This window comes from Macaca fascicularis, chromosome 6, assembly GCF_037993035.2.
Source record: "Macaca fascicularis isolate 582-1 chromosome 6, T2T-MFA8v1.1".
Classification (NCBI taxonomy): Eukaryota; Metazoa; Chordata; class Mammalia; order Primates; family Cercopithecidae; genus Macaca; species Macaca fascicularis.
The window spans coordinates 93,249,977-93,394,155 of record NC_088380.1 but is presented as its reverse complement, the minus strand read 5'-3'; the positions used below and the strand labels follow the sequence as shown (position 1 = coordinate 93,394,155).

The 144,179-nt window shown below is 36.5% G+C and overlaps 1 long non-coding RNA gene across 2 annotated transcripts; it reads left to right on the top strand.

Annotated features, from left to right (window-relative positions):
- The first annotated feature begins 57,053 nt into the window (after positions 1-57,053).
- LOC102139394 (uncharacterized) lies at positions 57,054-102,117 on the top strand. 2 transcript variants are annotated; one of them, XR_278028.4, is made up of 4 exons: positions 57,054-57,226; positions 98,079-98,154; positions 98,939-99,043; positions 101,147-102,117. It is a non-coding gene; the product is annotated as an uncharacterized lncRNA (long non-coding RNA). The 2 variants fall into 2 exon arrangements; XR_010587439.2 differs by lacking the exon at positions 57,054-57,226 and having other exon boundaries at positions 87,597-98,154.
- The last annotated feature ends 42,062 nt before the right edge of the window (positions 102,118-144,179 follow it).

Sequence of the window (144,179 nt, the reverse complement as noted above, 5' to 3'; positions counted from 1 at the left end):
TATTGATACAGTAATACAGGGTCTGTAGTGATAGCCAACTTTTCATTTCTAATAATCACAACATTTGTCATATTGAGTTTTATTTGATCAGTTTGGTGAATCGTTTGTTACTTTTATTACTCTTTTTAAAAAATAAGCTTAGAGTGTCATTAATTTTCTCAATTTTTTTATGTTCTCAAATTTGTTCCTGCTCTTATCTTTATTACTAACTCTTCCTTATTCTTGTTTTGGGTTAACTTTTTTCTAATTTCTTTAGATGGAAATCTTGATTGTTGATTTGAGACATGTATTTTATTCTGATATAAGCACTTAATGATATAAATATGCCTCTAAGCACTGCTTTTGCTACAGAGTTCAATTTTTGATATGTAGTATTTTAATTTTTATTAGGGCTAAAATATTTCCATATTTATTTTGAGAGCTTATCTTTGACTCATCTCCAAGTATTTGAAGATATTCCTTTTCTGTTTCTTCCATTAATTTCTAATTTAACTCCATTAAAGTCAGAGAACATATTCTGCATGATTTAAATTCTTTCAATATGTTAAAGTTTATTTTATAACACATGGTATGATGTATTTTGGTGAATATTCCACTTACATGTAAAAGGATTATGTGCTCTGTCAAGGCGTGGTGAATTACAGCTGTAATCCCAGTGTTTTGCAATGCCAAGGCAGGGGAGTTTCTCGAGCCCAGGAAGTTTGAGAGCAGGCTGGGCAATAAAACAAGACTCCATCTCTATAAATTTTAATAATGATAATAATAATAATAAATTTTAAATTAGCTGGTCATGGTGGCGGGCACCATAGCTACTTGGAAGGCTGAGGAAAGAGGATTATTTGAGCCCAAGATTTCAAGTCTCCAGTGAGCTATAATTAGGCCACTGAACTTCAGCCTGAGTGATAAAGCAAGATTCTTCCAAAAAGAAAAGTGCATTCTTTTGTTGTTAGAGTGTTATATAAGTATTTATCAGATTTAACTTGTTTATGGTGCTATTCAGTTACCCTAAATTCTCACTGATATTCTGTCTGATAGTTCTATTGATTACCAAAAAGAAGGAATGTTGAAGTGTCCAACTGTAATAGTGAACTTACCTGTTTCCCAGTTCAGTTTTGTTAGTTTTTGCTTCCTGAATTTCAGAACTCTTGTGTGTGCCTATACATTTTGAATTAGTACATCTTCTTGGAGAATTAACTGTTTTTTTAATTATTATTATTATGCAATGCTTATATTTATCCTGGTAATTATATTTGTTCTGAATTTTATTATCTGTGATGTTAATATAATCACTCTATCTAGTTTTCTTTTGATTGACATCTATATGGTATATTTTTTCCGTTCTTTTTTTTTTTTTTTTTAAGATGAAATCTCAGACTGGAGTACAATGGCACAGTCTTGGCTCACTGCAACCTCCTCCACCTCCCGGGTTCAAGCGATTCTCCTGCCTCAGCCTCCCAAGTAGCTGGGATTACAGGCACCCACCACCATGCCTGGCTAATTTTTGTATTTTTAGTAAAGACAGGGTTTCACCATGTTGGCCAGGCTGGTCTTGAACTGCTGACCTCATGATCTGCCCGCTTCGGCCTACCAAAGTGCTGGGAATACAGGTGTGAGCCACTGTGCCCTGCTCTTTTCTGCTCTTTTACTTTAAATCTAAATATATCCTTATATTTGAAGTAAGTTTCTTGTGAAAAACACATCCAGAACAAACAAGATGCATTTATCTTCTGTGGAGACAAGTCCAAGATCTACAGTCAGGAAGCTGGAGACCCTCAAGAGCTATTGGTGTAGTCCCAGTTCGAATTCAAAGGTCTGATAAACAGGAAAACTGATTTTTATGGACTGGACTGAGTTGCATCTCCCCAAATTCAGGTGTTCAATCCCTAACCCTCAATGTCATGATATTTGGAAATGGGGCCTTTGGAAAGTAATTAGGGTTAGATAAGGTCATGAGGATGGGCCCTTATGATGGCATTAGTACTGTTATCAGAGGAAAGATCATCGAACTTGCTTCTTTTCTCTTTTTCTCTCTCTACCATGTGAGAACACAAGAAGACAGCCTCCATCTAAAAGCCAGGAAGGGAGCTCTGACTGGGGAACAAAATCAACTGGCACCTTGATCTTGGACATTTCTGCCTCCAGAACTGTGAGAAATAAATTACTCTTGTTTAAGCCACACAGTCTATGGTATTTTTGTTATAGTAGCTTGAGCTAATTAATAAACTAATGGTGTAGTTCCAGTTCAAGTCTTGATGTCTGAGGACTAAAAGAAACAATGGTGTAGTTCCATTTAGAAAGCTGACAAACTCTAGAGCCAGTGTTTCAGTGTTTTTTTTACTCAGTATATATATTTGTATTTTTTGTAGACATGGGATTTCGCCATGTTGGCCAAGCTGGTTCCGAACTCTTGACTTCAAGTGATCCACCTGCCTGAGCCTCCCAAAGTGCTGGGATTACAGGCATGAGCCACCATGTCCACCTATGTTATATTGACTTATATATTATACCTACAAACGTTGAGAACCTTTTCTAAAATGTTTTAATTTTTCTTTTAACTGTGAAAAGTATTTTAAAACTGAAGAGGAGAGGTATACATAGTCTATTATATTTATTCATACATTTATCATTTCTGTTTCTTTACTTTGTTTCCAGTTGTTTTGAGCTTCTGATCAAATTTTCCCTCTTTGTGAAGAATTTCTTTTCACAATTATTTTAGAGCATGCCTTCAGATAATGAATTATCTTAATTTCCCTCCACTTCAGATTTCTTTATTTCATCTTAATTCTTGAAGAATATTTTCATAGGATACAGAATTCTAGGGTGATAGTTCTTTTCTTTTTAGCATTTACACTTCCCCTAGCCACCATGGATTCAGATGAGATTTTCACAATCATTCAAATCATCATTCTTCTCCAAGTAGTACAGTATTTTTCTTTAGCTGATTTCAAAAACTTTTCTTTGTGCTTGGTTTTCAACTATTTGATTATGATCTGTCTGGTCCTGGATTTATTTACATTTATCTTGTTTGGCAGTTACTGAGTGTATTAAAGCTATTGATTTTTAAAAATTATTATTTGAGACGGAGTATAGCTCTGTCTCCCAGGCAGGAGTGCAGTGGCGCGATCTCCTCTGACTGCAAGCTCCGCCTCCCGGGTTCACGCCTTTCTCCTGCCTCAGCCTCCCAAGTAGCTGGGACTACAGGTGCCCGGCACCACGCCCGGCTAATTTTTGCATTTTCAGTAGAGACGGGGTTTCACCGTGTTAGCCAGGATGGTCTCGATCACCTGACCTCGTGATCTGCCTGCCTCGGCCTCCCAAAGTGCTGGGATTACAGGCGTGAGTCCCCGCGCCCGGAGTAAAGCTATTGATTTTTATGTTTTACCAAACTTAAGAAGTCTTTGGCCATTATATTTTTCAAATATTCCTTCGCACCACACTCTTTTGCTTCTCCTTCTAGAACTCCAATGACATGAATGTTAAAACTTTTGGTATTGTCCCACAGGTCCGTGGGATTAGGTTCATTTATTTTCTAATTAATTTTCTCTTTACTGTTTGAAATGGATAACTTCTAATTATCTATCTTCAGGTTCACTTATCTTCTACTTTGTCATCTCTATTCTATTGGACCTTTTCAACAATAATGAGGTTTTTCTTATTCCCATTTGTTAATTTTTAGTTGTAAAATATATTTTGTTATTGTTTTGATCTATGACTTTGTTGAGATTTTCTATCATCCTATTCATTTCAAAGAGTGTTTGCCTTTACTTCTTGTATCATTTTTATAATAGCTATTTTAAAGTCCTTGTCAGATAATTCTGATTTCTACGTCATCTGGCTGTTGGTACATGCTAATTATCTTCTCCCATGACATTAAATGTTTTCCTGGTTCTTCCTATGCTGAGAAATTTTGAATTGTGTTCTAGACATTTTAAATATTATGTTATGATTGTCTGGGTCTTGGTTAAGTCCTAAGAAGAATGTTGATATTTAGTTTAGCAGGCAGTCAACTTAGTGAACTCAGTCCCCAAGTTCTGCCTAGCCTTTTGAGGGTTGTGGTTTTAGTGTCAGTTCCATTTTCAAAGTCTTTGAAATGTTGTTTTTATCTTTCTATGTTTGCTACACCCAGTGGCCAGTCTGAGATTTTGGTGTTGCTCTATGTCTTATTTCTGTTTCCAGAGTTCTTAGTATAATATTTAGTGTCGGATTCATGTACACAAATTTCGGGAGTGAGACCAAGAGTTTGTTAGCAACTTAATTTGTTGTCTTCCCAAATTTCTCTCTCTCCATTGATGTCCCCAGTAATTTCTGTCCAGAAAGCTGAAGATTTCATGATCCTTCTCCACTGTGCACTTTCTATTACTGCAGCTTCATCCAGGGCCAAGCAGCAGGAGGGCAAAGAGATAAAAAAGAAACAGGGATTTGCCCTTCCCCCTTGAAGCTACAGCTCCTATGGCTGGAGAGGAAGGTTATCCTCCCTCAGAGCAGTAAAGCATGTCTCTTTTTGTGACACTGTTGCTAACAGGACACTCCTATCCCACAAGTCTGAACCAGAGAGTTTCTTTTGGAGCTTTCTCTATCTATGCTAATACCCACTTTCAAGTTTCAGGATGCGTTGGGTCCAGGTCAGGGAGGGGAAAAACATGCATGGTAAACTCAACACTAGTGGTTGATTCCAAATTCTGGTATTCTCCAATTTGTCTGCTATTTACTTTTCATAGTCCTTAGACAGCTACTCAGTGCATTCTCTCGAAAATTAATACTTGTATTCAATGATACGTAAGGATGAAGTGTGCTTACTGTGTGTTGCTCAGAATCAAAAACCATGGTCAAGTTTTGAAACCAACCTTATGACCTGTTATATATGGAACTATGCAATACTAAAATGTGCCAAACTGGAATTTTCTTTAAGCTGTGATAAGTTTGCTCTTCGTTTTAATATAAGATCCTTAATATAAGATTCTTTACTATAAATATAAGCTATTTATAAAAACCCAGATCCAATTTAGTTATGTAATTCAAGAAATATTTATAGAACAGCTACTTTAAGCAAGGCAATTTACTAGGCACTACAAGGTATAATGCTATTTTACCTGGTGTCAGGGGCAAAACCAGTTGTGTGGCAGTATAGAAGTCAATATACAATAGATTCCCCATCGTTAGTATGGCAATTCTTTCACTTGGGAAGATACAGCCATATTTGTTATGTTACTAATTTTAGCCTTGTGTCCTTAACTCAGCAGGCAGTCATGTTTATAATACTAAGAAAAATATTATTTTGACAGATTGATAAGCAATTTCTTCAAAACTCTGTGTTAGGCCTATTTTTCATCAAATTGTTGAAAAGTGTTCATATTTTACCTCCCTGATCCATGCCTCTATTTTGGTATTCAATTATACAATTCAGCTGCTTCCTTCTTAAGGAGTGGGAAGCTGAGTCATCTTTTGCCGTATCATTAAAGATTATTTTCCTGAACTATTGTGAATATTATTAATTGGTTTATTTACTAGTTTTGTGAAAAATATTAGCAAATTCAACATGTGAGCAGTCTTTATTAACCAAGCCTTCAAAAACCAGACAAAATAAACAAACTCCTTAGGAATATTTCTTGATGAAAGCAACATAGATTTTTCTTCTTATCAGAATATTTAGAACTACTTTTTGGCTTAAGGATGAAAAAGGCTATTATCAGGAATCAATAACTGGAAAATAACTGATGAATTAGAGAATCACAGTAATATTCAATATGCTGGTGTTATTGCCAAGTCTGGCATTATTAAAGCAAAGTTCTGCCCAGAGGAAGTATAACAGTATGTTAAACAAAAGTCTCTGAATGCTTTAGAAATAAAATATGGGCATCTGTAACTAAGGAGTTTGTTAAGGCAATAGATGTCTTTCAATATAAATTGAGAAGGTTAAACTTTCCCCAAACTCTGTCCCTTGGGAATGAGAAGACTTTAAAATCAAATAGATCAGAATAAAAATCTGTCTGTAATTAATTCTGGTTTTGAAATATTGGCCAAGTTTCTTGGTTTCTCTAAGTCTTGGTGTATTCATCTATAAAATGGGGATAATAATAAAATTTAATTCATAGTGTTGCTATGAGGATCAAATAATATAAGAAGAAAGCTTAATGCCTGGCACATAATACTCAGTAAATGGTCATTATTATCGCTAATAATGATAGAGCTCAGTATGTTTTCCACACAGAGAGATTAAATCTTTAAGAGTCATGGATATCTCTGGGGAAATATCTCTATGAATCATGTATGTGGCAATGTGATTTATTTCTTTATTTTAAAAATCTTTTTATCATCTTTATGGAGCAAGGTATGGTATGTATGAATTCTGAGGTTTCCAGAATTCCTTAATTAGAAGGGACACCAGTCCAGAGACATTGTGTTTCTGTCCATTCATACTATTCCCTGCAATGCCTGTTAATTAACTTTTTCCTCACTCATTTATTCAATTGACCAATGAATATCCCAAATGCCACGTATCATATTAGGCACTTTAAATAAATAAACGATGAATACACAGCCCTTATCTTTGAAGGATACCCAATCTTTGGCAGGAAGATATGCACTGACAAAAAAGTTTTAGTGGTAAACTGAAGACATTTTGTATCTGCTCATGAGAACCAACTACTAACAATCCAGGAATTCTGCAAGCTGGCTGTTAAACACTGACATAACTAAAAAATTAAATTGCATAAACTTAAAATTAAATAATTTATATTAAAAATACAAGTAATAAATATTCAAAATTAATCACTTGAACATTATTTTACTACAGCATTCATTATTATTTTACTACTATCTATGCTTTTGAGTTTATTTACATTTATTATTTCTATATGCTGAAAATCCTGTGTAATGTTTTCCTACTGCACATCTCATTCCAGTTCTACATTTTGTTATATCATGGTGGTTGCTTGAAATCAGCCATGTTAGATTACTTGCACCATGGAATTTGGCAAACTAGGGCTTTTTTCCCCTCAAGCTATGTATGTTAGACAGTTACCCAGCATAATATTGAAACTAACTATAGCACACTGCTATATGTGTCATCAGAAAGTAATGACTTGCTGTAGGAATACGAATGACGTGAGCAATGAACCCCTGATTGTAGAAATCAAGAACGGCTTCATGGAGAAGTAAATGTTTGAATTAACTTTAGAAAAAAAATTGGCACTTTAACAACTCCAAGGAACAGAAAGGGTCTTAGAAAACAGTGACAGACTATATTACTGTTCTAAACTATTCACTCCCCCTTCTTGTTTTAGATCACTTTCATTGCTTTTTGACTTATTACATATTTACTATGAACAACACTGTTAAGTTCTTCATATATATAAATGTATTTAATTCTTACCAAAAAGAAAAAGAAAAAACAATTATGAGGTAACTATTACAATATTTAATTTTAACAAATAGAAATCTTAAGCACAAGTAAGTTAACTTACCCCTGATCACACAGCTGCAAAGTGTGGTTAAGATTTCACAGCTTTACTCCTTATCACTGGGTCACCCTCCCTCATTCATACTATTAATACTCTATGAAGGGCCAAGACATTCAAACTGTGAATAGAGCACTCTTTTCTTTCTAAGGGACAACACGTCCTTCTTTTTTAAAAGGACCACAGTGTTGCTTTAATCTGGGGAAATTTCTCTTTCATTTTAAGAGATGCATCACTTTTCAAATCACTGCTAGCTCTAATAAAAACCACCTACTTACAAGATCTCTTTTCCGGGGGAATAGGGTGCTATTTTGTTTGTTTTATTTTATTGCTTTGACTTAAAATGTTCTCTTCAAGAATACTGGAGATTAAACATTTTTAATTTGCTAAAGATCCATACTGTTAATACAATTATAATACTTGCCAGGGGAAGAATCAATTTTTTGAAAGAGAGCTACCATCTTCGTGTTCATTTCAACAAATTAGAATCTAAGGTGCTTTCTTATCAAGAATGTGTACCATCTTGTTGAACATTTCCTTCACTTTAGTTTAGCTTTTCTTAGCATCTCCTTCATTTCTTCACCCTCCAAACTTCTTATTCCTCACATTATCTAAATTGATACAGGGTAAAATGCTGTTTACTAAGGTGAAGCATGAACAAGAACAAAGTTTTCCAGAAATTTTTTTCTTTTTAGAGCAAAATTATTTTTATATAGGAGTTGTTTCTATCTTTGAGACTTGCCACCTGATAATGAATGGAAGTTTGTTGAGAGTTTACATATATCCGTACTAGATTTCACTCACTGAGCTTTCTTTAATATAAACAAGCATAGAATTTAGGAATTATGCTAAAGAAAACATACCATAAATGATGGAATAACTTGTCCTGATGATTAAATTTAGTTCTAAGTATTCGGTTTAGAAAACTATTTTTGATATCTCTGTTTTCAAAATTGGTCTAGTAGAAGACACTAACCTTTTTTATTTCTTTATAAGCTCACATCTTTCTCAGTCATATTTTATGTATACATACACACACAGACACACACACACACACACACACACGAAAGTGCACTTTATTTTTTATTCAATTGTTACTTTAGCAGTGTCTGCAATTAAGAACCAGCTTACTAAATGAACTGTAATTATTGCAAATTGTGGTAAGCACCAGTAATTAAAATGTTGCAGTAGTGCTAGCCAGCTTTGCAACATGCCCTTTGAGAGAAGCATAAAATGATATTATGTCTTTAACTGGTATTTGTATTACAGATGAGAAAACCTGGAAATTCAGACCTTTAGAATCCTTTGGCTGAGACTTTAAAGCACAATGTGAAGTGGGGATTCACAGTTATCCAGTGAATTCAAACTGGGAAGATAGTCAATTTGGTTAATTCCACAGTGAAAGTGGCTTATTCTTTCAAATGTGCAATCTTTAGGGCATAAACATACATGGCTTCCCCATGGGGGGAAAATTGAACAATAAACTCTAATCTCTTCTTTGTGTTTTCAGGATGCTAATAGTGAGCCTTCTGGGTACAAAAGCAGGAGGGAACTCCTTCAGTACACACCCATCTTTTGAAGATCCTCACCCAGCTGCTATCCCCAGTGAACCCTCCAGCTGTGTAGTCATTTGGCAGGGTGCACTGTTACGCATAACTTAAAGCTATGTGTGTGTGACTCTAAAACAAGTGGTGAATACAGATTGTCCACATGAAAACCCCCAAATGATCTGCAAGTGAAAAAAAAAATGTAACCAATGATTTGATGACCATGAAAATGGCCCAAATTTCAGATTTAGCATTGGCTGACTCTATCCATCACCAACATATTTATTTGTTTCTTTTCTGCCTTTGCTCTAGGTAATCCAAAAATACTATCTGGTTAACCAAAAAGTTGTGACTTAGAGAAATATATGCTAATATGGATTATCATATATTAACTAATACAAATAACATCAACAGCTATGTAAAAACAGAGCTAATGAATAAGTACTGTGTTTTATAAGATCTAAGTATAATATATCTACATAAGGTTTTCAGAGACTATAGAGGCCTGGGGTAATGAAAAAGAAAAGTCAGGAAGTAAGGTGAAGAGCAGACATTTGCCATACTATGACGCTGAAACTATTCTGGTCAACAGAAACATTCCAAGAGCAGAAACCAATGGATAGGACTTCTGGTCTTGGCTAGGACAGATTATTGGATATGGGAATAATCTTCCCACCATAAACATTTGTGAATCTAAACAAAATATAAAAATCAACTGATTTGAGACATTGTACAACAGAAAATACTAAGGATTTGATTTTTTTTTTAACTTTTAAGTTCAGTACATGTGCAGGATGTGCAGGTTTGTAACATAGGTAAACTCATGTCATGGGGGTTGGTTGTACAGATTATTTCATCACCCAGGTATTAAGGCTAGTATCCATTAGTTATTTTTCCTGATCCTCTCCCTCCTCCCACCCTCCACCCTCTGATAGGTCCCAGTGTATGTTGTTCCCCATGTGTCCATGTGTTCTCATCATTTAGTTCCCACTTATAAGTGAAAACATGTGGTATTTGGTTTTTTGTTCCTGCGTTAATTTGCTAAGGATGATTGCCTCCAGCTCTATCCACGTCTCTGCAAAGGACATGATTACATTATTTTTTATGGCGCATAGTATTCCATGGTGTATACTACCACATTTTCTTTATCCAGTCTATCATTGATGGGCATTTGAGTTGATTCCGTGTCTTTGCTATTGTGAATAGTGCTGCAATGAACATACATGTGCATGGGATTAATGGGTTGAATGGTATTTCTGTCTTTAGGTCTTTAAGGAATTGCTGCACTGTCTTCCACAATGGTTGAACTAGTTTACACTCCCACAAGCAGTGGATAAGTGTTCCTTTTTCTCCACAACCCCACCAGCATCTGTTATTTTTTGAATTTTTAATGATAGCCATAATAAAAGGGAAACACCCCTAATTAGCTTTACATTCATCCCAGAATTCAACCTGGGGATATTTTCCACATTACAGCACAGGGAACTAGAGTTCAAACAGACAGCACTGGTCTGGTCTTTCCAGGCAGAAATAAAAAAAAAAAAGGGTGATGGGCGTTTGGGAATATTGAAGTGGCCAAAATTTGTAGAGTACTAGAAAGCAGAGAGCAACATAGAGAAGGCACCTCAGACATTGGCAGAAGGGTCCCCTTCAGTCATTGGCCAAATAATAAGCTGTATACATACATGAAGCCTGAAAAACCAGTTACTGAGGGACTGTGAGATGAACTGCAGAGGGTACTCGGTGCTAAACAGGTTGGAGTGAGACTACTTACCAAAAAACCCAATTATTCTATTGAGATACTAGAAAGGCCTTAATGGTAGGTCAAGTCTACCCCTAAAGTAAGGGATCTAGATCAGTTGTAACAAAGTCTGAAAGTAAGCCTCAACAGGATCAAGTTGAGCTGCCAGCAAATTGATTGCCTGCTAGAGCAAATCTCAACATTTTAAAAGAAGACAGTATAATTTATATTGTAAACAATCTAGTACCCACAATATGCAAAATTCAATAAAAATTTACTAGATATACAAAGAACAATTTTAAATTGTAACTCATAGCCAGGAGAATTTGAGTGAATAAAAACAAACTCATGCATAAACCAGATATTGGAATAAGCACACAGTGACTTTAAAATAACTATTATAGGCTGGGCGCGGTGGCTCACGCCTGTAATTCCAACACTTTGGGAGGCCAAGGCGAGTGGATCACAAGGTCAGGGGATCGAGACCATCCTAGCTAACATGGTGAAACCCCGTCTCTACTAAAAATACAAAAAATTAGCCGAGAATGGTGGTGGGCGCCTATAGTCCCAGCTACTCGGGAGGCTGAGGCAGGAGAATGGTGTGAACCCGGGAGGCGGAGCTTGCAGTGAGCTGAGATTGCACCACTGCACTCCAGCCTGGGAGACAGAGTGAGACTCTGTCTCAAAAAAAAAAAAAAATTATTGTAAATATATTCAAGGACTTACAATAAAAAGATAACATGTGAAATAATGGGAAATCTCAACAGAGAAATACAAAGTAGGAAGAGAAAACAACAAGTAGAAATTTTAAAACTGAAAAATAATATAATTATAGTAAACATCTCAAACGCATGGGCTTAACAGCAGAGTGGACGTTGTATAGGATCAGCTAATAAAAGCTGTCTAAAGCACACAGAGGAAACCACTGAAACAGTGATTTAGGGCACAGTGTCAAGTGGTCCAATACACATGTGATAGGATAGGAGACAGGAAATGACAAAAATAATCATGGTGAAAAAAATCTGAGCACTGCTCAGCTTTGTGTGGGAGGAATTGACTAGAAAGGAACATGAGAGAACTTTGGGAAAAGACAGAAGTATTTCATAAACAATTGTATATATTTGCCAAATTTCATTGAACTATATACTCTTACAGTCTGTTCTTTTTATTGATTGTAAATTATGTCTCAATAAAAAAGAGAAAAAATCTGAGGGATAATGGCCATCAGTTAGTATCATTACCTGATCTAAGCACCAAAATACTGGCAATTACCTTGTCATTCATGAAATCTTGTATAACTTTAGCTCTTACTTTAATAAACTGTTAGTTTCATCTCCTCCCTTTCTGCTTTTTTATAGCCTCTTTCAGTGATCCTTTTCTTCATCCCACTGTTAAACATTCGTGTTTCTAAGTTGTTGTCCTTTTCCATATTTTATCTCTACTTTATGTATTCTTTCAAGGCCTAGGATATGCACAATGCAGGTGTTTAGCATTTGAGAGATTGATGAACAAATGGACATATAAATGAAGAGATTGGTGGGTGGATGGATGGATGGATGGATGGCTAGCTAAATAATGATAAGATAGGAGTCATTCAACTGGCTTCTGGCTATCCAGTCATTCAATTCATATGTCAAGTACTCTTCCTGGTGCTGAATATACAATTTTGAACAAAGAAAAAAAAAAATCCTGTTTTCTAATGTTTACATCATAATGTTTGTAGTAAAATCTTGGTTCAACTGTTAAGCTCAGACTCACACAATTTCTCAAATAAGGGCATACCTACCTTCAATTTGTACCCTCTAAGTCAATGCCAGAGTAAAATTACTAAGATTTATGTATGATTAGTTACTTCTATATAAAATCTTTTTGATATTTAATGTCCATGTGTTTATGCACACTTTTTGGCGTGTTCAACCACATCCTACCTTTACATTCTATGTCCTAGTCATATAACATTTTTGCTGTTCACCACTCTCACTGTGTGTTTTCACATAAGGTGGTCATTCAGTCTAGAATGTCTTCTCTCCAACTGCCACCCTCAATGTCACCTATCACAATTCTCATTCATTTTCCAAGACTGCTTAAGAGGTCTCATTGACATTTTCTTGACCTTCCAGATAGCGTTAAGGTTTTCTTCTTAAGGGTTCTTTTAAGTCCTCCCTAGTTCTCTGTGTATAGGTTTGTGTCTGTAAGCTGGGTGTTGGTACAGGTTACCCTGCCATAAACAAAGCATTCAATGGACATGTGAGAAAGAATATAGTAGAAAAAGTAGGGGTATTTGGTATGATTACCAAATAAGGCACTGGGTATCTAAAAAATCAAATTCATGAGGGAGCAGAGGGAAGAGTAGAATGTAAGGAAACAGAAGTAGGATCCAGTGTTCCTAAGCAAAGATCTCCGAGGACAGTCTGCAGCCAGCTACCAGGTATAACAGGCTGGGCTCCTCATCCATACCCAGGTCCAAGGGATAGATGAAGGAGCACCTATACCTTTCAATGTGGAGTACAAAATGCCTACAAACCAATAACTGGCTGACCAAAATTTTTACAAAGATCATTAATGACCAAGAACACTGGGAGTGAGGAATACTTTTTGCCTCAAACACAGAAAACTCATGACAAATTTTGACTTCTACTGAATCCTCAGCAGGCCACAAGAATAGTGTTACCACTGAATTGGCTATGTAATATAGGCAGCTGATATGGGCTAGTTTGGGAACATAGGCTGACACTTTCTCTCAAAAGGAGCTTGTTTTATTCGTTGTAGTAAGCCTGTTTCTCCATTTAGGCAATGAGGCCCTCAAAGGCCATGTTAAGTTCTACTCTACATCTACTACCATGGATGGTTTATTGTAGGCACTAAAAGTTGTCTTTTAATAATAAATTAACAGTTTCCTGCAAGTAGAACAGTATTCACAAAAAGCTTTCTTTAGTCCTTACACATTCATTCTTTGTTTGGAATTGTGATAAGTTTTGTTGCCATGATAACACATTGCCAATTAAAATTTTGTTGAGAAAATAAAGATGTCACATTCAAATATCAAATAAATAGGTCACCTCAAACTCAATTAATAAGTTTTATAGTGCATAGACAAATAATCTTTCTTTATTCTATTTTTATATCACAAATGATTATTTTAATATCATTTATAATTATTATCTAAATGTACAAAGTCATTTTTCACCCATGATAAGTGGAATGGACTTCCTAGACATTTCAAAGCAGTTTCCATGTCATTCAGTAGCACACAGATTCAAGGAGGTATTAACAGATTCATCACATGAAAATAAATTAGCCATCCTGATCACTCTCAAAGATTCTCAATGCATCCTTCCGTACTAAAGGCTCCAAGAAGTCTATGTGGGGAGAGGTTGAATTTTAACTCACAGATCTCCAAACAGTTTATCACAAAACACTTCTTTTATGACAAATTATCAACCTTTGGAGCACTGCTTTCTGAGGACAACAGTTTAAGGGATTTCTTCTGAAAAATAATAATTGTTTTCTTCTAGGAAGACATGGAAATATATACAGTGAAATTATAATAGACTTTGGAGTTAGAAGCCATGGGTGCAAATCACCCAAACTAGTTATGACTCTGTCATTCTGGAAAAGTTATTTAACTTCTCTGAGGATTATAAAGACTGTCTCACAGGTATAAACTGCTCAATAAATACTGGTTTTATTTTTCTCACTTTATAACACCTCCCATATTCTGATATTGGACCAAATACCGGGCTGTGGGCCCAGCTGGGGTTAGCATCCTTTAAACAATTGGTGAGTCTAGCTCGTAGCACCTGTTCTTCTCGTGAGCCAGGTGGGGCATAGTGATATTGAGACTAGCAAAAGATAAGTGGGGAAGTGGTTATTCCACCCACACATTCTCACATGTTGCAAAATGCAGCTGGTGATTATTCTCTCAAGAGAAGTCTACTAGCATGAATGCCAGTGAAAATAAGTCCTTGGGTCCTGTTTGGCACGTGCGCCTTAATTACTGACCCCCTACTCTGGGGAGGTCAACAAGAAAGAAGGTCTCTTCTTTTCTGTGAAATGGTATGAAAATGAAACAATCAAAAAATCTGGCAGAATAGTTAAGGCCAATAATTTTCAAAGAGAATACTTGGAGGTTTCATTATACTATAAGCACTATATAATCAAAAGTTTTCTTTTTCTGTATTAAGCTATTCAATGTTAGTTATAGATCAAAATGTTAAGTGTGTACTAAAACTTTTACATTTTATAGTCATGAATAGATATGTTTTCCACAAATTTTAAACAGATGAATCTTTAACCTAAGAACCCTTTTTTTTTTTTTTTTTTTTGAGACGGAGTCTCGCTCTGTCACCCAGGCTGGAGTGCAGTGGTGCCATCTCGGCGCACTGCAAGCTCCACTTCCTGGCTTCACGCCATTTTCCTGCCTCAGCCTCCCGAGTAGCTGGGACTATAGGCGCCCACCACCACGACCGGCTAATTTTTTGTATTTTCGGTAGAGACGGGGTTTCACCGTGTTAGCCAGGATGGTCTCAATCTCCTGACCTTGTGATCTGCCCGCCTCAGCCTCCCAAAGTGCTGGGATTACAGGCGTGAGCCACCACGCCCGGCCCTAAGAACATTTTTGTATTAGTTTCTTCATTTTAGTTTATCCTAAGAAACGACTACCTAATATTTCTACCGGAGCACCAACAAATACTTTGGTGAAAGGGGTATCCCTGATTAAAATAGAGCTTCATCTCTCTAGGGACACACTGTTCACCCTCTCCCTATCCCACCCCCACCCCACCTACACTCCATCCCAACCCATTGCAAACTAAAAGCCAAAACACGTACCATGAAAGCTGTTTCTCCTTTAGAACAAACTTCCTTGGTCAGATTTCCTCACAAATTGGATCTATCTTTATAAGAATTACAGCAAATTGAGGAATATAGATTAAACCCCACAAAAGACTGAAAATTAAATGTTTAAAAATAAAACTACATTCTTTTTTCTTGGAAATCTAGAGGAATGTCACAAGATTCAGAACTCACATATTTCTAGGGACTAATTCTGTGGCTGAACCTAATGTCAGATATATTATGGCAGGTTGGGTGACTCCAGGAGGAATGAACACCTGAGTCAGGAAGACACCCAGCAAACTCTGCAAATGAAGGGCAACACAGCAGCATCATGCATTCTTTTCTTTCTTTCTTTCTTTTCTTTTTTTTTTTTTTTTTGTAATAAGAATGTGAAGTAGTTCCAGATGGTGTGCAAGTGGCCAGACTCAAACAAGTTGCTAAGCTTGTTGGCATGAAAGAAGCTGCTTAGTGGTGACATACAAGTACAGAATCCCCACAGTCCTGCTTCCTGGTGAAACTGGAGAGAACAAACCAACAATAGAGAAATGAGTACTGTAATTTATCTTGGAGGCCAGTTAGGTTGTTTATCCCAAACTACATTTTGATTCCAGTTACAGTTTAATTATGAGTATTTGTTCTCTAACAGAGACTAAACAAAGGGTAACTATTTTCTTTTATCTTTTTCTTTGTTATGAAAATTTCAGTTTCATGTTTGCCTATGCTGTCTCTTTAAATAGTATCTTATACTATGTGAATGCATTCAGCCCAATTTCTTCCCATTCGCATGAAGTTTCTAAAATAAACAATAAGAAAGATCAGAAGTTTTTACGTTTAAGAAATGCATGACTTAATAATGCCTCGTGTATTTCTGTAAGCTTTTATTGCATATATTTAACAAGTCCCTTTGGGTATAAAGGAGACACTACCATGTATCTCTGCCATCAGACAATTGACATTAATTGTCAGAGTCGGGGAAACCCACCAAGTCAAGTTACCCACTCCAGTAGCTACTGTCAAGATGTTTTTGGTTTTGAGCATGAAATGGGAAGTTATAAATATATAAAAGGCATGTGGGTGATGTTCATTCTCTTCTGTGTGCCTCATACAGCTCTTCTCCCAGGGCAGTAGCAACTGGGATTTGCCTTCTTGGTTTCAGAGCACATGTGCTCTTTACAAAAGATAATCAGTATTTGCTTTTGCAACCGTTCAAAAGTTACTTTAAGTACATAATTTGTATCAAATATATTGCCAGGAGGTTTTTTCCTTCTATCTAAAACACCCTGCACTATGCTCGCTTCTACTTTTTATGGTGGGAAATTATGTTTTCCCTCCGTAGCCGTAGATGGACTCCCTGAAACTTGTTAAACTATCCCTGGGTTCTGTCTAAATTGCATTGATGAGGAGTGTTTGTAACACTTCTATTTTTGCAGAAAAAGACACTTCCAGATTGGGTTGGAGCAGAAAACAAATCCTATATTGCTAAAATTAATAATGATACTGGGTTAATTTAAAATGTTTAAATGTATAAATCATTGTGTTTAACAATTTAAGAAACAAACTTCCACTATAAAGATCCCAAAAGTTTTATATTTAAGTCATATTTACTACCATGAGAGTAATACATTTTAATTATTTCCATCTAACTTTTGCATTATCAGTCAGTTTTTTTAAATGAACTTTCCTTTATCTACATTTTTGACCAATTCATTGTTGTTTGACCATTCTCCTAAAATATCTTGTTTTCATTTCAGTCTGTGTTTTATTTGGTCTAGCTTTTTATTTTCTCATGAAGCTTTCCTTATTTCAGTTCAGATCAACTAGGATTGCCACATGGTTTTAACAAAAGCGAAAAGCTATCAGGGACAGACAGTTGTAAAAAAAAAAAATTGAACAAAAAAGAAATTAGCACAATATTAGTTTATCAGTGATAATCTGTGTGTCCTTCTATATGTAACAGTAAACGTACATTGTATTAAGTTGATTTTGTTTTACAAAAATCCATCTTGGTCTTTGAACAATTAAAGGTATTTTAAAATTTTTACTCAATGTTCAGTTCTTACTGATCCAAATTCAAACTTTTCTGTCCGTAGTCCATATGTTTTGCATTATACCACAAATTATTAAGCAAGAGGGGTTGAGGACATTCACTTTTGAAAAAAATAAAATAATAAAATCAATCTCAATTCTGTTATTTACAACCTGAAAGATGTTGAAGTCACTTAAATATCTGAGCATCAGTTTTCCAACATTAAAATAGAAATAATAATATTTACCCTATAGGTTTATCATTAGAACTACTAAATGCAAATTTATAAACATATAATTTACAAATTATATATAGAAAATATGCAGATCATGATAATTTTGGTTTTTAAATATTTTTATTTCCATGCAATAATTTGATACAGAAATTGAATGAAAATATTTAATGAATTGGAATTTTTTAAACAGGTTATACTCTACTGAAAATGGTTTGTAAATGAGCAAAAGTTATTATCTTTGCAAGAAAGTGAACATCAAATGTAGGCACTGACTTCTTGAAAAAATATTACTTAAAGGGGCTTTTTGTTCCATGGTGAGAGCCATAAGATTTTAATATAATTATTGAAAGAAGGAGTTGTCTCATAATTTCTCAACTTGAAACATTAAAGAACTAAAGTTCAAAACTTTGAAAGGAAGTCATTTTTCCAGATATCTGAGGCTTCTTGTCCACATTTTGGGCTTCATAGATATTGACCATATGACACAAAGGTAATTTCTTCTACAAAGTAATGTAACACTTTATTTGAAATATATTTCCTAAGAAATTTCAGAATAAAAATAAATCTACTTTGAGATTATAAGAAAGGTGAAAGGCCCATGCCTGTGTCCTGAATGGTACTACCTAGGTTTTCCTCTAGGGTTTTTATGGTATTAGGTCTAACATTTAAGTCTCTAATCCATCTTGAATTAATTTTCATATAAGGAGTAAGGAAAGGATCCAGTTTCAGCTTTCTACTTATGGCTAGCCAATTTTCCCAGCACCATTTATTAAATAGGGAATCCTTTCCCCATTTCTTGTTTCTCTCAGGTTTGTCAAAGATCAGATGGCTATAGATGTGTGGTATTATTTCTGAGGACTCTGTTCTGTTCCATTGGTCTATATCTCTGTTTTGGTACCAGTACCATGCTGTTTTGGTTACTGTAGCCTTGTAGTATAGTTTGAATTCAGGTAGCGTGATGCCTCCAGCTTTGTTCTTTTGACTTAGGATTGTCTTGGAGATGCGGGCTCTTTTTTGGTTCCATATGAACTTTAAAGCAGTTTTTTTCCAATTCTGTGAAGAAACTCGTTGCATGTCTAAAACACCAAAAGCAACGGCAGCAAAAGCCAAAATTGACAAATGGGATCTCATTAAACTAAAGAGCTTCTGCACTGCAAAAGAAACTACCATCAGAGTGAACAGGCAACCTACAGAATGGGAGAAAATTTTTGCAATCTACTCATCTGACAAAGGGCTAATATCCAGAACCTACAAAGAACTCAAACAAATTTACAAGAAAAAAACAAACAACCCCATCAAAAAGTGGGCAAAGGATATGAACAGACATTTCTCAAAAGAAGACATGCATACAGCCAACAGACACATGAAAAAATGCTCATCATCACTGGCCATCAGAGAAATGCAAATCAAAACCACAATGAGATACCATCTCACACCAGTTAGAATGGCAATCATTAAAAAGTCAGGAAACAACAGGTGCTGGAGAGGATGTGGAGAAATAGGAACACTTTTACACCGTTGGTGGGATTGTAAACTAGTTCAACCATTATGGAAAACAGTATGGCGATTCCTCAAGGATCTAGAACTAGATGTACCATATGACCCAGCCATCCCATTACTGGGTATATACCCAAAGGATTATAAATCATGCTGCTATAAAGACACATGCACACATATGTTTATTGCGGCACTATTCACAATAGCAAAGACTTGGAATCAACCCAAATGTCCATCAGTGACAGACTGGATTAAGAAAATGTGGCACATATACACCATGGAATACTATGCAGCCATAAAAAAGGATGAGTTTGTGTCCTTTGTAGGGACATGGATGCAGCTGGAAACCATCATTCTTAGCAAACTATCACAAGAACAGAAAACCAAACACTGCATGTTCTCACTATAGGTGGGAACTGAACAATGAGATCACTTGGACTCGGGAAGGGGAACATCACACACCGGGGCCTATCATGGGGAGGGGGGAGGGGGGAGGGATTGCATTGGGAGTTATACCTGATGTAAATGACAAGTTGATGGGTGCTGACGAGTTGATGGGTGCAGCACAGCAACATGGCACAAGTATACATATGTAACAAACCTGCACGTTATGCACATGTACCCTAGAACTTAAAGTATAATAATAAAAAATAATAAAAAAAAAGAAAGGTGAAAGGCAATATCGAACAACTACTTCTCAAAGCTTATTTTTAAATAAATTACTCTGCATTTACTCAGTGTAGGCATATGTCACCAAACTACTGTGAGCTCATAAACATTCAGCACTCTGCTGTCTGGCTTACCGGAAGGTATTCACAAGGGCACCTTCACTATTGCACCAGCAAGACTCTCACTGTTACAGTCAATAAGTAAGTTAATATCGTAGGTCAAATGCAGACCTAGAGCTGGAAAACGCATCTCAAAACATAAGTATAATACAACTTACTTAATTAGACTCTATTACTTGATGGAAATACATTCTCTAGAAAAGAGAGCTTACTATCTGGACCATCTGGTTCAATTGTGGTATTTGGTGATTCTTAATTGCAACAACCATTTATCAAGTGCTGATGCGGAACCAGGCAAGGCATTGGAGACCTGCATTGAATAGAATACAGTTGCCTGTTCTTAAGGATATCACTGCCTCTGATGACAGATTCATAGCAAACATTTGTAATGTACTGTGTTCTTATGGAAAATGTGCATGTTCCATGGAGACACAGTGGAGATTATCTATCCCAATCTCTCCTACAATATATTATGCAACAAGGTGCAGAGGAGATGACATGGTCAGAAGGAACATATGAACAATAAAGGGACAAAGCAAAAGCTTCTAACTTTGAGGGACAAAGTTCGCTTCAATTGTAAGCTTTTGTTTAGCAAGCAACAAGGATCAATATCTAAACAGGATTGACTTGAACATGGCAGGTAATTGACTGAGCGTCTTCAGACTTGGATAAAATGGAAAGGGAAATGTCAAGTGTAAACAAGCTTGCCTTTTGTTTTCCAGACAGTGGTTTTGCTGCTCCCCTACCAATAGTTTGAAAACAGAATTTTGAAGCACCATGTCTGTTCAGCATCTCTTGGTTAATCCTTCTCTTTGAACTAAGAGTTATTATAGAGTTAATATGTTTCTCCTGATTCTAATTCCTTGTCTCTGTTTACTACATGTGGATTATCTCTTCTTTCTTTTTAAATGTATGGAATGAAATATATTTCACATTTACGGATAAAACTATTCCTGATGGACTTTATGTATTTTAAAACGTGTCTTAATGGGGATGCATTTGAAGTGTATTCTTACCCTACAAAGAACTGTAATGGTAGTAATTTGGCTATATACAGAACTCATTTTATGTTGCCAGATCTTTACAGCCTCCTCAAATTGTCAACAGGAAATGAGAGTTCCTTGACCACAAAACCATTGGAATTAATAGTATTTTGAGAGTACAGTGAATGTGATTTCCTAATGTCTCTTCTCAGACTTTGGCAACTGCAGTGGTGACCAGAATTCTTGACGCTTAGCCCTCAGGCCTGTAACATGTTTCGTGTTCATTATCCAGGAGCCTGAATTGGTAGTTTCTAAGTTACAATGCAAGAAACATCTGCTTACAACATTTTTTAGCAATTGGGAGGAATTTCTCACTGACTGTAATGGTGAGGTCCATTAATGAGATAAAGTTAATTTTTGTTGTTCTTTGAATCATGAAAATTTGTTCTTGATGTTTGCTTTATATACTCAGAAACAGTTATTTTTGAATGAATACAAAATAATAAATGCAATCTATTAAATAGTATTGGCCATACACCTCAACAAATAGACCACTGTAATCATGAACAACCATTTAAGCTCATAAAAACTGTATCAGTTTGGGTCTTCTAGAAGCAGATACCAAGACAGAATAAGATGCATAAGTAGTTCATCGGGGGAATTTTCTGTGAAAGATAAAGGGGAGAGTGAATAGGAAAGCAGGGAAGGCTTTCAGACCAGGATGCGGGTCTAACACCTATGATGAAAGATTGGGAAGACAGAAGCAGCTTAAGTAACAGGAACCCCAGACTGCTGTACAACTCTAGGAGATGCTTGTCCAAGCCAATGTGGAGCCCCAGAGCAAAAGTTGAGCATTAGTTGGGTGCTGCATTGGCCAAGGAAACCTGGATGCTAGCTTCACTACAGTGCTATGTCACTAACTGGTAAAGATTCAGTTATAGTAGGGCCTTTATGAATCCTGCAGTGGATCCTAAAGATGTGGCAGCTGGAGGCTTTCCAGTAAGTCCTCACAGCAGGTTGTCTATTATGGGCAATCCTGAACACTGCACAGCCATGGCTGCCACACTGGTCTTTCACAATATTTTGCTTCTTATCATGGAAGTCACACTTACCAGAAAAAAACAATTGGGGAGATTTCAAAAATTACAAATTTCATTACACCGTTATTAATTATTGCCATATTTTCAGTAATTTTGACAAAATTCAGTTCATTGAAAGAAACGAACTTCAAAGTCTCAATAAAAGTCGTAACTTTAGGCCGGGCGCGGTGGCTCAAGCCTGTAATCCCAGCACTTTGTGAGGCCGAGGTGGGTGGATCACGAGGTCAGGAGATCGAGACTATCCTGGCTAACATGGTGAAACCCCGTCTCTACTAAAAATACAAAAAACTAGCAGGGCGTGGTGGCGGGCGCCTGTAATCCCAGCTATTTGGGAGGCTGAGGCGGGAGAATGGCGTGAACCCGGGAGGCGGAGCTTGCAGTGAGCCGAGATCACGCCACTGCACTCCAGCCTGGGAGACACAGCGAGACTCCGTCTCAAAAAAGTTGTAACTTTAAAGTTGATAACTTTGACCTTAAAATGTCTTGGAGATATTTAGATTTTTCAACACTAACATGAAGTTTGCAAAGATAATTAGACACATTTTGTATGAGCAGACTTGAGGATCTCATTTTCATTGTGTTAAAAAGAATGTAAGTAAGAGTATCATAATCATTAAAACAATTTTGGATGATATTGAATAACTTGTATTAGGCAGTATGGAAATTATATAAAGGAAACTAGACATGGAGTTTTGTATAACCTATCCTACTTGGAGTCTTCAGTTGTACCCTGTGGTACCAGAATGTCTTAATAGAGAAGGAAAAAGAAAAGAAAAACATATGATCCATCATATATAGTATACAAAGTACATAACAAAACAGTTTAGAAAAAAAAGTTAATGACAGGAGCAAATACTTAGTGGTATTACTAAAGATAATAAAATAGTGAAAAACAGTCTTAAAAGATCCTTCTCACTGCCAAATGTATGCACAAATATTTTAACAACCTTATCCCTGAGTATTAGAATTATATTTTTCTTTCTTTGGGTTTTATATTTGCAAATGATCTACAATAAAGATGTCGTTTTAAAATTTCAACTTTTATTTTAGATTCAGGTGGTACATATTCAGGTTTATGACATGTGTATATTGCATGATGCCAAGGTGTGGAGTAGGAATGGTCTAGTCACCCAAGTAGTGGTCCTACTCATCAATTTTTGTTTTTGTTGCAATTGCTTTTGTGGACTTAGACATAAGTTCTTTGCAAAGGCTGATGTCAAGAAGGGTATTTTCTAGGACTTTTTTCTAGAATTTTTATAGTTTGAGGAGTTGCATTTATATGCTTTATCCATCTTGAGTTAATTTTTGTATATGGTGAATGATAAGGGTCCAGTTTCATTCTTCCGCATACAGCTAGCCAGTTATTCCAGCACCACTTATTGAGCAAGAAGTTCTTTCCTCCATTGCTTATTTTTGTCATCTTTGTTAAAGACGGAATGGTTGTAGGTGTGTGGCTTTATTTCTGAGTTCTCTATTCTGGGTTCCATTGATCTGTGTCTGTTTCAGTACCAGTACCATGCTGTGTTGTTTACTAAAGCCTTATAGTATAGTTTGAAGTCAGGTAATGTAATACCTCAGACTTTGTTCTTTTTGGTTAAGATTGCTTCAGCTATTCAGGCTCATTTTAGGTTCCATATAAATTTAGAAAAAGTTTTTTCTAATTCTGTGAAAAACGACATTGGTAGTTCAACATGAATAGCATTGAAACTGTAGATTCCTTTGGGCAGTATAACCAATTTAGCAATATTTATTTTTTTCCGACCCATGAGCATAGAATGTTTTTCCATTTGTTTATGTCAAGACATATTATTCTTGTAATTCTGAGCAACAATACAATATAAATTTTTAGATTTCAAGGTAATAACTAGTAGACAAGTTTATGAACACGAATGCACATACATACACATAAAGAATCACTAATGCTTGCAACACATCAGCAAAAAGTCAAGAGAAGAAAGATACTTGGCATAGAGATTCATTGTGCACCATCTAATTTTCATTGCCCAAACTAAAAGGCTGAAATATATATCTGTGTATCCAGTTTTATTTCAGTGAAGCTTGCATCTAAAACTGTAAAGATCCTCAAACTTCCAAACTATGATCCTGAGCAAAAGTACCTAACTCTATCTAATTCAAACAAATGGCATCGGCTTTCATGTAGGGACAAGTAGCGTCTTACATCATTTTTTTTTTCATCTACATTGCACTTCCTGTCTTGGTGCTTATTTCTGACTTTTGACTTACCTGTATGTTTAATATGTGCAAAGAAGTAGGTTGAAAGTGCTAATAAAAGGACATATAGAAAATGTGGTTACCATGGAGAAAATGCAGAAATCTTTTTAAGTTATGGTGGGTAGAAGATCACAAATTTGTATAGGATACCTTTTTCCAGGGAAGATATACTAATAAAGAACAAAAACTAAAGGACTGTGTCTTTGTGATTGAATACAATTTGCAAGAGGCAATTAAGTGAAATCTATAAAAAAAATACATATTTGAGAGATTGGATGTTCAACGTGTGTTTTACTCTTAATATTAATTTAGGGAATTACCTAGGATTTGGCTCAAGAGGTAAAGGCTAGACTTGGAGAATGTGCCACTGATGATACTTTAGATATAACTGTTAATAGAATTTGTTGGTGCTTTGGAATCTGAGCATCAGTTCAGATTCAGCAGCCAGGCCCAGAGTAGGGGGCCCATTCAATGTTAAGCTAAGATCAAGAAGTGGGAGTACCTGCTTCACCAGATTATGAAAATAGGTGAAAGTAATTTATTCTGGAAAATCATGTGCAACAGAATTTCTGTCACTAATAAGAAAAGAAATATACTTGGTAGAAAGTATATCCACAGACCACAAGCCTGTACCTCTGCCAGTCACCAATGACTTGGGAACAAATGGAATCATGGGTAGAATCTTTTCTTTAGTAGATAAAGTTATCTCTATATTAGGTAATCATTTTTTTCAATGTTGAATTTGGGAAACTCCTTGAGAGACAAAAGCAAAAGAAAGTTTAGTAATACAACAGTATTTAATAAGTTTCATTTGTCTTGTCTCTTGTTATAACACAGATCCCCGTTATTAATGTAAGTGTACCCAAAGCAATAAATAAAAGCAGCAATGAAATTCTGCTTGGAAATTCTACATGGATCGCCATCTCAAAGTAGAGTATTAAAGTGATAGCTCCTTAAAATGAGTTAACCCAAATCAAACACAAACATTAAAAATATGAATTTTATAAAAATACAAAAATGCAAATTGTATGAAATATGAAATATCCTGAACTTTTTTCCAATGCAATCTTTCTAATTAAAAATAACTTATATACGCATATCAGTTTTAAAGCTAAGTTAAAAACATAGAACATACCAGGAATAATTAGGTGCCTGAGTTTTTCTGAGTGGAAGTTTTAATCATGTAGAGTCAAAAAAAAAAGTTAGATTTTGGATTAGAAAATCTTAATAAGAAGTGTCTCATCTAAGAAATTCTTTCTAGGTCAGTGAATGGTCAAACTGCTATAATTCTTTCCATGTTGCCTGAAGTCATTACTACTTCATCCACAAGAGAAAACCTGCTCCTTAGAGCCTTGTATCAAAAAGTTACATAACCTTTTCCTTCCTCTATCTTTGGTCTCTAATTTTACCAAGTCCTCAAAATTTTCTCTTCATGAATTGAATATTTTAAACTGTTTCAGCATTTGTCTTTATCACACCTCCTGTCATCCTCCAGGTAATTTCTGAGTTCACCTGGACATTGCAGCTGTTACACCAGTTTCTCTTTTTTGTTAACCTCCTGAAGATCAAATCCCTTAATCACACAGCCACCATTACCATAGCCCTATCTTTTGACATGATCATCTTCTGAACTGCTCTACTTTTGAAGTCTCCAGGTTTTTTTTTTTTTTTTTTTTTTTTTTTTTCTTTTTTTGCTACTTTCTCAGGAACTCTCCAGGATTAAAAAATTTTTAAAGCTTATGAAAAAATCAGAATATATGTCTTAACAATCTTAAAAGCTATGTGAAAGAATAGATAAATTACTTACAAAGAAATGACAATTATACTGACAGCATCAACAGACACTAGAAACAAATGGAATAGTGTTTTCAAAGTGCTAGGGGAAAATGATTGTCAATTAAACTTCCAGGCTCAGAATTAATGATTGAATGGGAAATAATGATACTTTTATACATATAGTGTCAGGGAGTTGTTCTGCTCATAGACCTTGCTAAGTGAACTACCATATTTCACTGGATATAAGATGTCATAAATTATATGTTACATCAATAAAAAATGTTCTTAATTAGATTATGATAGGCTGTAAATTGTATAAGTTTCATCTAAAGTACAGATGGCAAAATATAAAAACCTTTATTTTAGACTGGATTTTTTTTAATCCATGGAGAATTAAATCTTCTCCTTCTTGATGAAGTGGAGAAAATATTTCATCAAGAAAGAATGAATCCAGAAGGTAGGAATAAGATGTAAGAAACAATAACCTGATGATAGCTAATGATAATATCTATATGGCTTAAAAACAAAATTGAGCTAAAACACCAGTGAATGAAAATATGGAACAGAGGGAAAAGATCACATTAATGATATATTCTATGAACCTTCTGCTGTTTGAGGGAAAAGCTAGCAATACCTTGGGCATTGTTAAATGTATTAAACCTTTGAATGGTAAACTAGACAAGAATAGCAAAAAACATACCATATCCAAGTAGGTTGAGTAAAAATATAGAAATTGTTAACACAACAGAAAATAGAACATCTAGAATGATCTAGATCTACACTACAACTATATGCAAATCTCAAAAATATGATAAAAAAGAAACGTCAGTGTAATAATGTTAACATAAATACAAATTTTTAGAAATGATATTTAGGCTTAGGGTTAGGGTCCGGATTAGGGTTAGGGTTAGGGGTTAATATTAAAAAATTATATTTATATTATTAGTATTATAGTGCAGTTTGATTTTTTCATTTTCTAATATTAAATTATATAATCTATACTTTTAGAAATTTAATAGATAGTATACATATAATCTATAATATTAATTTTAAAATAAATATATCTCTCATATATATAAAGAGAGAGAGATTCGTGTGTGTTTGTGTGTGTAGAAAACATATAAAAACATGAATGAAAAGATATTCATCAAATTCATGACAATGATAGCCACTGAAGAGAGGATAGGGAAAACTCTAAGTTGAGAATAAAAGAGACTCAGGTCTATCTGTAATGTTCTATATTTTTTAGTTTGAAAATTTAATGACATCCTCACAGGACAGTGGTGTTAAATTTTATATGCTGAGACCACAGAGCTTTGTAAACAATTTTTCTATATTCTTCCATATTTTGAGCTTTTCACCATAACAATGACAATTATCTTCATCCCTAGACCTCATCCTTTGATTTTCTTGCCCATTTCAGGAAAATGAAAAACATTCTTTCTCCATCCCAAACTATTCTTTCTCCATACCACTCTAGCCCTCTTGATTTTAATTGATTTGATTTTTCTCTGCCTATAGTCTTGCTCATCCCTCCAGCAACAAAACTATTTTCCAAATTGTGGCAAGGATATGACCTTTTTAAAGGAAAAACTATCTGATATGTAAGTCCCCAACTTAAATTTCTTTGATGCTCCTCAAGTTCTTTGGCAAAGCATGCAATGCCTTCAGTAATCTATCCTGGAGAAACTATTAAGAACACTTCTCCTCCCTTTGTACTCCAGACTTCAGCCAATCCAGACGACTTGTATGTTCTTAGAAAGGTATAAATGCAAGTCTTTGCTGTTGTGAATAGTGCCACAATAAACACACGTGTGCATGTGTCTTTATAGTAGAATGGTTTATAATCCTTTGGATATATTTTCAGTAATGAGATTGCTGGGTCAAACAGTATTTCTGGTTATGGATCCTTGAGGGATCACCACACTGTCTTCCACGATGGTTGAACTAATTTACACTCCCACCAAAAGTATAAAAGTGTTCCTATTTCTCCACATCCTCTCTGGCATCTGTTGTTTCCTGACTTTTTAATGATCACCATTCAAACTGGCATGAGATGGTATCTCATTGTGGTTTTGATTTGCATTTCTCTGATAACCAGTGATGATGAGCATTTTTTCATATGTCTGTTGGCTGCATAAATGTCTTCTTTTGAGAAGTGTCTGTTCATATCCTTTGCCCACTTTTTGATGTGGTTTTTTTTTTTTTTTTCTTGTAAATTTGTTTAAGTTATTTGTAGATTCTGGATATTAACCCTTTGTCATATGGATAGATTGCAAAACTTTTCTCCCGTTCTTTAGGTTCCCTGATCACTCTGGTGATAGTTTCTTTTGCTGTGCAGAAGCTCTTTAGTTTAATTAGATCCCATTTGTCAATTTTGGCTTTTTTGCCAATGCTTTTGGTGTCTTAGAAATGAAGTCTTTGCCCATGCCTACGTCCTGAATGGTATTGCCCAGGTTTTCTTCTAGGATTTTTGTGGGTCTAGGTCTTACGCTTAAGTCTTTGATCCATCAGTAATAGACTGGATAAAGAAAATGTGGCACATATACACAATGGAATACAATACAGCCATAAAAAATGGACAAGTTCATGTCCTTTGCAGGGACATGGATGAAACTGAAAACCATCATCCTCAGCAAACTATTACTACAAGAACAGAAAACTAAACACTGCATCTTTTCACTCATAAGTGGGAGTTGAACAATGAGAGCATGCGGACATAGGGAGGGGAACATCACACACTAGGGCCTGTTGGGAGGTGAGCGGCTAGGGGAGGGATAGTATTAGGAAAAATACCTAATGTAGTTGATGGGTTAATGGGTGCAACAAGCCACCATGGCACGTGTATACCTATGTAACAAAACTGCACGTTCTGCACATGTACCCCAGAACTGAAAGTATAGTAGTAGTAATAATAATAATAACAATAAAAACACACAGTGAATCTGCCATCTACTTAAAGAAAAAGTAAGAACGATATAGCTGCTTCACCTGACCCTGGAGTCATACTTCTGTCCTCCTTCTGGTCCCTTCCAGACTGGCAGACACCACTAACCTTTCAGGACCCCATTCAAATGTCACTTCCCCAGAAAAGGATTATTGCCCTCCTTCAAGGCTTTTTTAGTTGCACTTCTTATGTGTCCCCTCTTCCTTGTACTTTGAGCTGTAGCACAGTATGTCAATAGTGCATGATAAAATTGCATTATTTTCTAACTTCTCTGGACTTTGTAGTTCTCGATAGAATGGACTCAATAATAATGATAGGTAGCAAAACAGCTATCATTTATTGATTGTCTATTATCAGTCACATCCTGTGCTAAATGATTTGCCTGAATGTTCTTATTGAACATACTCAGCAACATTCAGAAGAAGCCCCACTTTCCAAGTGAGCACATAAATGCTCAGAGGTCAGCTGTACGGTACAAATATTACTCCATGCTCTTCGATTAACATAAGTGATGGAGCTCAGCTTCAAATCCAGGTGTTCTAACTCCAGAAGAGTATGTGTCTTTTACTACTATCTCCTACCACTATTTCCCAAATCCTTGTACCATAGTACCTCATACATAGCAGGCACTCAATGGACTTATTTTAAAGGAATAAAATAAGGGAGCAGAGGGGAAGAAAAAGATGAAGGGGCAGAGAGGGAGATGCTGGGATGTAGGGAGGTAAAGAAAGGGCAAGAATGCCAATCAGGACACCGAAACCAAGTACATTTACAAATCTTATTGCAGTTATGAGGTTCTGGGAAGATTTTATGGGTACATTTCCTTAATAAAATAAATAGAATGAAATTTACAATAAATAAAGTTTGATCTATAAGTGTGTAAAGAGTCAAGGAATATATCGTACTTGCATTCCTTGAAAAAATATACCAAGGACCTGCTAAGATATTTGCCATCTATAATCAATCAGTTTGATGAATGTCATTTATATAATTCTGGTAAGAAGATATCTTGATAGTTATTCTGCAGTTTCATCTGCTGAGAATATCTGAGGTTCTCTAAATGGTTTTAGTCTTATAAAAATGAGCAAGGTAGATGAGTAAGAGGGGAATAGAGTAGGTTGATCACTTATGTAAGATTATGAGGATCCAAATATAAATTTCTAGTGGTTTCCCATTATGGAAATAATAATTTCATTGAAATATGAGTCAATGACTTAACCTAGAATATTATATATTAAATATAACATACTTGACTGGTGTGAGTCTTCATACTTGCAGGATCCGACTGTTTGCTGAGTCAGGGGAGAAAACAGATTTTTTTTCCCACTATTTTTAAGATTAGATAATCAGTGACAAACTCAAAGTACATAGGGGCTTTTATGCTCAGTGGAATATTTGATATTAGTATTTGATTTTTAAATACAGTACATGCCTCTCTTTTAGAACAATGTAACAACGGGATCACTTGGGAATGGATTAAAAAAAAAAATCTCTCATCCCAACTATCTCCCAAATCTTCAGCACATCAAGGATTTCATGTTCCTTAATATGGGCTTTCAAATAAGGATGGCATGATATATAGACAAAAGAATAAGCAGGGAAACTCCTAGAAGGAAATTGGAAAAGATAAATGCTGGAATTTTTCTTGCCTTTATTACCAGTGTGGGAGCCATAATCTTTCTGGGTGGTAACAAAAACTCAACATTTGAATGTGTTTTATTTGTAGCCCACTGACTATTTACAGACTTGTTTTTTTTTGGGGGGGAAGGTTTTAAAATAAAAATGTGGTCTAAATACGCACTACTCATGGAATCAGTTCTACCATTCTGCTTCACAGGGAAACACCTAAATTGTCCTATTTCGTATATCAGCAAATGATATGTATCTTATTTGGGGTTGAAGAGTTAGTTTAATGCAGATAAGCACAAATATTTCTCAAAATGTACATAGTTATCATTATTGATCCTAGGAATAAAGCCACATTATTTAAATTTAACCTTTAAAAATTGCCTTTCCAGCTCCCCCTTTTTCTCTTTTAACAAAATGAGAGGAGGCCTGAGAGTCAAAACCTGTGGCAGGTATTAGTACCTAGCTAGAATCAAATAATATTATTCTGCTTTGACAGTATTTACTTCCATTTATTTCAGTGATTCTAGTTTTTCTCTTAGAGTAGTAGCATGTATTTTCTTACAAACAAACGTATTCAAGTAAAAAAAAATTCAATTTAAAGAAAATATTGGACAACTGCACAAGTTTTTTTGGTAAAATGAAAGTCACAAATTTGGTAGAAGAATGTCTGAAATCTGGTGCAATATTGTGGATGGTGTTAAAAAAGTGATTGAAACATTAATTGAAGTAAGGATAATACAGAATAAATTCCTTCTATATCAGCCAACTTGATTTGGCTTGGATCTGTGCCTCTGCCCAAATCTCATGTCAAATTGTAATTCCCAATGTTGAAAGTGTGGCCTGGTGGGAGGTGATTGGATCATGGAGGGGGTTTCTCATTAATGGTTTAGCACCATACCTATAATACTGTTCTCCTGATAGAGTTCACATGAGATCCAGTTGTATAAAACTGTGTAGCCCCTCCCCTCTCTTTCTCTTCCTCCTGCTTTGGCCATGTAAGACGTGCCTGCTTCTCCTTCACCTTCCGCCATGATTGTAGTTTCCTGAGTCCTCCCTGAAACTGACACTGCCAAGTTTCCTATACAACCTGCAGAACCATCAGTCAATTAAACCTCTTTTCTTTATAAATTACCCAGTCTCAGGTATTTCTTTATAGCAATGTGAGAATAAACTAATACAAAACTGAAGTGAAGAGTTGCGACTTATTCTCCAAATGATACCTTGAACACTCAATATTCTATTTATTTTTGTGCAGTTGTGTGTGTGTGTGTGTGTGTGTGTGTATGCATTAGCTCCTAGTACTGGGCAGTTGTTTCATTTCCCCAGTTTCTTTGTGACCCATGGCGTCCTCTGCCTTATAGTAACCAAGCAGTAGAAAGTGTAAACTAGTATATTTTACTGGGGAAATGAGCACAAACACCTTCAGAGCACATATGTAAAACCCATGAGTAAAGTCATAGTGAGTGTGAATAAAGTGCATGAAGGAGCCATTTGCAATGTAAGGAAGAATCCCTTCTTTTCCTATTTTAGAAAGGACTTTGGTTTAGAGTGTAAGCTTTCATTGCGTGCTGGTTCCATCTGAAGAACCCACATGTTTTTGGAATCTGAAACTCAGAGTAAGGTCAAACAACATGACATAATTAGGATGCTCATCTTTAGGAATGGAGAAGGATTTGTGTAAGTTTTGAAAAGCATTATGAATGATGAAACAATCACAAGTCTGTTAAGTTGGTTGTTACTGTAATGTTTGGACCAAGCAATTCATAACAGTCCTAGTTCAGAACTATAACAAAATTCAGAATTATTCAAGCTCTCTATGTAACAAGTACTTAGCTTGCTCCAATGAAAGACAGACACACATGAAGGAAAATTCCACTGACCCTGTATTCACCTCCTCCTCAGAGGCCTAATTGCTTAAGAATTAGTGTCAAAACAGAACACATACCTTCAGTCTCTGCAGTTTGGAAGAGCAAGGAGGGGAATGTTTTGCTTTTAAGTAAACCAGAGTATGGTTAAGGTTAAAATGTTGCAGAATGATGAGCCAAATATTGTAATGATTTACAAATATAAATTAATTTTCTTCTATATGCAGAAAACTTAAACGTAAGTTGGGGGTGGGCAACAAATATTGTTGTCTTTGTTTATCCTTAACAGTGGTTAAAAGAATCACTTCAATGGTAGTGAGACTGTGATATTGACATAAACAGAGAGAATGATTAGATAGATAAATATAGATTGTGATATAGATAGTGATATATAGGGAACAGATAGAAGATAGATAGATAGATAGATAGATAGATAGATAGATAGATAGATAGATAGATAGATAGATAGATACATGGTGGAAAGGTAGAAAAACAAACTCTTACACTTTTTTAAGGAGATTTAACAAGATATATCAAAACTTAAATCACAGATGTTTTATAACCCAATTATCTCACTTGCAGAAATTTACTTTGTGGTACTTAATCAAGTGTAGAAAAATGTTGTTCATTAGAGTATTGTTTATAATAACAAAAAGTAAATTGGAACAACTGGATATCTATTAATATCAAGACTGGAAAAACAAGCTATGGTATAGCCATGTTCTTTAATAGTATTTAATTCTAAAAACAAACAAAAAACATTAAAGTAAATGTGTATGCAAGACATGGGAAAAGCCCATAATACATTCCATATTGCCAAACAAGTTACAACTATGTTTAATAAATAAGCAAATAAAATGTGCATTTACACATATACATATCTATATGTCTATGTATTTATTACTTTGTAATGTTTATATTTTACAAATATCATCTGAAATCACTTGAAGTGTTATTTTCCAAACAATTAGCATCATTGAGGGGCCACTCTCCAGTGACTTCCTGAGAACTGCAGTCTACAGGAATGCAATAGAATTATTTGTAGCTCCTGGGAGATACCTCTGTGAACTCCTAAACATAACAGGATAAGACTTTGACAGAAGTTAGAAATTCTACATTTGTAAAGGAGGGGGGGGAATACCCATGATTGGGGATTGCTCCAATGTAACTATATACATTGTATAAATCCAAGCAAATGTGAGTTACAATTTCATTTTTAAAATTTTTCATTTGGTTTTTTGATACTAGAGACAGATGAAAGAAATATATGAACAGCCCTATGCAAAAGTGAAATTTGAAGGGATACATTTACCCACAGGACACTCAAATGTTAAGACTCATGCTGATAACTGGCATTTGCATCAAGCATGATGATTTTCAAAATATGTTCACATAATAGCATCTTACTTACAGTCAAATGTCTTGACATTAAATAATGCATCCACTTTGCTAGTGTTATATCATGTTAATGCATCAATTATGAATGAAAAATATATACAAAGGAAGAGATAAATATATATTTAATAATGTTGTCTTTGTAGTATATTAAAACAAGTTAACCAAAACACTCTACTGCATTGTGGGTTAAGATCAGAAAGGAATGCTTTCATCATATGTTAAGATTTTAAAGAGAACTAAATGAAGCAGTGGGAGGTTTCTGACAAATATGACTGAAAAATGCAAAACATGGTGACACAAAAGCCCTCTGGGAAAAAACACATTTTTATCTTTCAAATGTCCATAGGTCTGAATCAATACTATGTTTTCAAGAATGAAAACAAGCGTCTATAAGTAGGAGCTAAAATGTAAGTGCACATGGACGTAAAGATGGAAATAATAGATACTGGGGACTCCAAAAGTGGGGAGGGATGGAGGCGAGTGAGGGCTGAAAAATTTATTATCAGGTACAATGTTCACTATTTGGATAATGGGTACACTAATAACTCAGTCCCCACCAGTATGCAGTACACCCATTAACAAACATGCACATGTACTCCCTCGATCTAAAATTAAATTAGGTCAGGCACGATGGTTGATGCCTGTAATCCCAGCACTTTGGGAGGTCAAGACAGGTGGGTCATCTGAGGTCAGGAATTTGAGACCAGCCAGGCCAACACGTTGAAACCCCATCTCTACCAAAAATACAAAAAATAAAAATAAAATAAAATAAAATAAATGCTGGGCGTGGTTGCGAGCACCTGTAGTCCCAGCTACTCAGGAGGCTGTGACAGGAGAATCACTTGAACCCAGGAGGCGGAGGTTACAGTGAGCCAAGATTACACCACTGCACTCCAGTCTGGACGACAGAGCTTGACTCTGTCTCAAATAATAATAATAATAATTTTATAAAAAGGAGTAAAAGCAAGTGTCATTCCAAACATGAGCCAGGAATTTTTCTAGATTAATGGGGTTAACTCTACCTTATAGAGTATGACGTTTATGCTTAGAAAATGGTAAATGAAGATCCAATAGTGTTTTTGAATTAATTTTTCATGTTTGCGTCAGTTATCTGAAAACAGAAGACCTGATAAAGGAGGAAGTGGAAGGAAAGAGGAAGAGGAAAATAGGTGGGAGGTTGTTTTCAAGAATATCAAAGAACCATTTCAATGCCTATTGCAAATGTTTATTTCAAATTGAAAGTGACATAGAGAGGAAGTTTTTAAAGAATTCAGGGGAAAGAAGTGATTCAACCCATGAGTTTCTTTTGTCTACCAAATAGAATATTTTTTCTTATTGTTTTGCATACAATGTTATTTTAGGAATTCTATTTCCTTTTTGAAAAACAGGATTGAAAGCAATACAATTTAGAAACTACTGACTTCTTAGTCCATAGATATTCTCTTTAGGGGAAAGAATGTTCTGTAACCAATATCCATTAAATATTTGTTACTTAAGGAAAAGAGCAGTAATAACAAAAAAAAAAAAAAAAGGAAAAATGATTGTCAATTTTAGTAGAATCCTTTCAGCGAAAGGATCTTTTTCACCAAAACAGTTGATGATTTAAGTATATTCTAGTAACAAAATGAAGGATTTGTTCTACTCAATAATCAGAATTGAAGAAAGAAAATAAAATTAATAGAAATTTTACTCAACCAATTGACACAATAGTTTTATTTATATGACCTGGTAATCTTGGTTCACCCTAATAAGAGCATGTTTTACTCTATACAGAATTAGAGAGTGAACAGTAAAAATAAATCCTCAGAGGCAGGTGTGGTTCAAAGTGGTTGAGTCTTACAGTAATTTTCTGGAGGGTGTATAATTTATTTTGCAGAATAGTAGTGAAACAGTGTATTAAATTTTATTCCTAATAGCCCTTTGGTGCTTAGAAATAGTTTCTCTAAATAGAAAATTTCTGATAATTTCCCTGTAAAAGAGCTTGATCTAGCTCTCTACGATTCTATAATATATTGCTAATGTGACTTTATTTTCAAATATGAAAACAGAGTGAGGGATATTCTTACAGCCACTTGCATTGAAAAACAAATAATATATGATCTCACTGATATGAAATCTAAAAAAGTCAATCTCATAGAAACGGAGAGTTGAAGGGTGGTTACCAGAGGCTGGCTGGGAGAGGGCAGGATGGAAAAAAAGAGATGTTGATCAAAGAGCACAAAGTCTCAGTTAGACTGAATATACAAATTTTAATGGTCTATTGCACCTCAGGGTATCACAGTTAATAATAATGTATTATACATTTCACACTTGCTAAAAGAATAGATTTTTAACACTCATCACAAAAAAAAAGTTAAGTTGCTAAAATAATGGATATGTTAAGTAGCTTAATGGAATCTTTCTATAATATATACATAGATTATGATATTACATTGTACCCCACAAACATATACAATTATTATTTGTCCATTAAAAATAAATTACTTTTTAAAATTTGATTTTTAGTTTTTGATCATTGATATTTTATTGATTCACTGATGGTCTGCTACATAATCCAAAAATGCAATTGCCATGCCTTCTAAGAATTTGTACTGAGGGGATCATTTTTGTTTCAATCTCATTCAACATCTTTCATTTAAATACGGAGTAATAACAGAATCTTTTTCTTTCTGTCTTTTTTGTTTGTTTGTTTCAGATAAAATAGGGAATTATTCAAGTTGGCAAATATGATGACTGGCTTGTAAAGTGAATACACAGTTTGTCTAGAGTGCCTGGGACTTGAACGTCTCTAGTATACCTTTTCAATACCACTAATGAATGAAGAAAATGTTTCACAGATTTGCCTACATCTAAGAAAAATGCTCACAAGGCTTATATATATCACCATACATTTCTATCCTAACTTTATCAACTAATTCTCTTGAGCAAGGTCTCAAAGAGTAGTTCTTAGCTTTTATAAAAAGGCTAGGTGTAAGGAAGGTGGAGATAAAAGATATAGTCTATGCTCTCAAGGATCACACAGACCAGACTGATCTGTAGCATATAATACAATATAGTGAGATGCGATATAGTGCAATAAGTAGTCTGATAGAGACCTGACTGAGATATAATCAGTGCCCACGACAAGAGCCCTTAACCCTAATGTTAGAAGTAGAAAATTTTATTTTTATTTTATTTTACTTTATATTTTTTTGAGACAGGGTCTCACTCTGTCACCCAGGCTGGAATGCAGTGGTGCAACTTGGCTCACTGCAACCTCTGTCCCCTGGGTTCAAGCGATTCCCCTGCCTCTGCCTCCCAAGTATCTGGGATTACAGGCAACCGCCATCATGCTGAGCTAATTTTTGTATTTTTAGTAGAGGCGGGGTTTCCCCATGTTGGTCAGGTTGGTCTTGAACTCCTGACCTCAGGTGATCCATAAGCCTCGGCCTCCTAAAGTGCTGGGATTACAGGCGTGAGCCACCATGCCAGGCCAGAAGTAAAAAATCATCTAGAGAGGTTGTATTGCTTGTTTTTCTTTCAATGAAATCTGAGCTGAATCCTGAAGATGAAACTGAGGAAAGCCAAGTAGACAACATGGAGATGATGTTCTTTAAGGCCTAGAGGTATGAAACTATAGGATATGTCCAGGGAATTACAAATAATTTTATTTTTAGAGCGAACATATGTAGAAACTGCAACAAGTGAAACCAAATTGATAGCAAAAATCAGATTATGAAGGGCCATGTCTGCTGAGCTAAGGACACTATTCTATCCTTAAAATCATGGAGCACTATCAAAGGATTCTAGGGGGATAACATTGATAGACGGGTACTTTGGGGAATGCACTAAAACAGGAGTGGGTAATGTGGTACAAAAGTGTGTGATGAACAGCAAGATAAGTAGTCAGGGGCCTTGCTGTAATAAACTAGATTTAAAATAGACTAGCAACATTGGAAGAAGAGCAGGGGATAGATCAAGATATTTATGGAGACTGTGCAACAAGACTTAATAATGAATTAGAGACTGAGGGAAAACTGAGGAAAAAGAAAGATTGTAACCACATTTCTCTATTGGGATACTGGAAGTGAGTGCTATTGCTTTGCATTGCTTAAAATCACACTATTTTTGCCTTTAAAATTACTCCTTCATCCATTTGTTCCTTTAATATCACATTCCTCTTGCCCTCATTAATGAACAACTGGAAAGATGAAGTGCCATGAACTACTGTACTCCATTCCAGCTAAATATATACTTATAACCAAAACTTCCCTAGTTTTTCCATTAAGGACCTTTAATTTACCTGTCATTCTTAAATACAGTAAAGAGTTTTTACTGCGAGAAAACTCCATCAGTGACCAATTGGGAATTAGGGACCCATCACACTAGTAAGATTTATTAAGGCATAATAATTGATATAATAGAACATTAAAATATGAAAATATGTTGTGTCTTTTTTGGGGAAATTCCAAATAAACAAATATACAGTTAACTGACTAAACTTTTTCTTCTTTATTCAGAAAACCTAAAATCTAGGACAAGTTTCATATGAATTAGACGTGTATCTCTGACATACTTTATAAATGTTCACTATTTTACACACATATTAGTTCTTTAAGGCAGTGTACCAAGAAAAATTATCCTGCTTGGTGCAAATGCAAACAAGCAATATTTTCTCAACAGAAATTCATCTAATTTTTGTATTAAATTATTGTCTCCAACAGTTTCCTACTGTGGATGTTATACTGTGCAATTATATTTTATATGTAGAACATTAGCTTAGTTCGTTAGGATATCGTTATCATAATAGAGGTTGCTAATTTTCCACATTGTCTATTCCCTATTATTTCCTTTCGTACATAACCTCCCTGCATGGTCATGCAGATATATTCCCTGTTACCTTGCATTGCTTTCAGCTATCTGAATCTTACAACTAAGTCTTTTCCAGTGGAATATAAATGGAAATAAAGATAACTTTCAGGTCTTGCTCTTAAGAATTATTTGACTGGACCACCTCTTTTCCTCTTTTCCTTTTCCCATCGGTCAAAAAAATACAATAATACATGTCTGAAATACATGTAAAATAAAAATGTTTTACAAAAGAACTGGTCAGAGTGAAGGAGCAGCAGAATGAGGGAACAGACAGATAAACCGTAGCAAAATTTGTCCTGGACTAAAAAAATAATGAAGATCCACACGAATGGTCCTTGTTCCCTTTCCCCTTCTGCTTCCTTCAAATTCTTACTAACTTCCAAATTTAACAAGTAGGAATGAGTATGTGGAAGATAGACTATCAAAACAGTATTCTAACTGGAACTTATGACTGCTCACTACACTGATAATGACCTATATATAGAGTTACCATAAGGTATCCACGCAGCCATCATATGATTGACGAACCACTACATGTGTATTTATCAAAAGAACACTGAATTGACAAGCCTTTCTCGCATTGTAAGCAAAACCTGCAAACAGGGATATAGCTGGTAAGTGGCTTGGTCATTTGGAATTTCCATTCTGGAAAAAAAGAAATTCTCACTCATTTTCACTTCTTGCCTCCAACCAACTAGATTTGGATTTTACACCTTAGACTATGACATCTTACTTCTAAAATCTAAAATGTAAATGTTTGGGTGGCATTACTCATCAACTCGTTTAAAAATGCATTTGAACTCATATTTATAGTATCATGCACATATAAATATCATGAAGCAAGAATAAACACTGTGCCTTAAAGTGTTTTATTCCAAGAGTCTGTGGAAACCTTTAGAAGTGGGCAATAGAAATATCACACTGCCTGATTTAATTTATGATCTACCCCTTAAGGAGTGGGCAGACCAGAAAAATTTGTGCATTTCTTGAGAAGTCAACTTCATCTGGGAACAGGACAAGGTGTGAAACTGAGAGTAAAGTCTCAAAGTAATGTGGTTAACAGTGGAATGTGAATTAGTGTAATTTAGGTTATTTTTCCCTCTGTTCACACAGCTTGCAGAGCTACCAAAAAACTCGTAATAGAATTCCCTCCAAAAATAAAGTTGATCTTCAATTCTTGGCATTTCAGAGTTGATTCCCATGATTCCAAGATGTTATATGGGTTGCAAATGCCAACAGTAGTTTTACAATAAGAGCCTAGGGACCCAGCAGAGGTTGAACTAAGCTCCTAACAATTTAAACCTTGATATGTTCAGTATTTCTGCTAAACTTGAATAGAAGTATATGCCTTGAGAGATTAACATTGACTTTACCTATAACTACAACAAAAAACTGTAGTTGAATACAATTGAGTAACACATGGAAAGTGTACTATTTACAAAGTAAAATGAGTTAATACATCTAGATCATTTATACAAAGTAAAATGAGTTAATACATCTAGATCATTTATCACAAGTTTTACTTAGATTTTTTTTTAATCTCATAAAGAATATGACTATTTTCTTACTGAAAGAAAAAAGCAATAGATTTTTAAAATAAACTTACTTAAAGACATACCTATCAATTTGCAAATAAATATGCTAAAAAGTCCAAAGAAAATATTCTTGCACCACTTAATCAGATCTGTTTGAAATTAGTGCCTTTAGTTTCCCTATCAGTATTTTCATCATTCCATACTGAAATGGCTTTTTCAAAATTAATTTTCAGTTGGGTGAATTTCTTAAAACTCAGAATTTTACTGAAGTTAGAATTTTAAAATTTCATTTTTCACATTTTTTGCAGTATAAGTGAGCTGGTAGAATAAGGATAGAAATATACAGGACTACTATATTTAGTAAACAACTTCTAAAAATGTTGCTTGTTTTTGAGAACAAATTTCTTTATGAAACGCTCACCATATGAAATTGTAGGGGAGGAGTTACAGTTAGATAGAGGCATTATAAAAAGAAGTTAAATAGGTTAGTAGTAGGTGTAGTTTTATTGGCCTAAAATGACTGCCTCTTTCTGAGAAATAAGTTAATTTCACTTGATTTGAATAAAGTATTAAGGATGAGAAACAAGTAAATCTATTTTGCTAAGAAGACCACAGAATAAATTAATTTACCCAAAGACTGCATGATGAAAATTGTTAATATTTCGTCCATATTAGCACTTTTTCCCAAAGAATCTAAGAATGTTTATAGTGACTATCTTTACTTAGAAACCTTTTTATCTAGGTGGCAGGAACTTAGCCCTAATTAACGATAATATTATTGATATCTCTTGTGTCAAATTATTAATAGTTTAATACTGAATTATCCTTTGTTGGTGGACAACAAAAGACAGAAAAGAAAAATATGTGTTTTTATTGTATAATCGGAAATAGGCCAATTTAGTCTTATTTGGGTTTTTTGGAAGCCTACCAACTTACTGATATCAAATTCAAGAATAAAATATTCTTAGAATATGGAATGTAGCATGCAAATCATTCAGTCCCATAAACCAGGGATTAAAAACATTAGGAACATCCCACATTTTTCTCTCTCTTTTTTTTTTTTCTTTTTGAGACGGAGTCTCGCTCTGTCGCCCAGGCTGGAGTGCAGTGGCGCTATCTCTGCTCGCCACAAGCTCCGCCTCCCGGGTTCAGGCCGTTCTCCCGCCTCAGCCTCCGGAGTAGCGGGGACTACAGGCTCCCGCCACCACGCCCGGCTAACTTTTTGTATTTTTAGTAGAGACGGGGTTTCACCATGTTAGCCAGGATAGTCTGGATCGCCTGTCCTCGTGATCCGCCCGTCTCGGCCTCCCAAAGTGCTGGGATTACAGGCGTGAGCCGTCGCACCCGGCCCATTTTTCTCTTAATAAGTAAATATTTTGACATGGCTCTAAAACCTTGCCTACTTGGTAAATGAGTTTTACAATATAATATTGATATGTGATACTACAAGCTTCCTGGTCCTACCTCTGTTTATAGCAATGGTTCTCAAACTTTGCTGTACATTGAGAGTCGCCTGCAGGTATTTCAATAATACAATTATCTTGAGACTGGAGACGTATTTACTGCCATATACTTTAACAGTCTCTTACTGGTTGAAATGCATATTTTGGTTCCCATATCAACACCTGACAATGGTCTATTCTACCCATCTATTATGTTAAATTGGCCCACCTAAAATTGAACTCTTCTTCCTTACGAAAAAGCTTCTACTCCTGTTCTTATACTATTGCTATTACCAACTATTTTATATTATTCTGAGCTGGAATTACCCTAGTCATCTTTGACTCCAGAGTCATTTTCATTCACCTTATTACACAGTAATTTACAAAAGTCCATAAATTTTTATTTGCATTCTCTGTAGAATGTTTCCTCCTTTCCATTCCAATTTTTATTGCTTTAGGTTAGGATCCTAAAGCCATCAATACTAAAGTTGCCAATACTTTTCTAACTTCTGTCTTTGCCACTAATATCTTTCTCTTTAAAGACATTGTTACCAAATTAATTTTCCTTAACTATAATTTTCATCATACCATTTTGTGCATTTGATAACTTGGAGACATTCTAGCCTTGAACCTGAGTTTTCCTAACCTTGCGACACTGGATATGTAGTATCACTCTTTGGTCTCAGTTTCAAGTACAAAAATGCAAGCATTGGATTAGACAATTCCAAAGTTCACTCTAAAATACTGGTTTCATATTATATGATCCTAAGAGCTTCCTGGTCTTGCCACTGTTTATAGCAGTAGCGCTGCAACTTAGCAGTACATTAAGAGTCACCTGGCCAGGCACGGTGGCTCAGGCCTGTAAACCCAGCACTGTGGGAGGCAGAGGCGGGCAGATCATGAGGTCAGGAGATCAAGACCATCCTGGCTAACACGGCGAAACCCCATCTCTACTAAAAATACAAAAATTAGCCAGGCATGGTGGCAGGCGTGCCTGTAGTCCCAGCTACTCGGGATGCTGAGGCAGGAGAAAGGCGTGAACCCGGGAGGCAGAGCTTGCAGTGAGGTGAGATTGCGCCACTGCACTCCAGTCTGCGCAACGGAGTGGGACTCCATCTTCTTTTTTTTTTTTTTTTTTTTTTTTAAAGAGTCACCTGCTACATGTAATTTTCCATCTACCCTATCCTATAAATGTTTACTCCTTCTCTGTGCTTTTCTGTGCCCCTGGAGGATGACTTCTACACAGTATGCCATTGTGCTCCCTTGCTCACTGGCTTCTTCTCAGATTTGTACCATGGAAGGCATGTACAAACGACAGGTGGGTGGGAGAGGGAGGTCAGGGTATTTTCTCCCGAATTTTTTTCCTGTTTGGGAATCACATCTCTGGCAGCAGTTTTGTCCCACTCTGACTCTAGCTCAGGAGGCCTAATACATTTCAGATGTTACTAATTTTATGTCTACTTTCTCTTTAATACTAGGTTTGTTGCATTAACCTTGCTCACACTTTTTCATTTAATCCCTTAATGAAAGTCTCTTCATTTCAATCATTTGTTGGGACTCTGACTAACATATCTACAGAGATATTTTTGAAATACCAATGCTCAGACCTCACTCCAGGTCAGTAGAATTGAAACTTTGGATGTGGAGCCCAAGTAGAAGTACTTCATAAAAATTCCTCTTGGTAAATTATAGATAAAGTCCAAACACTTTGCATTATCATTCAAGGCCATATGTAATCTGATACCAAATAATCTTATCAGTCAAGCAAATATTATTTAAAAAAAAGAAACCTCTCATAACAAAATTTGGCTACTTAATAATTTTGCTAATAAGGTAATGTAAAGAAACAAGAGAAAGAAACTTAAACAAGTGTAAATAAATAACAAAGTATTTTAATGACAAGGTATAAATAAACGACAAAGCACTACTTATATGCTACAAAACAAAGACTCCCCAAAGGGAGTAATAAGGAGCGGTCTTTACTGTCTCTCCTTTTTAATATATTTCATTAACACTAAATCACCTCTTTCCAGAAGACTTTGTCTTAATGATCCTTCTCATTTTAGGTTATTGCTCCCTTTGGGGTGGCACATATACACGATGGAATACTATGCAGCTATAAAAAAGGATGAGTTCATGTCCTTTACAGGGGCATGGATAAAGCTGGAAACCATCATTCTCAGCAAACTAACGCAAGAACAGAAAACCAAACACTGCATGTTCTCACTCATAAGTGGGAGTTGAACAATGAGAACACATGGACACAGGGAGGAGAATGTCACACACCAGGTCCTGTTGGGGAGTAGGGAGCTGGAGGAGGGATAGCATTAGGAGAAATACCTGATGTAGATGACAGGTTGATGGGTGCAGCAAAGCACCAAGGCATGTGTATACCTATGTAACAAACCCACATGTTCTGCACTTGTATCCCAGGACTTAAAGTATAATAATAATTTTTTAACAGACTATCTAAAAAGGAGAGATCTTTCAAAGAATCATATACTTCTTAGGTATCTGTCATACTCTGAAATACAAAGAATCTCAAAACATCATTTTGTACAATTTTTCTGTGAGGTATCCATCTCTTATTATTTGAACAGTTATCATGAAGTCTCACATTTGATTGTTTCATATTCTTTCACTTGGATTGGTCACCATTCATGATCACCTCATGGGCTGAAAGGATCCTCCCCTCTCAGCTTCCCAGGTAGCACAAGCTGGGGCTATAATCATGCAGCACTATGCCCAGCTACTTTTTTTTTCGTTTTCTTTTTCTTTTCTTTTTTCTTTTTTTTTTTTTTTCATACAGATGAGGTATCATTATGTTGTCCGGGCTAGTCTTGAACTCCTGGATTCAAGCAATCCCGCCAGGTGTGAGCCACTGTTCCCGGCCTGTATTGACTTCTTATCATCAGTATCCAAAGGTGAGTCAGCCAGTGACTTTGAAGTGAGTAAAACATACTTCGATGACTTTGGTTCATCTACTTCTAGCCAGATGTGGGGGCGGGGGGGAACTGTTCTCCGGCCAATTAGTTCCAAGGTCCAAACTATTTAGTGTTTATGTAAGGTTATGTCCTATGGAAACATACTTCTTCATGCTACACTTACTGTTTAATACACACGAAGATTACAAAACCACGTAAATGAGCAGTGAAAAAAGAAAAGCCCTTCTCAGTCAGTCAGAAGATATGTTTATACTACAATCAAGAAACAAGAGCAGCCTCAGAATGAGACAAAATCTCGGCAGGTATTGTGGGCTTGGAAAGGATTGCGTGACTATGTCATTAGAAAACCATATAATTTTTTTTTCACTCTTTGAATCTTTTAACAGAAAAATGACTTTTGGCAGAAGGAAGAAGAGTATGTCTTCTAAACACTAAAAATTTCTCTCAGAGGCCTTTCCAAGATGTTTTGGATGGCTCTCTGCCTCTCACTCTCTGGCAGCCCGCTCTCCCATCAGTGTTTGCTGAAGGTCAATAAACCCTGCACAGGCGGGTGCTGCGGAGTGCATGTGTGAGAAAACCTGCTGTTGTTGCGGTAAATGCAGTGTCCACAAATTCATTAGGAATGCATTTGTTCCTGGAAGTGCTAGCTATTCCGGTAACTGGCTGCCGCCAATGTTTTTAACCATATTCTCCACTTTTATGCAGACGTTACAGGGCAGAAAACCAGGCTTCTGTTCTCACTGCCTGCATCAATTTGTAATTTGTTACTTGATCGGCTCGTTTTACCTTTCGTCTAGTATAAAAGGGCAGTCTGGGACACTGCAGTTATGTCTGGGGCCTCCTTATTAGACTTGATGAAAAGGGGCTCTCTGGGTTAAGGGAATCTCTGAATCTACTTATTCAGCTCTAAAGAAAATATTGGGCATCAAGAAAAACTGGAAAATTATAGGCAGTGTGAAAATTAGAGGAAAATAATTTCTACCTTCCAGATTTTCTCATGTGCAACAATACAAACATATATATATACACACACACACATATTATGCTTCCACTGAAATGTTAAGAATTATTTTATTAAGGGTTCTTTCTTCTTCTCTTTGAGTAAATGTCCGCATTTTTTCTGAGCAACACTTTTGTAAGCTAGCCCTTCTGAATGTCAATAATACTAATATACTTAGAGTTTATAAGGAAAAATTGTAAAAGGCAAAAAGAAACTGTGTGCTGAAATGGCCAGGATTTTATAAGCTTACACACCAAACAAAATATTGCCACTTTTAACGTGACCTGACTGCCAATCTGAGAGAAGAAAACATTAAACAAAAATGGAATCACTGCCTTTTTCTCTGAAGACAATTCTGGTCTGGTTTTCTTGAGGTAATGTCACCTTAAGGGGGTGACAACATTGAACTTCCTGTGATAACAGTAGCTGACACACAAGGCTTCAGCTTACTTGTAGCTGGCATGTTAGAACTGGTGAGAAGTGTGAGGCCCTTCCCTCACGAATGGAACACATCTGTCCAGGAAATACACTTCACTGTGCCAAAATGCTTTTAGTGTATCTGCCCCCTGAGTGCCCTATCAAGCTACAATTCCCTGTCAGCAAGTACCTTGTAATTCCTTTCCTTTTATGTTGATGAAAGTCTTGATCTATTATGCCAATACTGCATACTTTCCACAGTCTCCCAGAAACTATTACTCAGTAATGTGCATAGGGGATGGTGCTCTGTTACTTAGACAACCAACCTCAGCTAAGAACATCAGCCCTTGAAGAAAAACAGTAGCTAGTCAGACTGCCATACAGCTCACGTTGCACTTTGGGAGTGGAAAGATGAAGAAAAGACCAATGGTGAGATTAGACACTAGAGAAGATAATGCACTACCTTTAATAGGAGCCAAAAGGGGTGAGTCAAGTAAGGATTTGACTTGCTATGTTCTTCAGCCTAATGGGTTCTGACCATATCCAGTGAGTTAGGGTTAAGATGAGTCAGATCTGGAAGTCCCCCTGGTTCTAATTATAGTGGCAGTAACAACAGAGCCTCAGAATGAAGCCTGAGCAGCCTCTACCCCCATTCTTGAGAAAAGTATAGGAGCCCAGGTGGTCACTATGTGTTCAGTTACACAGACATTCTGAAGTGCATTATATTCACAGTCTCTCCAAAGAGCAAACAATTCTACAGTTCAAGGGTGTTTGGTTTAGCACAATCAGAGAAGATTCATAAGAAGAGACTAAGGTTAGAGCAATTCTAAGTTCACTGAGACCATAGAATCAGGCAAAATGAACTAGATGCAGGTGTGTAGTAAGGTGAAAATTATTTGACCCACTATAGTTTATTTCTTTTGCTTGTTTCTAGATGAATCAAAATGTCATTAGCTGCTCATTCAGACTGTATTGAGTGTTCACCATATGCCAGTTATTTTGTTTATTGTGTTGAGTGCTGAGGTTACAGAGCAAGTTATAACTACCACACTTGATGTTATTAAATCTATGCCAGGCAATATTCTAAGTTCTTTAAAATACTGAATCATCCATTCCTCACAACCTAAAGAGAAAGGTATTACTTACTCTTATACCAGTTTTACAGGTGAGGAAACTGATTCAGAGAAGTTAAATAACTTGCTCCAAATTACAGAGCTCTTCGGTGGCAGAGCAGTGATTCAAATCAGGCAGCCCAGCTCCTAGACCATGCTCTTAACCATCATACTCTCACATTCCATGATCATGAAACACCAACAGAAACACTACCGGATGAATGGTTGCTAAGGTCATAGGCCATTGATGACAAAATGAAGAGGCAATCCATCCACTTCTGAATCCCTGACCACTCGTGATCAGGCCTCTGAGACAATGCCAAATGAGAGTGAGAAATGCCCACAAGCCTTTCTACAGCCCAAGCTATGCTGAGCAAAATCCATCCCCTTGAATGTGGCTTTTTTCAGGTTAATCTTTTGTTCTTAAACCATTCAACAGGAAACAAAACAAAGGCTAACATTACAAATTCCCCAAATTGATATTTCAGATTTTATATATTATATTCAAAATCCATCCTCATAAAAGATGATATCTTTAAAGGTAGCACAAATATTTCAGCATTTTCTTATTTTTTGATAAGAAATCTGCTTTCCTGTAAAAGTACTCAAAAGTTGCAAAACTTTCAAGTCACAGTCCTCAGTGGATGTTTCTCAATGAATAATACAGGCTTTGCAATAGACTTTTTAGCCTCCATATCCCAGGGGTCTTTAGAGGAGGATAATAAATCCCATGGCATAGGTATTTGGATTTTCACCTCCATATTCATATGATTGTTTAATATTTATCAACAAGCACTATTTGTTGGAGGCCCAAGTCAGCGAAACATTTAAAGTAATTTCCCCCAGCAGAAACTCCAGTTTATAAAAATAACTTGACAAATAATTTGTAAGTGATGTTCTTAAGTAATCAGCATGCCATCTAAGGAAATTTTGAAGTTGGTATGCTATTTTAGAGAGGAGCATACAAAAGTTTCCAATACAATTTATTATGAGACAATGTCGTAGGTGGGAAAATCCTGAATATTATTCTTTGGGTAGATATAACAGATAGAAAAGCACACCGTTTAAAACATGTCACTGCAGGAGTGAGTTAATTATCCACTTTGGCTGTTGAATTGTGTGTTCAAGCTTTGTAACTTTTTGGTTAAAAGAACCTACCGTTTACTGGTTGTGGGCTGTTTTTAATAGAAAAAGAAAGTCAAGTGAAGAATTGTCACCATCTCTGCCATAAAGGAAAACGTGGTCCATTTTCTTTTTGATACAGCTGCAATTCTTTTATCTACTTAATTTAATATGTGTATAATTATCTAGATATGCAGTAATGCAATCTGTAGCTATACAGATCAACTACTATATCCAGGGTTCTTTTTCAAGCACTGCGAAGGTGAATAAGGCATGCTTCAATACCTTAATAAATTTATTGCCTAGTTAGAAAAATATAGTAAGAAGTGTAAGAGTAACTCTTATACTCTTGTAAAAGAAGTATGTGATAATTAACAGTTTATAATTTCAACTATGTATTTGAAGAGTTCAAAAAAAAGGAGCAATCACATCTATTCTGAGACACTGAAATGCTTCATGGAGAGAATGCATCTGAGAAGGGCTCTGGGTAATAAATGGATAGCAGTAGACTCGAAAAGGAGGTTCAAGAAAGAAGAATACATACATCATTATTCAAAAAAAGATACTTGCAGCACAATTTGGAGTTGCAAAGTCGTGGAACCAACCCAAATGCTCATCAATCAATGAATGGATAAAGAAATTGTGATATACATACTATATATATATCACAGAATATATATATATTTCATCATATATATGGAATTCCATATATACATATATATGATGGAATTGATGGAATACTACTCAGCTATAAAAATGAATGAGTTAACAGCATTTGCAATGACCTGTATGAAATTGGAGAATATTATTCTAAATGAAGTAACTCAGGAATGGAAAACTAAATATCATATGTTCTCATTGATATGTGGGAACTAAGCTATGAGGATGCATAGGCATAAAAATGATACAATGGACTTTGGGGACTTGGAAGGAAGAGTGGGAGGGGAATGAGGGATAAAAGACTAAAAATAGGTGCAGTGTATACTGCTCAGGTGATGGGTACATCAAAATCTCACAAATCACCACTAAAGAACTTACTCATGTAAGCAAACACCACCTGTACCCCAATAACCTATGGAAAAATAAAAATAAAAAATAAAGAAAATAAAGAAAAATAGACCGAGGCACATACATGAGAAAGAAACAATGCCAAGCCAATAATCAAGCATGGCATCAATAGGAAAAACAGTGAAGAGACCTATTTGACAAGAGCGTACAATGCCTTAAAAACTTAAGATGATGAGAAAAGTGAGTTGAAAATGAAAATGATGAGCTAACTTGCATTTCATCTTACAAGGTAAAAGACCTTTTGAAGAGGGTAATTGTGGAATTGGGGTTGCCATTTATGCAATTATGTCAGGTAGTGACTTGTAAGATAAAGACAGAGGAAACATGAGAGACAGCAAAGCCCAATCTGGATTTTTGTGTGTGTGTCGTAAACCACAGTAAGGTGAGGAACTCACAGGTGCTAGAAGGGCAACAGAAAAAAAAAAATAAAAAATGGAATAGGAGAGAGAGGATTTGTGAGTCACTGTTAATGAATTTCTAGGTTCTGTCATCTGATTAGATTTAAAACCTGGGTTAAGAACTGTGAGCTCTTCAAGCTGAATTTTCAAGCTTTGATGAGTAGGAGGAGCATCCCAAAGAGAGTGGGAAAAAAAAAAAAAAAAGATAAACCTAACATTAAGCATCAGGCAGTTTAACATGTATGGGGCTGTTGAGAGATCTTTTCAAGCCCCTACAGCATATTCAAAAAAGTAGATTTGCTGCTTGAAATAATGAAAGCAGATGCTTTTCTTTGACCAGGACCATTACCAAAAATACTCTCCAAATTTCTTTTGTTTTAGATGAAAATGCTGCTTAGGTAAATGCGAGCTTTCAAATTTAAGGTGCTGCTATTGTTACTTAGATATGTCCTTCTTACTTGAGAGTGATATTTCCTGTGGCTTGAGTGTTTTCTGATAACACTAGTACATTCTGAGGTCCCCTCGCACAAATTGGAGGGAACGGTCTTCTAGCCAAGGCTGACAAGGCTCGTGGCTTTCCAAATGAAGGTCAGAGAGAGTACAGCATTTTATCATGCCACTATCTCCAGAAGGCTCAATGGAGCCGACCACTGTGACCACTTACTGCTGTCACTGCTCAGTGATTGACAGTTACATTGCTCAATTCTGTACTCTCATTCCAGTTTGTTGTAGTCAAAAATGCAGGTGATTTTGTGTCCTATAGACTTGGACTCTAAGTCTGTTTCACCCATTTTGGTTACAAACTCATTTAATATAACAATTTTTAATTTAGAAATCTAGGCTTCATCAATTCTACCACAGATAGTGATTTAATTGTGCAAGCTTGAATTGTTATTCATTGTTTTTATTCTGTTAATTGGCAAATAAAAATTGTATATGTTTGTGATGTAAAATATGATGCTTTTGATATATATATATATAAAATCAATCAATTAACCTCACATATTTGTTTTTTGTGTGTGTGGTGAGAACCCTTAAAACCTTCTCTCTTAGCAATTTTTAAATATGCAATATGATATGTAAAATAAATCTCTTAAAATTATTTATCCTGTCTAACTGAAATTTTGTGTCCTTTGGCCAATATCTTCCCAATCTCCTATCCCCTACTCCCCAGCCTCTGGTAACCACCATTTTACTCCGTTTCTGTGAAATCTTATCATTTGCAACAACATAGATGAACTGGAGGACATTATGTTAAACGAAGTAAGCCAGCTACAAAAAGACAAATACTGCATGATACCATTTACACATGGAACACAAAACAGTTTAACTGAATTTTTGACAACTACTAAAATGGACATTCAGGCAGTTATATGAAGTCAGAAGTAGAACCATGTACTAATCTCCCTTCCCTCTTATCCATCTTAATTATTAATAACATTTTTCAAACATACCACTTTGGTAGTATATTTTATGATTCCATTGATTTATTTAAAAATATAAATGGGTGCCTATTATGTTCCAAGCAATGTGGTAGGCTCTGAGGACTCACAAGTAATATAGAAACAGATTTATCCTCAAGTGGTTTATTGTCTAGGGACAGAGAAAGGAACATATACTTTTTTTGAGAATATATTTTTCTCCAAACTTTGAGAAGATATTTATTAGGTAGTCAATGAACTCATAAACCATACAGGTTAACACCTATAAAGCGGAGGATGCTATAAAGCAGAGAATGTGAAGAACTAGGAATGCTTTTACACTGTTGGTGGGAGTGCAAATTAGTTCAACAATTGTGGAAGACAGTGTAGCAATTCCTCAAGGATCTAGAACTAGAAATACCATTTAACCCAGCAATTCCATTACTGTGTATATACCCAAAAGATTATAAATCATTCTACTATAAAGACACATGCACACATATGTTTCTTGCAACACTATTCACAGTAGCAATGACTTGGAACCAACCTAAATGCCCATCAATGATAGACTGGATAAAGAAAATGTGGCACATATACGCCGTGGAATACAATGCAGCCATAAAAAAGGATGAGTTCATGTCCTTTGCAGGGACATAATAAGCTGGAAACCATTTTTCTCAACAAACTAACACAGGAACAGAAAACCAAACACCGCGCGTTCTCACTTATTAAGTGATAGTTGAACAATGAGAACACGTGGACATAGGGAAGGGAACATGACACACCAGGGCCTGTTGGGGGGTGGGGGGTGAGGGGAGGGATAGCATTAGGAAAAATGCCTAATGTAGATGATAGGTTGATGAGTGCAGCAAACCACCATGTCACGTGTATACCTATGTAACAAACCTACACGTTCTGCAATGTATCCCAGAACTTAAAGTGTGTGTGTGTGTGTGTGTGTGTGTGTGTGTGTTTGTATTTATTTATTTATTTATTTATTTCCTGGTAACAGACACTCACAAATGAATTTTCTAAATATTATTCATCCAAACATTTTTGACAGCCATTAGCCAAACTTTTAATGCTTCATTTATTTACTCCCAGAAATTCCCGCAAATTTAAGTCATCAGTTCCTAAATAGTTGTTTCTGGAATTTTTATGTTCTCATTAAAATATAAAGAGGAAAAATGGTAATACAATGAAGAGCCAAATATTACAAGATATCATGTGTCTGGTCACAATCCCCTTTTATTTTATTACAATGCAAACATGGGACTCCTTTGGAAATAAAAATTCCCATTCAGAACTGAAATTGTTCTGACAAGACTCAAGCCAGCTCAGGCAAAAGAGTTACTTCCTCCATGAGATTAAAAAAAAAAAAAAAAAAAAAATGAAGCTAGACCTATGCTCTAACAATATACTTTCTGGTACTTATTCCTGTGGCACTTTTGTCCACACCCAGAGGCTCTGAAGTTATTGCACCCAGAGGGAGTATTTTTATCTTTAATTATTTATCTGCAATTGATTATCTTCTAATTAATGAGTTTAATTTAAAGTAATTATTAAATACTCTTCTTTTTCCTAATTTACAAAGAATTAGAGCTGAGGATATTAAATGGTTTCAGGGTACAGGCAGGAAGTGAATTTATTGTTCTCTAGCCATTGCCTTTTAATATTCTATGATAGATTTGCTTTCTGTGCTATTTGACAATAATTTGGGCATATCTTAGATTTCCAATCACTTTCAGTTGTAAGAACACACAAGTCAATGATGATGATGATGATGAGAGAGAGAGAGAGAGAGGAAGAGAGCAAGAGGTGTGGGGGGGCTGGATTTTTAAAAATTCAGTCCCTATTAAACACAGGTGTCAATATTGTATCTAATTCATGGCTCTTTTTCTCACTCCCATAAGGACTAGTTTTCCTGCAAAGATAATGAATTTTAAGCTTCAGAATTCTGAACTTGGAGGGCCTCTTACAAACCCTGTAGCTAATGTTGCATTTGCATGTTTTGTGCTCTGCTTTTGAAAGAGCATTCTCCAAATTTCCCAAGGCCCTACAAAAACTGGATTCATCTCTCCCAGAAATGTAGGCCTGATCAGCGGACAGAAGGACATGTGGAAAGATGTGGAGGAGCTAATCTACTCTTTGACTCCTCCTCCTCCCTCAATCATTTCTACCCCTCACTCCTCGAGAGTTAAAGCAGAAGTGGACTTAGAAGAAATAAGCAATTGTTTCTTCACTTAACAGCAACTGTTCGTAGTTAACCCTTGACTGTAGGTACCCTCTCCAAGACACCTAAATGCTGACTTTCTCTTTAAGTAGAATTTCTTGATATGGGCAGTGGTCTCCCTAGATGACCTCAGATGACTACTCGCAAATCACTCCTCCCCTGGTCCCTGGTCCTTGATGTTCACACTATATTTATTTGTAGTTCACACTACAAATTTTCTAAACTTGTACGTTTAGAAAAATGTACAAATAGTATAGTTTAATCATTGGAAAAAATCATTTACTGAACATTCTCTCTGTATGAGGTTCTATGTGAGATATTTTTCTCATATTATTTCTCAATAGCAATTTAAAACATTACCTGTGGTTAACACACACAAATGTCCACACATGAACAAATCTTTAAACATATAGCAAACAGCACACTTAATGTATCAATTGTAGGTGTAAAGAGCAGAACTAGACAAGTATGTATCCATATTGTTTAGGGATTTCACAAAGTATAGCTTTAGAAAATTTGGACAGCACAATGAATTTCCAATTTTCCAGACAACTCATTCTCTGTGATAATGAAGGTTGGAGATTCATTTGAAGTTCATCTATTGCCAAATAATTTATCCAGAAATTTTGTTGAGAACCTACCCAGTAATTTAGACATGGACCCTTGAAGTATTGTTAACTCATTTCAAATAATTGTATCAGGAGGACTGTCTATGTGACTCACCATTCTGTCTCTAGATTTATACTCTTTGTGGCATATAGTAGGTACTCATTAAATATTTGTTGATGAAATGAATGAATAAACAAAGGACATCTTCCCCCAATCTATTATTCATCACCCAATGCAAACCTGAGACTATATCAATAAAGTAAATAGAGAGAAACTTTATCATAATCTGCCAGATACGCTTTTTATTTCTTTCCAAACTTGCTATACACAAGGGTTACATATACATTTCATCTCATTCTCATCTTCCTCTGAGGCTTATGACTCCACGCAGCAGCCATGTTTATCTTCTCTCCACATGCACTAGTAGAATTCCTGGAAAAGATGCCAGAGTAAAGAAAATGCTTTCATTCGGCTATCTGTTAAGGAAGGAATCCTTTTCAAACATAAAGGAACCTCCCCATAATTATCTGCTTCTCCTATTCTTCTGTCATATGGTTTATCCCAACACAGGTAAATCAACAATAATTTCATTAAAAGTCTAAAAATCTGAACAGTTGTTCCTTCTTTGGAAATTTAATTCTTAGAGAATGTAATGAAGCAAGATAAACAAAAAATTTTGATCAGATTGAAATCTTTGAATACTGCAATGTGTCCTGGATATATCTGTAGCCTCCTCTTTATTTTTTCACCTATTATGAGAATAATAGTTCTTTTAAAGGGAACCTTTTGAAAATATATCGCTAGTACCATATATATAATATTTATGTTTTAATGCTTTACATTATAAAATGAATGTTATGTTGATATTATCATCAATATATAAACACAATTGGAAAAACAAGAAAATGAGGAAGATACTCTTCAGATTTGTAGCTTGGCATTTGTTGAGTATTGGAGCTAAGTTGCCAACCGTTTATAGACTTCTCTTTTCTCTTCATGAATTGACAAGTTTGCCCAAAGCAAGTCACATTATTACCACAGTGATTCTATGGCAGTGACTTTCCAGAGTTACTGCTCAGGACTCTCCACCTGAATTGGTGATAGGAAGCTCTAAATTCTTCTCCTCCTCTCATGATCTTTGCAGCCTTCACCACCCCATGAAAGTGCAGATTACGATCCCAGATTCTGGCCATTTGTGTATGTTCCATTGTGTTTTAATTTTATAAGCATCATGGCCAGTGGAAATTTCCTATAGGACTATACTCGTAGTCAGAAATGAAAAATGACCACTTTTTTTTGACCTTTCACTTCATTGGAGGTGCACTCAAACTATTACCTATTTAATTCAAGTGTAAAAACAAAACCCACTAAACATTCAAGATGAAAGTTTAGAGTATGTTTTAGGATTTTTTTAACCTCAATTAAATTTCTAAATGTATTAATTCTCCATTTCACTTAGCATTTGTTAGGTGAGAAAGGAGGGGCCCAAGAGAGTTTTATAATGATTAGGGCAAGAAGCATATATTGACAAGGAGAGGCTCTCTGTGTGATGAAATTTACCATCCTCAGTGAATACAATGACAGCACCATGGGCTTAATATATTTTTAAAAATTTTAAACTATGGTGTAATGTTCTTTTTTTTGAAAATATGCAAGAGTGATGTAAATTGTGTTATTAGTAAACCACTTGGGATTGTGTTTTTAAGGCTTTTTATGTTTGAACCCACAAGTAGTTTGCCAAGGAGCGGTGCCCCTAATCACTCTCTGTAGCTAAGCAAACACATTAAGCTGAGTTTCTAATGGCATGAGCCGGATTTCCCTCACCATGATGAGTATGATTTTGAAACCAAGAAACTTTAGATTTGTCCTTTAAGAAAAGTGATTTACAGGAGAAGGTTGTGAGAGGGAAAAAGGAAACCTATTTTACCCAAAAAGGAGACAACATCCTTGCCCGAGGCAGCATTGTGACATTGCCAATGCGACAGGGTTGTGAAATACTGAGTTTTTGTTTTTGTGGTGATGTCTGAAAGTACTGGTTACTGCACTGATGTCTTGTTATCATGCATCTCTAGTTCCGGATCTACTTCCTTATAATTGCTAATGAAAACAGGGCGAAGAACAAAGCAGTGGCTAGATCTTCACTGCAATTATTCTGTTGTTTGTATTAATAGATGACATCTTCTGAAAATTTCTTAATAATTATCTTTGGCGTTTAAGAAAGAAAATACAATTGTCTTTTCCCATATTTTTAAGGCTATTTAGATTTTTGTCCTATAAGCTGACTTGCCTTTATTTCTCTAACCCTAGGCATCCATTAAAAACAGTCTCTGACTATTAATGTGTATTTTGCAAGTAATCAAAATCACAGTAACTGAGGAAAATTAGGACAAGCCTAATAGTAGTCAAGCTCCAAATAGGCTTTAAAATGAAAATAGAATATGTGACTCAGAATACAGTACTAGTTCTTCATCTTACAGATGTTCTCAGCCATCAGACTCAGCGTGGGCTATGACACTGGTAAGTGTGGGTGAAATGGGTAAAATTTTGGAGAGAATGATAGGGTTTTTTTTCAGACTATTTTCCTATTACCTCATATTACTTTATGTTTTACAGAATGTACAGAAAACTTTGCCTACTCATTTCTTATTTGTCTTAATAGCAAGCTTTCAGTGAGCCTTAAATTAGTAATATAATTGCCGCCCTCTTCTAATGGCATTTTAGGTTTACACAAAACCCATCGCAGGAAACAAGTGTCTGGCTTTAGTTACTTATTAACTGAGTGGCCACCTCTTTAAACAAAATTCACTAATGATTTCTGTGATGACACATCATTCATTGGGCCAACAAGATAGAAAAGACAGCGTCTCTGACCACGGAAGGGACATGACAGAAATGCTGTCATGATATTTATATTCCACCTACTCGAAAGACCAATTGAGAAACTCCATATGGACTCCAGTTTGCCACTAGCCCACAGAATTGAAGTTTCTTAGCTGGCTTAAATTAAGAATTTTGGGTAAGTGTAAAACTTTGCATATATTTATTTTCATAATTCTAGGCAGTTTATTTTCATATAGTTCTTCTCATCCTACCCAATTCTCTTTTAGTTGACACAATAGGCAAAGGAAATACATTCTTAGAAAGCTTGTAAGAAGAGAGGGCCAGGTATTAATAGGAGAAAGTAAAAGAACATTGCCCGATAGCTCCAATCTAAGGTGCATTAGTGAGGAAAAGATATGTAAACCTAGTTTAGGACAACAAGAAAAAGAAGGTAGCCTCTGTTGACGTAGATTGGCTGATTTGAATTATCTGAAACCCCTTCCTCTCATTTCTCAACATTGGCCAAATGGCAGGTGGTACAAGTCCAGTTCCCCAGTAAGTTCCTGTAAACAAAACTACTTATTTATAGACAGCTTCTCAGTACTGTTTTTCAGGAGCTCAGTCAGAATGCAACTCAGAGTCACATCAACTGCAAAGAAAAATAAAGATATAAAATTCTGTTTTCAAAAATTTGCTTTACAACTGGAATGAGGTCCTCCGTGTATTTTGGGGGATCCTCAGCATCATGACTTGAGAACAGGTTTAAAGAAAGATAGAAATAAGCCCCATGAACTCCTGCATTGGAGCAAAAAGAAAATTCGGCTGACATCATGGAAAACTGCCAGCAGAGTTAAGCAAAATTTGAAATATCTACTTCTCCTTTCTATTCTTTCTTCTTTCTTCTTTCTATAGGACATTCATTGCAATCAGCTTTGATGGAGGAATAACTGAGCCTCCGTGTATACAGACAGATCATAAAGTGGAGAACTGGGCTATTGAAATACTGAAGTTTTCCCCAAAAAGTTTTGCCGTATTTATTTATATATTACAAAGTAAAATAATAATGTCTTCCTTTCAAAAAATACATGTCAATGTGCTTTAATTTATTCTCATAATTCTCCATATGAAATTTGCAGATACGTGAAGATTAACTCAACATATATTTCAAAAGGTTAATTCTTCAGTAGTTTTAATCTAGGCTTATGTTACATATAGAAAATAGTAGGAAGAGGTATAGTTGCTTACAAGGATGAAAAATATGGCAGCTTTTAGTATAATCCCTTCATACATTCTAAATCACTACATGTATTCACCAACAGCTAAATGAAATCACTTTACACATTCACCAGTTTTTATTCAGAAACTATTAAATTCAAGACATCTTGTGTCTTCTGAATATAATTGCAAAGGTACATAAATATAATCTTATTCTTCAGAAACAAAATTTCACCAAAAAGATAAAATGTAAGCTTATTTGCAGCAAAGATATATTTGCTACTTGCTGGCCCACATAAGCCACTTATTACATATTTACTGAATGAGTATATAAACCATAAAATCAAGTAATTTTAATATAACATAGGATATAAGCCACAAATGTGATTAATTCTTATGGGATTTCAGAGGAAGGGGCATCACTGTTAGCTGAATGATCAGTGAAGAACTCATGGAGTTGTATGAGCTGATAAAGATTTTAGTCAGGCAATAGTTCAAAATAGGGCATTGTTTGGTAGGCAGAAACAAAAGAGGAAGTCTCAGAGAGAACAAAAAGAACAAGACTATGTAGGGGTGGGGTATAAATACAGAATGGGGATAAGGGGCATCCAGAAGATCAATTTTGTTTGAGTAGATGGAGCAGTAAAGGGAGAAAATGGATTGGAGTCAGATTACAAAGGCCTCAGTTGTTACACTGAGGACCTCACCCCTTATTCTGAAGACCAGTGTTTTCCATGTCTCCTAGAGTGCTCTTCTATTGCTAAATTTCTTGAGCACTCACCACCATAAATGTAGGTTTATATATTAAAATTTTATAAAGTATATATGTTATATGGTCCATCTAACCTATCCTTTATGTATATACACACAGATGTACATACATGAACACATACTACAAGTAGACATTTTTAAGTGTCGACTAAGTGTGACATGTCTACTACAGTTTTTATCCACATATGGTAAATGTATTTAGTTATTTTTGTACATATTTGCTTACTACATATCATCTGTATTCCCTGTTGAACTGTAATCCTTGTAAGAGAAGGAAACATTTTCTTGTTCTTTCTGTATTGCAAGTGCCTAGTGCAGAATCTGACACAGAGTAGGTGCTTATTAAATATTTGTTTCATGAAGAAATCTGTTGGACAACTGACTGATCAAATTCATTTTGAGGTGAGAATAATCTGGAGCCATCAAACATTCTTCATATTTCCCACTAGAGACTATCTATATATCATGTATTATAAACATTAACCCTCAATCTTGAAACTATCAATGATAGACTCCATATTAAAGAAAAGATGGGAGAAACAAGGCTGTCCCATCTTGAGTATAATGCTAAAATGTTCTCTTTTCTTTAACAGCTTTATTAACATATTTATTAATATACAGTACATTACACACACTCAATGTGTACAATTTGATGATGGACATATTCATACACCTGTGAAACCACCACCAGAAATCAAGGTAATGGATATACCGATCACCTCTAAAAGTTTCTTATGTCCTTTTATTTGTTATTTTTGGTGTGTGTATCTGTGTGTGCGTGTGTGTGTGTTTAGAACACTTAATGAAACTTTCTTAATATAGTTCCCATTTCTACAAACTAAAGACATAGCGATTCCTTCCACAGATGTGTTTAAAAAGGAATATAAAATTCCATTTATAATTTATTCATATAAAATAAGGTATCTCAAAATGATTTTTTTTGGACTCCAAGGATTCCCAATAGGATCTTTAGTGGCTTTTCTGGGACAAGGTTTAGAAAAATGTGTTTGAGGAGAGTGACTACAGACTGCTATTTCAACTAGCCATCTCCAATTTTCTCCTTTAATATGGATACTTTTTGTTGGATACTATTTGGGGGAAAAAAAGGGCTCAGGCAATTAACACAATGTTTTTTAAAACCAATAATATAAAGGTGTTTAAATCCTGTAGAAATACAATAGAACTAATTAATAACTGTGAAATCTAAAATGAATTGTAATCTTTTTGTCATATTGGTTTGTTTACATATTGGCACACCTACTCCTCAATCTATGGTATTGCTGCTGAAACTAGAGTAAAAAGAAATAAAACTAATACTATAATCAAAGATGCTTTTACCCTTAAAAGTTGTTGGTGATTATTCTTTTTTGTCTTCCCAAGTCCATCTCCTCCCCTTTTCTACTTATCACCTGGTCTTCCTTGTTAGTTGGCATCTGGTCAAGGTCAACCAATGGGACACACTGGAGGGAAATGAGACCATGGGAAGAGAAGAAAGTCATAGTTTATTTTCCAGTTTCTACCTGCTTTCACACTGCATGTCTAGCAGTAGCTGCATCTGTCTCTTGGTTCCCTTTTCCACAGCTCTAGTAGTCACTGGATTCTTTTCCTTCTGTTCACGTCCTAGCAGGTAACAACTTTCCACTGTTGCTATTCTCTGGGTCTTCACTATTTCTTTGTCTACTCCTTTGCTCCTCTCACACCTCTGTAACTAATTTATTGTCTCTTTATTTGAGCCATCTGGTGAATGACATTCCCTACCATTTCCTTGGCTGATAAGTTGGAGCCTATTAAAACATTAAAAACTAAAATACAGAAAATTAAAATAATGGTCATTAAAATGTTTTACTGTTGATTCAACCTTGTTTACCATGTTTCCAATATATCATACCATACATTCTTTTTGCCAAAAACAAGAACTACTCTATATTCTTATAGACTATGAGCAAATTAAAACTAAAGAAAGAGTTCATATAATGTTATGTAAGTGAATGTCCAGAAAAATTATTACTTCATTGTAAATAAATTTTCAGAACTCTCCATTCTGCATTGCGTGCAAGCCGGAAGGTGACAAGACCATATAACTCACCTCACAAAGCCAGAGAAGACTAAGGAAATACTCTCAAAAAAGTTCAAAGAGTAAATTTATATATGTGCACATGTTCACTTACTACTAAAAAAGCAGAATATGTTATTATCAGAGGCCCAAGAGACTAGTTAATGACTAGTAGTAAAATATTTTTGCTTAAGTGTCCGCTACTGTCTATATTTCAGCAAAAAGTATAGCTGGCAAACACCTTAATAATCATAACTAGCATTTACTCTTAAAAAATGTTGTATCAAGAAACCCTGAAAAAATGTATAACATGAACATGAAGAAACTTTAATAAGACAAAATAAATGAAGACTTGTATGTTTTGAACATATTCTTGAAAAGAGATCATAGAAAGTTTCCATAGAGCTTTTTGGAAAACATTGACTGGTTATTTTTGTGTAGCTGAAAAAAAAGCACGATATTTTACAAAGGAATAAAGAAAATTGTCTTGCAATGAGTTTTAAAGAAAATCTTGTTTTGAGAGAAATGTTCAGCAATCCACTCTATTATTTTAGGCATCTTAAAGGAATATCCACAAAATTAATTGATGTTAAAAACAAAAGCAATCATTGAATATATACTGTGAGTTAAATAATTATAGCACGATCATCTCTGAAAATCAGAGGGAAATGTCATCTAGATCCATCATTAGTGAATAGGCAGGACATGTTCTCAGGTCAAAGAGTTGAAGTAAACTAGATTGCTAAAGTAGTGTCTTCTGCCTGTCCTGAATTTACAGAATGAGCATCAAAGAATCCAAAACAAAACAAAACAAAAAGGAATGGTTTAGGGAAATTTTTGTCTCTGTCAAGTAGAATCACAATTCTGAAATAACAAAACATATCTGTAGTTTCTTTAGTGATGCATGTGAAAGACAGCTATGACTATAAGAAATGCATAAGAAATAGCAGTATCCTGCCCATAGTCTACCCACACCAAAGAGAAAGAGTTGGGATCAGAGGTGAACTTGCCTCCCCGCACAGTTGTATGGTCGAATGGCCAAGACCACCAGACACTGTGAATACAGGAGATGAAAGATTGTCACAAATATCGCCAAATTCAGGAAAGCATCAGTGGCTGATGAAATGACATCATGAGTCACATTTGAAATCCAGAGCTCTCAGAAGCCTGATTGATTGGAGAACAATTGTTCATACATGAGAAAAAGATATGTATTCAAAGAGAATTATAAACATAAACCTCATGAGCTACTGAAACCATGATGACATTTTGCAATTTGATAAGGCTATGTTCTTCTAATTCTGCAGTAATATTTTTCTCCATATATATGATAAATTTGTTAAAGTCATCACTTTATGCTACTTCCTAATTGTGACATGATCCCTTGGTACTTACAATCTGGCTCTCACTATGACCAATCAATTGAGAATTCTCAGGAAACCTGCAAATTCTCTTTGCAATATGCAACCTGATTTACTACCACTTCCACTTATACTTTTTCTTCCTTTGGAACTGATGACATGGTATACCCAGGATTTTTTTTCCTGTCTCTTCAACCATGCTTTCCCTGACACCTTTCCTTTGCTCATCCTCCAGATGTCAGGATGTCTACAGAACAGACATTTTCATCAGAGTATCAGCTGTAGGTTTTGGGCCTCAAGACATGAGGGGAAACTGTTCTACATTGTTAGAATTCCATCATCTGCCAATTCCTCAAATTATCTTTGAGATAGTTCTCAGGTCCTTCCTTCCTTCCTTCCTTCCTTCCTTCCTTCCTTCCTTCCTTCCTTCCTTCCTTCCTTCCTTCCTTCCTTCCTTCCTTCCTTTCTTTCCTTCTTTCTTTCTTTCTTTCCTTCTTTCTTTTTTGTTTTTATTTATTTATTTATTTATTTTTTGTGGAGTCTCACTCTATAGACCAAGCTGGAGTGCAGTGGCGCAATCTCAGTTCATTGCAATCTCCGCTTCTGGGGCTCAAGTGATTCTAGTGCCTCAGTCTCCCAAGTAACTGGAACTATATAGGTGCGCACCACCACACCCAGCTAATTTTTTGTATTTTAGTAGTAACAGGGTTTCACCATGTTGCCCAGGGTGATCTTGAACTCCTGAGCTCAGGCAATCCACCCACTTTGGCCTCCCAAAGTGCTAGGATTACAGGCATGAGCCACCATGCCTGGCCCAGTTCTCAGGTTTTTTTTAAATCAGAAAAAATGAAACTTTGCCTATAATGTTCTTACTTTGGCACAGTCTTATTTGTTTCAATGTGGAGTGTGTGTGTGTGTGTGTGTGTGTGCACAAAAAACAGTCACAGGCAAATCCTTAGGCATATCAATCAGAGCTTTTCAACTCAGAATATTTCTGTGATGCACATATTTATTGTAAAATTATACGTTATGTACTAGTATGGGGATTTGCTAATTATGTTAGAAATAATACTTATTTTCTACAAGTTACAAATGTTTTACCTCAGAAATAGTTAAGTAACAATGCAAAGTTAATGGACAATTATGATTAGCTGAAGAAAGTTTACTTCCTACCGCAAATAAATTACTATTGATAAGAAACCTTCTTCCTCAGCATACAGACTTGCTTGCAAGATTTGGTCACTTTCTTCTTTTTTCATAGGAGACTTAGTTATTGGTTTGTATGGTTTCCTTGGAACACAAAACATTGTCCAAAATTACTTTTTCTACCAAGTCTAGCAGTTATCAGCTGCAACGTTGTTTATATACTTTGAAAGCTACTATAAACACCTGTCCTCTTTCCCAACTCTTCACCTTATAATTGCCTTGGGGACTCTCCTATTCCCTTTATGTCCTGAGTTTGAATTCTTTAGTAATCCCACTGAGTATGTGCTGCTATATGAAATGCCATGTTGTTATTAGAAGGAACCAGTTGATGATGAAGACATGAGTCCCCAAGAAGTTCAGAGATTTGCTTGGCTTAGACAGGGAATAAGAGAGTAAACCAGAACAGTGTCAGCTGACAGATTTGGTGTAGTGCATCTCTTAGCCCTCATAGTGTATTAAACTAAAAATATCTAAACCTAAGATCTATGCTAAATCAAGTAACACTTGTATTTTATTCTCACATAAATAGGTAGTGGTAGTTACCAATATTTTAAGAAAGATTTTCAAAGAAAACATTGAATTGGAAAAACTTAATACCTATTTTTCCAATAAATTGGGGGAAAACATTAACTTTAGCACTGAAACAAATGGAACCTTAAGGAAAATTTTTAGAAAAGAGCTTGCAGACTTCTATACTATATCACAAAGTAATAAAACCACAGAATATATGGGATGAATCAGAGCTTATACATTATTTATACAAATCCTTTAATTTTAGGAATATGAAAAATGGGGCTCAGATAATTGGGTGAATTTCCAGGTTCTATAACCACATATAACCGAATTGAGACTCTAGAACGTGCGTATTCTGATTCCTCATTCCGCACAATTTTGCCTACTCAAGAGTCTCTTCTGCCTCTTCTTTCATGAAAATAACTTTTTTTCTAAAAACCTCCAAGAAGTATGAAATATTACAGGTTTCACGGTTAAAAAGTTGAAGTTCTAAACTGTTTTTAATTAGTATTTGATTTACCACCTTTTTATGGTCCTTATCCAGTTATTTCAATATATTTTTAAAAGAAAATAAAAACTCTTGCTCAGTAATGATCTTTAAAATTCAGTGGCTTGAGGCCGGGCGCGGTGGCTCAAGCCTGTAATCCCAGCACTTTGGGAGGCCGAGACGGGCGGATCACGAGGTCAGGAGATCGAGACCATCCTGGCTAACACGGTGAAACCCCGTCTCTACTAAAAATACAAAAAACTAGCCGGGCGAGGTGGCGGGCGCCTGTAGTCCCAGCTACTCCGGAGGCTGAGGCAGGAGAATGGCGTAAACCCGGGAGGCGGAGCTTGCAGTGAGCTGAGATCTGGCCACTGCACTCCAGCCCGGGCTACAGAGCAAGACTCCGTCTCAAAAATAAATAAATAAATAAAAATTCAGTGGCTTGAGTGCATTAGGATTTCACTGAAGATTACTTAAACGAAACTTAAACGAAACTCTTTTAATAACTTGAAATCAACATTTGAACAAATAATTATTGAGCTATTATATGACCTCCATGCTAACATGTAAATATTTGGTATTCAAGAGGCAATAATTTAACTTGGAATTATAAATGTATTTTAGAAAATCTGATTTCTTGATATTTGGATATCCGTTAATTTTCGCCACTTTTGTGTATTTCAAATACCCCAGAGTTTAATGGTAGTATTCACAAACTTATTTACTTGCTGTTCTGCCTTTCCTTGAGGCATTTCTAAGTGCCCAAAACTATTAATAAGGATGAATAAATAGACACAAATGAGCTTCTTTTCAGTCATTTACAATTTAGTCTACTATGTGCTAATCCTGTGTCCTCTGTTAATCAACCCCAAAACACAAGCCTTCCACTGTGCTCTACAGAGATGAGGCATATGTGGTGGAATTCAGTCAAAATATTAATTTAGACATTTGGGAACCATCACCTCCTTGAGAAAACTATCAGGTAAAATACATTCATTTTCAGCCAAGTTAAATTCCCATTTCCATGAATTGCACAATCCTGTTAAAGTCAGTAAGTATCAAACTCTTGAGCTATGGACTAGACAACATTGCCCAATAACCACAATTAGGGTTTCTAGCATCTGCTGTTCCTCTTTCACAAATCTGAATTCTTCTTCCTATGCTATCTCTCATACACATTATTCATACTGATGTTGAAATAGTGACAATTTGTGAGAAGAGTTCAATAGTTTCATTGCAACACTGGAAATCACTGTCCAAATAACAGAAGGAAAACTGACCCCAGGAAATTGTCTCATAAACGTTCTTAAACCCCCCATTGTATTATGATGCACTTTAAACATACAGGGAGTAGAGTATTTTGTTAAATCTTTGGTTTGTCCTGAACACTAAAACTAAGATTTTTTTAACCCTCGGTTTCAAGTTCCTTCACTGACTCGCCCTGATTTGACTTCTCTTTTTTTTCTTCCATTCTCATATTTGTCCTTTAATCAGTAAAGTCCACCTACCTTGCAATCAAATCTCTTACTCCTGGCCGCCATTCTCCAGTATACAGAATTATTTATTTCCCCTAATTCACAGAGCTCTCAAGATATAACGATTTACTGTTGCTGATATTTAAATGCAATGATCATTTCCACTAATCCACTCTATACTCTTCAGGAATTTTCCCCTTTGCTCTTTATAGTACAGGAGAGAGAAAGGGAGAGATAAAGAGAGTGAGAGAGAGCAAGGGAGAGAGAAATCTCACACATTTAAATCAATCTTAAAATTAGAAAATAGCCCCTCAAGTCCTAAGCCTGAAAGAAATAAAAGAAGATCTAGTGTGAATCAAAAAGTGGAACTGAAACAAAAATTTTAACATATTTCTCCTCATTAAAAACATTTGTTTGATTTTTATGGAAATCTGAGTTTTTATAAAACTCTAAATATTATTATTATGTGAAAAACTATGTCTTCTCTGATATAGAAATTGACCAAACTTGCAGATTACCAAGAAGAAAATTCCATGTGGGAAGGGCCAATTTTGTACCCACACTGAATTTTTGAGCAAAATACACATTTGGAAATAAGAAAATATGAAATAATTATGTGTTTATATTATGCATTCAATTAATATTTCCAAATATGTAAAATTCTTTATAAGGCAGATGGGAAGTCCAGGTACAGCTGATCATCTTAACATTAAGTACAGTATATACATCTTTCATCACTCTTCATAAATGACAAATTGTTCTATGTGTGACCAAAGATTTCTGGCTGAACCAAAAGAATCTCCATGATGCATGTTCTTGAGGTTTGTAATAAATAAACTTTTGGCTTGAGGGAGAAATTGACTTGTTGGTTGGATGACTTATTATTACAACCAACTTTCAGGAAATCTCTAAAAATATTTTCAACATAAAGTTAGCAATGTTCAGAAGGCATCCTAACGTTTTTATCCACTCCTTCTATGCAGACCACATTTGTTTTCCGTGTAATCCTTTTCCCCTCCTAACAACAGCTGTAACATTACTTAGCGCCCATTGGTCTAATGCTATTCTTGACTAAAACTACTAAATTATGTCTCAGAGAAGCACTAGAGAGGGCCAAAGAGTAACTCAGGTGGGAGTTCCATTGTCCTACCCAACATCTTATCCATTCTGCTCTTACTAAATCACATACTTAATCAATCAGATGATCAACCAACCCAAAAGTTCATTAACAATCTACTACATGGAAGTCACTGTAGTTAGTGATTTTTGATAATACAAAGAAATGTGTTACTGACAGAGGATTTAACATTGTTACTTTGACTACCCTCAAGCAATAGTCAAGCATTCATGACATGTAGCAATTTGTAATTTTGCTGAGGCATGAAATTGAATTACATGTGGCAAGAGGCTGGTCTCTAGCAGGAATCCTTTAGCTAAAGTGTGCCTATGTGATTGACCCACATATCTTCTCACAGTGGTTTAGCTATTCTCTGCTTGTGGTCAAGTCACTATGCAATAATTCTCACGATATGATTTTTTAATTTTTTAAATAAATATTTTCTTTGTGAGTACTTTTCCAGCAAATGAAGTTAGCTACTAGTTCTGGTGATAAAAGTAAAGTGGAAGCAAAACCATCCAAGAAAGTGATGGTTCTAATCCAGGAAATAAAAGCTTTATGGAGACAATTACATGTTAAACTGACATTCATGAATTTGGAACTGTGGTATCCCTCATGAATATTGAGGGTCTGCCATATAAAATAAAGTCCTTATCCTTAGGGAATATTTAAAATAACACAAAATTGCTTTGTCAAAGTTACCTTCTTACAACTCACATTAGCTTTAGATCATGCAAACATGAATGTCATTTTAATCACATTTTAAGATCAAGACATTTATGTTATTTGTATTTTGCTGAATATCATGCATAAAATCATCACAGTATCTACTATTTCACAATACAAGATTTGAAATAATGATAAAATATGAATTTTTATTTACCTAGTTATTTATTTTTAGTCTTAGGTCATAACTAATACAACTTAAGTTAAAATTAAGCTATGAATAAGAAAAAAAAAACCTTCCAATTAATTGTGTAAATATATAATACAGACCTAGGTTAAAACAACTTCATAGGGAAGTGGGATTTGATGTATTCTCAAGTTGGCTTAAATGCTTTTTCTAGGCAGAATAAGCTTGGAAACAGTTTTTGAAGCCCAGAACATTGTGACAATATACATGATGTTGCACAATGGGAAGTATATGGCATATCTTGGCCACCTGTCCTGTGTGAAGATCAAGGCCCATCATTTCTGCTTATGGCAGCTGTTGTTTTCCATCCTCCCTTCCTCCTGCTGGTGACTGTATATACAGCCGCCCTGGGTCTCCTAACCTTACGCTGCTTCTGTTTGTGGTGCTTGCCCTTGCTATTTTCACTTTATATGAGCTGCTTTGTCCTCTCTCAAACTCGTTAAAATATTGTTCCTAATAAAGATCGAAAATCCAATGTTTGACTTCTGGAAAATAAACCTTCCTCTTTTCCTGGGCAAGCACAAAACAGAATGTGGGGGAGGAGGCGGTTGGGGGATGGGGATAAAGAAACAGGAAAGAAAAACGTACTTATCTCTTAAAGTTTGCAAAGTACTTTTTGAAAATGAGAATTCTTTGTATTTTTAAAACTCTCTCCACCCATTAGCCTCAACACTACATTGCTGCTATACTTACACCTCGCTCGTTATGTATTTACTTTTTATATAACTAAGCAGCACCCTGTCATAAATGAAATATTCATGCAAGAAAAAAACCTGCTCAAAATGAATTTATAAAAAGAACATATAAAAACTACCATCTGCTCCCACTCCTAGCAAGCCCTTAGATACCCAAGTGTAAGCCCTCTGATTCCACAGAGAGGTAAAACAACGTGTCCATGATGTATTCCTGAAAGCCCAAACTTCAGAGTTTGTATGAAGATGGATCTATGAGCTCTGGCCATCAAAATGCTTAGATCAACATTGATGGGCTTAGATTTTGCACATAATGAATTCACGTGCTAGCATATTGTAATGGGTAGTCATACCCAGTCATATTGTGCTGAGTGGAGCTGAAACTCTTCTGGGAAGTTGTGAAAGCGTTTTGTAGTCAATTGATACTACACTACTTTAGAATAAGCTTTCCTTTAAAGAAAGTTGTCCAGACATTCCAGGACTCCAAGTTAAAGTACAGGCATTTGGATACTTTATTGTTTTAATCCAGCTAAGAAAGCTAAGGATACTTCTGATATACTCAGTGCATTTTACTGCTCACACTTGCCGTATCACAATTGCAACACACCAATGCTAATAAGATACATCTGATTTTCTCAGTAGTTAAATTTCTACCAAATGGCAAGTTGCCTTTTTAAAAGTTCAATGAACACTTTAAAGAAGTTATCCCCTTTCTGTACCCTTCCCTTCCTATTCAGCACATTCCCACTTTCCTCAATGCTCCCTGCTAACCACTCTGAAGTTTATATATGAAATGTTCATGTTTTCTTCCTAAATCAATTAGAATTGTTTGTTTGCAAGTGACCAAAAAGCAGAGTAACAGTGTTATAAACAACAAAAGAGTTTTATTTCCTCTCACAGGGAAGATATCCAGAAGCAGTCAGTCTAGAACTAATTTCATGGCTCCAGGATCATTAGAAAACCAGCATACATTTTTTCTTGCAACACACACGTTGACTTGTGTTGACTTATGGTTGAAGATGTCTCCTTCAGTTCTAGGCATTCCACTATATTCCAAATAGCAAGAATAAGAAAGTTCTGCTCCCTCCTTTCTTAAAAAGACTTCCAGCAAGCAACACACATTCCCGAATATATTATTTTGACCGGAACTTAGTCACATTGCATATCTTGCTACAAATCTTGCTACTCTGGGAAATGTAGTCGTTAGCTTGACTCATTGCCACCCCAAAATAAAATCAGAGTTCTTGTACAAACAAGAAAGAGGAGATTCGATGTTGGGATAGACAATTCCCAGCTTCTGTTTCATTTCACTAGGTCATATCATAGCTAACTGTTGCATAACATTTGTTCAGGTTTATGTTTCTACTTGTTTTAGGTAAATAATACAGGTGCTCATCATTCAATAATCAAATTACTGAAAAAGTGATGATTAAAATGGGTAGAAAAGAGTTCTGTAGAGTATTATAATTAGTACCTTAGCTCCTGTTACACTCTGTTTATGTATACAGGAAGCTCTGAGACTGCTTTTAAATGACCAGACACACTTGTCTACCTAAACAAATATAAAATTAACGCTCTAGATCTATAGCCCAAGACTCTTGATATTTTCCTCAATAGTGACCTCTCATACTTTTGAGAGCGTGAAAGGAGAACTTATTGATAATAACATTGGAACACCAGAGGTAAATCAGGATTGTCCAGGGAAAATTGGGGCATAAGACCACCCAACTCATCCTGCATACTGAATCCCTTCACATACCAAACCTTATAGAAACATGAGTTTGCTTCTGTTCATTTACCAATCACTTCTCATTGAAAATGTTTTATGATATGAAGAAAACATAACATAATTGGATTATTATCATAAACATCACTCTAAGTCTATTTAGGCTGTTCTAACAAATTACCTTTGCATGAGTAATTCATAAACAACAGAAGTTTATTGCTTACAGTTCTGGAGGCTGGAATGTCCAAGATCAAATCATGGTCAGATTCAGTGTCTGGTGAGTGCCTATTTCTCTTATGGCACCTTCTATGCATATTTATATGGCAGAAGAGCAAAGGGGCAAACAAACTTTCTCAGGACTGTTTTATAAGAGCATTAGTCCCATTCACAAAGGTTCTGCCTTCATGACCTAATCACCTCCCCAAGGCCCCACCTCTTAATACCAACACATTCAGGGTTAGATTTCAACATATGAATCTGAGAAGAACACAGACATTCAGACCATAGCAACATCTGAATTGGGTATAGAAGGGCAGAGACTTCAGTTAAAAGGACCAGATGAACTGAAAAGTAACATTAAAAAAAATTTCCAGTTGTTCATGCTACTGTGAAGTCAAAATTGTTCTAAGAAATTGGTATGAATAGTGGAAATCTACTCTGAGTGCTCAGAATCTAGTTATAAAGGATTCTGCTTAGTGTCTCTGAGTTTATAGCATTTTTATCCACCATTCTGAGTAGTTTGTCACTTTAATATGTAACCTGTGGCAGTTGACAGCTGTCATTTGGGAGAATTTGCTCTGGCTAAAGACCAACCATACAGAACAAGGCTGGGCGTGAGGGCCTAGGCTAACAAACTATTTTAGCTTTCTTCACAGGGCACTAACATATTTTTATGATCGAAAATCTCCTCTGTCTATGACAGAACCTAATACCAGATCCCACCTTTTCTCTCATTCCCGTGTCATTGTGTATAATTTTTCCTGAAGCATATTTCTGTCTGAAAAAGGCTTACTATCTATTAGATAGTACCTATTGATATAGAAGCTTCCGAAGATGCAGAATGCTCAACTAAGGAGAAACAAAAAGACTAGAAGAATTTGGATTTGTAAAAATTACTTAAAGTATTCCTAAATATCCACAATCTACACTCTACTTTCTTTGTTGGTTGTTGAAGTTTTCTTTCCCTAAGTGTGTTTACAAAAAGGTTCACACCATGCAAGTTTGAAACATGAATTTTTGAGTCTAATTCCTGAGTTAAAACCTTCATTCTGCCACTTTCTAACTGTGTAACTTCAAACATATCAACTACCTGTAAATGAACATAATCTTATTATCTTATGGTTGCTTGAACATTTATTAAGCTAATATATTTAAGTTACTTAGAGTAATGTCTAGAATAGAGTGAGAACCTTTTAAGTGTTTGAAATTTACAACCTAAAAATGGACACAGGATATATAACTTACCTCTGCATACAGGTCGAATCAAACTCAGGTAGTTAAAAACTGAACTCATCTTCTATAAAAATGTATGCCTTTTCATGGCATCCCAATCTTTATTAAGAATATCACTTTCTTCTGTGTGCCCAGACCCTACACCTTAGTCTTAATTTTTATTTCCACATTCTCTTCTCTCTCACATCTGAAAGTATTCAAGTCTTGTTGCAAAATCCATCTTCTTATTTCTCTTCTTACTGTAATTTTCTTAACTTAGATTATCTTTACTGCTTGCCCAAATAATTCTAATAATCCTTTGTGCATCCAGGGTACTCCCATAAAAACATCTTTCATACAGTTTATAGAACATCCCTGTTAGAATCCTACCATGGATACTCCTTGCGCAAAATATTATCTAAACTGCCCATGACGACACTCAATAATTTCATGACAAGGTTTCAATCCATCTTTTTTTTTTTCTTATCTCTCTCCATCCTCATGCCCTAGGTTAACCAGATAATTATCTGTGCACTTTGGCACCTTAATTTTTTTTTGCCCATGTTCTGCCATCTAAATGGAATGTTCTTATGCTCTTTCTTTTCCGAATATGTGTTCTTATGCTCCTTCTTTTCTGAATGTGAAAGCATTCATAGCCCATCCTCTGTCTATCAGAATATGTAAGGTTGGTTGTATCAACAGGCAAGGGAAGATTTTTTTTCTAATCAATCTACCCTGAATCTACCAAGAAAGATTGCCTCATTCTTTCACTCCCTTCAACAGGAAAGCCCTGCCTCCTCTAGGAGAAGCACCTTTTTCTAACTCTTACCAAAAAGAAGTTTCAGTTAGCAGTGACCCTGGACACTCACAACAGGTTTTTAAATTTAATTAAATAAATCAACATTGTCACAGACTTGTGACAGAAACATGTTAATGAGACTGTATCGGAGAACTCAAACCTGGCTCCTCTACTATTGACAGCCTCCTTCACCAAGTACATCACATGGGATTGTGATGATTGACGATAATGTGACATGATCATACAAACAACAGCATCTTATGGTTGTAAAGCACCCAAATTCATTTGGACAGGACAGGCTACAGTAGCAAATAGATTCAAGACTATATAACTGCTCAAACATAAATGAAGTTTATCCCTCGCTTACATAATATTTCAAAAAGAATACTCTTGTTTGACAGGCAGCTCTCCTCCACACAGTAACTCAAGGGGCTAGCATTCTTTAGTCTTATTGCTTCGCCACTCATTGATATCTGGTCATTACCTGCATCTAGATGCAAAAATGAGGAGAAAACAATGGAAGGAGCATATTTCCTTTCTAAAATCCTTGGCCCAGAAATAACACACAGCAGTTCTATTCCTAATTTACTAGGGAATATTTTTCAGATGGTTCTACATCATAGAAATGGAGGCAAGAAATGTAGTCCAGCTACATGAAGAAGAAACAATATGGATTTTTGTAAACATGTATGATCATAGTGTCACATAGTTTAGAAGCTATCTTTATAGATGTTATCTCTACTAGGTAAATAGAGATATTTCTCCCTTTCAATTTTTAACAGATGGTGACACTGAGATTCAGAGATTGTAAATGGTATATTGAAAATAGCAGAGCTAGGTGGTGAAGGAGAAGAGTCACAAGTCCAAAGCTTCTAACTTCAACTTTCAACTTGTAACTGTTCTCAGTGAAGCAGCTCAGAAAGAAGATAATTTAATGGAGAATTCTGAAAGTCCTTTTTAATGAATTGACTTGAAAGCTACATATATTCTTCCAGTACCAAATTTCTGACAACTAAATATCATTTTAATATTTGACGAGAAATGGCTATTTTTTCTTATTTTGCAGTGAAGGGAAAGATGACCTCAGAGCTGAGTAGGGCCACATCATTTATGGTGGTTTTCAAACTTCTTTGGGAAGTAGAAACTTCTTGACATAAAGTTTTATGTTAACCCCTAAGATAAAAGACAAGTAACAGAAGAGCCACTCTGACTAAGGCAGGGTTGGAAACCCAGAACCTCTCTTTTTGAGCTTCCCTATCTCATTTCCTGAAACCAAGAAGACCCCAAACAACTTTCACAGGTCCTTTAAGAACTCATTTGAAAACAACTATATTACAAAAATGTCCATTTACCAGTTATAACTGGAAGACAAACGAGTAGGTCCATGTATTAATCAATTCTACAAGTACTTGTTGACAGTAGTACCAGGCACTATGTCAGCTGCTAATGACACAAATAGGAAGTAATCAGGGACTATGATCTTTCAACCTATTATGATGTAGAAGGGAGTATAGGTATGCATGCAATGCAATGTGATAAAATGATATTACAGAGAAATTTGCAATGTGCTTAGAACACATAGAACAAGGGATAATTTAAGCTCATCTTGGAGGTAAGAGCTTTCTGAAAAGTTTTATGAAAATGTAACTTTTGAGCAAAAAATTGAAGAATGAATTTGCAGCATGGATAAGGGAGAAAATGGATGAGGGAGAAGGTGGACAAGGCATACAGAATCCATAGCAGGGGTAGAGAACTGCAAATTGTTCAGTTTGGCTAGTGTACTAGAAGCATGGAGGAGTATGGCAGAAGATGAAGCCAGCAAGATAGGTAGGGCCCAAAATGTAAATTCATTGAAAATCCTGTTCAGAACTGGACTTTCACATTCAAGTGATAGAAAGCCACTGGAGTTTAGTCCTGGATTTGCTGTTATTGTCATTATTGTTTGTTTTTAATTGAGGTGGTTAATGCTATCTGGTAAGAATGTTAGAAAAACAGCACTATCAATAATGTGTAAACTGATTTGGATTGCTGTGAACAAAGAAGCAGGATCACCAACTAAAAGGCAAAAATGGTATTCCAGAAAAGACGGTAAGGCAATGGTGGTGATGACAGAGAGGAGGGAAGAGGTTAAAGAACAACTTAGAAAGCAAAGTAGAGGAGGGTTGGTGATTAACTACATTCAGGAGATTAGAAAGAAGAAATTGAGCATGCCCCAGCTGTCTGGCTGAGCTGTTTCAGTGCCAGTAAAAATCAAAAGTTATTCATTTCTATTTTGCCACTGAATTTAGTTGTGCTACCTAGTAAGATTTTTTATTCTGGTCCCTAGTGAACAAATTGAGAGAAATAAATGCACTTCTTACTACTAATCTCCCAAAGGTCATGTGGATAAGACCCTTCAAGGTAGAATATAAGACTCCATCATACTGTCAAAATAGTTTCCAGGATCCCTAGTGGTGAAGTAGGCAAGTAGCTGGCAAGAACCAACTATAACCATTCAATGATGGTTGCCTGACCTAAACAATAGAAAAAGACAAAACAAACAACAAAAAAAGCTACTGACGCCTCAAAATAGAATTAGTTTTGCCTATTCTGAAGTTTCTACTTATTACTCATTGTCTTTATTTCAAAAAGAATTGGAGTCTGAATATTTGCAGTCCTCAATAAAAATCAGCATATATTAGAGGAGTACTTCCTCTGCATGGCTGCTGAGAACTATAAAGTTAGAAACAATCAGGGAAACTTGTGATTTCAGCTTTATTTCCCCAGCAATGTGAAAAAGGCAGACTGGCCTCTTGAATCCATCTCCCAGGGATTAAAGGAAACTGGAAATGGTTGTGACTCTTTACTGACTTGACATATGAGGCAGGCTGAAGATGGCATTCTGAATGAATTGGCACAACCCTGCAGCATTGGAATGGTATTTCTTGACAGGGTTGGATGGCATATGTAGTTTTGTGTATTGTTCTGGTGCTTCTTAAATCAAATTGCCCAATTTGAGCCAAACAAATGTTTTATTCTCTATTCTTTATTCAAATCACATCAATCCTTTGCATGGTCAAGTCATATCCCCTGACTGCACTCTGAAAATTTCCCATGGTGCTTAGAAAAGGCTATTATAATAGACAGTAATTAAACAATGTACTTAGTATGCTTTAAATATTCACTTTTCAAATTTATTTTAATTGTGCTATTTCTATAAACTGTTTAAATTGATAAGTGAGTAAATAAGTAAGTTTGTAAATCCATACAGAATAAAGGAGTATAATTGAAAACAAAAATGGTTTCCAGGTCTTAATCAGTTTTTAGATTGCTCTATATCTTGAAGACAAGTTACCCGCACTAAGCTGTGTCCAATATTTAATCAAAGAATGCCTAATTCACCACTGTAACTCATGAAAGAGAAAAGGGACCAACTCAAAGGGAACATAGGGTGCCGTTGGGCATTTCCTCAGACATGATGAGCAGGTAAGTACTAAAACTACTGCTGGTTTGTACTTTATTGGAGTCAGATTTAACACATTCGAAGATGGGTATATAAGTGTTTATCTTATAATATTTAACCTTCTATTTTAATTCATAATGATGCTCCAGCATTATCACTAACTAGACAACTTTTAAGCTTTTTCCCCCAATCACTCAAATGCAGGCTTTATGACTCCTCTGTTTCTGGGTCTCAGCCCCCAAAGCCTATCATGCAAATGTTGGAAAAACTCTGTTCATGAGGTATAATTCCCAGTGAGTAGCACCATGAGGAAAATAGCTGAACTGTAATAGAAACATGGAGTGGCTTGTGTGTCACTGATGAATCATACCATTTGTGGGCATCTAAGAGTACCTGTGGTCATGTGGAAAGGCAAGAAACATAAGAAGTGAAGAATACATGGGACTATATCAAATTCTAACTGACAATCTCGATGTCTGTAAAGTTCTAAAATGGGGAAGAGTAAAGATCAGATTAAAGGATTAATGCTTACTGAAATGGCTAAACTTGGTCTGAAACAGAGCAACCCTATCTGGATTTTCACAGCCTGTTTACCTTCCCGTGACATTTTGTTAGGCTCCTACCACAAGGCCTACACTCCAGACTACAAAGTCTTTCCCTTCTTTATATTTCTTTGTGGGGACCTATCCAGACTGTACTGGCCCACTACTTCATGTTCAGAATTTCTCTTATGGCAATTGTTCTGCAGACCTTTAGCCTGTGGGAGGCTGTGATATGCCTATGGGCTATTTACATTGATATAAACTCTATCTTCTCTTATCTTAATGCTTGCTATTGCTTTTTAGCCTCCAGCAGTTTGCCTCAGGTAATTCTTGATAGCACTTTTCTTTTTCAGATCTCTCTTAGAGCACTGACCCAGGGATTCTTGAGATAACAGTAGCCCCTTTCCATCCTGTTTTAATATGAGCACTCTTTCTAACCTTTTAGGTCACCAAAAGAAGGAGATGGGGAAAGGAAGTGTGGCTTATTTATTTTTCTTTGCAGGCCTCAGACACAGCTCCTTTGAAAATATGGAAATTCTTCACAGTCACTGCATCAGCCAGTTTTGCCTCAGATAAACTTTGGATCTGAGAAATAAGTCTTTTACTCATTTTTAAAAAGTTTAGTTTCTTTTTTTGTGGTCAGTATTGTTTAGCTTTATTTTCTTCTCCTTATTTCTCTCTTTTCTTTTATTTCTTCTCTTACAGCACTCGTGTCAGCCCCTGCCAAGTTTCTTTATCATTTACCTCTACAGCCAGCTTAACTTTTCTGAGCCAATGATATCAAATCAGAATACATATGGGTACTGTCAATCTCACATGGTGCAACTTGGAATTAATTTCTGATGCCTACCAGATATTTAACCCATAAGCAGAGTAAAACTTGGGTGACCCTGAAGTCTCTAAAGAGCTCCCTCCCTAATTCTCCATTCCCTTTCCTGCTATTTTAACTCAAACAGAAAGCCTCAGCATCTACCTTGAAGCAGAGTGTATCCTTCTGACTTTTCTGAGGCTCTCACCTAATTTTATTCTAGGACTTGGGGCCATGTCTGCATTCCAGCCTCACTTTTTTATGGTCCTGCCCAGCTTTTGCTAATGCCCTGCTTCCTACCCCTTAGTTATTATCTGTTCTCATCCTGCCCTACATGGGGAGGTAGCTTCAAACCCAAATGCCGCTGTGCCAGAAAATGCTCTAGAAAACTCTGTGCACACTCCTGAACTTCATCACCATTGCTGCTGGCTCTCATATTTGCTGGGATCCAATGTGAGCTTAGACAATTTCACCTAACCAGACACTGGAGCAACCTGGCCGTAATGAATAAGACTGTGATTCAAGCTCACCATCCCACTATCTTTAGATGATGTTGTTTTAATATGTCCAGCCAAAGCCCAGGCCAAATCACAGTATCTAATCTGGATCCTGTGTATTCCGTCTGCTGAATTTACTTTTCTCTAGATAGTACCTGGCAACCAGCTTATTCCTTCTTTACTCTAAATCGCCCTTTTAAATACACCTCCCACTTACCACACAACACAATCCAGCTTAATAGAGAACTTAGTTTTTAAAATCTCTGTTTCATTTTGTTCAACCACTAGTTAGCTAATTCTTAACAAAATACACCTGTATCCACTATGATTTTGAAAGAAGTCTCCCCACCATTTGTTTTGTGTGCTCAGAACTTAAACCTGACCTAAGTATAGTTAATGTTTATTGACTACTCACTATTTACTAGTCACTGTGCTAATAATGCAATACTGGCTTAAATCTCACAATATCCATATTAGGGAGACACAATTCTAACCCCACTTTCACTATAAGAGGATTAGCTTAGAGAGATTAAGTAATTTTCCTGTGGTCAGCCAAAAGTAAGTGATAAAGTAGAGATTAGAACAGAGTCCTTGCTTTAACCCCAGTTACAATTGGTATTGTATGCCCTGAAAGGAGTGTTCCTTAAGTCTCATTTAAGTATCAGTTTCCTTGGAGATAGTACTTCACTCATTCACCAAAGATTTCTAAGCACCTAGTGCCAATGGCTGTCCTAAGCCCTGGAGACATATCCCTTAATTAAAGAGACAGGAGCCATTCAGAACACTGAGTTATAGAGTCAGTTGTTCTGGTATGAGAATAATCTTCCCCCAAAGTAAGTGTCTAATGCCCTGAGGGAGGTAAGGCTCCTCTACCTTAGACCTCACAGCACAGCTGGGCACAGCCCACAGAGGATCTAGCATGTCAGAACCAGATAGAACTGTTGTGGTCATCTGATTTAATCATCTCGGTTGAGAAATGAAAAAATAAAAATAATCATAACGTGCTGAGAATTCACCTTTTTCAAGATTACATAGATTTGTAGTGAAAGACTCACTTCTTAAATACAGTTGCCCCAACTCCCCATCCAGTACTTTCACCAATACATTACATTGTCATCTTGAGAAAGATATAGCACATGTTGAAACCAAAATTTTCCATGGCTGCAGGCCAAATTCTCATGACCCTGGATCACTTTCTCACAACAAAACTCCTTCATTTAAGCCATTTTCCATGAAGCATTTCTTCTAGAGTTTTTCAAGGTGGATTCTAACATTTAGGCAATGGGAACTATGTAGGACTTGCACATGTTTCTACTTACTCTAATGGTATATGATCTAATAGCCTCCTGTAAGAAGTGGGGGAAAACTAGAAAACTTACTCCCATTTTTCTTATTTAATCCACTTATTAATAAACATCACCAAAGATTTCTGTCATTTTTCCGGACTTTCTCATTCACATTCATCTAGGCAACATTCTTGGGTTTTCTTTGCCACTGAGGGTACTAGGTTAGCATGACTGAGTTCTATTCACTGGTTGTATTCTCCTCTTATCAGTTTATCACTTTTGCCGTTTGTCCTGGTGCTTAAGGATTTAATAATCTCCTCACCTCCCCAACTCCACCCCTTGCAGTGTGATGTTAGTTGCTTTGTTTTTTCTTTCCAACACACTAGCTTTGTGCTATATTTAACTCCTCTACATTAGCATTAATATCCAGCCGCACAAGGGAAGTTGCTGCTGTGCATTACTTCCACCAGGTACAGTAGGGGTTTGTTCCGCTAATGCCTTTTGGGGATAGGGAAACAGATGCACATACAATAAGAGGGCTGAACCTTCTCTCCATAGTAAATCAAAGACAAATCTTTATAAGAGATTTATGTGCATGATATTATTATTTTATCTTTTGCCTACTTTTGGTTTCCATTTTTGTGGCACACAAAGCAACTTACAAGGGTGGCTGATAAAGTAAAAGCATATTCCCCTTCAAAGAAACTGCTTTAAACCTGACAAGAAACACAGACAACTGGCCAGGCACAGTGGCTCACACCTGTAATTCCAGCACTTTGGGAGGTTGAGGCCGGTGGATCACGAGGTCAGGAGTTCAAGACCAGTCTGGCCAAGATGGTGAAACCCCCTCTCTACTAAAAATACAAAAAATTAGCAGGGCATACTGGCACGTGCCTGTAATCCCAGCTATTCCGGAAGCTGAGGCAGATAATTGCTTAAACTTAGAGGTTGCAGTCAGCCGAGATCACACCACTGCACTCCAGCCTGGGTGACAGAGCAAGACTCGGCCTCAAAAAAGAAAAGAAAAGAAAAAAAAGAAAAAGAAACACAGACAGTTGTTTAATGAGTAACACTAGATGTGAGTTCCCATATTCTGGCTAGTCTTCCTTTGGCTAGATGGGCATTTCACCAATGTCTAGAAGGGAAAGAGTGAACCAGAAAAAGGGTGTAGTCATCACAGGCTTCTCATTTACTTGTCTAGGTTATTTGCTTTCTTCCTTTTAAACTTTTGGTCTGTGAAATCTTCTCCTCTTTCTCTTTCGCATTTTCTTCCCTTCTTCTCCTCTTTCTTCTTATCAATGCTAGTTTCTCATTTGCTTTTGTTGTTTATTTAAGCACTCAGACCAGAGTAGAATTTTCTTTTAGTGGTAATAGATCACTGCTCCATTAGAATAAAAAAATAGATGTATTCAAGCTTTCATCCAAGTAAGAAACAACATTTTTTTTTGCATTGACTTAACTTAGTTTTGTAAGGAAAAATAATCATAAAAGCAATATTCATTTGATTCTTAGGTAGCAACATTTATTTAATGAGTATGCTGAATATATGACAGGTTCCAATTTTGTTCAATTAAGAAAATAGAGGTGACTTATGGCAGAAGAGAAAGAGGGAGGAAGAAGAGTAAAAGGTATGGGGAGAGTAAAAACATTTACAACTAACAGAAAAAGGTGAAAGAGTGAGAGAAGTATAAAGTGGTCATGAGACTGAAAAATTCTTGGAAAGATAATGGCTCAAAAGGAGGAGCATCCTGCATGCACATACTCTCAAATGTCTTCCTACAGGGCTTTTGAGAGGAGAGAAGGGCAAATGTGGAGGGTGGTACTCTTCTCTGAGTCACATCCACCAGGAGCGCAGGGGCTGTTCTCTTTTTAAGGCCCCGGACCCCATGCGACGAAACCTATTGGAACCAGAAGAAGCCACTAGAAAAGCATCCAAAGTCAGAGGATTCTCTGCAGAAGCAATTCTGTCTGATGTAAATGAAAGCACATTCAACTTAGGGGTCTTTCAGTGTACATGTACAGTGACTCATAGCCCATGCCCATTTTAACTGTTCAGTGCCAATGCTTTGTCTGTTTATAAATATTTTTAGTATGACCAACTACCTTGGGATAGCTTAACTGAAAGAAATAAAAAATGAAGTCCTTATTTTGGACTATATATACCTCTAATTAAAAAAAAATCAGTTTACATGAGTTAGATTCACTAATTCATTTGCCCAACAGATGTGTTGAGAACTTACTAGCAGCCAGCAATGTGCCAAGCAATGGGAAATAAGCTTGGATGTAAAAACTGGTGGCCCAATTTAGGGGTACTTGTTGACCATCTTGGAAAATTACATTTTGTTTTATTTTTAATAGGGAGCCAATGAAATTTTAATCCAGGGAGTAGTATAGTCAGACTTCTGCTCAGAAACATCAATCTGATAGCCAAATGTAAAAACCAGTCGAATTGCTCTTTCAATAGTATAGGCAAAACACAATGATCATTTTACCAGACTTGCAATAAAGAGACTTGTTTATACTATAAAATGGCAACAACAGGACATGGGGACACTTTCAGTGTTGAGAGTCAGAGGAGTTAAGAAGGCAGGACTCCTGCATGGGATACATGAAATGGATGGGATTACTGCAGAAAGAGAGATCTTGTCAAGGGAGAGATGGGTATGATGGGAAAGAGAAGAGGTTAGAGGACTGAGGAGAGAACTTTGAGAAACAGGAACAGTTGAGAGGAAGGCTGAAGAAGGTATGCAACAGAAGAGGCTGAACAGGCATGGTCAGAGGGTTGGAGAGGGAATCTGGACAGTGCAGGGAAGTTTTGAGTAATTCTAAGTAGAGACTAGGAGTGTCAACGTTTTAAGACACTGAAATAGGAGACAGCATGATATAGTAGGAAGTGGGCAGGATTGGAGTCTGACTAACGTGAAAGTAAAACAGCTGTCATTTATTTGCCTTAGATTTTGGGAAAGTTACTCAACAATTCTCAATTTTGTTTGGTTTTGTTTAACCTACTTAATGGAGATAGTGTCTTATACATAGAATTGTTCTGAGTATTAAGGTTATAGTGTAGTGTCTATAACTATGCCTTAAGATCCTTCCACTGCTTCTTTTCCCCATGATTTTACCCTCATCCCAGGCATTGACCTCTGAGTGCATTTCTGAAAACAAAAGTCAGATGAGCCCATAACTGTTACTCATCTCTTATGATTTGCCTTTACCTACAGAATAGGAGACCCAGTGGTTCTTCATGGTCTGATCCCTACTCTTTCTTCTAGCCTCACCTCTTATCACTTTGACATCTCATTCCAGTTACATCATATTCATGGACATCATGCTTTGTCATACCTTCAAATCTTGGAACAAACTGCTTCCTCTTCCTAGATTGGCCTCACCTGACTCCCTGGCTGCATAACTCTTCATCAACCCTTCAAGACTTTAATTCAAGAAACTAGTTCTCCATGTACATATCCTTAGCCCCATCCACACTCTGTACTAACCCCAACGTCTACATCCCCAAACCCTTCTTCCTTGATGCCATAATATTTTGTAAATGTCACCAGTCATACTGAAGCAATATTTTAACTGTTTATGTGTTTGAATTCTCCCCCACCCAATTGACTAACACATATACAAAAGCAAAATGATTTCTCATTGAATCATCAATAACTTTACATGAATATATGGATACATGCTTTTAGTGAAAGGGCATGGGTTTTACAGGTTAAGTATGCATTGCATTAAAAATGTAAACCCATGTAAACAAAGAATAAGTTACAGCAGTCCTTTCTTGAAAGTCTTGTAGTGAGTTACCTACTCCAAGTTGTATTGGTAAGATTTAGGCCTTAAAATAATACTACCCTAAAAGTTTATTCCAAGCCATGATTACTGACTCAGTATGGAATTGATTTGTAGTTTGAGAAATAGTCAGCATGGTATAGTAGTTAAGAACATGGAAGCTGGAGTGAGACTACTTTGATTCAAATCCCTTTTTCTGATCATTACTAACCATGATTCTGGGCTAATTATTTAGCGTTTCCATCGTCTAGCCTCTTAATTTTTAAAATGGTGCTGAAAACTATAGATATACCTCCTAGAGATTTTATGAGAATTAAATGAGTTAATACACATAAGGGGATTATAAGTGTCTGGTACATAATAATGTTTTTACCTCTATGACTTGCGATTCCTTTTGAGGACATTAGTGGCTATAGTTATACATATCCGTATAACACTATGTACATGTACACAGTTAACAAGATAAGTACCATTTGTCAACAGGAAACAGAATTTCATGAAAGTCCCAAGGGATATCTGGATCCTAGGCTGGCCCTGAAACCTACATACATGTGCTCCCTGTCATTCTCTTTCTGCTCAGCTTTCTTCTCCAGCAAGCAGTCCCTTCACAACAGAGACCTTCTAAGAAGAATAAAGGCAGGATAGAGCACACTGGGATGAGATTTTGTTTTTAAACAAGGACAGAAGAATGGATTCTAGTAATGCCAACTGAAAAATATTCCTTAAATATCTACTATGGTTGAGACACTAATGGGGCCAAACTGTTTTACTGGTTTTGAGCCTTAGAGGAACCTTGTGCTATCACAAGAAATAAACTTTCTTTTCTACCATGCGCCTATTTTCTTCTTCTTCTTCTTCCTTTTTTTTTTTTTTTTTTTCTAAAATAGCATTCTTATCAACGTGTGTAGGGTACTATGGTGATGGCTGCTATATAAATACAAGAAGAGAGAGCAAGAGAAGAGGGGGAGGTAATTAACTCAATTGTGTAAGGCTTTCTTTAAGAAGCAGAATAAAGGTTCTCCATAATTTCATTCCTATTTCCAAAGAGACAGAAAAAGTCGTTGCGAGAGATGTCCTTACAATCCCAAGCCTCGTGCACATCACTGACTCCAAGACAGGAAGCCTACTCGCTTTTTTCACCTGAATGTGCAAGGCAATCCACTTTCCCTACTGCTTTTTCCCCTCTAAGTAAACAACCTCTTTATAAATGGAAAAATGGAGAGCAAGTCTTTCAAACAGTTGTCATAAATTAGAATAAATTGCATTAATTCAAAATGTAAAACTAGGAGAGCCAGGAGAACATGCAACATATTTTCCCCAAATAACACTGTGAACAAGCACAAGTGTATACTTTGGGCATATGTATATCTTTCCTCTGACTGACAGCCTGAAGGATCGTCCATGTGATTTTTGTGTTGCTGAGGTGGAAACAATCTTTATTTGGACTGAATAGCAGAGTAAACAGGAATGAAAAAGAGACACAAAAGTTTACAGTACAGATGGTTTTCCAATTCTTTTACAAAAATTGTCTGTCTTATCAAATAAAGGTGCATTTGCCTTTTGTTCTAGTCAATTGTCATGGGTGCTTTTCAGGATTATACAACCAGAAAAATTAGAGTAGGTCAGTAAATTATGTCCTAAGTTTAATAATGCCACACAGGTTAAATGTAGCAATTAAAGTTTATCTTCCCTACCTTTTAACTGTAAAAACAAAATGATTCATTCTCTAGTGTGGCTATGTAAGTCATGAAAGAAACTGGAAACCTTAGTGATCACAAGCCAAGATAAAGAAATAAAATAAGAAAGAAGTGTGTGTGTGTGTGTGTGCGTGTGTGTGTGTGTGTGTACACATACCAATACATATGGGGGAACGGGTAAAAGATTTTGATGATTCAAGAAAAATATTAAAAGGCATGCCAAAAGTGTGGTCTCCAGAGACACACAAGGGTTTGATTAAACTATAATTATGCCTACCTATAAGCAGCATACACCTGTGCACCTAAAAGCCTCCTTCCTATGTTTGGAAGAAGATTTTCCTTCCTACATAGTCATCTGGCTCTGTAATCTGAATAAACCGCCTTAGGTAGCACAAGGAAGGGATAACATAACAATCCATCTCCTGTCAACAAGACCCCTTCCCTTTCAGGGAAGAAAACGGCTATTCTAATAGAATTATCCACAACTTTACTACAGTTATGTCAAATTTAAAATAAAACAGCACTACCTAAATATTTACTATGCATTTTTTATTTAACATGATTTTGGCTTTGAATCATGATATATCTTTTTTTGTGTGTCAAGTACTGCCTTTACCTCCAACATTTTTTTACCACAGAATCCATGGCAGTTACAAGGTCTAATTTAGAAGAACATGAGGGAACCATGGACAAACATACAGGTCTAACTTCCAGGCTCGTCCTTGATCCTGCAGGCTCTTCTGCTTGCTTTGAAAAGACCAGTTATGGCTCTCAAGGGTGCTCTAATCTGGAACCATTCCCATGAAACAATCAATGGCATATCATCATTTCTTTCCTTTTCCAAAAGAACAGGATACACAGAAAATAATGCACATGTAGTAGAGAGTTGAAAGCCTAATGCACATAGGAAACGGACCCCTCCAAATCAGCACATCAGGCCACCAGATATCAGTCTCGGGCAGGCGTTAGTCATCATTTGCTTAAACAAGCCATGCTCTTCTCCCAGGATTTATGCATCTTCTTCCCCCTCCACATAAAGAATTAGCTGAATAAAGTAAAAATAAGAGGACTCTGGGGCTGCAGATGGCTGACCAGCTGTTTCTGGGTGACACCCCATGAATCAGTGCCTCATCGAGCTTTAGTGCTTCCATGTTTGGGGGGCAAAATATTCTGCATTTTGGAAAACTAGTTCATGGAAAATAATACAGCAAACTAACATTTATAGAAAACCACAGTAATCTTGTAACAAATGTCCTAAATTATGTACTCAAAAGCAGATCCAATTTTACCCAAGGTTCTCGTCTACAGAGCCTGTAGGACACTTTCTTGTTGTTGTTTATAACTGCAGCTCCTCCCAACCCCCAACTCAATTGCTTCTTTTTTTAATGATATACCACTTTATATAATATACCACACAGAAGACAAAATTTCAGCCTGTAGAAGAGGCTCGGGCTGGGAGCAGCGGGGAGATGGAATATTTAAAGGACTTTACTTCCATATCCCCTTTGGATATTTCTCTTACATATTTTCATTCAGTTTGGTGTTAAGATTAATGCTACATTTGAAAGCCTCCTAGTTTTGTTTCAAACAATACTTATTCCTCAGTGCTTAAGTACAATGCTGGAGGTGTGGACAAAATAAAAGTAGAATGGAACTTTATATTCCAACCTCTCCCACTTTCCTCCAAAGTGGAAGTTTCTGGCAAGGCAAGAGTTTCACTGAAGCCTTTCCTGGTTGTCCTCTTCAATTTTAGATGATTGCCTGATATGAATATCTTTAACAGGGTATATTTTAATACACAGAGTAGCAGAGATGGCTTCAAATGCCTATTATCAGAAAAAAAGGCATTTGTGTGATGGGGGAATAAGAAACCTCTGCAATCATTTTTATTCAATGAAAGCCATTCCTTTGGGTGGGAGAGTCAAATGCTAGTACCCACACATGCTGCCTGCATACCAGCACAAGCCGGAGGAATGCAGATTTCTGTGTCTGAGAACAGCTGCTAAGTAAAATGGAACATCCAACAGATGGCTGCATTGTCATTATTGGGGGAGGAAGAGAGGGGAGCTATTTTGGTTTTTTTGTTGAGTGTGTGTGTGTGTGTGTGTGCGTGTGCCCATGCACGTGTGTGTTTAATAGGATGCGTTCTCTCATACCTGTGTTCTCTACTACCTAGATCTCTCTGGTGCTACCAAAGACTCTTATTCACTTTGATTCTTAGAATTAGAACAGACATTGGGGATCATTTAATCATTTGACATTTAATGGAGAAGAAGAGAGAAGACCAAAGACACATAGCATATTAGAGCCAAGACCAGAACTCTTACATTTGGCCTGATTACATAGAAGTTTTACATTCTATTTACTTAAGGATCGGTACTGAGCACAAATACCAAACTTCAAGAAAAGTAAACACTACAGCAGTTGCAGTTTCATAGTCTGAAAAGTACACGTGTGTGTGTGTGTGTCTGCGTGTTCAGGTCTTCTGATGGAGTTGCTTTGCAATTCACATGGAGGAAAGGACTAAGCTATTTTATAAGTTAACTTATATCTTGTCTTTATTATACATTTTATTAGATATTTGGAACATTTAGACTTATGGTCTCCAAAATTAAATAACAAGCTACAGGATATAAAGATTCTCCTCCAGTTTCATACTTCAGAACACAAGGAGTTAAGTTTCAAGTCAAAGCTACTGAAAGCCATTCTTAAGAAGCAGACAGGAAAGTGTTGAGGTCCCATCATGACCTGTCTGTAAAGGTCTCCATCCTACTTCTGATGGTAGCTTTGGGTCAGTTGTACAGTCACATGGCTCACCCTTTGGTTCATTTTTTTTTTTTTTTTTTTTTCCAGAAATAGAATCAATAGAGAACAGACAAACCCACAGTTGCCAGTTTGTACAGTCTTGTGGTTTCTGTCAGGGGCTACAGACTCGAGCAGGTCTACCAGATAATGAAGGCAAACTATTTCAGTTCCTGTGGGTCCAGAGTGCCTTGGCAGAGTTCTGGTTTCAAACAAATGAATAACAAATTAAAAGGTACAGTAAAATAAGGCGGTGGTTAAAGTATATGAACTAAAATCAATGTAGGAGAAACGTAGTTAAAAACCCTGCATTCTCAGCAATAGCCTATGATGTATTTTGTTAATCCCTTAAAATTTATGTTAAAAGCCTTTTAACAGAAAGTCAATATATTTGGGTGGTAGAGCAAGTATATCATCCTGTACTGGTGGTTGCATTAAATACTATGCATAGGCTCCACTGTCTGTAGGAAATGAGCCGGGGTCCGTCCAACGGAAGTTCCATCTCAAGGAGGCCAGACGCTTTTCCCAAAATGGACCGTGAAGCCAAGCTGAGCATTATGCTCTCCTCTGCCTAGGTTCCCCACTGACGTCAACGAGAGTTCTGAAAATGAAGGGGGATCAGAATACCAGAAGCATAGCCTAATAATAGAGTAAAAATGGAGAGCAGATGGAAAACAAAGCTTCTTGGATAAAGTGTGACCTAATGTCATAAATTTGTTAGGGAAAAGAAAACAACAACAACACAGCAAAAAGGCCTGTAAGCAGACTTCTTGTGTGAAAACTCTGGAATATGGCAGATTAGAAAAACACCTAGATACTTAGAAACCTTTCAGTAAAGGACTAAAAAGTAAACAGGAAAACATGCAAAATCAAATTTTGGATGAGTTCCAAACACCACTACTAATTGTACGTAGGGGCAAAAAAGACACAAAAATAGAAGTAGAAAACTCTAGAAACAGGGTTTTAGCAGCTTCCTTTGCACATGATTTATGCATACACTTATTCTTTATATTTTCAACTCACCTGGAACAATCTGTTGCCCCCACAGATGGGCAACCTTGGAGGGACTCAGGCACAAACTTGAAACGTGGTAAAAATGAGTTGAAATACTGGGCCCAAAGTGAAAGATGTTAAAAACGGTCCCAGCCACACACTAATCTCCTAGAAGGGGTCACCATTTACTCCTGCACCCTATACCCTCGTGTGTGTGTGTGTGTGTGTGTGTATGCATGCGCGCTAGCGTGCACGTCAGTCTCAATACAAACTTCCTGGGAATCTTTACTAATTGTATACCTCTCAACAGAAGAGAGATTTTTAGATCTACTTAATAATTGGACTTAGAAACTTACTTTTGATATGGACAAAGAAGGTCCCAAGATGTTGAGTGAAATATAAAGAAAAATCTCAAATTCAATCCCTAAATACTTGTTTTTCTATCTGGCAGTCATCAAGATGTTTTTCTATTTGGTGAACACTCTGTTTTCTCAAAGAGTAGGCTGTTGGTTGGGAAAGCGGAGGAGGTGAAGTTTTAGAGTAGGGTTGCATTTTCTCTTTATTTTCATTGTTTAACCACTGATGGGATTAAGGCAGCAAAAGCCATCCTTTTAAAAATTTTCTTCTTTTGGTTTTGCACTCTAATGGTTCTTGAGCTTTACCTCTATCACCCCATACAAAGAAACATTGTTTCTTCAGGATAGCCTTTCTAGGTTCTGCCTCCTCGACCTCTATATTCTGTCTAGCCAGCATTTTTCTTTGAGTCTAATTCTTGCTCTGCCTGATCCTTTGAACTTGATATTTTAGAACCTCCCTCACTCCCCCGGGAGCTCACTCACCTCAAACTTTACCTTCATTTTCCCTTTGCTCCTGACCCCGTTACTGAGAGTGAGTCTAGTTCACCCCTTGTCGAGTTTCTATGCCCTAGGCCTCCTGCCAGCACCCACCACCCCCAGGAGAAGTTATTGGGCACTCATCTCTGCTAGGATGGTCCTCATTCAGATAGATCACAGGGAACTATTCTAAAATAATGAACTCACAATATCGTGTTAAAACAGAATTAGCAACATAAATATCACCCAATTTCAGGCCTTGAAGTCTCTTAAGAGATCATTCATTTTACCGTGAAGAAAATTAGTACTCAAACCTGGTTGATAATCCAGGATTCTTGTGGCAAGAGAGTAATATAATGTATATAAAAATGTTTTATAAACTCTATACACTATACTCTATGCATTTAAAAAATGACTATTTGTCTTCTGAGTAGTATGTTTGAGAGTTATTCCAGAGATGCTGCCATTACTCAAAATGTTTTAAATCTCTTCTTTAAAATTGTCATTTGAGGCAGTTCAGATTGTCACTGTATAGTCACATGTCTTTTTTATCAGTAAAGGTATTATCCAGGGCTCAGACATTCATCTCAGATTTGATCTTAAATGTCTTGAAAAGCAGAAACCATGTCTGTCTTGCTCCTTGCTCCTGGTATACTGCCTGCCACTGATTATACACCTAATAATTATTTGTTCAATGAATTTTTTAATAAAAGATCAAACCAACCCTCAGATAATGATAATTTGCTTTGACTGGTAGGTAAAGGCTCTAAAATCATTTTTCAAAGAGAATTTCCTAAATAAAATTATTTTCCAGTTGTAACATCATTGTTGGAATAAGTTCAAGGTTATTAATTAGAAGGGGACAACAATCGTTGTATTTATATGTTAGTATTCTGGCTGACCTGTTTGCACTATCAAATTTATTTGTATCTCACCTTACAAAGTATGAGGCAGATTGAAACAACTTCAACAAAAAGAAACCTATAATAACAAAAACGTTAATAAAAAGCATATTACTATAATCATGTGTTAGATATGCACAGCAAAAAGCAGCCCACAGGGTGAGTTCCTTATGTGCGGTTAGCCAAGGAGTGACAGTAAGTAACAAGAAATAGAGAACAAATGAGACTCACCCAGTCTCAAGCACATGTCTGCATGCCATCTGGCCCTTGTTCCTTGCTGAGTAAAAGAGTTACTTACAGCCAGTAAGAATGCAGTCATAAGGAAACATTCTGGGGTGACTGGGGTGACGACATTCCCAGATTGATAATAAGTACACAGGAAGAGAGACATTTGCAGGTGTCATGATAACCACATCATCACTGCTGTTGCCACTAACAGGTAAAGTTAGCTCTAAACATTCTGTGTGACATATCAAAGTGAGAACGGTCCCTCTCTAGTGGACTAATATTTTAATTTGTTTGAAGAAGAAAGATGAGCAGATGACCTAGGGGGCAGGCATAGTAATCACAAGGCAGAACTGCCCACCTTTTCCACAAGTGAGTTACTCTCAGGCGAGTCTAAGAATAGTGATTTTACAATAGTTTAAAAATGCACTAAGTGTACACAGATACACACAGAATCGAATTCACACCACAAAAACATGAACTACCTGCCATATTTCAACTACTTCCAGTCTAAAGCATCTTGACCAGGAGAGGATAAGTTTACGTATTTAATGAATCCTGCTGGGATCAGGGTTTGCATTAGTAATTGCTTAGGGAACATGTTTACTTGTTCTTTTTACTGCTCCCTGAAACATCAGATTAAGAAATTTGAAGCAGGTCCAGCTAAAAGCATAGCAAAATGTGGCACCTCATAAGAATGAAACTTCAGAGTGTTAAGAAGAAGAAGTTGAGAATGCTGAATTTCTCACCAGGCCACCAGCTCACTCATTTGGGGCCACTCAGGTTTTGATGAGATCCACAGCATGGGTATCATCCACGATGTGTGGCATCCACAAGAACAAAAGTCACTTTTATCCCAGAAATAAGAGCTATTTAAATGTCATAGCTAAAAGAAGGAAGTGTTACTTGAATTCTGAAGTGGCTGAATATTCGAACTGAGTTTTTAGCTAAGAAGGTAATGTCAAAGACAAAGGCTCTGTTACCATCCACAGAGAATTTATGATCCAGCATTATTCCCTGAAATTCCGTCCCAAGCCCTAGCCCCAATACCAGCTTTCAGTACAATCTCCATGGTGCATTGGGAGTAACTTTCTGAACTGCAAACTTGATTGTATAACTATTCAGATTACAATTATTTTATTTACTCTTTTTAAAATTATACTTTAAGTGCTGTAATACATGTGCAGAATGTGCAGGTTTGTTACATAGGTATATATGTGGCAAGGTGGTTTGCTGCACCCATCAACCTGTCATCTACCTTAAATGTTTCTCCTAATGCTATCCCTCCCCTAGCTCCCCTAGCCCTCCACCATGTTACAAAGTCTGACTTTTAAACATAACAGTGATTTTTAGAAAACTGGCTCTTATGTTTTCAACTTTATCTTCTACCGCTCCTCTATGTACATCCTGAGCTCTAGCCATAACAAGTTGAAGTCTCCAGAATCTAGGGTTCTAGCATGTTCACTTACACAACTGTTTTTACATAACTGTTCTCTCTGAGGAATATGCACTTCCTTCCACTTTTCTGGAAAACTACTATTCATTTAAGACAGAGACTCATCTCTTTGAAGTGCTTTCTGCCATCATTCTCACTTTTACCCCAGGACCATGCAGACTCAGGTACTACTATATGCAATTCTATAAAGTATAGAGTGTTTTGAACAACATTGACTTTGCCATTTTGACTTTGACGGTATTTTGACCCCAATGGAATAATCACCTTGATATTTAATTCCAAAGGGACAAAGCAGAAGAGTATACATTCAATTCACCTATAACTCCAGGGCTATTCTCCAGTCACTCCACAGGAAAACAAGCTGCTTGAATGAGGTGTGGCTTCAATCACTTTATTAGTCTGCTAAGGCAACCATAACAAAATACAACAGACTGGATGGCTTCAACAACAGAAATTTATTTTCTCACAGTTCTGGATGTTAGGCGGCCATGTTCAAGGTTCTAGATGATTCGCTTCCTGGCTTGTAGAAGTCTTTCTTGTCTCCATGGCTTCGTATGTCATCATATGGCTTTTTTTTTTTTCCCCTGTGGGTGTGTGATGGGGAGTGGGGAGAGATACCACTCTCTGATAGTTCCTTTTATAAAGACATTAATCCTGTCAAATCAGAGCCCACCCTTATGACCACATTTAGCCTTAATTTACATCCTTAGAGGTCTCATTTTTAAATACTGCTACACTGGGGATTAGGCCTTCAACACATGAATTTTGAGGGAACAAAACCTTCAGTTCATTACAACCACCTTATGTTCTCAAAATCTAACAAGTCTTTGTAATGACTGTAAACATTTGTGATATTATTAAATGCTATACCACATGAAGGGAGAATGAAGAAACTGGCTAATCCATTAGTTAATCAAAAGTACTTTTTTGTGTGTGCACCATGTGCAAATCCCTATTATAGAACATGTCAGTGTTATTGAGGAATGCATAATAAAATAATTTAATTGTAATTTAAACACAAATAAGTACGAAATAAGTGGTACTAATAGTAAGCAACTATAGGATAAAACAAAAAAGTATTAAATTTGGAGTCAGCAAACATGGGTTCAAAATCCAGTTTCAACACTTACCATCTACGTGACCTTAAGCAAGTTGTTTAACATCTTTAAACTTCAGCTACCTTGCCCATAACACAGTTGCAGAATACCTAACTGAGGAATTAAGTGAGATAGAATATGTAAATTCACTTTGGAAATGCTAACACTGCATATAAGAAGAGTGTGTGACCAACCATTCATAGGAGAGACTCCTTTGACAGGATCCTTGATCTCTTCTCTCTTCTCAAATGGAAAAGGCACCTCTTCTTCAGTGCATTGACTCCCAATAAGGCAGGCCTTACAGGATTAACCACATTTCTACATACCTAATTATCATCACCCTCAAAACTCAATATTTTATGCTGGTGCCGCACCAGAAAAAGAAGAGTTCTTGCTTCTTTTTTATATTTGCTGTCTTGCATGGAAGAGAACCAGCATACTTTAATTCTGAATCATGAAGAAGTTGTGGTAAAAGTAGAATGAGAAATTCTGTGCAAGAAAATGCCATGTGAGTTACTTGAAGGCTCCATGCACTCTTGTCGGAACACTCAAGCATTAAATATGTTAAGGTTAAGGCTGGCATGGCCAAGAGTGATTTGAACATGGAGGTCACCACATAGTGAATGTTCTTATTAAAGATCGATGAAATACGTCATCATGTGCTATCAGCAAATAGAGAACTGTCTGTCAATAATGAAATGTTATCTTAGGAGTCAGCATCAGGAGAGAAAATTGACCTCGATCAACTGTTAATTATCGTTTCACCTTCCAATCAGTAACTATCAGATCACATTCCTAAATCTTAAGTAAGTGTGTGGTATTTGCAGAATTTGTGGCAGCAAATGGAGTCCAGGTGGAGCTGCATAGGAAAAACAAGAAAAATGGCTCCTCACCAGAAACAAGAGAGGAGCATGGGAGGACAGATTCAGACACCCCAGGCTCCCAAACCCCCTGTTGTGAAGTAGATTGTGTGTGTATGTGTGTGCGCACACCACATAAGCACACGTTATTTATTTTTAAACAGTCTCACTTTATACTGAACTGACAATGCTCTTTATTTTCATTATGTGTTAAAGAAAAGAATTAAGGGGTGGAAAGAAAAGAATTGTGAGAGACATTGCTTTGATTCATTCAAAGCTAGGCTCCAGGGTTGGCTTTGTATTTATTTAATATATCAAAAAGCAACAAAACATCACAGCTAAAGAAATAGACACTCAAAACTTAAATTGAAAACGTAATTCTGAAGCATCATGGAATGACAAATATAGCATTTAAAATACATTATCTTCTTTCCGTTCCTTACAAATTCAAAGGTGGCAATGCATATTAAAAAAGATCTGCTTGAGCTACTAGTGAAGTTCCACAGTGAAAGCATGCAGGGGCACTCCCAGCTTCAGGAAAAGTAAGTTGCTTGTCCAGTCCCTGAGTGGTCAGCACCTGCTTTACAAATCTCTTAAACATCTGGCTCCAAGCTCTTCATATAGGAGTTCACACAGGCGGAGACATATTTCTTTTTCTTCTTAATCACGCACCTTTTAAGATTCATAATTTGGGATGAGCAAAAGCCTCGGCAGGAGGTGGGGATGAATTAAAAACCATAAAATTGATGCTATCACTCTGATTGACATACCAGTAGTGCAGCATACATTTCCTGTTTGTCAGGAATGAAAGGTGTTCACATTCTGTAATAATACCTAATAATGTTTTGGAAAGACAAACTGCTGTCTTACACATTTTACCAGGATGGAATTTTTTCCTCTTTCTGTCAGCACTGAAGTCAGAAGCTAGAGTGTACATTACAACCCTATATAAAGGATGACCTAGATATTTAATAGCTGCAACTATTCCGGTCCATTACCTGGACCTCCCCAGGTCTCCGATGCTATATTCTAGCATGCCTGAAATCACCATTACCCGTTAAGACTAATTCAGGGAAGCATCCAGGGAGCTAGATGTCCAGGAATGCCATAATAAACTTCAGAGAATGAGTATTCTTTTCTCCCTATAGCTGTCTCATCACAGAATTGGCCAACCCTCTACCTCTTAGAGGTCTGCCTGACAATTAACATTTTGTGCAGTGTAGTAAAGACAATCTTGCACAAATGGATCAGGAGACCTGACTTCCTCTAGCTGCCATGTCACTGACCATCTAAGCAAGTCAGTCATTTAAATTTCTACACCTCAATGTCCTCACATTTAAAATAGATTCTTCTATTTGCCTTGACTTCTTGAGGGGTTGTTGAAAAATAAAAGCAAAATTACAGCTTTATAACTTGCATGCATCCTCTGTCATGTATATCACAAATATGATTATATATTTGTTAAATAAAGAATTTGGAGAATATTTAAAATAATCTATTCTGGGGCAATAATATGGCAAAAGGATGAGGAAGAATCAATGAGGTACTAGATTTTATATGACAGGGTAACATCCAAAAAAAATCAAATGTAGTTATAGCCATTCAAGAATTATTCTTATGGTAAAGTTTTAGCCAAAGATGTATACCTCAACTTACTGCCCTGTTATTACTGTTTACATCCCTATGGAGTATCAACTGTAGATACTGACTACTAGCATTTCAAACATTAAAATACTATTTTGGGGAAAAAAAGAATAAAGAGAAAAGATTAAATAAATCTGAAAATTTTCAGAGGAAAATAGAATGGGTATGTTTGTACTAAATGTTTTAATGACACATTTTTACATTTTCATCTCTTGGATCCTGTTATTTCCACAGAAGATTTCAAGAAAATAAATGCAAGATTAGTGCTACAATCATTGCCTAACAATACCAAGTTTCAAGTGTCAGGCACTGCAGCCTGAAAAACCCTTTGTCTCTGGAATTATAAACACAGACTTAGATGATTTGGGAAGCCTATGGAAAATTGACCCAAATGAAAAAGGGGAAATGTTTTGTAAACCCTGCTTTTGTAATAATACTATTGCAAAGGGATCAAAGTGCTTTTGAATACAATTTATTACTGTTGTTTTTACTAAATCAAATAAAGGTTTTAAGCAAAAACAGGTTTCAAGCCTTCTGCTTATGATTGCACTTCGTGAGACTTGACAATGCTTATCTCTGTGTAATTTTTAAAATCTATGTTTGGTAAAAAGAAAAGGCATTTCTCCCAATTCTTCAAAGTTACTTCTAATAAAATCTGCTCACTGATGCCCATGCTTACAGATACAGTGAAAGGGAAGTTCAGGAAAGTCAATCCGCTACACCCAATTGGTCCCTACTAAAACTTGCAGAAGTTATAAGGAAACTTACTTAGGATTTGAGGTCATTTAAATCGTGGCCTGACTTAATTTTATATTCACTAAAAGTGAAGCTAAAAACAGAATGCATGGATCATGTCCTCATAACCTTCAAGTGGCAACCCATAGACTGCTGTCTGTTTCTTGAGTTAGATCGACAAGAACTGGAAAGAAAGCATTAGCAAAAGGGATCTTGAATGCTATCAGCTGAAATCTACCTAAATCCCCCAGCAAAATATAATTGGAAAAAAATAAGAGATTCACCTCTTAGTTCGAGTCATTGAGATCTTGAAGGTTAGGTTAAGCAATATCCATCCCTCTATTTGCTAAATTACCCAAATGTGGCTATAAAAAATAACATTAAGTATTCAGGCCAAAGGTATTTATCAGAAGGATATGATTTACATGGCTATGTACCTCATGGAAAGCCTCACAGAAAAATATAGGTACAAATATGCATAAATCATATTTATATACTTTCTATAAAATTAGACTGGCATTAATTAAATGGCAGAAAAGGCAATGAGAGCATTGTTTGGAGGGTAGCTTGTTCCAAGTTCTGATTATAACTTGCTTCCCAAAGAAGGAGCCGCCTACAGCTTAGAAGACAGATGAGAAGATCATCATCGCAGATTTGCTGTGAACAGCTCTGCTCAGCTCTGTCCCTGCCAGACTTGGGGCCACACACACCCTTCCAAGATGGCTAAAGAAGATTCTCAGAGAGATCACTCTCTTCTTGCTTCAGATTTGGCAAGGGCAGAGTGTGGTCTTAACTTTGGAAAACTTGAAATCTGTAGAGCTGGCAACTGCTCTCAATAGCAAAGTTGTCACCATCCTCATCATCACACCTACAATGTACTGAGCACTCTCTATGTGCTAGGCACAAAATGCTTTGCATTATCTCATCCCATCTTCACAATTATCCCATGAAGCAAATACTATAATTGCCCACATTTCAGGAAAGAAGAAACTGACACCAAAACTTGCCCGTTATTACAGAGATGGTGACAGTTGGCACCTGAATTCAAGACAACCACACTCTTCTAGAATCTTAACTTATAACCATCAGAGTAGCTTAATCAAACAGCCCATGGATTTGACTTTTTAAAACTCCACTTCCACTTATAAAGCTATTCCCATTTATTTGTTAATTATATAATACACGAACACATATATGTATCCCCCACAGAGTGCAAAGAACTGGGTTAAGCGCTGGGAAGTAAGCAATGAACAAGACATGTTCTCTATCCATGTGAAGCATACATTCTATCATATATCCTACATAACATAGCCTCATTTTTTTTTCTCACTAATCCTGTTCTTTTCTGCTCCTATTACCTGATAGTTTCCAAGATGACTTTCAGTAGCTGGGCAAAATGTTGGCACTACCACAATTCTTATGAAGTTAGTAAATAACAACTTGGCCCCTCCCTAATTTTTGCCTCTCTTTTCAATTTCTCAGACTTCATGTCTGTTATCATTCAGATATCCCCTGTCTTCTGGTTGTCCATAGTAACCCACTACTATATCCCTCTTCCTCACCCATGCCAAGCCAGACCTGCCCTCAACTCTACTGTCTCATATATCTCTACTTTTGTCCTTCATACCTTCCACATCCAAACCTCAGGGTTAATCTTAGCTCCCATTCTTCTCCTTAGAGAGCAGCCCTGACATGTTGTGGGAAATGACCAAAGAAAAACTCTTACATGTTACACCAGGAAAGATCTGTTTCTGGTAAGTCACAAATTTTATTTTCTCAAATTTTCTTTGGTGGGTTTTCCCTTAGAATCATTCTCTCATGTGGTAGTCATATTCGGTAGAACTTATTACAGGTACATATGGACTAAATGTGTTCCTAGGGGCTGGTGAGCGATGTTAAACAGTGGGTAATATGCTTTGAATTCCAACCAACCAAACTACAAGTGACCTTCTGGCAAAGTCAACCTAAGTAACATATTCCTGTCTTCACTATTACTAAAAATAAACAGTGAAAAGGAGTAAAAAAATAAGTTAAAAATGTATTAGTCTTTAGCATTAGAGTAATAGGAATACATAGTAATAAATGCAATGTAGAAAAAGAGCTAATTTAAATTTAGGGATGGCAGTGGTGGAAGTTGCCCACATTTGACAACTTCTACATTTGACAAAAGACAAATGTTTCTAGCATGAAGGATTCTCAGGTCAACAGAGAAACCCTGAATGTAAAGGATATTCAAGAACCTCCCCAACATGACCCCAATTTTTCCATGAGCTTATAAGACTCATGAAGGTAAAGAACACATCTGATTTTGCTTAACATTATGCCAGCATCACTTAGTACATGGCCTGAGACGTAGTCAGCACTTAATAAATGATTACTGAATGAAGAAATGTCATCCTATACTTATCTCCAGCCACCCCTGCATCAGCAGAACCCTCTGTTGACCAGAAATCCCTACACAAGACTGGATTTTGACATGTATACTTTTCCCTCAGGGAGCAATCTCTGCCTATATATTACCTTTTTTTTCCCTTCTAGAACTGTTGAAATGAGTCTTTAAGGCCAACTTCAAAAATTGTATCTGTTATGACTCCCCTGGAATGGGACCTGTGAGTGAGATGCTGGTGCTTGTGGCATCTCAGGGTAAGTAGGTGGATGTCTGTCTCTCCCTTGGGCTGACAGAGTCCTGGGCTTTGTTGAGGGATTGGGAAAGTGCTTCTTGCCTACTCTAGATCCAGGAGCTGAGCATGGACCAGCCCAGAGGTTCTGATCCCCTGGGGGTTACCTTTGCACCAAGGATAGGGACAGCAGCCAGCGGGAAGGGGAGATTGACTTCTGCACAGTGCCAGGACCCACCTTATTTTGCACTGGAGCCCTAAAAATTATGAAGCTGGTCTTGGACCTGAAGAAGAAACCATTGTATTGTCCCTTGAGAATACATTTCAATCCCTCCCTTAGTTGTAGAGGAACTCTCTAAAGGCTAAGGGTCCATCGCTCATCATCTCAGCCTCTGATTTTGCACAGCACTCTCTCTCAGGAGACATTGCATAAAAGTGTGTTGAACCAACTTGATGACTTGATAAAGAGAAGCATCGTTTTATTTTACACAAAAATGTAGATAATCCCATATTCAAATTTACCTGGATGGATCAGAAAATGGACTAAATAACACAAATTCTTGTTCGTTTTTCTCTGAGACTATCATTCATCTTATTCAAGAGGAAATTTTACAGATTGACCACACTGCTTATAAATGCTTTTCTTCATATTAATAGAAAAGCTTTGGAATCTAGGCTTGTAAGCTCATTCTGGAATATTGTCTTCTACAAATAATTGAGTAGTGTTCAAATATAATTGCGATTAAATTATTCACTCATCATCTTCCAACTACTTACTATGTGCGAGGTATAATAGTGGGTACTGTTAAGAGCTGATCTCTCCATTTAGTCTTCAACTTGGCCCTGACCCAAATCACTGCAGACAGTTGCCCACCTGAAGGGGCAAATGGGAGCTGAAGTCCAGCCTTCACTCTGTTTGCCAAGCCATATACCCTAGCGTGAGATTGCCTGTGTCTACCCAGGGGAAGTGGCATTTTTTTTTTTCTAATTGTAACAAAGTCTCTTATGGGCTAAAGACTGTCTTGGCCCTGCTTCTCCTTCCACACACACCTCCTAAACTGCACTTGGCCCATCTGTGATTTCTTTTCCCTTTCCAGAGTCATTGCTGTTCTGTTGAACATCCTTTCTGTTGCATGAAAATGCCAAAGTAGAGGAAAAAGAGCACACCATGTGATTTCCCCAGGGCCAACGTTTCCCCAGGGATGGTTCTGACTGAGGGGACACAAAAACAAGCAGTTTAACACTAACAGATATCCTGTCCAAATTCTCTTTTTATAGCACAATGTAGCTGTATTAAATACATAACAAGTAAAGTGAGAATTGAATGTGAATTATGAAGCAGAATTATAGTCATGATATGTGAACTAAACATGAAAAGAATCAGAACCTCTTATTATATTTTATTGGCAATAGTTTTGCCAAATAGGTAGTTACTTTTGAAAGATGGCATCTCTTTGAAATTAACTCTCAACTTCTAGCAAGCATTTAGATGTCTCGACACTCCTTAGTCAACTAAGAGTGATTATTTTTATTGCTACAAGCCATATATGTTTGTTTTGAAGAACATGATATTAATCATGATTAAATTGTGTAGGCTGAAAAATACCTGTTACCTGCAAAAAAAAAAAAAAATGCAACACAGCTGTAAAAATGTTGGCCAACCTGTAAAAATTTGTGTGGATTTTCTAGCAAACTAGCAATGAAAATTCTGAAATTTATATCTAGTCTTATGAGAATCTTCAAAGGTTTCTCTCAAAGGGAAGAATAGGTCAATTAGCTTACTATTTCAAATAGATATTGCCTTATCGGTATACAAATCATACCGACATTGTCCATTTGAACTGTTTAATTGTGACAACTCTGAGGCATTACTGGGTAAAGCAAAACATTCTGCTCCTATTACCTCTCTGATCTGTCCTCAAATGGGATTATACCTATGTTTCTAAGGCAGAGAAAGCAACTTGGGGTGAATCCTACCAGCCTCTGCTATGGACTGAATTGTTCCCACCTCACCCCACATTCATATGTTGAAGCCCTAACTTGCCATGTGACTATATTTGGAGATAGAGCCTTTAAGGAGATGATTAAGATTGAATGAGGTCATACAGGTAGGTCTCTGATCCCATAGGACTGGTGCCCTTATGAGAAGACAATGAGACACCAGAGCCTTCTGTCTGCCATGTGAGAACACAGTGAGAAGGTGGCCATTTGCAAACCAGGAAAAGATCCCTCACCAGAACCTGACCAGGCTGGCACCCCGACCTCAGACTTCTATTCTCCAGAACTGTGAGAAAATAAATTTCCATCATTTAAACCACCCAGTCTACAGTATTTTGCTATGACAGCCAAAGAATACAGGCCCTCAAGCAAACTAACTAAACTAGTATCTATTATTAACATTTTGGTAAATATGTATAAAGAAGTAAGAAATGTTTTATAAGAATTTTTTAATTTTTATAATTTTATGACTGTGAATAAAAACATCTTTAAAAATTGACTCATTTTTATTGATCTGTAATAAACATTCTAAGAAAACTGGTGTTCATGCTATGCAACCCTAGCTTCAAAAGACTTACTCTTGCCTCCTGCCAATAAGATTATTGCTCTGAAATTTCTCCTAATAACAGAAAATCCCAGAATTACCACTCTTCAAGTTCCAACATAAATGCTGCTGCTTCTCTTAAATTTTTCACATTCTCTGCTCTAGTCTCCCTCTTCTGCACTACCACAGTACTTAATTTAAATATGTAATTTATCATATTTCACCTTGTAATTTCTTTGACTTTTGCATATGCCTGCTCCTCCACTAGGGGACATAGATCTTGAGAGCAAGGGTCATGCTATCCATTTTAGATTTCTCTAATGTCCACCGTGATGTTTTGTCAGTAGTGAGTATATATTGGTAGATGTGTGAAAGAATGAATTAATTATTGAATGAATGGACGGATAAATGAAGAAACTGACTATTTATTTATTTATTTATTTATTTACCATTTTGTCTCATGTATCTTCATAGCATCTGTGAGAATTGCCTTTTCACCATCATGCCTCCCCTTGATGGCGCACTTATGAAAGAAAAAGTGTTAATAAAAAGAGAAATGGAGAAACCTTTAGTTGCAATGCCTCTGATTTTTTAGGCATAGTACTAGTATAAATTATTTAATTCTTACTACTTTGCATTTCACGTTCTCCATTTTACTGATAAGAAAACTGAGGCTCTGTGAGGTTAAAAATACATCCATATTCATGCAGTTGCAAAAAAGAAAAGCTACAATGAAAGCATGATGCTAAAATCCAAGCCATATCTTGTATTTCCTTCTCAATGACCTTCTCTTAACTTTTTTCCTCAGAGTTCTGAAGAAAGTGAAAAAGATGTGTAGATATTTTCTGAGGCCATTTAACATGGCCATCTTCCTGCATCGGACTTGGAGGGGGAGGCGTTCTCTATTTCTCAGTGATTTTCACTTCCTTGCCACTGCAAGACAATATCAATCTCGGTTTCCTCTGTAACGTCAGAAGAGGTACCCTTAGCTCCCCTAAATTATAGTAACAACTGAACCAAACCTTTGATGCCTCTGAAGGTCTGATATCTCAGAGGGCTCCAGGGGTGCAAAGGAGTCAACTTCCTCCCAATCTGATGTTGTTCCTGATGCCATTCCCTGAAGTATAAAATTTGAAGGCAGAACATAACTTGAGATTCAGGCAAATTTGAATTATGTTTCAGATCTGTCACTTATTAACTATGTATACTTTAATCTGTCTCAGTTTCCACATTAAATAATGGTCATGAATTCAGACATATCTGAATATATAGAAAAGGCTGGGAGGACAGATCCACTGAGGGTTAATTTACATTGGGGATGGAAAAGTCCCTTCGTGAGTATGGCAGAGACTGGCTAAATATTCACCAATCACATTTTTCTTCCTGAGCACTTAGGAAAACTACATTTCCCAGTCTCCTTTGCAGTTAAGCCTGGGGCCCTGTCATGGGAGTAATGTTCACCACATCCAGTCATGGCCACAAAATGTGTCATGTGATCTTCCTCATTCTTTGTTAGCCAGACAGCTAAATACAGATGATACAGCAGAAAACTCTGCAGAGGCACTAGAAAATAATTTCACCACAAGATGGAAGAATTGGGATTCCAGAATCATGGAATGGAAAGCTGCCAGAAGAAAAACCTTTAGTGGGTGAAGTCACTAAGATTTTAAGGTTGTTTTGTTATAGCACCTGGCACTAATTACCCTAATACAATTTCTCAGGAGTCAGAGAATCTAAGTCTAGGGTAAAAATAATGGGTGGTCCAAAGAGAAAAACTATGATTTGTTCTTCCACAACTAATGAGCATTGCTCAGAGTATTGTCTGAGTATTGCTTTCTTTCCTTCCCCATCACCACTCTCCCACACTCGGCTGGTACTAATGCCACAACTAGCAGAGGCCAACCTATCGTAAAGACCCTTCTCATTAGAGACTCCACAGCATGCTGATAATACAAAGCAGTACTGCTTTGTGGTCTGCATAACAGAAGAGAAGATGGAGAATATTTCCCCACTTTAACAAGAAATTGTTGGAGAGTAGAACAGAGGAGCGGTAACATGTCAGAAGCAAAGAGTGTCACACTAGTTACCGAGGATGCAGGCAGCCCAGTCAGATGTGAGGAGACCAGAGCAAACTAAAATCTCTAGAGGGTTCAGCCTTCCCAGACACCCCCATAGTTAGTTGGGCAGAATTATGCTAGAAGAGGTCAGGTTTTAGTACCCATTTTCTTCCCTTCCACATTTCCCTTTTATGTTGAACTTCCCTCATTAAAAGCATCCTGACTTTTCAACTAAGGCTTTTGAGTAGCACAATGATATTGCACCTCCCTATAAAGGAGAATACTGGAATTACATGTTGAGTGAGGAACATGCTGAGAGTTGCTGTCCATCCTCCAGTGAACTGTGTGATAATCCTGTTAACCTTCCTATCAGGAGGTCATTAAACAATTTTGAAAGCTGTTTCCTCTCACATCATAACTGGATGCAAAATCTGATCTAGTATTTTTAATATAGGCCATTTGGCTGCACAGACTTCAATAACAGTCCTTCACCTGTTTTATATGATCTGTTCTTGTACTCCCGTCAGTTCAGTTACTGAGTGCCTTTGTAGCCTTTCTCTCAGTTTAGGTATTGTCCTGTGTTTTTTCTTTGTTCTCTATTTCAACATTTAATGCATTTTCTTTCAGTAGTATAGCATGCCTTCTCCAGTTCCTTTTGATGCCTTGTTCATCACTTGTGCCAACCCATTTTTCACTCATGTCACCATGTCTGCTTCTTGTGCATTGGTCTGTTCGAATTTGTTGTAATTGGTGTTTTGTTCTTATTGCTGCCTAGCTATTTCATGAAACTGCCTATTTCTGTTAAACCCAATTTATTTTTGCATTTCACTCCATCTTTTCTTGATTCCAAAGACATTTTACCACCCAGTTTTTTTTCCTTTTTTCCTCCTTTCCCTCTTTCTTTCTTCCCTCTCTTCCTTCTTTCCTTTTTTCCTTTCCTTCCTTTCTTCCTTTTCTTTTTCTTAAATAAGTATGTTAACATCTATGTGATGTCAGAACTCCTGCCTGAATACATTTACAATAAACAAGTTTTCCATTTTTATCCTCTGATCATTTAGTTCTTTCATTCAGCTTGAAAACTCGATTTCCTTTCAGCTCCCTAGAAACATAATTTTTACCTCCAGGACAGAGAGAACTTACATTTTTAACCACACTTGAAAAATTGGGTAAAATTGAAATGTACTTCTGGTGGCTTAACTAACACAAAATGGATTCCTGATCTCTGGGGAAGACTCCATAATAAGACCCTATCATTGAATTAGCAATTCAAGCATTAAGAAAGTCAGTTTTCAGGAGTGTCAGGTTTGGGACTTGACATTTTTAAGAAATGTCTTTGCAAAACAGGGGACTAGTTATCATTGGATGAAGGACACTGATTTAATCTCCAGGGGTGGCTGAACCCGATGTCTGGGGTTCTTCCAAACATTTAAAGTCATTTTCCAAATGTTTTTGATGCAGCACAACCCAAAAAGGATTTTGGCAAGTGTGTTTTCCCTTCATTTTCAAACCCATGCGTATTTCAAGGGAAATGCAATCCATATGTCTTTGATTCATTTACACTTAAATCATCTAAATGCCATTGTGTAAGAGCTATTTGATGTACAAGAAGCCTGTGAGCCTGTTTTATAAGCCTTTTTAAGCCTTATTTCTTTGAATCAGAAAGTCATGTTTTGCCGGCCCTAAACAGAACTTGAACTGGGAAAGGCTCAAGTTCACTTCTAAACTGAAAACCCGCAAAGTTTTGCGTGGCTTCTGTACTTAGCAATATGTTTCCCCTTGCCTAAAGCTCACAAACACCCAGCATTTCTCTTCTCTGTCTCACATGTAGTGAGAACAGAGTAAATCAATTTTTGAATCACATTTTACTTGTAAAATTCACATTTTGAACCTCAGTTATCTCCCAGGCACTGCCAGAAGTTAAAATAGCAACACTTGAAAATTAGGCTTTTGCTCTAAAAGGGCAAAACAGTCTATAAAGTACATAAATTACTGCTTCTGTACATTTATTTGTTTGACAGGTTTAAGATATAAGTGTGGCTTACATATGGATTTTCAGGATGCCAGATTGGATGCTCCACGAGCTACAGTCACAAATGTAACCTCTTTTTTTAAGACTTATGTTTGGGAGAATAGAATTGGAACAATCTTGCTGTTCTGCACAAATCTAATTGCTGTGTCAAAACAGCAATGGAATATGATGAACATTTGCATTTTTCTCATTTACTGGCCTTTTCTTTGGCTTTAACCATACTTATGTTAGTGGTCAAGAAGAAAGTATCTTGGGCTATTTACTCTCTTGTTCCCTGAGACTTAAAAAAATGTTAATGAATTATGAACTAATACTTTTGAGAGGCAAAATGTGAACCTTTGATCAAGCATTTGGAGATACCCAAATGATTAACACTGATTTCTATGGACATAGAAACATGTCTCGAGAATGGATAAATCTTTTTCAAGCAAAAGCACTAATTATCTCCAAATGTGTGATTTCTTTGTTTTTATTTAGACACATCTTAGAAGTTGCATTTTAGTGAGAAGGAAGAAATGGTGATGGTGTGATTGTCTGCAGAGAAGCAGTATTTTAAATTTGCATTCAAAACTTAGGGGGTGGAGATGAAGTTAAAAAGAAACAAAGAAATCCAGGTGAATTTAATTATTCCTTATGTGCTCTCTGCAGTTCACATATATTATAGACTATCATATTTGTGTAATCAAAAAGACTATGAAATTCAAGTTTGGAAAAAAAAAAGGATTTAGGCACTAAATCTAGAAAACAGTTAATTATGCTGAGATAATTAGATAGCAGAAAGTGTTGGATTTGTTCTTTCCCATGGTTAGTTTTCATTAACTACCAAGTCTTCATGATTCTCTGCAGGCAGAAATTATTAGTATTCTATTCTTAGGAAGAATGGTGCATGACTGACAAAGAATTAAACTTTCAAAAAGTGTGACAGAATACTTTACATTGACCTATGCATATATTTTCTTTAAAAAATGATTTTTCTTGTATCAAAAATTTGATCTAACCTGTTTTAAATTTTAAATTAAATTATGAAAACACATCAGTTTAGGAAAGTTCACAACCATATTTTCTCAGTTTAATTTAAAATACAAAGCAAAGAGCTTGATTTATGATTTTGCTGCTGTTTTATCAAAGTGTACCAGAGGGTATTGATTAGGATCGTGCAATAACTTAATAACTCCGATTTTGGTTAAAAAGACTAGTGTTATATTATATAATTTTATGCCAGGATTTATGAGATTTAATTTAAATTCAGGTGGCCATTTAAAAACTTAAAGAAATGAAGCTGGGAAATACTACCTGACCCTGCACTGCTGCTCTCCATCTTGTTCCTTCTTGCCATAGCTTAATTCACCTCCACCTGGTAAACACAAAAGCTTTGTCTGCCCTCATCTGTCATCTCAAAATGGCTTGCTGACTATCTTGAGAATACATATGATTTAAAGCCTATTTGCCCCACCTTTTGGGTCAGATTGTCTTGCTCTCCTCTAACCCAATAGTAGTTTCAAACTCAAAAGAAACACAGCCAGCACAGATTGGAAAATAACTGGAACCCTTGCAGTATAAGAGGACATTAATCAGGCTGTGTGTCTCATGAGAGTGAATTCCAGCCCTGAGAAATCTAGCTTTTCCTTCCTATCTTAAACGCATCTGAAAATATCTTTATAATGCCCCCTTGACGCACATATTTACCCACTGCATATGCACATTCACTCACACATTTGCATAAACACAATACAAACACACATATAGGCACACATACATGCAAATGTATACACAAACTTCAACCTATATTCCTTAGTAAAACATAATTTTATAGATTCTTTTTCTAAATACAATTCTGAGTCCCAAACAAAACTACCCATGTTGAAAGTTTGGAGAAGGAAATCCTTTCAAAGAGAACCACAATAATTAAACAAACATTTGTACAAAGGGTCAAACAAATTGGTTATTTGATCTAAATCTATATATGAATACACTTTTCCTATCACTGCATTAGCACTTGATTTCCATGTATTATTTTAAAACTTTCATATGTGACTTCATTTGAACAAATACAATACACAAGTTTTGTTTTACAAAAGGATACTCTATAGGATTCCCCAAATTATACAGTTTTCTCTAGCGCATATACAAGTCTAAACAGATTGTTCATAAAATATAATATACTGAAACACATAAATTTACATGAAAAAAATTAGAAGCATATCAATTTAGCTAAAGGATATAGTGTTAATTGAAATCTTTTCCCCCATGATTATATTTCATTTCTCTAAGAAGAGTTAACATATCCTTGTTTCTCATCATTATATTTCCTTAGTTATATTAATTTGGTACTCATATTTTATTACATCTGGTAAAAAAGAAGCCCCTGTAGATTTCTACTTATGTTTTGCAACTGACGGTCTCAGCTGGTTCTAGCATCAGGATAACTGGGCCCTAAAGTTTGGATGTTTAAGATCAATTACATTCATGTCACCCAACCCTATAATTGACTACCATCACCCAGGTAAAAATTTATGGAATATGTAAAGTGGGCAAGTTCTAAATGGCTAAACATAGTCTTCTTTGGGCTATATTTAAATCACTTAGGTGCATAGGAATTTGAATTTCGTGCTAGCAGCCTTTGGGCTAGTGGTCCTCACCAGCTGTAAATAAGGAAACAGTATGAGATGCGCAGAAGCCATCTTTGGCCATTTATGTAACATCTACCCTGTTCTCTTGTCTCCTTCTTGATCCTCTCCTTTTTGAACTAATCTCAGGACATAAACATTACATCCTTAGTCCTCTTTACAGAACAATGTCCCCTCCGACTGCTTGCTCCAATTCAAATTTAGCTTTTCCCCAAAGGCAGAACTTTCTTTGCAGCATTTTTTTAGTAAAGGTCTTTCATTATTTTACACCTCAGTACCATGCAAATGGGAGCATGATGAACTGCCTCCACTTCACCCCCTCCTCATTTTGACCTTCTGTTCAAGAGATTTCAGGTTTCTCCTAAGAGACCATTTTATGCTTACACTATAATCCAAAAATAAAAAGAAAAATAATCCTTCTTCTACACCAAAGATCAATTTATTTGTTCACAAAACATACCTTCCTTGTTTGTGTCATCTTCATGTGGCTTCTAGGTTATAACCTCCATATTCATCATGGAGATCATCCAAATTACAGGCTTCTTCTGCCTGAATGCCTCTTATTACCCTGAACAATTTCAACGTCCATACAAAAGAACTCCTCACCATCCTTTCACAGCTGTCAACCATGCCTTCAATTCTAGAGGGCTCACTTCCACTCTTCTGCCTTAACCCTTGTTCATGTCTCCTCCTAGACCTTCTCAGGAACCAAAACTCCTCCCTACTTTGGAAATCAGAAATTCTTCTCTCCTGCTTTCTGACCACACCTTACCTTTCTGTCTCCCTCCTGGAACCACTTTCTTTATACATGCAATTCCATGTTGTAGAGCAAGCTTGTCCAACCCATGGACCGCATGTGGCCCAGGATGGCTTTGAATGTGGCCCAACATAAATTCATAAACTTTCTTAAAACATAATGAGATATTTTTGTGATTGGTTTTTTGGTTTTTTTTTTTGTTTTGTTTGTTTGTTTGTTTGTTTGTTTTTTTTTTTTAGCTCACCAGCTATGATTTGTGATAGTGTATTTTATGTGTGACCTAAGACAATTCTTCCGATGTGGTCCAGGGAAGCCAAAAGATTGGACATCCCTCTTATAAAATCTTTAGAACCCCTCCTGAGTCCACCCTATTCCTTAATTGCTTTATTTTCTTCCCTATGGAAGCTCACAAACATCCTCAACTCCTTTGCAACTACATCATTTTGTCACATATTTTTAGCCCTGGATTAATCATACAAATTGTCCATCCCTGTACTCAGCTCTGAGTTTGGTTGACGATAGTAATACAAACTTATAGACTGGGGCTACTAAATTTTTATACCCTCCAACTTCAGCTTGCCTCTCTCGATTGCTCATAAAGGGTTTACTTGTCCTCTGTCAGTTCCCACTCTTGTTTCCCTTATAATTCAAAACATGTGCCATGCCACTCAAAACCCCTAGCCAGCTCCTATGCTTTTATTCTCCGCAGTGAATGTCAACTCCTCCTTCTCAAGAGAGAAAATTGAGATTCCCAATTTAACTTATTCAACCTCAAAACCAACTTTTTCTCCTATACTTTCTTCATCTGTGATCTTTAGCCATTCAATTGTGCAAGAAAACAAAATAACATTCTCAATTTCTTATTCTCCTTTGCCTACTACAAGCAGGCTGTTACCGCATATTTTCTATTTATTCTCCCAAATGTCTATTTTCTTCTTCTGAACCCCCTTCCATCATGTTACTTTGAAATCTAATTATCTCTTCCTTGGAAATATCTTATGATAGTTCCCCTGTCTTCAAATTTACTTCGCATAGTTCATCAATGGTATAATTTTTGAAAAGTAAATCTGGCCTTGCCACTTCATTTCTTGAATTTCGTTAGAGGTTCCCCACAGCATGACACCCAAGTCATTCAGAATCGGGTTCCTGCATATCTCCCAACTTCTTTTCCCAAAACAGTTTTTACAATTTAAGCTCCAGTAATAGAAATATGCTCATAGACTCCTTTGCTCAACATATCATTGTCACCTTTGGATAAGGACAATTTTCTCCCTTCTTGCTTTGCTTGGCAAACTCCTATTCATTTTTCAGACTATTTTTTTTCAATCATTTCCTCTGTTAAAACTTCCCTGAGCTCTTTCCTTAGAAATAATTAATTAATCCATCCAAAACATTGTTAAAGTGCCAGATCAAACTTGGGAAATCAAGGAAGGCTTTCCAGAGGATAGAATATCTAATCTGAGATTTAAAGCTTGAGCAGGCATTGGCCAGGTGTATAGTTGAGAAAATAGTAATTTCAAGTCAAGTTATTGCAGGGAGGTTTTATATGTTATTACTCCTTCTGGACTGAAGATTCCCCCAAGACAGGGTCTGTGCCTATTCCAATAGTGTATCTAATCATAGTCCCATATACAGAATAAATGTCCAATAAATCTTTGATAAAGAAAGGAGAAATGAAGGAAGAAGGACAGAAGGACAGGATTTCACTACTTTAATTTTATCTTGTCACTTGTGTTTTCCCCTTATGGACATTCCTTAAAATATTTCACATAGGAAAGAGCCCTTAGACTATCTATCTTATTGCTATCAAAGGGCAATGGTCAAATAAACCATCTATTGAAAAAGAAGACTGAAAAGAGTTATAATAGCACTGCCAGCAATTTCAGAGTGAGAAGAGTGAGAATAAGGCAGATTCATAATTAATTTACTCTATATTTATACCATAGTAGCTAGGAGCTGCTAACTATATGTATATATACATAAGATATATAAATATACATATATCATACATGTAGATATACAATGATTATATATGTGTGTATATGTGTATATGTATATGCATATATATACACATATATATAGTATCCAACCTTATATATAATGAGGAATAAACATCTCCCCTATAAATAGGTAGTAGAAGAAGCCAGTCTTTCAAAAGAAATGAATCTCCAAGTAATCAGAATACACTCTGATTCAATTTATGGGATTTACGTATTCACTGAAAAAAATTATGTAGTCAAGGGTCAATAAAACTCTTGACTACGTGAGTTTTTTTGTATAAAATCATGTATCCTGACGTCTAGGAAATAATGCATAATCATGGATAACAATGATTATCCCAAAAATAAAGGACTACGAGAAATTAGAGGAGAGGGAGAATATGTCTGTCTTGGATGATTAGGAAATAATTCACTGAAGATGTGATAGCTGTGCTGGGAATTAAGAGTAAGCAGGATCTGAACAAGGATAGAAGAGAACGAAGAATATTTTAAGTTTCATCAGCATTGGTCTACAGAAGAAAAATGATAAAAATAAGTATTGGGAACTGTGTCGATCTTCAATGCTGTTCATCAATATCTGTTTTTCTTCTCCTGTACCACATGGTAGGTTGTAATTTCTAGTTTCACTAACAATGAGTTAGGGCTATGTGACTAATTCTGGCCAGGGACTTGTGAATTGAAGTGATGTTTATCACTTCTGTTCCATAACATTTAATTGCTAGTGCAAAACCCTCTAAAGTTATTTCCCACATGATAGAGAGCAGCAACATTCAATATGGTGGCTGTTCCCTTAGCCGGGGTCTTTGAGTGACTGCAGTGAAGAAAGAACAGTCTTGCTGACCTGAAATGACTACATCGATTACATAAGAAATAAACTTGTGTTATTTCGAGACACAACTTTTGGAGCAGCTTGTTACCACAATTTAACCCAGACTATACAAGCAAATAACAGAAAGAGCAAGATGTCCAATTTGATAGGCATATGAAGAATATTAAATAGAAAAATAATAAGTTTGGAGGGGTAAACAAATCAATTTGTAGAGAAGCGAAATTCCTCTGAAAAGGTTTGGATTTTATTTTATAAGCAACGTAGAGCTGTTAAAAGCCTTCAAACAGGGAAATATGATGAACAGAATTGTGCTTTAGGAAAATTAATCAAGCAGGATACAGGAAGCCTAGGAAGCAGAAAGACACTTAGAAATATGAAAACAAGTTATACTATTGTGAAAAGCCTAGAAGTCATGGGGTTTAAACTAGGGTAGTGGCAGTGGGAACCAATTTGGTAGAATGAATAGAACAGTAATTTGCAGGTCCTGGCAACTGATGAGACCCAAGGGACTTATAAATCATTCCAAGGTTTTGAGCCTGGGTGATTGCTAAGATGGTGCCACTGCCACTTACTTAAATAGGAAGCAGAGAAAGAGGAACAAATTTAAGAGGAAAAGTGTATATTTAGGTCAAGCGTGACATCCAACTAGCAGTGTCCGGCAGACAACTGGAAACAAGTCAAATATGGATTGGAGAGTTATTTGCAATTGAAGCCGTGATATGAATGAGACTGTCAAGGGAGAAAGAAGAAAATTAAGTATGTACCTTCAGGAAACACCTGCATTTAAACAACAAAAAGGAGAAGAACAAAGATATCAAGAAAGGTGTACTTTCACAAAATCAAAAATCAAGAAAGGAGGACATTTCAAGAAAATGAGGGTAATTAACAGCACCCAAATGTAAGGATGGATTAAAAATGATGAGTATTTTTTAAAATCTAGTAGATTTGGTGACTTTTAATGGAGCAGTTTCAAGTGATGAGTGCAGAAGGAAGCCAACATTCAAAAGACTGGGAAGTGAGTCATGCAAAAAAATTGAGGTTGTGGTTTCTTTATATGGTGGAAAAATACTTAGCAGTTAAAATAAATGGACTAAATTATTACATAATAAAACATGTGTATTTCAAAAATACATTGAGTAAAAAAAGAAAATGACAAAATTATACATACAAGGTGATTCTACTTATTAAGCGTACAAATATTATAGGCATATATTATTTATGAAGACATAGATGTTATATGTATATCTATATACATCATAAATACAAATGCACATTGACATGATAACTATGGAAGTAAAATGTAACCTCTCCTTTAAAGATGTTAAATGGTGAAAGAAAATAAAGAAATAGGTAGTAGCTTGATAGATAAGGAGATAAGAAATACAACAAATGTTCACTAAATTTCCATATTAGAGAGAGTATTTTTGGCTTTTAAATTTTCAATATAAATTTATAGACAATGAAATAACTGCAGTGAAGCAATCGTGTTTAATTTATATCCAGTTCTGAAGAAAGAAACCTTTTCCTATTAGTAAACATTTTATGATATGGCGTGTCACAGATAGATTTCTGACTTTGGAGCTATGTAAATGTAATCTGTGACTTTGAGGAAATTATGACCACAGCTTCAGCTTCGTATCTGTAGAGGGGAAGATAATAATTTCCACCTCAAATACTTTTCATAAAGACCAGGAATAATGTAAGTTTCTAAGTGTGGTGTTTGTCACATAGAAAACACTCAATAAATGGTACTGTTATTTTCACTTTCCTTACAAGTGATGAAGAAGAAAAAAGCAATGATGCTGTCCCTCCTGCATACTAGACAGTGATATAGAGAGCAAGTGCAATACTGTGGTCAAATGCAAGGAATTGGAAGCCAGACTTTCAGGATTCAAATCATGGTTAAGTTTCAGATCAACAAATTACTTGGGAGATCTTAAAAAAAACCTAACTTAACCTTGTTGTGCCTCCATTTATTCATCTGTAAAGTGCAGATGATGAAGAGGATGGTGATGATGGTAATGATAGTGATAATGGATATGACTGTGATGACAGGATACTCCTCAGGATTGTTGTGAAAATTGAGTTCATAAACATAAACTACTGTTAACAGGGTTAGCACATATTAAGGAAGGTACAAGTATGTTAGCTATTGTCATTAGTATCCTTTTAATTTTTTTATTGTAGAATTTTAAAAATGTTTTTACCTTGATGAGCAGAGCAGTAAATAATTTGAACAGATACTGCTGGGCTCCGTGTTTCTTATGAGCAGCCACAGATTTACACTTGACTGCCAGGACCTAAGGATAGACTCTGTTACCATGCCATTGTTCAAATTATGCTTGTCCAAGTAGAGAATTAGCCCATAGTCATCTCCATTAGCACCATAATCAAATAAAAATAATATTTATATCCTTTCATTTATTGGGCAATGGATTTAAACTATTAAGTATTTACTACATGTGCCAAACACTGTTCTAGGCCTTTGGGATATGGCAATGAGCAAAACTGACATTATCCTTACTCTTGTGGAGCTTACATTTTGGATGCACTGTTAAATCAGCAAAGGATATTCTCAATTATAGTTTAAATAAACATTAGAGACTGTGTTCCCAATATGACATAGATATAAAACAAATGAAATCAATCTCCATTGTTTTTAAACTAAGTATATTTTCTTGAGCTATGTTGCCTAGAAGCTCTTTCTGATTCTGAGATGTAATGACCTCACTAAGCCCACTATTAGAGGGCCATGATATGGTCACCCACTGTTTCTGAACTATCTAATATTCCTTAATATTTCCTGGATGCTTGATATTCTGTTAACTGTTTCACATATATTTGTGTAATTTTCATAACAACCCTACCGTAAATGGTCAAATAGGAACAGCTCCAGTCTCTAGCTCCCAGAGCGAGTGACACAGAAGACGGGTGATTTCTACAATTTCAACTGAGTTACTGGGTTCATCTCACTAGGGAGTGCCAGACAATCAGTGCTGGTCAGCTGGTGCAGCCTGACCAGCGAGAGCTGAAGCAGGGCAAGGCATCACCTCACCTGGGAAGTGCAAGGGGGAAGGGAATCCCTTTTCCTAGCCAGGGAAACTGAGACATACAACAACTGGAAAATCGGGTAACTCCCACACCAATACTGCGCTTTACCAAGGGTCTTAGCAAATGGCACACCAGGATATTATATCCCACACCTGGCCAGGAGGGTCCCACGCCAATGGAGCCTCCATCATTGTTAGCACAGTTGTCTGCGATCTAACTGCGAGGGCAGCAGCCAGGCCGGGGGAGGGGCACCCATCATTGTTGAGGCTTAAGTAGGTAAACAAAGCCACAGGAAAGCTCAAACTGCATGGAGCCCACACCAGCACCAGGAGGCCTGCCTGTCTCTGTAGACTCCACCTCTGGGGACAGCACACAGCTAAACAAAAAGTAGCAGAAATCTATGCAGATGCAAATGACCCTGCCTGACAGCTTTGAAGAGAGCAGTGGATCTCCCAACACGGAGGCTGAGATCTGAGAACAGACAGACTGCCTGCTCAAGTGGGTCCCTGACCCCTGAGTAGCCTAACTGGGATACATCCACCACTAGTTGCAGACTGACACCCCACACCTCACACTGCAGGGTGCACCCCTGCAACAAAGTTTCCAAAGGAAGAATCAGACAGGATCACTCGCTGTTCAGCAATATTCTGTCTTCTGCTGAAGCCTCTGCTGCTGATACCCAGGCAAACAGGGTCTGGAGTGGACCTCAAGCAATCTCCAACAGACTTACAGCTGAGGATTCTAACTGTTAGAAGGAAAACTAACAAACAGAAAGGACACCCACACCAAAACCCCATCAGTATGTCACCATCATCAAAGACCAAAGGCAGATAAAACCACAAAGATGGGGAAAAAGCCAGGCAGAAAAGCTGGAAATTCAAAAAATAACAGCACATCTCCCCCTGCAAAGGAACACAGCTCATCGCAAGCAACGGATCAAAGCTGGTTGGAGAATGACTTTCACGAGTTGAGAGAAAGCGGCTTCAGTCCAGCAAATTTCTCAGAGCTAAAGGAGGAATTACGTACCCAGTGCAAAGAAATTAAATCTTGAAAAAAGAATGGAAGAATGGATAACTAAAATAATCAATGCAGAGAAGGCCATAAAAGAACTGACAGAGATAAAAACCATGATATGAGAAATATGTGACAAATGCACAAGCTTCAGTAACCGACTTGATCAAGTGAAAGAAAGAGTATCAGTGATTGAGGATCAAATGAATGAAATGAAGTGAGAAGAGAAGTCTAAAGAAAAAAGAGGAAAAATAAATGAACAAAGCCTTCAAGAAGTATGAGATTATGTGAAAAGACCAAATCTATGTCTGACTGGGGTGCCTGAAAGTCAGGGGAAAAATGGAATCAAGTTGGAAAACACTCTTCAGGATATCATCCAGGAGAACTTCCCCAACCTAGTAAGGCAGGCCAACATTCAAATTCAGGAAATACACAGAATGCCACAAAGATACTCCTCGAGAAGAGCAACTCCAAGACACATAATTGTCAGATTCACCAAAGTTGAAATGAAGGAAAAACTGTTAAGGGCAGCCAGAGACAAAGGTTGGGTGACCCACAAAGCGAAGCCCATCAGACTAAGAGCACACCTCTCGACAGAAACTCTCCAAGCTGGAAGAGAGTGGGGCCAATATTCAACATTCTTAAAGAAAAGAATTTTCAACCCAGAAGTTCATATCCAGCCGAAATAAGTTTCATAAGTGAAGGAGAAATAAAATCCTTTACAGACAAGCAAATGCTTAGAGATTTTGTCACCACCAGGCCTGCCCTACAAGAGACACTGAAGGAAGCACTAAACATGGAAAGGAACAACCGGTACCAGCCATTGTAAAAACATGCCAAAATGTAAAGACCATTGACGCTAGGAAGAAACTGCATCAACTAATGAGCAAAATAACCAGCTAATATCACAATGACAGGATCAAGTTCACACATAACAATATTAACCTTAAATGTAAATGGACTAAATGGTCCAATTAAAAGACACAGACTGGCATATTGGATAAAGAGTCAAGACCCATCAGTTTGCTGTATATAGGAGACCCATCTCACATGCAGAGACACACATAGGCTCAAAATAAAGGGATGGAGGAAGATCTACCAAGCAAAGGGAGAACAAAATAAAGCAGGGGTTGCAATCCTAGTCTCTGATAAAACAGACTTTAAACCATCAAAGATCAAAAGAGACAAAGAAGGCCATTACATAATGGTAAAGGGATCAATTCAACAGGAAGAGCTAACTATCCTCAATATATATGCACCCAATACAGGAGCACCCAGATTCATAAAGCAAGTCCTTAGAGTCTTACAAAGAGACTTAGACTCCCATACAATAATAATGGGAGACTTCAACACTCCACTGTCAACATTAGACGGATCAACGAGACAGAAAGTTAACAAAGATATCCAGGAATTGAACTCATCTCTGCACCATGCAGACCTAATAGACATCTACAGAACTCTCCACCCCAAATCAACAGAATATACATTCTTCTCAGCACCACATCACACTTATTCCATAATTGACCACGTAATTGGAAGTAAAGCACTCCTCAGCAAATGTACAAGAACAGAAATTATAACAAACTGTCTCTCAGACCACAGTGCAATCAAACTAGAACTCAGGACTAAGAAACTCAATCAAAATCGCTGAACTGCATGGAAACTGAACAACCTGCTCCTGAATGACTACTGGGTCCGTAACGAAATGAAGGCAGAAATAAAGATGTTCTTTGAAACCAATGAGAACAAAGATACAACATACCAGAAACTCTGGGACACATTAAAAGCAGTGTGTAGAGGGAAATTTATAGCACTAAATGCCCACAAGAAAAAGCTGGAAAGATCTAAAATTGACACTCTAACATCACAATTAAAAGAACTAGAGAAGCAAGAAGAAACACATTCAAAAGCTAGCAGAAGGCAAGAAATAACTAAGATAGAGCAGAACTGAAGGAGATAGAGACACAAAAAACCCTCCAAAAAATCAATGAATCCAGGAGTTGGTTTTTTGAAAAGATCAACAAAATTGATAGACCACTAGCAAGACTAATAAAGAAGAAAAGAGAGAAGAATCAAACAGACGCAATAAAAAAATGATAAAGGGGATATCACCGCCAACCCCACAGAAATACAAACTACCATCAGAGAAACCTATAAACACCTCTACAAAAATAAACTAGAAAATCTAGAAGAAATGGATAATTTCCTGGACACTTACACTCTCCCAAGACTAAACCAGGAAGAAGTTGAATCCCTGAATAGACCAATAGCAGGCTCTGAAATTGAGGCAATAATTAATAGCCTACCAAGCAAAAAAAGTCCAGGACCAGACGGATTCACAGCCGAATTCTACCAGAGGTACAAAGAGGAGCTGGTACCATTCCTTCTGAAACTATTACAATCAGTAGAAAAAGAGGGAATCCTCCCTAACTCATTTTATGAGGCCAACATCATCCTGATACCAAAGCCTGGCAGAGACACAACCAAAAGAGAGAATTTTAGACCAATATCCCTGATGAACATCGATGCAAAAATCCTCAGTAAAATATTGGCAAACCAAATCCAGCAGCACATCAAAAACTTATCCACCATGATCAAGTGGGCTTCATCCCTGGGATGCAAGGCTGGTTCAACATACGCAAATCAATAAACGTAATCCAGCATATAAACAGAACCAGAGACAAAAACCACATGATTATCTCAATAGATGCAGAAAAGGCTTTTGACAAAATTCAACAGCCCTTCATGCTAAAAACTCTCAATAAATTCGGTATTGATGGAATGTATCTCAAAATAATAAGAGCTATTTATGACAAACCCACAGCCAATATCATACTGAATGCGCAAAAACTGAAAGCATTCCCTTTGAAAACTGGCACAAGACAGGGATGCCCTCTCTCACCACTCCTATTCAACATAGTGTTGGAAGTTCTGGCTAGGGCAATCAGGCAAGAGAAAGAAATCAAGGGTATTCAATTATTCAATTTGGAAAAGAAGAAGTCAAATTGTCCCTGTTTGCAGATGACGTGATTGTATATTTAGAAAACCCCATCATCTCAGCCCCAAATCTCCTTAAGCTGATAAGCAACTTCAGCAAAGTCTCAGGATACAAAATTAATGTGCAAAAATCACAAACATTCTTATACACCAGTGACAGAGAGCCAAATCAGGAATGAACTTCCATTCACAATTGCTTCAAAGAGAATAAAATACCTAGGAATCCAACTTACAAGGAATGTAAAGGACCTCTTCAAGGAGAACTACAAACCACTGCTCAGTGAAATAAAAGAGGACACGAACAAATGGAAGAACATACCATGCTCATGGATAGGAAGAATCAATATTGTGAAAATGGCCATACTGCCCAAGGTAATTTATAGATTCAATGCCATCCCCATCCAGCTACCAATGAGTTTCTTCACAGAATTGGAAAAAACTACTTTAAAGTTCATATGGAACCAAAAAAGAGCCCGCATCACCAAGGCAATCCTAAGTCAAAAGAACAAAGCTGGAGGCATCACGCTACCTGACTTCAAACTATACTACAAGACTACAGTAACCAAAACAGCATGGTACTGGTACCAAAACAGAGATATAGACCAATGGAACAGAACAGAGTCCTCAGAAATAATACCACACATCTACAGCCATCTGATCTTTGACAAACCTGAGAGAAACAAGAAATGGGGAAAGGATTCCCTATTTAATAAATGGTGCTGGGAAAATTGGCTAGCCATAAGTAGAAAGCTGAAACTGGATCCTTTCCTTACTCCTTATACGAAAATTAATTCAAGATGGATTAGAGACTTAAATGTTAGATCTAATACCATAAAAACCCTAGAAGAAAACCTAGGTAATACCATTCAGGACATAGGCGTGGGCAAGGACTTCATGTCTAAAACACCAAAAGCAATGGCAACAAAAGCCAAAACTGACAAATGGGATCTAATTAAACTAAAGAGCTTCTGCACAGCAAAAGAAACTACCATCAGAGTGAGCAGGCAACCTACAGAATGGGAGAAAATTTTTGCAATCTACTCATCTGACAAAGGGCTAATATCCAGAACCTACGAAGAACTCAAACAAATTTACAAGAAAAAAACAAACAACCCCATCAAAAAGTGGGCAAAGGATATGAACAGACATTTCTCAAAAGAAGACATGCATACAGCCAACAGACACATGAAAAAATGCTCATCATCACTGGCCATCAAAGAAATGCAAATCAAAACCACAATGAGATACCATCTCACACCAGTTAGAATGGCAATCATTAAAAAGTCAGGAAACAACAGGTGCTGGAGAGGATGTGGAGAAAGAGGAACACTTTTACACTGTTGGTGGGATTGTAAACTAGTTCAACCATTGTGGAAAACAGTACGGCGATTCCTCAAGGATCTAGAACTAGAAATACCATTTGACCCAGCCATCCCATTACTGGGTATATACCCAAAGGATTATAAATCATGCTGCTATAAAGACACATGCACACGTATGTTTACTGCAGCACTATTCACAATAGCAAAGACTTGGAATCAACCCAAATGTCCATCAGTGACAGACTGGATTAAGAAAATGTGGCACATATACACCATGGAATACTATGCAGCCATTAAAAAAGGATGAGTTTGTGTCCTTTGTAGGGACATGGATGCAGCTGGAAACCATTATTCTCAGCAAACTATTGCAAGAACAGGAAACCAAAGACTGTATGTTCTCACTCATAGGTGGGAACTGAACAATGAGATCACTTGGGACTCGGGAAGGGGAGCACTACACATCAGGGCCTATTATGGGGAGGGGGGAAGGGGGCGGAAGTGCATTGGAAGTTATACCTGATGTAAATGATGAGTTTTTGGGTGCAGCACACCAACATGGCACACGTATATATATGTAACAAACCTGCAAGTTGTGCACATGTACCCTAGAACTTAAAGTATAATTTTAAAAAAATAAAAATAAAAATAAAAAACACAACCCTACTAGCTAAGTTCTGTTATGATCCCTGTTGTATGCATGAGTAAACAGAGGCTAAAGTCATCCATGAGTAGCATAGGCTAGATATAAACAAGGAGGTGTTTCCAAGCACTGTGCCCCCTCAGCAGCATTTAAAGAATGGCCACCAAACTCCATGTTCTTCTACACCATAATGCTACCCACTACCATCTATGAATTTCATGCTATCTTGGATTAAGTTAGGCTTTCAGTGTTCTATGGCTCTTAGTTAGATCAAGCATTCTCCTGGACCCTACCTGATCCTCAACTGAATTTAGGAGAAGCCCCTAGACTGGTGTATTATTAAGCTCATGTTCTTAATACACACCAGAACTATTGGTCCCCTGTTTCTACATCTACAGTTACCACCACATTATCGCTCTCTCACCACTACAAAAATTCTAAAAGATGAATCCCAAAAAAGAAACCTATAGTTATAATTGATACTCACCTTCCCCTGGGAGACAGCCTAGGCCCATGTCATCATGGCTTTCTCACTATTTGCCTTAGTCATCAATAAAAATTCAATCCTCCTGAGTCATTATTCATCAACACCCAAGCTTTCTTTTCCATGTATCTGATTCTAATCTAATACCCCACCCCATCATAACTCCAAATTCATTTAATGTTTCCTCTGAAAGTCATGGCCTGCCATTAGTAGAGCCTCCTATATAGTATTCTGACCACGAATTTCTGAATGTTCCATTTATCATCTCATTCTAACAAAAAGCTGCTTTTCCATCATGTTTCTTTTTCGCCTGTACTTCTCAAGTAATGACTGTTCTCCATCCCACATGTCACAAAACACAGAACCTGAAAGTGAAGGAGGTCTTCCCTTTGCTCCTCTCATTACTGCTTCCAGAAAATTTCTGCTCTCCCCCAAAACCCCAGGGCTTTTCAGCTCAGGCCATCAGACTATAACATCTTCTTGTAGTTGTCCACCAAAGATTTGCACTATCCTCCTATTTCATTGATTCATTTATATAAAACCGTGATTGGTATTAAGTTCAAAAGAGAAATGGAAGAGATTCATTGGAAAGAGTGAATACACACAACTGTTTGGAGGAATTTTGGTGTAAGGAGAGTAGAGAAATGAGGATGCACTTAGAAAAGACTGTAAAAATCAAAGGATTTTCTTTGTTATTGCATTGTTTTGCTTTGATTTTATGATGGAAAATCTAGCAGCATGTCTGTATGACTAACCTTCTGATTAAATGAATGAAATGTTCCTACTTCTGGTTAAGTCCAACCTCTCCATATTGTGCCCAGTTCACATCCCCACTTACTTTTCTCTTTCCTACGTGATCTATGTAACCCTCTCTGCTGAATCATTTTCATCAGCATACAATCATGCTGTAATCTCTCTCTCTCTAATATTTGCTAAATAAATTTACATTTTTATTAAAGACTAACTGAACCTCTTTTGTTAAAGTTACTAATAACCTCCACATCACCAAGCTATAATCAATGAATGATTATCTTTCATTACTTCTTTGTAGAACTCAATGCAGGTGATCACATCTCACTTTTTGGACCACTTTTCCCCTTGATTTTCTTGGCATCATTGTACTATTGACAGTCTAATCTCTTTCTGGCTTATACTTTTTCAGTCTCCAAATGTTGAGTTATCTCAAGAGCTCAACCCTTTCTTTTTCTAGATTCTAATAACTCCTTAGTTTTTCTCATTCAATTCAAGAACTCTCAAATTTATATCTCCAGTCTAAACCTCTTTTCTGAAGTCCAGATTTTTTCAACAACTGCCTCCTCAATATTGCCATTGAATACTTATTAGGTTCTTAAATGTAATATAACTAAAGTATAACTCTTACACCATCTCCTTACTTGATCTTACCATTCTTTCTCAGATCAGTAAATAGTATCATTATTTTTCCAGTTGCATAAAATAGAAATCTGCATTGTCCTCGAATTTTGTTTTTCTCCCTTTCTTTATCCAGCTCTACCTTTCAAACATAAGCTGAACCTTATCACATCTTAACAATTTCCACTGCTACCACTCTATTCCAAGTTACCTTTATCTGCCTTCTAGACTACTATAATGGCTTATAACTTATCTCATTGTTCCCATTCTTTTTTCCACACAGTAGCCAGAGGGAAAGTTTTAAGTTTCTATCATATCACATATTATTACTAACCTATCTAAAATCTTCCCTATCTAAAATCTGGCTTTTCAACCCATTTAGAATGAAATTAAAAATCCCAATCCTTGTTTTCATAATCTAGCTTTTATCAATACTTCCAATCTCATTTCTTCATATGTTCCTTCTTGCACACTACAGTTTATCTACTATGTCCTTCTTCCACTTCCTAGAATACATCAAGGCTTATTCCTACCTGAATATCTTCACGCTTGCTATTCTTTTTGTCTGGAACAAGTCATTGATCTTATCATAACTTGCTCCTATATTTTATTCATGTCTGTGTTCAAAGATCGTGAACTTAGAAAGACTTTCCACAGCCAACCCATCTTTGATATTCATCCTTTCATGTGTAATTCCTTTATACTAATTTATTTTTATTAATGCATAGCCACTACAAATTACATTAAATAACTTGTTAATCTGTTGATTTTTTCTGTCTCTCTCACTGGTTCGTCAGCTCTGTCAAAGCAAGAACTCATTGCCTAAAACAATTTTTAATAATTGGTAGTCTTTCAATAGATTGTTTGCTAAATTCATGAGTTAGTGAATGGCTTCATTTTTAAAAATAATACATTTTTATCTGGATATTTCAGAATCTAGGTTTTGTTCCCCTTTTGGCTTAAGTTTTATCTGAACTTTTTTATTTTATATGGCAGATGTGAACATAGTTGAAAAATGTTCTGTATATAATTACAATGATGTGTGCTTTAGAAATGTAAAAATTATAAATTAATATGGAAGATCAAAGGTGGCTAGTACATAAATGTAAGCATCTAGTTAGACATTTTCACTTTAACACAGTCCTTGCAAAGCACAGAATTAACCCAGCTATTCAATCTTACAGAATAATGTTTAGAATTGCTGCTAAGGGTTAAACATAATGTCACTGAGTTCAGCAAAAGAAAAGAAACTTGAATAGTCTTGGATGTCACACAGTCAATAGACTTTCTAGAATACCTATTGTATGATAAGAACTTGTGCTGGACATTCTGTGTTATATTTGGAATATAGGAGAGATAAAGTCCTTTCCAAGTATAGTTTATAACTCAGTTGCTGCCACAAAACATGCACATGAATATTTCTTAGGAAAATTTCCAAACCACATATAAATTAGAACACATTCATGAAGAACTAGCAATGTATGTTAAGACAGGGGAAGGATAAAATGAACAAATAATTTTAAAAGAAGGGCCGGTTTAATCATACAAATGAAAAGGCTGATTTTTCAAGTTGTTAAAAGAACACAAACAGTGAAGAAAATGGAAGCAGCAAGGAAAGGTGTGATTTTTCCAGAAGAGAATTACAATGTTACATGGAAACAAATAATCTGATCATCTAATTTAATAATTATGGAATTGGGCTAATTAAATGGAGAAATAAGAAAGTTAGCAAGGCCTTGATACAGAAAAAAGTTAAAACTTATGCTAATTTTCACTCAGTTTTCAAAATCAATGAGAATATTCCAAGGTTAGATGTAATAGATCCAATGTGATTATTTACCAAAGGGCTCAATGGGTATAAGGATTTACAGTGAATAGCAGTCTAGTTCCCATAATGGCAAAGTAAGTAACATATTATCCTGCTGATGACAACTTAAAAAGCCAAACCTTTTTTAAAAAAATTCTGTGCTCATAATTCAGGGATGATTTACCTCTAAATATAGCTGGTTCCTGGATAAGTTCACTGAGAGATTGAGGGACCCTTTTATTCCTTCAGAAAGATGTATGAAGTGCATTCATCCTAAGTTCAATGATTTTTTAAAATATATGTATAAACTTATGTAACCATTGTGAAGATTAAGACAAAATATTTTCTCACCCCATAAATTTTCTCTCCACCCCTTTTTCTCCACGTAACTATTATTGTGTCTTTTATCATAATCAATTGGTTTCGCTTGTTCTTAAATTTCATACAAATGGAGACTTTGCAAGGGAGTCAAAATGAAATGAAATCCTTAAGCCAGTCCCTAATCCAATATGACTGGTTTTCTGATAGAAATATGAAATTTGGACATAGAGACAGACACACACAAAGGGAAGATGATGTGAGGAGCTCCAGGGAGAAGATGGCCACCTGATTGACAGGATGCATCCTCAAGCCAAGAAAATTCAGCAATTGCCAACACACACCAGAAGCTGCAGGAGGCAAGGAAGGAATCCTCTACATGACCATCAGAGACAGCATGGCCTGATGACAACTTGATTTTGTACTGATAGCCTGAAAAAATGGGAGGTAATAAATTTCTGTTGTTTTGAGTCACCTCATTTTTGGCACTTTGTTATGCCCCACTAGGAAACTGATATAATGTATAGCAAAAATAATTTGAAGACATTGGAAAGCATCCACAGCAGGTGCAAGTTTAGGATTTATTATTTGTTAAAAAAAAAAAAAAAGAAAGAAAGAAAAGAGAGGCATAGGAGGTAAATTACACATACAGCTGACTTTTCCTCTGACAGCACTTTTCAGTTTGATGCCACCATATAGGTATTAAAGCTCAAACAGGAGGGGGAATTCTTAGTAAACTGATTAAACAAACAAGAGCTGGAATTTAGGATTGAAGGAGTGGCTATAAATTCAGGAGAAATCCAAAGCAAAGATAACTGCACAAGAAAGGGCCCAAAATATGCACATACATTCCCACTGAGCATTAACTGACTTCATAACTGCGCATGTACTCCAGAAGAAAGCAACATCCAGAAAGCCAAAGAGCTTAGCAAATTTTTCAATAGCTGACTAATTCTGGGAGATAAAATTTGTAATTCAAGTCCAATCGACTTAGAGGATCTTGGTAAACAACTTAGATTTTCATTGGCACCCCAGAAAAGCCATCCTTTAATACTGGAGGCTATGTTAAATTATATATACACATACAAAGTCCAAAATCAACCTTCTACAGATTAAGGTAATCCACTGCTACTTTATCTTTCTCTCTACCTCCAAAAAATTACATTTCTATGTAAGAACATGGTTTCTAGGGCCTCTGAAGTTTATCATTCACTATGTCTAATATCCAGTGAAAAATTATGACACATGCTTTAAAACTATAACTAAGTGATTGGAAATCACTGAAACAACAAAGAGAAAAGCAGACTGATAGATGGTTCCCAAACTTGCCTGTAAAAAATACTTTAATATACCACTCATAAATTTGCTAAAGAACACATAGGAAAAATGATTATAATGGAAGAAAAGATGGAGAATTTCAATAGAGAATTGAGATCTATAAAAAATTGAGATTTTATAAAAGAATGTCATTTGCAGCAACATGGATGGACCTGGAAACCATTATTTTAAGTGAAATAACTGAATCAGAAAGTTAGATACTGCAAATTCTCACTTCTTAGTGGGAGCTAAATCATGTGTACACATGGACATAGAATGTAAAATAACAGACACTGGAAACTCCAAAGGGTGGGAGGGCAGAAGGATGGTGAGGGATGAGAAATTACATAATGGGTGCAATGTACACCATTTGGGTGATAGTTATACTAAAAGCCCAGATTTCACCATTAGGCAATATAACTGTATAACAAAAATTCACTTGTGTGCCCTAAATGTATAAAAGCAAATAAATAATGCAATTGACATTCTAGACCTGAAAAACACATTCTTTGAAATTAATAACTCATTTGATTAATATAACAGTAAGTTGGACACAGCATAAGGCAGAAATAGAGAAGTCAAAATAAGGTCCACAGAAAATATCCAAATCTAAAACACACAGAGAGCAAAAAAGAATAACAAGAACAACAACAAAAACAGCAGGACATAATCAATTACTCTAACGTATATGTCACTGGAGTCACAAGGATAAGGAGAAGATTATGGAGCACAAAAATGCCCAGGAATTTCCCCAAACTGACTAAAAAACAATTTAGAAAGCATGTCGAATCCCAAACAGGGGTGACGAGGAAACAACTCTGCTAGGTATGTTGATTTACTCATTCAAAAACCATAACTTGAGTGCTTACTGTGAACCAAGAACCAAGGATACTTCACTGAAAGGATATTACCTCTATTTTCACAAAGCTTGAAGTCTAACAGGAAAGACAAATATTAATGACTTATTTACAGTAATGTTTTTACAAAGAAAGATTAGAATCCCATAAAACATATGTATTTGACTTGGATATGATTCATTACTCTGTATACATCACTATGCATATAATTATAGCTTTGGATTGTGGAGCTTTTTATAATTTTTTTTAATTTATACACTTTTCTAAAAGAATTAAGGTGTAATGGCTGGGTGCAGTTGCTCACGCTGTAATCCCAGCACTTTGGGAGGCTGAGGGGGGCAGATCACCTGAGGTCAGAAGTTTGAGACCAGCCTGGCCAATATGGCGAAACTCTGTCTCTACTCAAAATACAAAAATTAGCCCGACATGGTGGCGGGCGCCTGTAATGCCAGCAACTCAGGAGGCTGAGGCAGGAGAATCACTTGAATCCAGGAAGCAAAGGTTGCAGTGAGCAGAGATCATACCATTGCACTCCACCCTGGGTGACAGAGTGAGACTCTGTCCCCCACGCCCCCCCCCCAAAAAAAAAAGAATTAAGGTGTAACATAGGAAAACAGGAAAGTAGGAGAAGAAAGAATTAGGGCAACCAGTGAGAATATGGCTATATCTAATAATCTAGGCAAAAGACGAAGGTGAAACAGATTGAGGTATGTGAACAAATACATAAGTAACTGGATAGAAATGAGAAATGTAGAATGTAAAATGACCCTATACGGTTATTTATTAGTTCAGTGAAGTGAAGCATAGGAAATCAAAGATAACTTCAGTTTGAGATGAGAGATTGAGAACTATTACAGAAGTTTAAACACAAACTATACAAATACAAAGAAAGAGATGAATTTGATAGGCACTAAGATGAACTTCAAAGTAATCTATTTAAATAAATAAAAATGGACAGTTAAACGTGATTAAAGATTCATGATAGAGCTAAACAACAATTTCTTCTTTCAGCAACATGGATGGACCAGGAAACCATTATTTTAGGTGAAATAACTCTGAAACAGAAAGTTAGATACTGCAAGTAAAAATTATTTTACTTAATAACATATTTTTCTTGAAAATTTTGGACAACTGACCCTCAAATTCATTAATCTTCTTGCCTAAGTCAACCAATTTCAGCCTTGCAAGAATGCAAAATATTTTATACCCTGGAAGATTTAACACATCACTGAATGATGAATATTAATAGAATCAAAGCCAATATATTTATTATATTTTTTAAAGTACATTATAAAATATTAATAAAATAAGATAATAACTCTAATATCTACCATATTACTGTAGATAATAACTCTAAATATTTACCATATTACTGACAAGACAACTACTGAGCTACTGAGCTAAATATTTAGGCTCAAACTGTTTGACCTAGGAAAGAAGAGGAAAAGGAGGAGGAGAATGAGTCACCTTTCATGCCAATACTGAATTATATTCCTCTCCTCCTAACTAACAAAGGCACCAAGTTTGAGTTATTTTCTTCAATTGCCACCTCCTAGAAAGATTTCAATCACCTTTTAAAATAAGGCTTATTTTTCCATCTCTTCCAGTAATGTGAAATCAGCATTGAAATTTCAGAAAATAAAGACTAGTTTAATTAGAAGGCAAAATCTCCCATAATTCCGTATCCGAAGATAATTGCTGTCAGTCTTTTTGTGTATTTTCTGCTATCTTTTAACAAATGTATTAATAATACTAATTTATTAGACAATTCTTGGTCTACTTTTTTTCTTTACATGATTTATATATTTTAAAAAGCATATTCCAGTGCTGTAAATCTCATTATAATGAATTGTATTGCATTATATAGACATACCATAATTTATTTAACACTTTTCTAGTTTTGTTCCCAATTTTTCACTATTGCATTATTCAAAACTAGAATGCAATCAAATTATCCTCTTGGGATACATACATTTAATAGTTGGTATTTTTTTCTGTCCCCCTTGAAGTTTCATTCAGTGTTAGAATTGTTTCTGCCTTCAGCCTTTTATTGAGAAAATATGTTTTCAAAAAGTTGATTGGCATATCAAAAGTATGTATCATATTTCTTCTTTTTTTTATTTTTTATTTTTTATTATTATACTTTTAAGTTCTATGGTACATGTGCATAACGTGCAGGTTTCTTACATATGTATACTTGTGCCATGTTGGTGTGCTGCACCCATCAACTCATCAGCACCCATCAACTCGTCATTTACATCAGGTATAACTTCCAATGCACTTCCGCCCCCTTCCCCCCTCCCCATAATAGGCCCTGATGTGTGGTGTTCCCCTTCCCGAGTCCAAGTGATCTCATTGTTCAGTTCCCACCTATGAGTGAGAACATACAGTCTTTGGTTTCCTGTTCTTGCAATAGTTTGCTGAGAATGATGGTTTCCAGCTGCATCCATGTCCCTACAAAGGACACAAACTCATCCTTTTTTAATGGCTGCATAGTATTCCATGGTGTATATGTGCCACATTTTCTTAATCCAGTCTGTCACTGATGGACATTTGGGTTGATTCCAAGTCTTTGCTATTGTGAATAGTGCTGCAGTAAACATACGTGTGCATGTGTCTTTATAGCAGCATGATTTATAATCCTTTGGGTATATACCCAGTAATGGGATGGCTGGGTCAAATGGTATTTCTAGTTCTAGATCCTTGAGGAATCGCCGTACTGTTTTCCACAATGGTTGAACTAGTTTACAATCCCACCAACAGTGTAAAAGTGTTCCTCTTTCTCCACATCCTCTCCAGCACCTGTTGTTTCCTGACTTTTTAATGATTGCCATTCTAACTGGTGTGAGATGGTATCTCATTGTGGTTTTGATTTGCATTTCTTTGATGGCCAGTGATGATGAGCATTTTTTCATGTGTCTGTTGGCTGTATGCATGTCTTCTTTTGAGAAATGTCTGTTCATATCCTTTGCCCACTTTTTGATGGGGTTGTTTGTTTTTTTCTTGTAAATTTGTTTGAGTTCTTCGTAGGTTCTGGATATTAGCCCTTTGTCAGATGAGTAGATTGCAAAAATTTTCTCCCATTCTGTAGGTTGCCTGCTCACTCTGATGGTAGTTTCTTTTGCTGTGCAGAAGCTCTTTAGTTTAATTAGATCCCATTTGTCAGTTTTGGCTTTTGTTGCCATTGCTTTTGGTGTTTTAGACATGAAGTCCTTGCCCACGCCTATGTCCTGAATGGTATTACCTAGGTTTTCTTCTAGGGTTTTTATGGTATTAGATCTAACATTTAAGTCTCTAATCCATCTTGAATTAATTTTCGTATAAGGAGTAAGGAAAGGATCCAGTTTCAGCTTTCTACTTATGGCTAGCCAATTTTCCCAGCACCATTTATTAAATAGGGAATCCTTTCCCCATTTCTTGTTTCTCTCAGGTTTGTCAAAGATCAGATGGCTGTAGATGTGTGGTATTATTTCTGAGGACTCTGTTCTGTTCCATTGGTCTATATCTCTGTTTTGGTACCAGTACCATGCTGTTTTGGTTACTGTAGTCTTGTAGTATAGTTTGAAGTCAGGTAGCGTGATGCCTCCAGCTTTGTTCTTTTGACTTAGGATTGCCTTGGTGATGCGGGCTCTTTTTTGGTTCCATATGAACTTTAAAGTAGTTTTTTCCAATTCTGTGAAGAAACTCATTGGTAGCTGGATGGGGATGGCATTGAATCTATAAATTACCTTGGGCAGTATGGCCATTTTCACAATATTGATTCTTCCTATCCATGAGCATGGTATGTTCTTCCATTTGTTCGTGTCCTCTTTTATTTCACTGAGCAGTGGTTTGTAGTTCTCCTTGAAGAGGTCCTTTACATTCCTTGTAAGTTGGATTCCTAGGTATTTTATTCTCTTTGAAGCAATTGTGAATGGAAGTTCATTCCTGATTTGGCTCTCTGTCACTGGTGTATAAGAATGTTTGTGATTTTTGCACATTAATTTTGTATCCTGAGACTTTGCTGAAGTTGCTTATCAGCTTAAGGAGATTTGGGGCTGAGATGATGGGGTTTTCTAAATATACAATCACGTCATCTGCAAACAGGGACAATTTGACTTCTTCTTTTCCAAATTGAATAATTGAATACCCTTGATTTCTTTCTCTTGCCTGATTGCCCTAGCCAGAACTTCCAACACTATGTTGAATAGGAGTGGTGAGAGAGGGCATCCCTGTCTTGTGCCAGTTTTCAAAGGGAATGCTTTCAGTTTTTGCGCATTCAGTATGATATTGGCTGTGGGTTTGTCATAAATAGCTCTTATTATTTTGAGATACATTCCATCAATACCGAATTTATTGAGAGTTTTTAGCATGAAGGGCTGTTGAATTTTGTCAAAAGCCTTTTCTGCATCTATTGAGATAATCATGTGGTTTTTGTCTCTGGTTCTGTTTATATGCTGGATTACGTTTATTGATTTGTGTATGTTGAACCAGCCTTGCATCCCAGGGATGAAGCCCACTTGATCATGGTGGATAAGTTTTTGATGTGCTGCTGGATTTGGTTTGCCAATATTTTACTGAGGATTTTTGCATCGATGTTCATCAGGGATATTGGTCTAAAATTCTCTCTTTTGGTTGTGTCTCTGCCAGGCTTTGGTATCAGGATGATGTTGGCCTCATAAAATGAGTTAGGGAGGATTCCCTCTTTTTCTACTGATTGTAATAGTTTCAGAAGGAATGGTACCAGCTCCTCTTTGTACCTCTGGTAGAATTCGGCTGTGAATCCGTCTGGTCCTGGACTTTTTTTGCTTGGTAGGCTATTAATTATTGCCTCAATTTCAGAGCCTGCTATTGGTCTATTCAGGGATTCAACTTCTTCCTGGTTTAGTCTTGGGAGAGTGTAAGTGTCCAGGAAATTATCCATTTCTTCTAGATTTTCTAGTTTATTTTTGTAGAGGTGTTTATAGGTTTCTCTGATGGTAGTTTGTATTTCTGTGGGGTTGGCGGTGATATCCCCTTTATCATTTTTTTATTGCGTCTGTTTGATTCTTCTCTCTTTTCTTCTTTATTAGTCTTGCTAGTGGTCTATCAATTTTGTTGATCTTTTCAAAAAACCAACTCCTGGATTCATTGATTTTTTGGAGGGTTTTTTGTGTCTCTATCTCCTTCAGTTCTGCTCTATCTTAGTTATTTCTTGCCTTCTGCTAGCTTTTGAATGTGTTTCTTCTTGCTTCTCTAGTTCTTTTAATTGTGATGTTAGAGTGTCAATTTTAGATCTTTCCAGCTTTTTCTTGTGGGCATTTAGTGCTATAAATTTCCCTCTACACACTGCTTTTAATGTGTCCCAGAGTTTCTGGTATGTTGTATCTTTGTTCTCATTGGTTTCAAAGAACATCTTTATTTCTGCCTTCATTTCGTTACGGACCCAGTAGTCATTCAGGAGCAGGTTGTTCAGTTTCCATGCAGTTCAGCGATTTTGATTGAGTTTCTTAGTCCTGAGTTCTAGTTTGATTGCACTGTGGTCTGAGAGACAGTTTGTTATAATTTCTGTTCTTGTACATTTGCTGAGGAGTGCTTTACTTCCAATTACGTGGTCAATTATGGAATAAGTGTGATGTGGTGCTGAGAAGAATGTATATTCTGTTGATTTGGGGTGGAGAGTTCTGTAGATGTCTATTAGGTCTGCATGGTGCAGAGATGAGTTCAATTCCTGGATATCTTTGTTAACTTTCTGTCTCGTTGATCCGTCTAATGTTGACAGTGGAGTGTTGAAGTCTCCCATTATTATTGTATGGGAGTCTAAGTCTCTTTGTAAGACTCTAAGGACTTGCTTTATGAATCTGGGTGCTCCTGTATTGGGTGCATATATATTGAGGATAGTTAGCTCTTCCTGTTGAATTGATCCCTTTACCATTATGTAATGGCCTTCTTTGTCTCTTTTGATCTTTGATGGTTTAAAGTCTGTTTTATCAGAGACTAGGATTGCAACCCCTGCTTTATTTTGTTCTCCCTTTGCTTGGTAGATCTTCCTCCATCCCTTTATTTTGAGCCTATGTGTGTCTCTGCATGTGAGATGGGTCTCCTAAATACAGCAAACTGATGGGTCTTGACTCTTTATCCAATATGCCAGTCTGTGTCTTTTAATTGGACCATTTAGTCCATTTACATTTAAGGTTAATATTGTTATGTGTGAACTTGATCCTGTCATTGTGATATTAGCTGGTTATTTTGCTCATTAGTTGATGCAGTTTCTTCCTAGCGTCAATGGTCTTTACATTTTGGCATGTTTTTACAATGGCTGGTACCGGTTGTTCCTTTCCATGTTTAGTGCTTCCTTCAGTGTCTCTTGTAGGGCAGGCCTGGTGGTGACAAAATCTCTAAGCATTTGCTTGTCTGTAAAGGATTTTATTTCTCCTTCACTTATGAAACTTATTTCGGCTGGATATGAACTTCTGGGTTGAAAATTCTTTTCTTTAAGAATGTTGAATATTGGCCCCACTCTCTTCTAGCTTGGAGAGTTTCTGTCGAGAGGTTTGCTCTTAGTCTGATGGGCTTCGCTTTGTGGGTCACCCAACCTTTGTCTCTGGCTGCCCTTAACAGTTTTTCCTTCATTTCAACTTTGGTGAATCTGACAATTATGTGTCTTGGAGTTGCTCTTCTCGAGGAGTATCTTTGTGGCATTCTGTGTATTTCCTGAATTTGAATGTTGGCCTGCCTTACTAGGTTGGGGAAGTTCTCCTGGATGATATCCTGAAGAGTGTTTTCCAACTTGATTCCATTTTTCCCCTGACTTTCAGGCACCCCAGTCAGACATAGATTTGGTCTTTTCACATAATCTCATACTTCTTGAAGGCTTTGTTCATTTATTTTTCCTCTTTTTTCTTTAGACTTCTCTTCTCACTTCATTTCATTCATTTGATCCTCAATCGCTGATACTCTTTCTTTCACTTGATGAAGTCGGTTACTGAAGCTTGTGCATTTGTCACATATTTCTCATATCATGGTTTTTATCTCTGTCAGTTCTTTTATGGCCTTCTCTGCATTGATTATTTTAGTTATCCATTCTTCCATTCTTTTTTCAAGATTTTTAGTTTCTTTGCGCTGGGTACGTAATTCCTCCTTTAGCTCTGAGAAGTTTGCTGGACTGAAGCCGCTTTCTCTCAACTCGTGAAAGTCATTCTCCATCCAGCTTTGATCCGTTGCTTGCGATGAGCTGTGTTCCTTTGCAGGGGGAGATGTGCTGTTATTTTTTGAATTTCCAGCTTTTCTGCCTGGCTTTTTCCCCATCTTTGTGGTTTTATCTGCCTTTGGTCTTTGATGATGGTGACATACTGATGGGGTTTTGGTGTGGGTGTCCTTTCTGTTTGTTAGTTTTCCTTCTAACAGTTAGAATCCTCAGCTGTAAGTCTGTTGGAGATTGCTTGAGGTCCACTCCAGACCCTGTTTGCCTGGGTATCAGCAGCAGAGGCTTCAGCAGAAGACAGAATATTGCTGAACAGCGAGTGATCCTGTCTGATTCTTGCTTTGGAAGCTTTGTCTCAGGGATGTACTCTGCCGTGCGAGGTGTGAGCTGTGGGTCTGCCCCTAGTGGTGGATGTGTCCCAGTTAAGCTACTCAGGGGTCAGGGACCCACTTGAGCAGGCAGTCTGTCTGTTCTCAGCTCTCAGCCTCCGTGTTGGGAGATCCACTGCTCTCTTCAAAGCTGTCAGACAGGGTCTTTTGTGTCTGCAGAGGTTTCTGCTGCTTTTTTTTTTTTTTTTTTTTTTTTTTTTTTTTTGCTTAGCTGTGTGTTGTCCCCAGAAGTGGAGTCTACAGAGACAGGCAGGCCTCCTTGAGCTGCTGTGGACTCCACCCAATTTAAGCTTCCCAGCGGCTTTGTTTACCTACGTAAGCCTCAGCAATGGCGGTCACCCCTCCCCCAGCCTCCCTGCTGCCTTGTGGTTAGATAGCAGACTGCTGTGCTAGCAATGAGGGAGGCTCAGTAGGCATGGGACCCTCCTGGCCAGCTGTGGGATATAAACTCCTGATGTGCCTTTTGCTAAGACCCTTGGTAAAGCGCAGTATCGGTGTGGGAGTTACCCGATTTTCCAGGTGTTGTGTGTCTCAATTCCCCTGGCTAGGAAAAGGGATTCCTTTCCTTCTTGCGCTTCCCAGGTGAGGTGATGCCTCCCCTATTTCAGCTCTCACTGGTCGGGCTGCAGCAGCTGACCAGCACCGATTGTCCAGCACTCCCTAGTGAGATGAAACCAGTTCCTTAGTTGAAAATGCAGAAATCACCCATCTTCTGTGTCGCTCACGCTGGGAGCTGGAGACTGGAGCTGTTGCTATTTGGCCATCTTGCTCTGCCCACCCCCCCCCCATTTCCTCTTTTTAAATGCAAAACTCAGCATCTAAACACATTGTTTTGAAACATTTTTTCCCTTAACAATATATACCCTTGGAATATTTCCATTTCAATATTTCAGTGCATAGAAAGTTTCCCCTCTTTTTTCCCTCACAGATACAGGGTATTGTATTAACGGATGTACCATAATTTCTTTACCCTGTGCCTTGTTGATAGAAATTGGTTTCTTTCTTTCTTTCTTTCTTTTTTTTTTTTTTTGCCACAGCAATCAATACTGCAATAAATATTTTGTAGACCTTCATGTTAATGTGTACCAATATATCTCTAGGAGAGATTTCAGAAATGTGATTGTTCAGTAAAATTGTAATTATATGTATAACAGTCATTCTCACCTTATTGAATTTGTGTTAAAACACACCCACACACATACACATACACACACCTGGGAATATACAAAAGTATGTTCATTCAAGTGATTAACTTGTGTGGAAGGAGAGCATGGACTAGGTGGATGAGACATAGCACAGCATTTAAATTTTTCACATTTTATATAATTTATAAGTTTTTAATTTGTATTTATATCGTGATTCTTTGTATTCCTCTATTCAAAAGGTAAATTTTAAATCCTTACCTGTCAATATCACCTAAAAATCCAATTCAGGATTCTAGCAGAGAGGTCTACAGACTGTTACAAAACTCAAACTGGCACATATGAGCAGGTCCTGTGCCCTAATTCATTAGGTTTCATGGCAATTAAGACATGGGAAAATGCATCTCCAATTTAGGTAGGATGTCTAGACAGAACCAGAGAAGGATTTGGAATACTAGTCTCTGTGTAGTCCAAAAACAGCCTACTAAATAACCACAGATTCCCGAATATTACGATGAAATCCTAAAAAGAGATAACTACTCAGAGCACTTTTTCCATGCCTATCACTTGTGAACAGTATAATGTGAGAATTGGTCTTCCCCTCCAAGGACAGGATATATTCAAAAACAGCTCTTTATTTTATAATTTAGGACACTCTAAGCAGAGCATCAAGTATTTCCCACAATGAAGACAGAAATCTTTCTAGGAAGAATGTCCTCTCTGCAGTGATCACTCTCTATTAATATTTTTGACCTAAGTTAAAAAATAAGGGGAAGAGAGATGAAAAGAAAGAAATTTTTTATGCCCTCAGATGACGCTTCTCTCCATCTGCCCATTAACCTCTGTCCATCTCAGATATGGAAACAATAAATTAGCGGACATGCATGAGAAAACCATTATATAACTCTGCAGTCATAACCTAATGACCTCTAAATCTGCTGCTTTTTTTTTCTTTCTTTTCTCTGTTTTGAACTATGTAGTCACATATTAAATCAAGCAAGAGTGGAAGAAAGCTGAACACAGACTTAAGAAAAGCACCTAGGAAAAAATTTCTTTTATAATAGAAAGAAATACAAAATTTATTAAAAACAAAACCAATGAAAATTATTTGCTATAATTGAAAATTAAATTTTACCAAAATTAGCATGTGTATCTTCAAACCTATAAATGGTATCTGTCAAAGACAATGGTCTTAAATGTTGACTCAGAAGGTTGGCAGAATTCTGAGAAACAAAAGGGTTCAGTAGGCTGTTCCAATGCACTCCTCACCAAAACAGCACTCATAAAGGGAGCCTATAAGCTGAAGCCAACATCCTGTTACTACATTAACTTTTAGAAGCATGGAGACACTACACTCACAAAAAGAAGTTAATGCTACTTTAAGAAAAGCAGGTAGCAATTTGGCAGCTCAATAAAATTGTTGATTTCACATAGGCAATTAATTCTATGTCATGAAAAGTTCTTTTCCCTATTACATATCAAGATAATTGTTACCCATACTACTATAGAATCTCAAATATAGCCCTACCCTCATGGTTTCTTATATACTTCTAGTGACTTGCTGGTATAACAACTACTTCTCTGGGGAAAAAAAAGTGCATGTGTATCTATGTACACAAGTTTATTATAAATTGTACCAATATAAAGGGCATGTAGCACACAATTTATAAATAATAACGAGTAAGATGAAAGTGATACAATAAAGATATAGCAGAATGCATCTATTTGTCAATGATGTATGAGTAACTTCATTGAATCAAAGAATAATTTTCAAATATTGGAAGAATAGCTCTTCAGTTTTTATGCTATTCATAATGTAATGAACATAAAAAGAGGCACTGAAATTTAACCTGCCAAGTTAACATTTTCTCCACCACTTTCTTAAGTTTGTACAATCAACAAAACAATAATTCAATCCCCAATTATTAACATTTAATAATTTTCATGGTGTAAATGCTACCACCATGGCTGATTCAAACTACTGATGTGGCATCAATGGATAGCGAGCTATGAAGAGATACACAATAATACATCATTGTTCAGTATTTCCACTATGATATAGTCAATGTAAATAATCACAAAGGCAAAGGTAACAGTAAAAAGCAGTAAATGAATTAAGAAATAATGTATTTAAATACATCTTTTATTTCAATATAATTTATTTAATTGTAAGCTTGCATTACAAATATTTTTAATAATGGCCTTGAGGGCAGATCACTGAAGCCCAGAAATTAGAAACTGGCCTGGGAAACAGAGGGAGATCCTGTCTCTACAAAAAAAATATAAAAATTAGCCAGGCATGGTGATGCATGCCTGCAGTCCCAACTACTTGGGAGGCTGAGGTAGGAGGATCAAATGAGCCCAGGAAGTCAAGGTTGCAGTGAGCCATAATTGTGCCTCTGCACTCCAGTCTGGGTGACACAGCAAGATGTGCCTCAAATGATGATTGATGATGATGATGGCCTTGAACAACTGGTTTGCAAAATTAGTGAAAATTTAACAATTAGGTCTGATGAGCTGGTAAAATCTTGCTCCAGCACATCTTTTGCTATTCCCCTGGGCTATTCCCAACGAACATTTTATTTTCAAAAATGTTAATTCTGATTTTCTTGCTTGGGCCTCCTAATTTCTCCTACCCATGGAAATAATATTATTGATTATGGCTAGGTGGAAACAGGCCCTAAATACAACTTTGCAATTGTAATAATTAAAATTTTTTTGTAAAAGGACATTTAAACTTGAAGTCCATTTAATTGCAAAAGAATAAACACAAAGGAGAAGTTTAATTAGGCTCAGTGACAACTTCAAAAGCTGTGGAATGTGCTCAGAAGTCACATTTGAATCACCACAAACATCTCTTTCACTTTTCTTCTTTTCTGGTTAAATAGACTTCAAGTTTAAATGTCATGCTTACTAAAATGGGCAAACATTTTATAGTGATTCCAAAGGTGACTTCTGAGCACCATCCACAGCTTTTGAAGTTGATGTCACTGCTTCTAATTAAACCTAATTACACTAAAGAAGTGGCTATGAGATAGGAAAAGGGAAGGCTGTATATTAAAAGCTAAATGCAAATGATCTCAATTTGGAAAAGTATGCTTAATATTGGATCAGTTGTCAATATTACCTCTAAAACTACCCACATCCAGGGGATCTTCTTTCACTTTTATGCTCTCTTAAAGAAGAAATGCTCTCAGACTAACTTGTCCAGTGCAAGTTGACTATTTCATTTTGTTTTATTTTTTCCAGGCTTTTTGACCACGGTAGAGTAAATAGGACCATGTGTACAGGGGTAAGAATTTTAGGAATAGTTACTAAATAGATTTTTTAATACTGATGTCTAGCCAAATCAGGAGACAAATAGTGTGAAATAGCTTTTAATGTTTATCTAAGTTGAGTCCTTAATCATAAAGCTTTAGCTCTGCATGAGCTTTTAGTTTACACTGAAGGAGGAAGAAAGGTTTTAGTTTTTGCAGCATATATATTTCTAGTGCTCCTCTCTGATTTTATGGGCAATTCCGTCTTCATGCTTTCTTAATCTTGAAGCTTTTTCAGAGGCAACATACTGTGCCAAATGTACAGCGATTATGTAATGTGGACAAAAATCCAGTGGGAAATGTGTAGAAAAGATCAAAATCATTCCACTTAAGTACCTTTTATAGTCATTTGATCTAATGATGTTCACTAAAGCTTGATGTACTAAAAGGCAATCACTATGTGAACATAAGCTTTGCATCAACATGTGACTTCTCAGTGAAACTGGGATCGTTCTGGTCTTTTGAAGACTGTTTTACATACAAAATAATAATATCTATACAGTCCCATGACACACTTTAAGAATCACTAAATTTCATGCCACTTCCTGTGAAAAATCTTTCTCATGTCAAATAGTCATCAAAGCAGTGTCTTATATGCATGGGAAGCAAAATGGGGGATTTCATGGATTACCCAAATTGAAAGTACAGCTCATCTAAATTTTTGGAGAAAAAGTAAATTTTCATCTAGTTTACTACTTTGATGTACACTTACAACCACAGCTAAAATTGTTCCATAAACTTTCATATTTAAGCTAGAAAATATTTCCTCATTTATTTTCATGTTCTACTCTTCAGTTACTTTTGTCAAGGCTCACCAATATTGTGCACTTCAGGATTCAAATATACATGAGTAACTCTAGTATAAACTCAGACATGTAAAGAGCTTGGAAATCATCACTCCTGTTCTTACAATAAGAAAGAGCTGAATAAACAGAAATGCAATGACTTTTCTTGAGATAACTGAGATTTCAGAATAAATTTCTACCTAGATATCTGAAAAGACAGCCAAATTCAGAGCTTCACAGTATTCCAGGAAAGATTTACTTACCTGGAGTAGAAGTCTCTGGAGCTCATAAAATGGTAGGCACACTTAAATGGTAATTTTGCCACACTGCAAAGCCTGAATGGACTAGCATGAAAGTGTAAATTCCTGGGGTCACAGACTTAGGGAGGCCCCACAATTTTGTTGGCTTTACCTCCAGGAATCCCACCAGATTCTCACAGTGAAGATCCAAGAAAGATCCTTCAGGCAGAAGCAGGAGTTAAATCTTCAAGGAAATAGATTAAGAATGCTACAGTCAGAGAAGTAGAGAAGAGGCTGAGGGGAAATCTATACCACTGGCAAAACACTTACCAAAGTCATAGCCCTAAAACATAGGCCCACTAAAAGAGTAGTGTTTATTTGTAAGATTACAGAATTTTTCACCTCTTGCATTCCTTTGCACAACAACAGGACTCTGGTATAACAACAGTGGATCATAGCTGAAAGAGCGTCAAGATGTCCACTCTCTTTAAGGAGGAACATTTAGGGATGTCCAAAGTCAACAGGAGAGAAACATCAAGGACACTAGAGGAATTTAAAGCTCTGGCACATATTAGCTACAGCAAACATAAGCACAGACCAACGCTTAGCGAAATTAACATAAATCTTTACACTATAAGGCTAATTATGAAAGTTCTTATTATCTAATATATTACATCAAGTTTTCAGCAAAAATGTTACAAGGTATACTAAAACAAAAGAAGACACATAGTCTGAAGAGACAAAGCAAGCATCATCAGAACAGTCTCAGACATGACATTCCATGTTAGAATCAACATGCAAAAATAGACGGGTAATGTAAGTAGAAAAAAGGAAATTTAAAGAAAAAAACAAAAAGGAATAGTGGAAATTAAACGTAATAAAGCATATAAATAATGTCTTGAATGACCCTGAGAGTGACATCAGCAAGAGGATGAGATAGGACTTTCCAATACTCAAATCCTCATAGAAATATCAATTTGAACAACTGTCCATCCACACATGAAAATAACTTCACAAGAGCTAAGAAATTCAGGTGAGAGATTACAGCACCTGGCAGGAGCACATAAATAAGAAAAAGATGCTTTGAAGAGGGCAGAAAGGACAGTTGCACATTACCCTCATTATCCCTCCCCCTAGCTCAGTAAATAAAGCATAGAGAGAGATGTCCTGTGCTTGGAGGAAGGAGTACAAAGTGATCACTTGATTTTGCTGTGAACCCCAGCACCAGACTGGTCCCTGCAACTCCAGGCTATAGGCCACTCCGTACAGACCCAGTCCCTAGGCCTGATCCAGCACAGACTATAGGCTGGTCCAGGGCCGGGTAGGCCTCATGAAGCCAGAACCCATACCTTCTACCACAGACTCAGGCTCCAGGACACACCATCAAGCTAGCACCTACAGAACCAGTTCCCAGTCCCACACTATGGTCCCAGGCACCAAACTTGCCCCTGTGGACTCAGACTCCAGGCCCACCCCAGTGTGAGGATGGCCCATTGGGACCCTGGCTTCAGGACTACAGCAGTGCAAGGATAGCTTTGATAACTCCAGGTTCTAAGGAGTCCCTGAAGATCCAGGACCCAGGCTTGCCCCTATGAGTTCAGTCTCCAGGACTGCTTCAGTGGGCGCCAACACCAAATTGGCATACGTGGCCCAGGCTCCAGTCTCAGCCATATAGAACAAGATACCATGCCTTCATATATGCACCAAGATTCCAAACCTGGCCTCACCCTCATCACCATACCCACCCTAGTGGACTCCAGCGGCAGGACCGCACCTGCAGACTCAGGCTCTATTTCGGCCAAGCCCTAGACCCACACCACTGGACCCAGATGCTAGGCCAATCCCCAAAGATCAAGGCCTCGGGCTAGTCTTTGTGGACCCAAGAGCCAGACCCTCCAGCCCACAGACCCAGGCACCAGGAAGCCTCCCTCCCCTGCACCAACGACTTCAGAAGCAAGCATGTATGCAGACCCCATTGGCTGTCCTACCTAGCATCTCTGGAAGGGTGAAATGATGAAGGGCTTTCCCTGCCAAAGCCAGTCTGTAAACACTAGAAGTGCCTACTTCTTCAAATGTGCAGATCCCAGTGCAAAGCCAGAAGGATCACAAGTACTAAAAAAAATGACACCCATTAAAAGGACAAAATAAAGCATATGTATAGGCCCTAAATAAATAGAGACCTACAAACTGTGCAATAAATAATTCAGAGAAACCATCTTTAAGAAGTTCAGTTAGGCTAAGTATAATAGTTCACACTTGTAATCTCAGCACTTTGAAAGGCCAAGGCGGGAGAATCACTTGAGCCCAACAGTTCAAGTCCAGCCTGGGCAGCATAGAAAAATCCCATTTCTTAAAAATAATAATAATAATAATAATTACATTAGCTAGGTATGGTGATGTTTGTCTGTAGTCCCTATAGTGCCTATAGCTACTCAGGAAACTGAGGTGAAAGGATCACTTGAGCCCGGAAGTTTGAGGCTACAGTGAACCATGACTGAGTCACTGTACTCCAGTTTGGGACACAGAGCAAGACCTTAATTTAAAAAATAAAAATTAAAAAAAAAAGCTGCAAGAGAATACAGAAAGACAACTAAGTAAAATCAGTAAACCAATAACTAATGAGTTCAGCAAAGAAACCACAAAAAGAAACTAAACAGAAATACTGGAGCTAAAGAACACAGTGACTGAGTCAAAAATTTCCACAGACTTCTTCAACAGTAGACCCAATCAAGCAGAAAAAAGATGAGCAACCTTGAATATAAGTCATTTGAAAATACCAAATGAATAATAGTAACTAATTTTAAAAGAAGTAAAAAACAACCTACAAGGTTTATGGAACACCATAAAACAAACTATTTTATGCATTATGGCTGCGTCAGAAGGAAAAGAGAAAGATAGAGGAGAAGAAAGCTTATATATAGAAATAACGACAGAAAATTTCTCAAATCTGAAAAGAAAGATTGTCATCCAGATCCATAAAACCTAAAGAATCCCAAATACATTAAACCTAAAGAGATCCTCACTGAGACATATTATAATCAAATTCTCAAAAGACTCAGATCTAAGGGAGAATTTTGAAAATAGCAACAGAAAAGTAATTAATCACATTCAAAAAATCCTTATAAGAATACGAGCAGATGTCTCAGCAGAAACTTTGAAGGCTAGTTTTGAGTGGGATGATATATTCAAAGTACTGAAAGAAAAAAAGGGCCAAAAAAGAATACTCTACATGGCAAAACTATGCTTCAGAAATGAGAAATTGACATTCCCAGTCAAACAAAAGCTGTGGAATTATATTACTGCTAGACTGCCCTTACAGGAAATGATAAAGGGAGTTATTTAAGAATGAAACCATTGCTAACTAGCAACATGAAAACATATGAAAGTATGAAACTCACTGTAAAGATAAGAAGATAGTCAGAGTCTATATCCTAATACTGTAATGATGGCATGTAATGTAAATCACTTTTAACTCTAGTATTAAAGTTAAATGAAAAAATTATTAAAAATATAGCTATAATAATTTCTTAATGGGTTTACAATAGAAAAATATGTAAATTGTGACATCAAGAAAATAAAAAGTGAGATGAGAAGAAATAAAAGGGTAGATATTTTGGATATGGTTGAAGTCAATATCAGCTAAAATAGACTGTAATAATTCTAAAATAGTAAAATGTTTTATGTAAGTTTTATGGTAACTGCAAAGAAAAACCTATATAAGATATACAAAAGATAAAGAGAAAATATATCACTACAAAGATATCATCAATCACAAAGAAAATCAGTAAGAAAAGAAGAAAGAAATTTTTTAAAATGACAAAACAGTGAAAAAACAATGAACAAAATGGGAATAATAAGTATTTACCTATCAATAACTACTATACATGTAAATGGAGTAGATTATCCAATCAAAAGACATAGCGGGGCTGAATGAATACAAAACCAAAAACCAGCTACATGCTGCATAAGAGACTCACTTTAAGAACACACATAGGCTGAAAGTGAAGGGATGGAAAAAGATATTTCATGTAAATGATAATCAAAAGAGCAGGGGTGGGGATACTTATATCAGACAAAATTGAATTTAAGTCAAAATCCATCAAAAGACACA